This window comes from Abramis brama, assembly GCF_963993115.1.
Source record: "Abramis brama genome assembly, chromosome: 2".
Classification (NCBI taxonomy): domain Eukaryota; kingdom Metazoa; phylum Chordata; class Actinopteri; order Cypriniformes; family Leuciscidae; genus Abramis; species Abramis brama.
Genome location: NC_139964.1, coordinates 22,947,990 through 23,058,648, shown reverse-complemented (window position 1 = coordinate 23,058,648; position 110,659 = coordinate 22,947,990). Strand labels below are relative to the sequence as shown.

The following is a 110,659-nucleotide window of genomic DNA, read 5'->3' as shown; positions in this document are numbered from 1 at the left end:
TTGAAATAACATTATTATTAATAATACATCTTTTAGAATATTTGATTGAATGCTGAATGTTGCACTTGCTCAATTTAATAAAATTAAAACTTTAAAATAATTGAATATTAAATATTTAGTGGCCAAGTTTTGCTTGTATATATTATAGTAGCGATAGTTCATTCTAAGTTTACTCAAGTGGAAGAATGTGACTAATAAACTTGCCTACTAGCACTATACATTATATTTTGAAAAAAGTAGATTATCTTAATATCAAAACCTTAAATTTTCTCTGGACTCAATGATAAATTCATGTCTGACCGTTGGAACGAACCAAAAAAACTAGAAAATCGCATTCATGACGATTTCCATTAGACCTTTGCCTACATTGACACTAATGCATTAAAGAGGAGGGGCTCCCCTGTTCCAAGATGGCGGCTCTATTGACGCATTCGTTCCAATAAACTGCCGTATACAAGGCGACATCTAGTGTATATATCTATGGATTTTGAACGACGGTATGCGCTGTGTGAGAGAGGGGTGTGAACAGCGCTTACACGAGCTTGATTGACACTACTAAGACATTCATCCTGGCTCTGATTGGTTGTTTCTGACCGGGAGCGGTGTATTTCTGAAAATGGCAATAGGACCACTGGGAGGAGCCAGAAGAGCTTGATTTTTTCACAGATTATCTGTCTCATATTCTACTGTCAGGACATAATGACAGTTTTAACAAATATGTAAAAAATAAATTTTTACAAAAGTTAGCCTACCTACTGCAGCTTTAAATAAAGTGCAAAAAGACTTTTACAGAAATCTTCATTAATCTTATTTTTAACAAAAACACAGTTAATTCACATTTACTTCTGATTTTTTTACTGAAAAACATGCAGTTAATTAAATGCATGATTTGCTGTGAATATACGTCACTGTGACTGCATCAGCAACTTCACAGTTACTGTCTGTTAAATAAAGCAACATGCAGCATATCATCAGTGTTTCTCTGCTCATCCTGGACTGAAGCTCAGGCTCTACTCTTCAACACAATGGTGACACACGAAACACACCATACAGAAACACTTTAACAATTTAACCTTTAACTGTCACCGTCCCGTATACGGGACGCCTAAGTTTACTTCACCATATTACAATTAAATCCTAATTTAATCATGACAAACTATATATCGTTGGAAAGGTCTAAGACTCCTTAATAGATATTTCAGCATTGTTTTTTGTTACAATTTATGCAGGAACAGTAATAGATGAATTTATGACAAGAGTGCACCTCAAAAAATCTACATCATAACAGGCGTTTCTGGCGTTTGTCACAAATGCACACGTTTCTGGCGATGCACACACTTTTAATAATTGAAACTTTGGTTTTCATGCTAAAAGTTCATAATAAAACACATTAAATCTAGTATTTGTCAATAAAAAATTATAAAATAATATTATCCTCTAAAAAGTATAATATACATATCCACTAAAATATAATATTATCTTTTTTATTGCCTTTTACATCACATATTTTAGTAGTTATCATAAATTAGGTATCATTTGAAAGCTTACGATCTCAGAATTCATCCTGTGAAAATTGTTTTGAAATTGGATATTGTGTTACCATAGAAACGGTACGGTACGGATTATTTTATCAGGCTCCTCCCCTTTTGGGCGTCGTCATGTTTCATAATTTATTATCAAAATATTTTCTAATCTTGACAAAACACATATTGTCAGAAAAGTCTGAGTCTCAAGGTTCCATATTTTGTGACAGAAGTGATATTTGGACAGAAATGTATTAATTTGTTATGGCAGAATCATGCATACAGTTAAATTCAATGGAATTCAATGACACCCGGTGGCTATTTTTGGTAATACGCCTAAACAAAATCTCATGGGAACTTCAATTTTTGTGATATCAACTTCAAATTTGGAACACAACTTGGTTAGATATATGGGTTTGATTCTATAGTAATTTTTTTTGTAAAACATATTTTGTATAGTGCATTTTAATGTCCATTCTCAAAAAGGGGGGTGACAGCTAAGGGGTTAAACCCCAACAGAACATTAAACACTACCAGATCTCTCAGGATCTCAGCATCTTCACTTATTACAATCCAGACTTTATTTCTTTCATACTAACATTCTTATTGAGAATTAACAGTGGTTTAGAAGTTGAAGCTTTATTGAAAAGAATAAAGTTTGATATCACCATGATGGAGATCAGTGTTTGCTTTAGTTGGGCTCTTGACCTTTTAGATTTTAACTTGAGTGTTTCTCTGGTTGCTTTAACTGTGTGTCTCTGATGCATATTAGTTGTGGTAGAAATCCAAGAGAAACTCAGATCAGATGATGGTTGCATTTTAGTGATAATAGTTGCAAGATATTTGTATTTGTAGTGATTCGTCAATTTAGCGCAAAGGAATTATTAATTAATTTATAGGGAATTCGAAAGAGTCACTTATTACAACCGAGCAAATGACTCGTTCGCGGTTCATTTGAACTGGCTGTAACTATCAACTCTGCAACGGATATAAATATCCGAACTATAGTGAAACACTATGGTTAGCAAGGTAACTTAGATCAGAAGTTTAAGACATTAAATTCGTAAGCACATAACACAAGTAATACTTCTCTTTAAAATACAAACATGACTTTATTGATTATTCTAACACATAAAACTAATATCTAACACAAACACACGCACACACACATTCATACGAGTTGCAGAAAGGAAGAGAGTGAGGAAAGATTGAGATGATGATGAGTGAGATGATGAAATCTCAAGATTCTATATGCACTTAAGACATGACCTGGAACGAACCATCAATCATTAATTTAACCCTTCTATCGTTTCTTAGACAGGTTATTAAATTTATATCAATACACCAGTTCAGCTTTTAGTCTGGAGGTACTTGCTTGTCTTTGCGTTCCTTTTTGGGAATTCCCTTCGTTGCGTAAAAGGGGGTTTCCCCCGGGTTCGTTGGCCGGTCTCCTTGTGCCTGGATAGATGGGGCGGCCAGTCACGTGGTGTAATGGCGGATGAATGAAAAGTCTTTGAAGTTGAAAGCGTGCGTTGCAGCCGTGAATCGTGGACCGAAACTTTGCAGCAAAACTTAACTTAAAACCGAGACTCACCACGGAAAATAAAGGAAAACTTAGAAAAGAAAAGAAAATTGAGACGAGAGTAGTAAGATGGCTTGAATAAAGCTGTTGAACCCATTCTTCTGATCTTAATTTGGGTTCTTTTTCTCTGCGGTTACATGGTTGCTAATCTGGTTTTAGATCTTCATCTCCCGCTGCATTTTTGTTCTGCCCTTGTTGAGAGCGAGAACAGAGAGAGAGCCCAGAGATCGAGAGAGAGCACAGAGAGAGAGAGAACTTTGTTTCGGGTCTAAGATTTTAAACTCAAAGTTTGTCCCCCCTCCTGAAGAGATCGGACCAATTAGACACTGGCTTTGTTTGTCTCATCGTAAATCATGCATTATCTGGGATCTCCTTACTTTCCAAGCTCTAGCAGAGAGTACAGAGGCCACAGTTTAGACATCATTACTATTATAAGAATACAAAACATTTTACACAGATTTCAATCAAGCCATCTTTTGAATCACGAGCATACGATCCTACTGATATGAAACACAACACACTTTCATTCAAACATCTAACAGTTATAACCATTAAATGACTTACATGGGATTTAAAGCATATTAAATGGACACATATATTGTAGAAACACATAGGATTATGTAGTTGCATGATGTTCATCGTAACTTGTTCTGTGATGATTTTATTTATTTTGATATGTAAAGTGTGTTGGTGTGTAAAGTTTATGGGCTTTAAGAAATTCCGATCTGAGGTCATGTATAGTTCCTGCTGACGTCTGTTTTGTTCATCTCATGGGACCTTGGTCTTTAAGAAAGACGGGGTCTGTTAGTCGCAGGGGTCATGTGACCTCTTGTTAGGGCCCTGAGCAGTACCATCTTCTGAACCGATCCGTCTTGCAAAACTATCAAACGTTGACAACGTTCTTCCTTAAAGTTAACCAATAAAAGTCTTTGGTTAGCAGACTTTCTGGAGACTGTGAATGATTCATGGCTCTGGGTTGGGTAATTTGAATCTGGAATGTGAGGACTCTTGTGTGAGACCTTGGTCTCTGTCTTTCTCTTAACCAATCAGTATTTTGGCAACAAAGCTAGCATTGACCAGTTATTTCGTTAGTGCTGGGGGCTCTTTTAATTAGTCAGACCGGTGGCGCCGGCCCCGTGATGACAAGATTGATGATGATCATGAGACATTCTGAACAAATCTTCTCTCTGGGCTGGGTGATATATTGCACGATATTGTTATGCGCATCTCGTCAGTAAAGCTGGTTCCTTGATTAGTAGTAAATCACCATCACCTGCTTTCAGATGGAGCGGTGTTAAATTAACACTCCTGGGGCTGGGAGTGTATATGAGCCCACACTCAAGAGTGTAAAGTGTTAAAATATGAGTGTTAAATTAACACTCAAGAGTGTTAAAGTTAATGACATAATTAAGAGATTAATTAAGTGATTATTGAGCATTATTGAAGACACCTGATGTTAACAAGCAGAATCACTGAAGGAGAAAATCACAAATTGTAAGTTACCGTTATGGTGATGGGTGTTTGCTTTAGTTGGGGGCTTGATCCTTATATGTTTACTTTAATTTTTACTGTTGTGTGACTGCTGTCATTGATTTATAACAGTTAAATGAACAAAGTAAAGTGTGATTTGACATTGTTGGTTATGTTTTGACATAATCATGCTGTGGTCTGAAAAGTGAAACTTATTGAGATAGTTTGGTTTAACTTGTTAGCAGCAGTTTTGTGATTCTTCTACCTATGATTATCAGTACTTTACTTATAATTAAAAATATTTAATAAACATTGTTCTGATCAAAAGACTTTGAAATGAATTTATTTAGAAACACAGACATCAATAATCAGCCTGTGAATCTCAACAATGGTGACAATAATAAAGCATGTTGCAATCACAACTCATTAATGGCACCCATCATGCATTGCGGTATGAATAAATTATGATCTGAATTGTCTATGTAATTTACTTTTCATAATTGAATATTCTGCTCGTCACCATTGTTGAGATGCATAGACTGAATCTTGACGTCTGTGTGTGCCTAAGAGAAAGATTTTTTTTTTTAAAAACAACTTTTAAGAAATCCTTTATATTATATCAAAAATTCTGGGCATTTATGCAGATTCACAGTTATGCTGTAACCAACAACATAAATCAAAGTCAGAAAGAAGGATCTTAATGAGTTCAGTGATCAAGTTCAAATGATGAATGTCATATTATAACCAACACCATCAGATCACTTTTTTTCTTTGTTCATCTGGCAGTTATAACTCAGATACAGCAGTCAAACAAAATCTAATGTAAACACTTAAGGCTCAAGAGCCCAACTAAAGCAAACAATCATCGCCATAACGGTGGCTTACAATTTGAGATTTTCTCCTTCAGTGATTCTGCTTGTTAACATCAGGTGTCTTCAATAATGTTCAATCATCACTAAATTAATCACTTAATTATCTCATTAACTTCAACACTCTTGAGTGTTCATATACACTCCCAGGAGTGTTAATTTAACACTGGAGTATTTGCTGTGTAAAAAAGAGCCGTAGTTAACTGACAAGCTGAGCCATATCGCATTAATTATCGCTGGCGATACGTCCGCGATATTGATGTGATTTGGCTCAGCTTGTCAGTTAACTACGGCTCTTTGTAGTAAATGCCGCTCCATCTGAAAGCAGGTGATGGTGATTTACTACTAATCAAGGAACCGGCTTTACTGATGAGATGCGCATAACAATATCGTGCGATATATCGCCCAGCCCTACTCTATACTACTAAAAAAAATGAACAAGCTCAATACTTTTTCTGTATAATATATATATATATATATATATTTTAAATTTAAGATTGTTGTAATACTGATGCCACAATATTTCAAGGATCATGTGAAAAATTATGACATTAATTACAGACTTTGTATAAAGCTCAATTCCATCTACATATTATGTAATCTAAATTAATATATTCAGAGATTTGACTGTCACATCAGAGAACCATAAGATTATCTGATATTTTCTTCTGCATTTATTGCTATAACAAATGTGTATCAAATACAGAGTTAAGGCAGCCAGAGAAAATCAAAAGTTAAAAACTGAAGGGTCATGAGCCCAACTAAAGCAGACACTGATCTCAATCATGGTGACATCAAATTTATTTTTATTTTTTTTACACTTTATTTAAATTAGCATATTTTACTTTAATTTTATGGTTTTTGTTTGGCAGCCGCCAGTCATTTGACCCTTTTTTACGATTTTGTTTTGTTACTGTTTAATTACAGATTATATTTGTAATTTTACATACATTTTTATGTAATTTAAGAAAACAGAAAAAATACTATACTAAAAATACAATAAGTTTTCTGTATAAAAAATGTGGATTACTGAAACTTGTCATTAATGCCACAATACCTAAAATAACAGCTGAATTTTTATTTTACAGATATTATTTGTAATTTTACAGTGTTTTGAGTACAATTTAAAATTAAAGAAAATGATAGTAAAAACAAGTTATTTTCTGTTAAATTAGGATTTTTTTTTACAGTGTACCTTCTTTTCTTTTGTTTTCTAATTTCACAGAAAAAATCTGTAAAATATTACGTAATAATTTATGTAAAATTACACATAACTCTGTAAAAATACAGACAAGTTCCTTTTAAAAAAAACGTAAAATTGATGTAAAACCAAAATACAAGTAATTACCTGTAAATTTAATAGTGGACCTTTAAATTACAGCAAATATCTGTAAAATAACAGGCCTTTCACAGTATAATGACAAAACGGTAAAATTCTGTGTAAAATTACACTTTTTTTTTTTTACAGTGTAGTCAAGATGCTGCTAACGCTATTGACCAATAACACGGTCTCATCAGCTGAGATGCATCAGCTGTTCAACTCCCCTCGCTGCTAATGGCTACGATAATAACAGGGCGCTCTTTTTAAGCAGATTCAGTTCGCTCCTATCTGCTTGATGCTAGCTTCTCTGCAGCCCACCACCTCCACCAGGTCCTCCTTGTCGTGTATAACGTGGCATTGCTCTGACTCTCTGCTATTTCATGGTGCTCATGAAAGGTCAGGAGACTCATCTGATCAGAACCATACCGCCAAATTTAATTCAGAATTATCAACTTGAAAAGCAATTTATTAAAAAAAAATGTCCTAAAGCATTTTTATTGTCATGTATGTTCTTGACTTAGACCTGACAGAAATATAGTTTGTCAATATGACTTTAGGTTTTTACTAAGATATTATTGTTCTAAATATATATGGGCAACCGTCCCATATACAACTGTGTATTTGACAATGACTAAACACTGAGAATGTAGTCAATTGTATAAAAAATGTAATGCAGCTCCAGTGACGGACTGGCCATTGGGCAATGTGGGCAAATGCCACTGCGGCCGCCTGGTCTCATCACTTGTTGTGGCCGCATCACAAACAAATAAATAGGCTAAATAAAGCGAGGAAGCGGCCGCCTATTGGCGCAATGGCTGCAAGCGGCAGCACCACCAGCGGCTCGCTCGCCGGCGCTCATCACAACTTGTGGCGCACATATAAAAAGGCTAAATAAATAAATAAAGCGGAGATGCGGCCGCCTTTTGGCGGATTGGCCGCCCGCAACCGGCAGCACAACCATATAAAAAGGCTAAATAAATAAATAAAGCGGAGTGTCTGCAACAATAGGCCGTCGCAAATCAACAGACTAAGTATATGAACTGACAAAATGTAAAAATGAATTGAATACCTTGAATCAATGCAATGTAAGTCGCTTTGGATAAAAGCGTCTGCATGCATAAATGTAAATGTAAATATGAATAAAATAATAATAAATTAAGCGGAGCTGCAGGCGGCCACAAAAAAACAAGGAAAAAAGCAAACAAACAAACACCACGGCCTATCTCTGAAAAATAATAGCCCTATGAACTAAATAATAATAATGACTTTTTATTTCTATTTTTCCTGTGAAGGACAAATAGCCTAAATGTATGTAATCTCTCTATTTATAAGGTATTTTGAATGTTTTTAGTCAGTGGAATATCAAACGCATTCTCATCCTTTGGCGTCATAATACTGACGCTTTTGACATTTCGTCTACATCGAACGCACATGGCACCCTTTAGCGTCAATATGAGACGCACAGAGCTTTGTTCGAACATGGGTAGGTTTAGGTGTAGTGTAGGGTTAGACCGCTAGGAGGCGCCTTCTGGCCCATTTCTATCTGCGTCTCATATTGACGCTAAAGGGTGCCATGTGCGTTTGATGTAGTCGAAATGTCAAGAGCGTCAATATATGACGCCCTAGGATGAGAACGGAAAATTTGGAAGCCTTCATGTTGATGGCAACAGAGAAGGAGATCCTCATGAGACTGGATAGAGATGATGTGATTGACAGAGTGGCAGAGAAAAGCAAATTATTGCGCAACCTGCTACTGTAACCACATGAAGGTAAAACATTTATTTTTCATGTCTTGGTTAAGCTATTATTGGAGTGTGTTGTTTGTGTAATGTTATGTTTCTTTGTTGGTTGCAGATGACTTGAGAAGACAAATGTGGCCTCTCTGCTAAAATTGCCAGGGCCTCTTTTTGGTGCCAGTCCGCCACTGTGCAGCTCGACAGGGCAGAGAGTTTGAAGCAAACACCACTGGCTTACACTTACACAGGATTAAAGTGATGATAGTCAACAGTGACCGTACAACACCTGGCATGAAGAAAAAAAAAAAAGAGAACTCATATTACAACGTGTAATGGCTTAAACATCAGCACAATGCCATGAGAGTTTTCTTATAAAACAAATCTTGTGTCTTTTTATGTTTAGACTACAAACAACTACATTAATTAACGTCAGATGTTTTCTGTCTCTCTGAACAAAACATAACACACTAAAATCCAACTTTTTCTTAAAAACCTAAAGACAGATTGAGGTTTCATTCACACCATATACTCATTTAAACTGTCAGTCACAGGTCTGGTTTGAATACGCAAATACTTATGAGCCTATGCATTTGATCATTTTTTCAGTGATGGATATTAAGCTTTAAACAATTAATTCAATACATAAGCAATGTGTAGTTTCTCATTTCTTAAACAACCATGTCAGGTGATGTACCCCGTGGTTGTGAGAAAGACTATCTAGCAAAAACAACCCACATAGCAACATTGTGTCGGCCCAGATCCGGCCCACATCTGGCACACGTGGAAAGATGATCTGGCCCACATGCAGCGTGGAATTACGGCACTTGGGTGGGCCACTCCTGTTTGCCAGATCTGGGCCACAAGCAGGCCATAGCAATGCCACATGTCAGCCAAGAGCAAAGAAATAAACCAGAACTGGACCTTATCTGAGCCACAAAATCTGTGTATATTAAATATGAAGTCATCTCAGCCTGTTAACAAAAAGAATCACTGAAAGAAAGAAGAGAACAGAAAAAAGAGACGAGCAGAAACACAAGAACTACAACTGACTTCAGCCACAGCCTTAGATGAAATCAACTGAAATAAAAAACATTAAATCTGTGAAGATCTCAGCAGAGGAGGATTAAACAACTCCACAAACAGCATTACCAGCTTCACTTATTACTAACCAGACTGACTTTATTTCAGGTTTAACTCTGGTTCATTTGAAGTCACCATAATAGTGAATAGTGTTTCCATTAGTTGGGCTCTTAACTCTTATTATATCTTTTGTCTTTTTTGGCCGCTGTGACAGTGTGTTTGTCAAACACATTTGCAGCAGCAAAGAAAGCTAAAGTGAAATGAGATCAGGTGATGATAGTTATCTGTTGATGGTTTCATAATCATCATGAAATAGACTGATTCACTGAGGTAATTTGAATCTAACAACTGTGTTGTTCCATTAATATATTCTCATCACAAACCCTGTGTTACTGCAGCGTGAGGTCCAGCAATATTATAACAATCAGAAGATTTTAACAAACATGAACATGAAAAGTGAATCCACGGTGACACACAGAGATATCAAAAATCAGCACATGAATCTCAACAAGGGTGACAATATATATATTTTTAGATAAACAGATTAATTCAGAACATCACTGAAAAGCTACTAAATGTCACAAAAAAAACAAGAGCAAAAAATAAAAGCACATATTTAGAATTAAAATAATAGGACAATTCAGCTGCATAATTTATTCATGTTGCAATGCATGCTGGGAGTTTTGTACAATGATGGTACCCAGCATGCATTGCAGCAAGGTACTTTAGATTGTCACCATTGTTGAGATTCATACGTTGATTATTGATGTCTGTGTTTGTCATTGAACAGTAATTTTTCGTGCTCATGTTTGTTAAAATCTTTTAACTGATTGTTATAATATTGCTGGACCTCACGCTGCAGTAACACAGGGTTTGTGATGTGAATATATTAATGGTACAACACAATTGTTAGATTCAAATTACCTCAGTGAAACAGTCTATTTCATGATGATTACAAAACCATCATCACCTGATCTCGTTTCACTTTAGCTTTCTTTGCTGCTGTAAATGTGTTTGACACACACACTGTCACAGCAGCCAAAAAAAATAAAAGATATAATACGAGTTAAGAGCCCAACTAATGGAAACACTATTCACTGTTATGGTGACTTCAAATGAAACACAGAGTTAAACCTCTGTTAATTCTCAATAAAAACTTTTGTAGACGTCTGACAGAAATAAAGTCAGTCTGGTTAGTAATAAGTGAAGCTGGTAATGCTGTTTGTGGAGTTGTTTAATCCTCCTCTGCTGAGATCTTCACAGATTTAATGTCTTCTTTTATTTCAGTTGATTTCATCTAAGACTGTGGCTGAAGTCAGTTGTAGTTCTTGTGTTTCTGCTCGTCTCTTTTTTCTGTTCTCTTCTTTCTTTCAGTGATTCTTTTTGTTAACAGGCTGAGATGACTTCATATTTAATATACACAGATTTTGTGGCTCAGATAAGGTCCAGTTCTGGTTTATTTCTTTGTTCTTGGCTGACATGTGGCATTGCTATGGCCTGCTTGTGGCCCAGATCTGGCAAACAGGAGTGGCCCACCCAAGTGCCGTAATTCCACGCTGCATGTGGGCCAGATCATCTTTCCACGTGTGCCAGATGTGGGCCGGATCTGGGCCGACACAATGTTGCTATGTGGGAAAAAACACCAAAGTTGCTGAAATCACCAGAATGGTGTTAAGAATAGAGAGGAAAGAGGGGTCTTTCTAAGAATAGAGAGGAAAGAGGGAAGTCAGGGTGTCACACTAAAATGAACACTGAAAAAAGTGGTAACCAAGGATCTGTTTCTAAATATATCTAACGCAGGTTGATGTAGTGAGATTAAATTACAGTTTTTACTTGCATGAAATGTAGATGTTACCACATAAAGGTCCCTAGAGGGACCTTTGAAAAAAAAAAAAAAAAAAAAAAAAATGTTTTGAAACCAAATTTGATGCTTCAGATGCTCAATTACTCTGTGTGTCGAAAAGCTAATATATTTTAGCATTAAGATAATTAAGATAATTTAGTATCAGTATATGGAACCATTCAGGAGTGAAGTAGCTGATTATACACTGTAAATTAGTTAGACTTATTTAAAAAAGCATGCAAACTGATTGCTTTAAAAAAAAAGTAAAGTGAAATAGGAATGTGTTGTACTGACAAAGGCTTAGTATAGTTCACTTACACAAGAGTTCTAGCTACAAAAATAAATGAGGGTACTTGATAATTTACTTTAGATTTCCTCTTGACTTAGCTGTATCATTGTGTTTTGTATACTGAATGTTGAAGTCTTTGTGTGACTCAAGCTTGGTCAAGTGCAAGATATTGTCACGAATATAGAGAGATTATATCAACCCAATTAAAAGTTTATGACATGAGTTGCTCAAAGCCTTTGATGGTTTGTGTAACATTAGCAACACTGTTTGCTAGGAAAAAGGCTGATCATATTAATTACCGTTATGAGCCCGACGCTGGTGAAATTCATAAATCAACAGTTTTTCTCATACATGTTTTTGAGGCAGTGCGAACCAACCTTTAAATACTAAAAAATGAAAAAAATACTCACCTTTTTGAAGAGAGGACGTCATCATCAATTCTGACAGTCCGATGTGTTTCTCTTTATCCAAAAGAGTTTCCTTTACAGTTGGAGAAAAACAAATTAGCTTTGCCACTGACGCATATTCCTGCTGTTTGTTCCCCCTTTGTGTCAAGCATACCAAATCTGCTCTGCATTTATGAATTTAAATGTTATAAAGAGATTATATCATTTATTGTCAAAGAATAATTCAATAAAGCATGAAAGGATTCTCAGATTTCAAATGTTTTCAAGGTAATTAAAAACAGTATTGAAATTATGGAAAATCATAGTAAGCCTAAACAGATGACAGATTATAGATGAATCATCAAACATGCAGTTTCCAAAAACATCACACCTGACATTTTGTGAAATTCATAAAGTTTTCTCTCTAAATACTGTAAATGGCTTAAGAGTGCTGACCTTGTCAATTTACTCCACTAAAATTCCACAAATTTCCTCAAATCACGTCCATGATCACACATCAACACATGCCACAGTGTGTTTGATTTAAAGAGAGTGATGAGAATCATTATGAGCATAAATAAGATCTTACTAGGGATGGCCCGATACCGATACTGGCATCGGGGATCGGGCCGATACTGTCCTCATATACTCGTACTCGTACTCATAAAAATTTGCCGATACCACGCACCGATACCGCGTACATATTGCGAGCACATCCCTTTAAACAGACATCAGTGGAAAGTTTGTTCAGTCATATGTCAATGGCAAAGAAAATAAAACGAGGCATGTAGATTATTATTAACGTTAACTGACGAGAGAGAGAGAGAGAGCAGCACTTCTGTTGAATGCTCTTGATTGCTGATCGTTCACTCAGCACATGTTATTTGGATGAAAACTAAATCGTATATGCAAGTAAAGTAAAACATGAACTGTTACCTGATTTAAGTATAACGAGTGGTTCCCTACAATATTTCAGGACGTGTGCAGTAGGGCTGTGCGATATATATCGTGAGATTGTTATGCGCATCTCGTCAGTAAAGCCGGTTCCTTGATTAGTAGTAAATCACCATCACCTGCTTTCAGATGGAGCGGCATTTAGGGCTGAGGAGATAATTAAGTGATTAATTTAGTGATGATTGAGCATTATTGAAGACACCTGATGTTAACAAGCAGAATCACTGACGGAGAAAATCACAAATTGTAAGTTACCATTAAGGTGATGGGTGTTTGCTTTAGTTGGGCTCTAGACCATTATATGTTTACTTTAATATTTACTGTTGTTCGTCTGCTGTTATTGATTTATAACAGTTAAATGAACAAAGTAAAGTGTTATCTTATAGTGTTGGTTATGTTTTGACATAATCATGCTGTGATCTGAAAAAGGAAACTTATTGAGATAGTTTGATTTAACTTGTTAGCAGCAGTTTAGTGATTCTTCAGCCTATGATTATCAGTATTTTACTTATAATTCTAAATATTTAATAAATATTGTTCTGATCAAAAGACATTCAAATAAATTCATTTAAAACACAGACATCAATAATCAGCCTGTGAATCTCAACAATGGTGACAATAATAAAGCATGTTGCAGTGGCTGCCACCAATCACAACTCAATAATGGCTCCCATCATGCATTGCGGTATGAATAAATTATGATCTGAATTGTCTTTGTAATTTACTTTTCCTAATTGAATATTCTGCTCCTCACCATTGTTGAGATGCATAGACTGAATCTTGACATCTGTGTGTGCCTAAAATAATGATTTTTTTAAAACAACTTTTAAGAAATCCTTTATATTATATCAAAAATTCTGGGCATTTATGCAGATTCACAGTTATGCTGTAACCAACAACATAAATCGAAGTCAGAAAGAAGGATTTTAATTAGTTCAGTGATCAAGTTCAAATGATGATTGTCATAATATAACCAATACCATCAGATCACTTTTTTCTTTGTTCAACTGGTGATTATAATTAAGAAACAACAGACAAACAAAATCTAAAGTTAATAATATATGGGTCAAGAGTCCAACTAAAGCAACCATTGATCGTCATAACGGTAACTTACAATTTGAGATTTTCTCCTTCAGTGATTCTGCTTGTTAACATCAGGTGTCTTCAATAACGTTCAATCATCACTAAATTAATCACTTAATTATATCATTAACTTCAACACTCTTGAGTGTGGACTCATACACTCCCAGGAGTGTTAATTTAAGACAGGAGTGTTTGCTGTGTACAAAGAGCCGTAGTTAACTGACAAGCTGAGCCATATCGCATTAAATATCGCTGGCGATACGTCCGCGATATTGATGTGATTTGGCTCAGCTTGTCAGTTAACTACGGCTCTTTGTAGTAAATGCCGCTCCATCTGAAAGCAGGTGATGGCGATTTACTACTAATCAAGGAACCGGCTTTACTGACGAGATGCGCATAACAATCTCACGATATATATCGCACAGCCCTAGTGTGCAGGTCAAGAAGTTCCATCCAGAGTTGTATAGTCCAGGGGTCAGAAAGTAAAAGTCCTGCCATATGTTTATTCCTCTGCTGAGATCTTCACAGATTTAATGTCTCTTGTCTTCATTTGATTTCATCTAAGATTGTGGCTGAAATTACTCCATATTTAATATACACAGATTTTGTGGCTACGATAAGGTCCAGTTCTGGTTTATTTCTTTGCTCTTGGCTGACAGTGGCATTGCTATGCAGAGGTGTAAAGTCCAGGTTCAGAAAGTAAAAGTCCTCCTCAGTATTTTGTTCCAATCACCTGGATTTGCTAATTCAGACAGGAGAGAGAACTAATTAGTGAAATCAGCTGATTGAGTTCATGAGTGGAATAAACACATGGCAGGACTTTTACTTTCTGACCCCTGGACTATACAACTCTGGTTCCATGAACACAAACATCCAAAGCGCACGCCCCGCAAACCAGCGTCTCAGCGCGCGAATACTGAATTAAATTGTCTTTCACGTCTTGTGCTTGTACGGACGAATTCACACAAAATTATGTAAAAACGCCCGTCTTGGCGAGTATCCTATAGTAAACAAAGTCGGTTAGCTATATCTCAAATGAACGTAGCATGTTCAAATGCGGTCCGTGCGTTCGGTCTTAAAGGGGCAGCAGTTAGATAATCCTGCTTCTGTGTTTTAATGTTAATCAAACAAAGGACAAAGAAATACTCACTGCTCTTGACTAAATACGCTAGTACCCTTTTCAACTTTACAAAAATATCTATCTATATATTATTTATACAGTAATGAATATGCTTTTTTCACATTTGATTACTTTATTCAAATGTCTGTACCTGTTGGATCTACCTGAAAAACTCTAAAAACACTGTTTATTTAATTTGTAGCCTTTCTTTGTTCTATTGTATTTATTTGTCCTATTTGTAATTCGATTGTTTGTTCTTATTTTGTTACTGACTGCTTACTTGTTTTAAATTCACATTAATTAAGCTGGTAGTTTTTGTTATAGTATCAAAATTGGATTAAATAATTGGGATCGGTATCGGCGAGTATCAAAAATTAAAGTATCGGTATCGGACTCGTTCTGAAAAAAGTGGTATCGGGACATCCCTAGATCTTACCTGATATAAGCTGATATACAGTGATCATCACCCAACACGACTGACTGAAGATGATATTTGTGTGTGTTTACAGTAGATGTGATGTTTATAGAGAAGTTATCTGTCCATCAAGCTGATGTGGAAATATGAACCCAAGTCTGTTGTTTCCTCTTCAAATTCAAAATCAAATTCAAATATATACCTAAAAATAGCTTACATGTCCAGTTCCTATACAATGCATTTTCAGTGACCTTATCTCAATGGTAATTCAATATCTGGATTGTATCAGTTTTAACTGAAGGACTGTGATGTTGCTGTAATGTTGGCAGCAACTGGTAATTGATCATTCTTTTTTTTTTTTAGATCGACGCAACCCTTCATGACTAATCCCAAAATTCCCTTCTTCCTCATTAAGATGGACATTTCAAGTCTCATTCCTCAGACTCTGATTATTGACTCACGTTGTAAAAATAACAGAAAATGTGTGAAATAACTTTATTGCAAAGTATGTTTACACACACACACACACACACACACACACACCACGTCCGACAGAGCAGTAACCGAACCCGACCCGAGCCCGACAGGCATAAAGATATTTATGTCCGAGACTGACAGTTAAAATCCCATTTTTTTCTCATACTAATGACACATGTACGTTTATTTGTGTGGAAAGGCCCCTTTTATTAAGCAACTGTAGGCATTCGGAAATGTCAACAGGATGAGTGCATCAGCGCGCACGGAGAAACAAGTGCACTTAACACAGGCGCGCATGCACATGTTTCGTTGTCACGGCTATAAACAAATTTCCGCACACAGGAAGAAAGATGTTATGGTAATATTTTACATGTATTTTAATCACAAAAACGAACGTTTGCATCAAGTGAAAGCATCAGGCACATTGGCTACCTACATAATAAGCTGTTTTAAATTTAAAATGTTCAATGCCTTATCGCGCTGATGTGACCGAACCAGACCCGAACCTGAACATAATTTCTAAATATCTGTCCCAGAATATCTGTGTATTTTTTTTCCCAGGATGGTAGGGGAAGACTCATAAATATTCATTAGGGAAGTCATCCCTGATTGGTCTTAACCCCAGTGACGGGTAGGTTTAGGGCGGGGTTAGGGGTAGGTCATCAGACCCCCACTGGCGGGTAGGTTTAGGGGTGGGGTTAGGGGTAGGTCATCAGACCAATCAGGGATTACTTCCCTAATGAATATTCATGAGTCTTCCCCTACCATCCTGGGAAAAAAAATATCGCGGCCGGGCCCCGTCGGGCTTGGGTCGGGTATCCATCCTCTAACACACACACACACATACACGTCTATATTACTAACAGGGGAGTGAGGGTCAATCTACACTGGCCAAGAGAGGACTAGTGTTTCTGATCATTTTGAAGAAACAAAAATGATACACAATTTTCTTTTTTCATAAAGGTCTTTTTTCATAATATAACTTTAAATATGCATTTTTTTTTAAACATCCAAGTGGGGACCTGGATCTCTGAATGATGTCGACCTATCAAACAGGGGACTTTCATAGCCTGCAATGGAACTGTGTGTGTGTGTGTGTGTGTGTGTGTGTGTGTGTGTGTGTGTGTGTGTGTGTGTGTGTGTGTGTGTGTGTGAACAGTGAAGTCTGTCTTTATTTTGTAACATCACTGTAAAAAATTTGCTGTAGAATTTACAGCAACTTACTGGCAATTTTGGTTCCCAGTAAGCCTGTAAATTTTACAAGATTACTGTAAATCATAGAATTTACAGTTATTTAATGTAATCTTTACAGTATGTTACTGTTATTAATAATATACTGAATTAAAACCTGAGATAACTCACTTCATTTGAGGAAATTGGTCAATTGCCATTAAATATTTATACTGTGAGATTATTTCATTTGAATCCATTAAGAAAAAGACGTCATCAATGCATCAACAACTACAGTCACTGCCTTTAAATAAAGCAACATGCAGCATAACATCAGTGTTTCTCTGCTCATCCTGGACTGAAGCTCAGGCTCTACTCTTCAGCACAATGGTGACACACAAAACTCAACAGAAACCCTTTAAATCCCAACAGATCATTAAACACTAACTGGTGTTAGTATATGCTCCACTATAGCATTATGTGCAAAAACACATAAAATCACACAAAGCAAATCACAGAATTGTACTTTTTGTTTAATAAATTTGACGGTGAGATTTTACTGTAAACAACTGACTTAAATAAATTCATTTGAAAGTCTTTTGATCAGAACAATGTTCATTAAATATTTTGAATTATAAGTAAAGTACTGATAATCATAAGCTGAAGAATCACAAAACTGCTGCTAACAAGTTAAACTGAACTATTTCAATAAGTTTCATTTTTCAGATCACAGCATAATTATGTCAAAACATAATCAACACTGTCAGATCACACTTTACTTTGTTCATTTAACTGTTATAAAACAACAACAGCAGACAAACAACAGTAACAAATATAGCTGCAAGCAGCAATTATCGGGGCCAAGCGCAAGCAGATGACAGGATATGCCAACATGGCTGAAAGTGTCAGACCAACTGCAACAATGAGCAATTAAAGACATTTAAAGAGGATTTTAGGCAAAATGCCTGAAAAATCATAGAAACAATAATTAAAAATATGATTTGATGGATTATCACTTTCGACCAATAGGTGGCGCAGTTACAAAACTGATGTGATGTGGTCAGAGTGAAGTTACAATGACACATACAAAGTTTGGTGTCAATATGTCAAGGCATTGCAGAGATAAAGCCTTAATTAGTGCTATTAGCATCATGCCTCAACTTTGCTGCTGCGCTATACGAAAACGGTTTCGTCTATCGACACGAAATCCATAACTTTTAGTCGGCACGGTCTGGAGATGATACGATTCGATTTTGGTGAAAATCGGACAAACGGTCTAGGAGGAGTTCGAAAAAGTAGGTTTTGAATGAAAATCAAGATGGCGGACAAGAAGTTTGACCAAATAAGGAAAATTTGGTATCTATGTTCTCGGCTTGACCCAAGGAATCTATTAAGACCAGTGGCATTTACATAGGCCGATGCATTCAAAAGTTATTAGCAGTTTTGGAAATTTTGTTATAACTTTTGACCACTAGGTGGCGCTGTCTCTAAATATTTTGGGTACCTTCAGGGGATGGTGCTGATGGCACATTCTGAGTTTCGTAATATTACACCAATGCATTTGTTAAGTATAGCATTTTATTTCACAAAACTGCATTGAAGTCAATGGGAATTTCATGTTTTGTTCTATTATAGCGCCACCAAGAGGCTCAGTCCCACCATTTTTTTTTATGTGTCCTCAGAGTGAGCCCATACATATATGTGTCGATTTTGGTGCAAAAATCTCAATTTGCTTCGGAGTTATAGACATTTATATGAAAAAACACGTAAAAAATGACTGACACATGACTTTGATTGAATATTACTACCCTTAAACATCAATATTTTCGCATTTGGGCATTGGCGTATAGCAATCGACCTATGTTTTCAAACTTCTGACGGTGGTTTCGTCTCGATCGGACAAACGGTTTCGAAGATATAGCCTAATGTTTTTTAAGCGCTAAATCACAACGCTACACAAACCGTAAGGCAAAACCTAGCATGTTTGGTATCGTTGGACTCGGCAACGATTCAGGAGTCTAATGAGATGAGATTCGTGAAAATAAGTCGACCACACCCAAAGTTATAAGCATTTGAAAAAAGAAATTCACCACTAGGTGGCGCTGTTTCGAAACTTCTCACACTTCTTCAGGACATCGTGCTGATGACCCATACCAAGATTCGTAACAATCCGTTCATGCGTTCTTAAAATACAGCATTTTAGCACAAAATTCAAAATGGCCGACAGTCAAAATGGCCGATATGGTAAAATTGGATATCAGTCGACTCGGCATGTTGCCCTGAATCTAACGAGACCAATTTTATGATTTTTGGACAAACTGTTCAGAAGTTATAAGCAAAAATAGCCATTTTTCATATCTCCGGACCAGTAGGTGGCGCTGCGCCGAAACGCAGCATGTAGCCTCAGGTCATGCTTGTGATGACATATACCAAGTTTGGTCTGAATACGATAAACCGTTGCGGAGATACAGCCTTACGACTGTTTTTGCAGGCGCTACGTAAAATTTGTTCGAGCGTTTATCGAAAACGGTTTGACGAATCAATTTGAATTCCATAACTTTTGGTCAGCACTGCCTGAAGATGATCTAGTTCAATTTTCGTGCAAATCGGACAAACCGTCTAGGACGAGTTTGAAAAAGTAGGTTTTTAGAATAATTCAAAATGGCGGCCATATGTTTATGACGGAAAATTAAGTAATAGGGTGCAATCGAATCGGCATGAGCTCAGGAATCAGCGGAAAAAAGAATTTTGCTGATTGGCCTTACGGTTCAAAAGTTATTAGCAAAATAAAAGTGAAACTTTGGACAGGTGGTGGCGCTAGAGGGAATGACTTAGAAACACCAAAATTGGTGTATTTAATGTTGGGACTGTCCTCTATCAGAATGTCAAACCATTACAACTTTCCCGCAATCGGTTCTATGGGCTGCCATAGACTCCCAGTCGGAAGAAGGAATAATAATAAATATAGCTGCAAGCAGCCATTACCGGGGCCAAGCAGAATAAGACGACAAGACATGCCAACATTGCTGAAAGTGTCAGATCAACTGCAACAATCAGCAATTAAAGACATTTAAAGAGGATTTTAGGCAAAATGCCTGAAAAATCATATAAACAGTAATTAAAAATATGATTTAATGGATTATCACTTTTGACCAATAGGTGGCGAGGTCACAAAACTGATGTGATGTGGTCAGAGTGAAGTGACAATGAGACAAACAAAGTTTGGTGTCAATATGTCAAAGGATTGCAGAGATAAAGCCTGAATAGTCCTTTTGGCATCATGCCTCAACTTTGCTGCTGCGGTATACTAAAACGGTTTTGTCAATCGACACGAAATCCATAACTTTTAGTCAGCACAGTCTGGAGATGATACGACTCGATTTTGGTGAAAATCGGACAAACGGTCTAGGAGGAGTTCGAAAAAGTAGGTTTTGAATAAAAATCAAGATGGCGGACAGGAAGTTCGGCCAAATGAGGTAAACTTGGTATCTATGTTCTCAGCCTGACCCAAGGAATCTAATAAGACCAACGTCATTTCAATAGGCCAATTTATTCAAAAGTTATTAGCCTTATTGGAAATTTTGTTATTACTTTTGAACACTAGGTGGCGCTGTCTCGAAATATTTTGGGTACCTTCAGGGGATGGTGCTGATGGCACATTCTGAGTTTTGTAATATTACACCAATGCATTTGTTTAGTATAGCATTTTATTTCACAAAACTGTATTGAAGTCAATGGGAATTTCATGTTTTGTTCTATTATAGCGCCACCAAGAGGCTCAGTCCCACTATTTTTTTTATGTGTCCTCAGAGTGAGCCCATACATATGTGTGTCGATTTTGGTGAAAATATCTCAATTCGCTTCGGAGTTATAGACATTTATATGAAAAAACACGTAAAAAATGACTGACACATGACTTTGATTGGAATTTACTACCCCTAAACATCAATATTTTCGCATTTGGGCATTGGCGTATAGCTATCGACCTATGTTTTCAAACTTCTGACGGTGGTTTTGTCTCGATCGGACTAGCGGTTTCGAAGATATAGCCAAATGTTTTTTAAGCGCTAAATCACAACGCTACACAAACCGTAAGGCAAAACCTAGCATGTTTGGTATCGTAGGACTCGGCAACAATTCAGGAGTCTAATTAGATGAGTCTCGTGAAAATAAGTCGACCACACCCAAAGTTATAAGCATTTGAAAAAAAAAATTCACCACTAGGTGGCGCTGTTTCGAAACTTCTCACGCTAATTCAGGACATTGTGCTGATGACCCATACCAAGTTTCATAACAATCCGTTCATGCGTTCTTAAAATACAGCATTTTAGCACAAAATTCAAAATGGCCGACAGTCAAAATGGCCGATATGGTCAAATTGGATATCAGTCAACTCGGCATGTTGCTCTGAATCTAACGAGACCAATTTTATGATTTTTGGACAAACTGTTCAGAAGTTATAAGCAAAAATATCCATTTTTCATATCTCCGGACCAGTAGGTGGCGCTGCGCCGAAACGCAGCAGGTTGCCTCAGGTCATGCTTGTGAGTACATGTACCAAGTTTGGTCTGAATACGATAAACCGTTGCGGAGATACAGCCTTACAACTGTTTTTGCTAGCGCTACGTACAATTTGTTCGAGCGTTTATCGAAAACGGTTTGACGAATCAATTTGAATTCCATAACTTTTTGTCAGCACTGCCTGAAGATGATCTGGTTCAATTTTCGTGCAAATCGGACAAACCGTCTAGGACGAGTTCGAAAAAGTAGGTTTTTAGAATAATTCAAAATGGCGGCCATATGTTTATGACGGAAAATTAAGTAATAGGGTGCAATCGAATCGGCATGAGCTCAGGAATCAGCGGAAAAAAGAATTTTGCTGATTGGCCTTACGGTTCAAAAGTTATTAGCAAAATAAAAGTGAAACTTTGGACAGGTGGTGGCGCTAGAGGGAATGACTTAGAAACACCAAAATTGGTGTATTTAATGTTGGGACTGTCCTCTATCAGAATGTCACCATTACAACTTTCCCGCAATCGGTTCTATGGGCTGCCATAGACTCCCAGTCGGAAGAAGGAAGAATAATAATAATAGGAACGGGAACGGATACAATAGGTGCCTACGCACCTTCGGTGCTTGGCCCCTAATTAAAGTAATCATGTAAGGGTCAAGAGCACAACTAAAGCAAACACCCATCACCATAATGGTAACTTACAATTTGTGATTTTCTCCTTCAGTGATTCTGCTTGTTAACATCAGGTGTCTTCAATAATGCTCAATCATCACTAAATTAATCACTTAATTATCTCATTAACTTTAACACTCTTGAGTGTTAATTTAACACTCATATTTTAACACTTTACACGTGTGGACTCATATACACTTTCAGCCCCAGGAGTGTTAATGTAACACTGCTCCATCTGAAAGCAGGTGATGGCGATTTACAAGGAATCAAGGAACCGGCTTTACTGACAAGATGCGCATAACAATATCGTGCGATATATCGCCCAGCCCTATTACCCTGACCATGATGCTTTGCAGATCTACAGTAACATGCTGTATACAGGCTCTACAGAAAGCATTTGCTCATTTTACAGTAATAATACTGTGAAAACTACAGAAATTTGTTACAGTGTAGAAACACAGACATCAATAATCAGCCTGTGAATCTCAACAATGGTGACAATAATAAAGCATGTTGCAGTGTCTGCCACCAATCACAACTCATTAATGGCTCCCATCATCCATTGCCGTATGAATAAATTATGATCTGAATTGTCTATGTAATTTACTTTTCCTAACTGAATATTCTGCTCATCACCATTGTTGAGATGCATAGACTGAATCTTGACGTCTGTGTGTGCCTAAAAGAAAGATTTTTTTTTAAAACAACTTTTAAGAAATCCTTTATATTATATCAAAAATTCTGGGCATTTATGCAGATTGACAGTTATGCTGTAACCAACAACATAAATCAAAGTCAGAAAGAAGGATCTTTATGAGTTTAGTGATCAAGTTCAAATGATGAATGTCATAATATAACCAACACCATCAAATCACTTTTTCTTTGTTCATCTGGCGGTTATAATTCAGATACAGCAGCCAAACAAAATCTAAAGTAAACATATAAGGCTCAAGAGCCCAACTAAAGCAAACATTGATTCTGCTTGTTAACATCAGGTGTCTTCAATAATGTTCAATCATCACTAAATTAATCACTTAATTATCTCATTAACTTCAACACTCTTGAGTGTGGACTCATATACACTCCCAGGAGTGTTAATTTAACACTGGAGTTTTTGCTGTGTACAAAGAGCCGTAGTTAACTGACAAGCTGAGCCATATCGCATTATCGCTGGCGATACGTCTGCGATATTAATATGATATGGCTCAGCTTGTCAGTTAACTACGGCTCTTTGTAGTAAATGCCGCTCCATCTGAAAGCAGGTGATGGCGATTTACTACTAATCAAGGAACCGGCTTTACTGACGAGATGCGCATAACAATATCATGCGATATATCGCGCAGCCCTAGCGGGTAAATTCTACAGTAAAAATATTTTTTCTGTGAATCACAATACAGCAATTTGTTTGCCATGGTAAGATGAAAAGCTACGCGATTCCACACTTTTATCGGAATTTTAACTTCAGAAAGGTAACTTTGCTGATTTATTTCCACAGTTTACTCTTGTAAAGTTACCTATTTGTTCAACTTTAAGAGTGCATCAAGTAAACGAGCAGCACACTTCCTAGTAAACTCGTGTTTTGTGTGCATTTTATAAAAAAAAAAAATATATATATATATGTGGCGCCCCCTAATTGTACAACTGACTACGCCACCCCTTGAGTTTAGCTGGTATTTAATGTCAGAGCAAGGAGAACTCTGCCCCAATAAAAGGTACAAACACAGGTTCGTAGAAAAGTATAAAAATACAATCTTTATTAATAAATAGTTGAAGGTGTTGGTTGGCCTAAAGGTAAACAAAAATAAATCAAACAAAATAAATATAACTAGAAGTCAACAGACCATCAGCATGGGAGCCAGTAGAGCGGTTTGAGAAAGCACTAAGAGAAGGCTAAGTTCTCACTACCACCAGTGGACGGAGGCACAGAGCCTTATAAGTAGTACACATTAGAGCTCAACGTCTACACACCGCAAACTCACAGCACTAATAAGTATGGTTAAAAGACATTAAGGTTCACACTACACAGCACTGCAAATGTCTTAAACAAGAGAAAAAAAAACAAGAAAAAAAAAACAAGAAAAAAAGAAGAACCAAAACCCACTTTACAGTGAAGTCTCTTGCACTACCCTGGCTCCGCCCACACAGAGGCTGTTTACAAAAATAAATAAAATAAATAAATAGACAAACAAAAGAATTGGGAATAAATGAAATACAAATAGGAAAAAAATAAATAAAAAAAATAAAAAAGTAAATAAACCCACTCTAGCCTGTGACATACAATTCATGCACTCACATACAATAACATATTGCCAAAAGGCTAGAGGAAAACAAACAACAGCAAAAGAAATGAAAATAGAATAATCTATACTATAAGCAGCACCACACAATCAAATCACACAATATGGAGAACAGCAGCCAGCAACTCAGGTGTAGCTGTACAGGTCTGTCGTAGCATTAACAGTGAAATAGAAAGCAGTAAATTAGATGTAAACATCCCACTGCAATCGTGGTATCCAGTCGACACTTGTTAAACACGGAAGTAGTTTGGCATTACTTTGCCATAGTTCGCTCGCCCATTCACGGTCTCACAGGGAAACAATGTTGCACCGCAGCTCAGTCAGCGTCGGCTCATCCGCTCACTGAACACTCAAACACAGCCCCTGAATCACTGATTCACCACACCAGAGCCAGCAGTAAATTGACACGGTCCCGGTCTAAGGACCCCAGGTGTCTATATATAAGCCTGCTTCAATCACATTAAGTGGTTTACTAAATACCTACTCCACCCCCAAATTAGTGATGTGATTAAACATGAAAGTAAAGAGTCAGGGAAAGAGAGTGAACTAAAGGATCCCAATCCTAACCCAGCCCACAGGCTACATATATATATATATATCTTTATATATTTGCCCATAATTTCGATAGATTTTCTAATCTGGCAACATTCGATAACGTCATAATGAATAAAAATTTAATTGGAATAGGCCTATTTCACAAAATGGCGACCGAGACCGGAAGTAGGGTAGCGATACTTCCGATCGCGCAGCCGCCCGCTACTAGGGCTGGGCGATATATCGCACGATATTGTTATGCGCATCTCGTTAGTAAAGCCGGTTCCTTGATTAGTAGTAAATCGCCATCACCTGCTTTCAGATGGAGCGGCATTTACTACAAAGAGCCGTAGTTAACTGACAAGCTGAGCCATATCGCATTAATATCGCGGACGTATTGCCAGCGATATTTAATGTGATATGGCTCAGCTTGTCAGTTAACTACGGCTCTTTGTATACAGCAAAAACTCCAATGGGTCAAGAGTCCAACTAAAGCAACCATTGATCGTCATAATGGTGGCTTACAATTTGAGATTTTCTCCTTCAGTGATTCTGCTTGTTAACATCAGGTGTCTTCAATAATGTTCAATCATCACCAAATTAATCACTTACTTATCTCATTAACTTAAACACTCTTGAGTGTGGACTCATACACTCCCAGGAGTGTTAATTTAACACGGGAGTTTTTGCTGTATACAAAGAGCCGTAGTTAACTGACAAGCTGAGCCATATCACATTAAATATCGCTGGCGATATGTCCGCGATATTAATGCGATATGGCTCAGCTTGTCAGTTAACTACGGCTCTTTGTAGTAAATGCCGCTCCATCTGAAAGCAGGTGATGGTGATTTACTACTAATCAAGTAACCGGCTTTACTAACGAGATGCGCATAACAATATCGTGCGATATATCGCCCAGCCTACTGCTGATAATGATTTTTTTCTTCCCTCATCACTGAAATCATTCATAACTGATTGCTGTAAAATGCATTAATAATATAACACACTTTCTAAATGAAATTAAACATAGTCTCTGCTGGAAAGATGTAAAAACGGACATGATTCACCAGCATAGAAATACAGTAAGATTTGTTCTATTTATTTAAGATTTAATTATGATTGTGTTGTACATAAAGCAAGATTGATTCGTTATTGTTTCAATGTTGATTCGATGTAAAATGTTATTTTATTTTAATGTCCATCTTGAAATATTCTTTATAATTGAAATAACATTATTTCAAGGTGCAAACCTGATGAAAGTTACATATCAATCTTGATTCAATGTTGGTCTGTTATCAGCGTTTTAAAGTGCCTCATAGTCCAACACAACTCTCCATAATGGAGACCAGAATACAGTGTTGACCATGTTAAAAGAGCATTAATCTAATAGCAGCAAAACTTTCACTGAATTTTAAATTTGCTTTCACTAAATTTCTCCCATAAATACTGTGAAACATGTAGTCTACAGTATCACAAACAGCTATTAATGACAAAACTGCAAAAACGTGTAGATTGATAGAAACACTAAAGCATATAATTCTCATTTAAGTAAAGAGAGACTCACCTGATATGAGTTTCTTCACCCAACTAGACTGACTACAGAAATATGTGTGTCACAAGATTATATGACCGTCATCTGTTCATCCAATGAGGAAAAAAACATATTTAGTCAACCCTTCCTGCTAAAATTCAAATTAACATTCAAATTTAGACAGAAAACACACCAAAAACATATAATACAAAGATCACATTTCTAAAAACATGGTACATTTGCTTTAAATGAGATTAAAAAATTGCTATTTAATATAAAATCACTATGTTTTTTTCTCTGTCCTAAGACCTTTATATCATCTTAGACCTTCATATTTGCCATAATGCATATTTTTGAAGTTGTGCTCAAAAAGTGGGTTTGCAAAGATGACCACAGCTTCACATTCATCTTCAATGTTTAAAGCCCAAGTTTGACCAAAGTGACCAAAGTCATCATCAAACTGCTCTTCATTACAAACTTCAGCATGTCTAATATTCATGACTGGTGTGAAGAGATGAATCCATTGTTTCTACATTGTGAAATTCTGTCATAGTTTGAATAAGTACACAGAGTCTGTTTATGCAAATATGAAATGCATAAATAGTTCTACAGAAACATACATTTCTTTATAAACAAATCAATCTCTCAAATTCTGAACACATTTTAAACCAGTTTTCCCAAACAAACTAGTACAACATGAAGTTATTTTTGTCAATGATCTGATTTTTAACATGAACCACTTGAAGGCCAATTTTGAAAATCATACAGGTTTGGAATGACAAAAGGTGAGTAAATTATGCCAATTTCCTTTTGACAATGTTTTGAAATCAGGAAGCTTGGATTAGAGAAATAATCAGTGTTTCATCTCACTACTTTACATGTTGTATCTGTATCACATATGCAAATCCACCGCAGAGTAAAAGATTCAACCCAAGTTAACCCTAATGTTCAACTAATACAAAAGTATTTTTATTACTATTATTATTTAACCATTTATTTGTTTAGCTAAGTTGATTCAACAGGGTTAAAAAAAAAGCAACAAATACACAACAAAGCAACTAATTTTCCTTTTTTTTTCAACATTTAGATCAGGGATGGGAAAATGCTGTCCTGGAGGGCCACTGTCCTGCAGAGTTTAGCTCCAACCCTGATAAACTCTCCTGTCTGTAGCTTTCTAGTAATCCTGAAGACATTGATTAGCTGGTTCAGGTGTGTTTGATTAGGGTCAGATAGATAGCAACCATCAAAATAATGTTAATGTGTCAATGTTAAGTGTATTGAACCAACATACATTTTTTTTTACTCCAGCAATTAATGCAAACACTGATCACCATAACGGTGTCTTAAAAAATTACACTGTAAAAAATGATCGTAATTTTAACGGTAAAAGACTGTAAAAATGCTACAGTGAAAAACTGTTAATTGGTTAACAGAAAGTTTCCGTACTATATACGGTAAATAACTGTGATAGATCTAACGGTACATTTAATGTAATTTTACTGTAACATACCGTTAAATTTACAGTTTTTGAAAGTGAAAAAACAACTCATTGTATAATTTACAGTGAAAAACCGTAAATTGACATTCCCACAATTCCCTGTGACACTTCACATTTGAGGTATTTTTGTTGAAATAACTATGTTTGTTTCTTCATAGTTTTCTTCGTTTTTTCTAATCAGTTATGTACATTAGGGGTTTATGTTACATTTAATGTTGTTAAATTAATGTTTATTGCATTTTTAAAATTTCATGTGTTACCATGATGGTGTTTAATGTTTGTGTGAATGACACTGTGCAGCTTCTATATATATTTGTATTAACTTTCTTGTGGAAGAACTGCTTGTGTTGAGCTTTGATTGATCATGTGACTCTCATCACTGCTGTGATTGGTTGTTATCAGTGTACAAAACAGATATTAATACTTCAATAGGACGGTAAATTAACATTATATCATATTACTGAAATTTACTGTTATATTTACTGGTTTATACTGTAAAATTGACATGTTGTTCAGAATAGCACGTACATTTTACAGTTTAAACCAGTAAATATAACAGAACTCCAGTGTGTTATATGCTGGTTTAAACTGTAAAATGTACATGTTATTCGGTAAAAGCAATTACTGTTTTGTTGTATATTTTACGGAATTGTTCTGGTAACCCCAGCTGCCAGTTTTTTTCCGTAAAAACTACGGGATTTTTTTTACAGTGTAGATTTTCTCCTTTGGTGATTCTACTTGTTAAAGGAGAACTCTGGTCAATTTTAACATTGAGCTCATTTTTTTGTAAATTTGGAGTGCTGTCAGTACAGAAAACAACGACAAAAATCGGTGTTGCCTACACCGTGTTATCCTCTTTTTAAAATTTGCACCCTGTTGACTTCAATGGGGCACGTTTTAAACCTGCTTTTAGCCTCTTAACATCCTTGATGTGTCATTACAAGTGCACAGCCATGTGAGTGATTCCTTCAGAGTGAACACGGTGAATCTGACTGCAGTAGATGTGAAAGATATGAATAAAAATGAAGTTATTTCAGCCAGCGCTCATACCTGTATTTACATCCTGTTTTCAGTCGAAGTCCACAGTAGTCGATTGTCGAGTTCACACGCGTGATCATAGGTAACTAAACCTATGCGCGTTTAGTCCACCTTACACACACACACACACACACACACAAACACAGGTCAAATAGACCTATATTCAGTCTGTCCAATGGTTGATACAACACACACAAACACACACACACACACAAACACACTGCACAGGTCAAATAGACCTATATTCAGTCTGTCCAATGGTTGATACAACACACACAAACACACACACACACACACAAACACACTGCACAGGTCAAATAGACCTATATTCAGTCTGTATAATGGTTGATACAACCCACACAAACAAACACACACACACACACACACACACACACACACACAAACACACACACAAACGCACACACAAACACACTGCACAGGTCAAATAGACCTATATTCAGTCTGTCTAATGGTTGATACAACACACACAAACAAACACACACACACACACACACACAAACACACACACAAACACACACACACACACACACACACACACACACACACACACAAACACACACACACACACACACACACACGCATGTTTCTGACATAAAGAGATTGATGATGATCATTATGAACAGAAAGAAGATCTTACCTGATATAATCTGATATACAGTGATCATCACCCGACACGACTGACTGAAGAAAAAGTTTGTTTGTGTTGAGATGATATAGAAAAGTTATCTGTCCATCATTTCAATTAGGAAATATGAACCCAAGTCCACCGTTTTCCCTCCTCAAATTCAAAATCAAAAACAAATACAAATTGTATACTCACACTCTACAGAGTGTTATAAGTAACACTGAAGCAGTGTTAAAGTTAATGAGACAATTAAGTGATTAATTAAGTGATGATTGATCATTAGTGATGATAAACACCATAACAAGCAAAATATCTGAAGAAAAGACAAACACAAGATTGGCTAACTTCAAAACTGCATTCTTCATGATTCATACTGCATACTTCCATATATAGTAGGCAAAAATCAGTGGGCAAACAAATAGTATGCGCAAATCCTTAGTTTTCACAGACCACATTGCTAGAACTGCCCGGTCCTGCAGATTTGCTTTATGCCTAGTTCACACTACACAACTTTAAACTTTGGCAGATCGCTGTGCTGTTTAGACTACATGACTTGCTCTGGAGTCTTGAAGTTGTTGTGGTGTTCACACTATGTGACACTACGTAAATGTTCTGCAACAGGGGGTTACACACTACACGAGCTGACAACAACTGTCACCCAGCGACTCTATCCGGTCCCAAAACCACATTTTCTCACGAAACCATGCACAAAAAGTGGAATGGGAAATGGCGCATTCCAATGTTGCATTATCTATTTGAAAATCGACGGCGGGACAAAATTGGCGGTAAAAAAAAATATATATATATATTGTTTGCGCAATGATCTGTTTAGATCCCAGAAAAAAAAAGAATATGGGTGAAAGGATGGATAAGCACACGCGGGCTGCAGGGATTGTCTGTCAGAGAGAGTTGGAGGTGAGTAAAACATTATAGTGAAAAAGCAGCTGCCTGTTGTGGTTTGGCAAAGATTGTTACAAATACAAAAGGCTTTTGTAATGTCATAACAAGCTGATCATTGGCTGTTGTTCGTCGCGACACGTGACACCACAGGCTGTTGAGTCGACCGACAGCTCTAGATATTTGGCTCTGAGGACTATTTCTCATTTTTCTCAGTTACCGTATATACCCGAATATAAGACGACCCTGAATATAAGACGACCCCGAATATAAGACGACCCCCCCATTTTCCAGACTTATTTTTGGGGAAAAAAGAGATTTTTGTGGAAAAAATCTAGTTTTCAACAGAAAATCATTTTATTTGAAAATTCTAGTGATAATTCATTGGAAAAAAACATTTTAACACCATTCATTAAATATTTATTGATCCAAGTACAGAGCAGATGCACTGCTGGCTTCTTAAGTTTTCCAGTAGGCGTCAGTGAGTGATCGCCTGACAGAAGCCACTCAGTGGACCTCTTGCACAGATTATCCTTGAATTTCTTGTTGACGACTAAAGAAATTCTCCCCATGATTTTGTCTATATCGCGAATATAAGACGACCCCCCATTTTTCAGCCTATTTTTAGGACAAAAACCTTGTCTTATATTCGGGTATATACGGTATTTCGCTTTATTTCCAGATTCAAGCATTGGCTCGTTCTTACTTAATAGAGCATGTTCGCACATGCGCAGTCTTCAAAAACGGTGCTTTAAATCTCTTGACAAACTCAAAGACATAAATGACATTTGTATGTATTTTAAATAAAAGACGCAGGTTGTACTGAAAGTCATATTGCTTATTTTGCTCAAGATTGGGATTTATTAAAGGTGCCCTAGAATGTGAAATTGAATTTATCTGGGCATAGTTAAATAACAAGAGTTCAGTACATGGACATGACATACAATGAGTCTCAAACACCATAGTTTTCTCTTTCTTATTTAAATCTCGTTTTTGAAAAACACCCCTGAAAAACAGGCAAATCTCCACATAACACCGACTGTGACGCAACAGTCGGGATCATTAATATGTACGCCTCCAAAAATGTGCATATGCCAGCCCATGCTCAGTGCCAGGCGAAACTGCGCAGCCGAATCATCAGAAGTTCTGCAGGTGAAGAAAGCAGGAGGAGGATCATAGGGAAAATGGAAATCTTTCTATCTAATCGGATACCGCTACAGTTTAATTCGAAGTTGTTAGTTGCTCTGCCCATTTCACCACGGACTGTTTTTCTAACCTGGAACAATATCAAGCAGCCAGGCTTCTCTCAGCGTCTCATACTGACGAAGGGGGCAATTTCAGCTAACGTTATATTCCCGCAAGCGGTAAGTAGTGATTTTATTAACTAAAATTTACACTGTGTTATCTAGATCCAGCGCGATATTATTTTTTCCTCGAGAGACATTGTGGCTTGCAAAACAGCGAACGAAGCATGGCAGTTGCTCAGTGTTTGGATGTACAAATGAACACAAAAATATTTTTTTAGCTCCTTCATCCGAGCCTCTGGAGAACCAGTGGGTTATGTGAATTTCTGATGTGTAATTGTTCAAGTTCAGACAGATAATCTTTCTCTCAAAGTCGTTCAACACTGTTTATGCATCAGTAAATCGCATTGCAGTGATAAGATCTTCATTCACGCGATCAACAGGCTGTCATCTGCTCAATGGTCATCACTGCAACCTTTTATTGATGGGAATAGATCTAAATACTTAAAAAAAACTTCTCATGATTCGTTAATCCCGATAGCTGTAATGGTAAATACGTATAAAAGCTGTAATAGTAAAAGTTTTCCAGATAGCTCTACATGTAATGCCAGATATTTCATATGCAAGCATGTCAGCCAATCACAGCAGAGGGCAACAACACTGAAGTCTCACAGCAAACAGAGTGTTCAAATCAGGGGATGAAATCAGGCTAGGAAATATGCCTTTTATTTATAAATTATAACAAATTTTGATCTAAAAAATAGGGCTGGGCGATATATCGCACGATATTGTTATGCGCATATCATCAGTAAAGCCGGTTCCTTGATTAGCAGTAAATCACCATCACCTGCTTTCAGATGGAGCGGTGTTAAATTAACACTCCTGGGAGTGTATATGAGTCCACACTCAAGAGTGTAAAGTGTTAAAATATGAACGTTAAATTAACACTCAAGAGTGTTAAAGTTAATGAGATAATTAAGTGATTAATTTAGTGATGATTGAGCATTATTGAACACACCTGATGTTAACAAGGAGAATCACTGAAAGAGAAAATCACAAATTGTAAGTTACCATTATGGTGATCAGTGTTTGCTTTAGTTGGACTCTTGACCCTTATATGTTTATTTCAATTTTTACTGTTGTTTGTCTGCTGTTATTGATTTATAACAGTTAAATGAACAAAGTAAAATGTGATCTGACAGTGTTGGTTATGTTTTGACATAATCATGCTGTGATCTGAAAAATGAAACTTATTGAGATAGTTTGGTTTAACATGTTAGCAGCAGGTTTGTGGTTCTTCAGCCTATGATTATCAGTACTTTACTTATAATTCAGAATATTTAATAAACATTCTTCTGATCAAAAGACTTTCAACTAAATTCATTTAAAACACAGACATCAATAATCAGCCTGTGAATCTCAACAATGGTGACAATAATAAAGCATGTTACAGTGGCTGCCACCAATCACAACTCATTAATGGCTCCCATCATGCATTGCGGTATGAATAAATTATGATCTGAATTGTCTATGTAATTTACTTTTCCTAATTGAATATTTTGCTCGTCACCATTGTTGAGATGCATTGACTGAATCTTGACGTCTGTGTGTGCCTAAAAGAACGATTTTTTTAAAAATAACTTTTAAGAAATCCTTTATATTATATAAAAAATTCTGGGCATTTATGCAGATTCACAGTTATGCTGTAACCAACAACATAAATCAAAGTCAGAAAGAAGGATCTTTATGAGTTTAGTGATCAAGTTCAAATGATGAATGTCATAATATAACCAACACCATCAGATCACTTTTTCTTTGTTCATCTGGCAGTTATAATTCAGATACAACAGCCAAACAAAATCTAAAATAAACACATAAGGCTCAAGAGCCCAACTAAAGCAAACATTGATCGCCATAATGGTAACTTACAATTTGTGATTTTCTCCTTCAGTGATTCTTCTTGTTAACATCAGGTGTCTTCAATAATGTTCAATCATCACTAAATTAATCACTTAATTATCTCATTAACTTCAACACTCTTGAGTGTGGACTCATATACACTCCCAGGAGTGTTAATTTAACACAGGAGTTTTTGCTGTATACAAAGAGCCGTAGTTAACTGACAAGCTGAGCCATATCGCATTAAATATCGCTGGCGATACATCCGCGATATTAATGCGATATGGCTCAGCTTGTCAGTTAACTACGGCTCTTTGTAGTAAATGCCGCTCCATCTGAAAGCAGGTGATGGTGATTTACTACTAATCAAGGAACCGGCTTTACTGATGAGATGCGCATAACAATATCGTGCGATATATCGCCCAGCCCTACTAAAAAACATACTAACATTATAAGGACACCCCAGGAAACATTATAAAATAATCCATTCTAGGGCACCTTTAAGTCCTCATGTCATGCAATCTAGAAACTATGCTTCTAACTGCAGCTCTAGAGATCCTTCTTGTCGGTTATTGGCTGGAACAGTTTGTTATATTTTGTGGTGCAGGTTAGCCCATTCTGTTTTTGTTGCCGTTTGTGGAGACCTCTACAGAGACTGCATGTTTTTTTTTACAGTGTGTTCAGGCAGCTAGTGAGGAGATGTTTGCTGGATCTAACAATAAATGTTTTGGCCTAAAAAACACCTGACATCGCTTAGAGCAGTGGTTCCCAAACCTCCTGAAGTACCCCCAACACTGCACGTTTTCTTTGTCTCCCTAATCAAACACACCTGATTCAACTCATCAGCTCCTTAACCCATGTGATAATGAGCTGATGAGTTGAATCAGGTGTGTTTGATTAGAGAGACAAAGAAAACGTGCAGTGTTGGGAGACATTCAGGAGCAGGGTTGGGAACCACTTGCTTAGAGCACCTTTCAGTCATGAACTGAAAAAGCAGTCATTTGTCTGTTATTAAAACAGCCATGTTGATCTGCTTTATCAATGCAGAAATGTTCTTCATAAACACCTGCAACTGCTGATAAAACACCAACTTAATGAAAGTCAAGGGTCAAGAGCCCAACTAAAGCAAACACTGATCTCCATGGTGACCTCAAAGAAAACATTTTCAATAAAGACATCAACATCTAAACCTCTGTTAATTCTCAATAAGATCTTCTGTAGACGTGACAGAAATAAAGTCAGCCTGGTTAATAAGTGAAGCTGGTAATGCTGTTTCTGGAGTTGTTTAATCAGATCTTCAGAGAGTTAATGTCTTTTATTGTCAGTTCATCTAAGGCTGTGTCTGAATAAAGTTGTAGTTTGTGTTCTTATTACTCTTTCGAAAGATGATTGAAAGAATGTTTCAGGAACATCACGCTACCTTTAAATAACATTCTAGTAACATTAAGGAAACTAGACATTTGTACACAGCAAAAACTCCAGTGTTAAATTAACACTCCTGGGAGTGTATATGAGTCCACACTCAAGAGTGTAAAGTCTTAAAATATGAGTGTTAAATTAACACTCAAGAGTGTTAAGGTTAATGAGATAATTAAGTGATTAATTTAGTGATGATTGAGCATTATTGAAGACACCTGATGTTAGCAAGCAGAATCACTGAAGGAGAAAATCTCAAATTGTAAGTTACCATTGTGGTGATCAGTGTTTGCGTTAGTTGGGCTCTTGAACCTTTTATGTTTACTTTATAGTTTGCTTGTCTGCTGTTATTGATCTATAACAGTCAGATGAACAAAGAAAAAACGTGATCTGATGGTGTTGGTTATGTTTTAACATAACCATGTTCTGAAAAACTAATTAAACTAACTAAACTTATTGAGATAGTTTGGTTTAATTAGTTAATTACAACAACTCTGTGAATCTACAGCATACGATTTTCAGTATTTTCCTATAATTAAAAATATTTAATAAACATTGTTCTGATCAAAAGACTTTCAAATTAATTTATTTAGAAACACAGACATCAATAATCAGCCTGTGAATCTCAACAATGGTGACAATAATAAAGCATGTTGCAGTGGCTGCCACCAATCACAACTCATTAATGGCTCCCATCATGCATTGCGGTATGAATAAATTATGATCTGAATTGTCTTTGTAATTTACTTTTCCCTAATTGAATATTCTGCTCGTCACCATTGTTAAGATGCATAGACTGAATCTTGACGTCTGTGTGTGCCTAAAAGAAAGATTTTTTTTTTCAAAACAACTTTTAAGAAATCCTTTATTATATCTAAAATTCTGGATATTTATGCAGAATCCATGTTATGCTGTAATCAACAACATAAATTTAAGTCAGAAATAAGGATCTTAATGAGTTCAGTGATCAAGTTCAAATGATGATTGTCATAATATAACCAACACCATCAGATCACGTTTTTTCTTTGTTCATCTGACTGTTATAAATCAATATCAGCAGACAAGCAAAATTTAAAGTAAACATATAAGGGTCAAGAGCCCAACTAAAGCAAACAATGATCACCATAACGGTGGCTTACAATTTGAGATTTTCTCCTTCAGTGATTCTGCTAGTTAACATCAGGTGTCTTCAATAATGCTCAATCATCACTTAATTAATCACTTAATTAGCTCATTAACTTTAACACTCTTGAGTGTTAATTTAACACTCGTATTTTAACACTTTACACTCTTGAGTGTGGATTCATATACACTCCCAGGAGTGTTAATTTAACACTGGAGTTTTTGCTGTGTATGTTCTTGGAATGTTAGAAATCAACGTTGAAACAAATCAACGTTCCAATAATGTTGAATCTTAAATCAAAATTAAGTTGAAAGAACTTTTGAGGAACATTATACCCTTTAAAACACTTTCCTCAGAAAACTGGACATTTTTCACATTCCCAGAACCAACACTGAATATTTAGAGAATGTTCTTATAACAAAAGTATGTTAGCTGGGCTATTGTTTCTTTGTAAAATCTTATTTACAGCAAATAATAGGAGGGGTTTTTAAAGGACCAGAGACTCTTCGCCTATGATCCTAGTTGGGATACTATTTAAACTGTTTATGATTTGAGTGTGAATTTCACTTATTCCAAGTGAATAGTTGTATGTTGTATGTAGGGCTGGGCGATGTATCGCACGATATTGTTATGCGCATCTCGTTAGTAAAGCCGGTTCCTTGATTAGTAGTAAATCGCCATCACCTGCTTTCAGATGGAGCGGCATTTACTACAAAGAGCCGTAGTTAACTGACAAGCTGAGCCATATCGCATTAATATCGCGGACGTATCGCCAGCGATATTTAATGTGATATGGCTCAGCTTGTCAGTTAACTACGGCTCTTTGTATACAGCAAAAACTCCAGTGTTAAATTAACACTCCTGGGAGTGTATGAGTCCACACTCAAGAGTGTTTAAGTTAATGAGATAATTAAGTGATTAATTTGGTGATGATTGAACATTATTGAAGACACCTGATGTTAACAAGCAGAATCACTGAAGGAGAAAATCTCAAATTGTAAGCCACCGTTATGACGATCAATGGTTGCTTTAGTTGGACTCTTGACCCATATATTATTAACTTTAGATTTTGTTTGTCTGAGGTATCTGAGTTATAACTGCCAGATGAACAAAGAAAAAAAAGTGATCTGATGGTGTTGGTTATATTATGACAATCATCATTTGAACTTGATCACTGAACTCATTAAAATCCTTCTTTCTGACTTCGATTTATGTTGTTGGTTACAGCATAACTGTGAATCTGCATAAATGCCCAGAATTTTTGATATAATATAAAGGATTTCTTAAAAGTTGTTTAAAAAAAAAAAAAAATCATTCTTTTAGGCACACACAGATGTCAAGATTCAGTCTATGCATCTCAACAATGGTGAGGAGCAGAATATTAAATTAGGAAAAGTAAATTACAAAGACAATTCAGATCATAATTTATTCATACCGCAATGCATGATGGGAGCCATTATTGAGTTGTGATTGGTGGCAGCCACTGCAACATGCTTTATTATTGTCACCATTGTTGAGATTCACAGGCTGATTATTGATGTCTGTGTTTTAAATGAATTTATCCGAATGTCTTTTGATCAGAACAATGTTTATTAAATATTTTGAATTATAAGTACTGATAATCATAGGCTGAAAAATCACAAACCTGCTGCTAACAAGTTAAACCAAACTATCTCAATAAGTTTCCTTTTTCAGATCACAGCATGATTATGTCAAAACATAACCAAGACTATAAGATAACATTTTACTTTGTTCATTTAACTGTTATAAATCAATAACAGCAGACAATCAACAGTAAATATTAAATTAAACATATAATGGTCTAGAGCCCAACTAAAGCAAACACCCATCACCTTAATGGTAACTTACAATTTGTGATTTTCTCCTTCAGTGATTCTGCTTGTTAACATCAGGTGTCTTCAATAATGCTCAATCATCACTAAATGAATCACTTAATTATCTCATCAGCCCTAAATGCCGCTCCATCTGAAAGCAGGTGATGGTGATTTACTACTAATCAAGGAACCGGCTTTACTGACGAGATGCGCATAACAATATCGCGATTTAAATCGCCCAGCCCTAGTTGTATGTATTACTTTCACACTACATTAATGTCCATTTTGGTGCATGAAACCTTTGAACCCAGTTTATATTCACCTCTGATCCGAGAAACACCTTATCTCTTTATTTCCATTCTGCTGTGACAAGATAAACACAGATCTGCCCACTACTTTACACCTTGCATCAAAGATGCAAATCCACCAAGGATTAGAGGAATGCATGACATCGTTTGAGCTAATATTTAATAACTTAATTTTATTTATTTTTCTGATGTAACTTACGAGAATTGATCAATAAGTTATGACAACATACGTTTTTACATTGCTTTAACTCATTAAAATAAGTTAAGCAATTTTCAACTTTTTTATTAGTTATACGAGATTCAACTCAGTCAGCTTAATGTAATTTAAGATGACATTACTTAAGCATCCAAGGTGATTGTACTTAAAAAATTAAGGCAGAAACCTTTTTTTTTATACTTTGGTTGGAATTTGCACTTGTCTTATGTGAACATGAACCGTCTTTGATTTGATTGGTCATCTCAAACATTTTGACATTCACGAGCTTTGTTAGACAGCATTTTAAACTTTTCTAATTACATTATGGCCATTTCTAATTATTGCGGGGGATTTGTTGGTAATTATTATGGTGGTTACGGCCCTAATTTAAACTACAATAACTGATTGTATTAATGATGAGATTTTGCATAAAAGTTCAGTTTCTGTGAATTTGAGTTAGGAAGAATGTGTAGTAGTTGGGAAATCAAGGTAATGAACAGTTCCATGTAAAATAATAAAAATTTAATTAATTCATCTTAATTCATAAAATTTTGTCCCTTGGTGCAGTTTTTATGAGTTGTCTATCATTTTTATACAACACCACACAGTTCTGTAATATGTGCCCTCTTTGTTTACCCTTTCGAACACATGTTTGGCCGTAACGGTGGCATGGACGAGGGAATGGAAACTGATGACCCATTTGCTAGTTTTGGCATGGGTGGCATGGGTGGTTTCCCACGCTCCTTTAACACGCGAGGTCCCGGCGGGGCACTGGCCAAAAAACAGGATCCTCCAGTGACCCACGACCTGAGGGTCAGTCTAGAAGAAGTGTTCACTGGCTGCACCAAGAAGATGAAGATCTCCCACAAACGCCTGAATCTCGACGGAAGATCTTGCACTGAGGACAAGATCCTTACAGTGGAAGTGAAGAAAGGCTGGAAAGAAGGAACCAAGATAACTTTCCCTGAGGAAGGGGATGAGACGCCATCAAATATCCCCGCAGATGTGGTGTTTGTGGTGAAGGATAAGCCACATCCAGTGTACAGAAGAGACGGATCAGACTTCATTTATTCTACAAAAATTACACTCAAAGAGGTAAGATGGGCTCCTATTTTAAGAGTTTAAAAAGAGAGAGGGTCAAGTTCAGCAGAAAGTCTCCAGCTGCGAACTCTTGGCCAGCGTTTTGTTGTCAACTACACACAGATCTAACACATCTAAGTTTACTTATTCCAGATATGGACAGTAGAGCATGTTGTGATGTTGCGGGGCTACAATAATATACTGTAGTTTCTTATCAGCAGCCTGATCCTTTGGACACCTCAGGGAAGTCTTTCTGTAAAAGCAGCCTGTACTTTTTCTGCTAATACAGTCTAATATGACCATTTAGTGATGCCATTAAAAGTCATTACCAATATAGTGGAGGCTCAAAGTGATGCTTGGATCCTCCCTCTTCTAAGTATGTGAAACAACACTTGATGCAGAAGTTATATGGTCAGAAACTCAAAAGCTCAAAGTCAGCTAGAGGACAAATTTGTAACAAATACTAGATTTATTTAAAATAAATGATTCAAACTATTGATATTGTGGTTAATTTCTTATGCAAAATCATATGGAACTTTTTTTCTGTTTTATTACAGGTAATTTATGTTATTGTTTTTAATTGTAAAACTTGTTTATTCACAAATTCTGTGGGATACTTCTGTGGGATTTTTTTGGATTATGAGTTATGGGCTGTTTTGAATTTTGAATAGATTGTTTAAAAGAAAATAAGATTTGAAATGTTACAGATATCACACTGCTTTAATAAAACACTTTAAACCGAAAAACAATTGCTTTATCTTCTTTTTTTTTTAGCATATTAAAAGTGTAACCCAGTATACAAGCCTCTAAAATCATGGCAGTTCCTCTTACCAAAGAAATGTTGCACTTAAAGAAATGTATAGATTCACACAAGTGTATTGACCGCTGTAAATATATAGCATGTTAACTAGTGAAATGTGTAGCTGAGACGGTCATATAATATCTAGATAATGACAGAATCACTTTTTATAATAATGGCACTTCCTTTGCTGAATATGGATGCTTTAGTCTTCAGTGTTTCTTGATAGTGTTTGATTTGAGTCCACAGCAAAGACATCTGAAGAACTTCCTGTACTGCTGCCTGACCTGGACAAGAATGAGACGAGAAAAAGTTTTAAACTCTGGTAAAAAAAAAAAAAAAAAAAAAAAAATCAAAAACACAGAACATGTCCAAGTTATTTTTCAAGAATTTAATTTTAGAAGATGAGAAATTAAAAATTAACTTAAAGGGTTAGTTCACCCCAAAAATGAAAATTGGCCCATGATTTCCTCACCCTCAAGTCAATCCTAGGTGTCTATGACATTCTTCTTTCAGACGAATACAGTCAGAGTTAAATTAAAAAATGTCCTGGCTCTTCCAAGCTTTATAACCCAGCGGGCACCTTGACGTCAATTTGACATCAACAAATAGTCAAGATTTTGACCACCATGTATGACATGCATGAATATGCATATTTTCATTATATTTTGTAATTATTTCCTTGTGGTTGTAAAGATGCCTAACAAAGGTATCAATCTGACATGTTTTTTCTGGTCCCTACATCTCAGGTCAATATCATTGACATTAAATCGATGTTGATTTGATGTCAGGAAACAAGACGTCAAATTGATGGGAAATTTATGTCAAAACAATGTCTATAATGTCTGAAAAAAGTGTATTTATTACTCATTGTAAATCAATGTGACTCATTTTCAACATCTAAAAGACCTAGCCTGAATGATCTTGAAAGTTGTAGACCTAGGTGTATTTTGCATGTGTGTTTTTATTTATTTAAATCCTAGCATATTTACATTTAGTTCACGTTTAAAATGACAGCAGACACTATAATTGCATATACTAAAAAAGATAAATTTAATCTGATATTGGAGATTGATATTGAATGATATCAAAATAGCATTAAAATGACTTCAACATCATGACATCCTGATGTCAAATAGATGCCCAGCAGGCACAGGATATAGACTATAACATCGGTCGGTCGTTGGATTTTGGTTCAAAATGAAAGTCGGGTTGATGTCTAAATCCAATGTTTGTTTGACGTCAAGCTCCAACGTTGGGCAGTCGTTGAATTTTGGTTGGAATAAACCAAACAAAAAGGTGAAATGCATTGCCGTACACTTATTATCAGCTTCACTTAAAACTAACCAGATTTACTTTATTTAATTTCCGGTTTAAAGAAATAATTTTTTGTATTTTCAAGTCACCATGATGGTGGTTAGCGTTTGCTTTAGTTGGACTCTTGACTCTTTAGAATAAAGTTTTCTCTGGCTGCTATAATTGTGTGTGTATAAAGCACATTTGTTGTAGCTAAAAAAGCCTTGAGAAAATGAGATCAGGTGATGATGACTGTTTATTGATGATGACGACGATGACAGCATCATGCAATTGGCTGAATATCTGATCTTATTTAGTGTCTAATGCTTTGATTATATAGAACTTGTGGTTATAACATTGTTTTATTCATAATATAAGTCGTTTGATTCTACAGCATATCTACCAGCGTTGTTTATTAAAAAATATACTTGATTTTTAAAAACTATTTAGTGCACAAAAACCTTTCATCTATGGCAGTACTTAGACACACACAGACATCAAGAAACAGCATATGAATCTCAACAATGGTGACAATCAAACAAAATATCCAGATAATCAGATCAACTCAAGCTGCATAATTGATTAAAGCCGCAATGCATGCTGGGAGATATGGGTGAGTTTTGATTGGTGGTACCCAGCATGCACTGCATCATTTCATTGATTGTCACCATTGTTGAGAGTCATACACTGATTCTTGATGGCTAAGTAATAATGTAGAGGAAAAACTTTAATGCATTAAATATTTTTAAAAACCTCTATATTATTTGATAAACAACATTGCTCTCATGCTGTAAAATTTAATGGATTCTATTATAAAACAACATTAAAAACACAAGTTCTATATAATCAAAACATTAGACACTGAATAAGATCAGGTATTCGGGCAGTTACATGATGATATCATTATCATCTGCTCGAAAGTTTCTCATGGCTTTTTTGCCACAACAAATGTGCTTTATACACACACAATTATAGCAGCCAGAGAAAACTTTATGCTAAAGAGTCAAGAGTCCAACTAAAGCAAACGCTAACCACCATCATGGTGACTTTAAAAAACAAAATATTATTTTTTTAAACCGGAAATTAAATAAAGTAAATCTGGTTAGTTTTAAGTGAAGCTGGTAATAAGTGTACGGCCATGCATTTCACCTTTTTGTTTGGTTTATTTCAACCAAAATTCAACGACTGCCCAACGTTGGAGCTTGACGTCAAACAAACATTGGATTTAGACATCAACCCGACTTTCATTTTCAACCAAAATCCAACGACCGACGCTGTAGTCCATATCCTGTGCCTGCTGGGATCAACATCATGACATCTTGACATCAAATAAATGTTGAATTGACATCAAATGCCAACAAAGCATGACATCAAAATAACATCAAAATGACATCAGCAGAGATCAAAATCTTGACATCAAATTGACATCGACACGTTGACGTCAATATGACTTTCATTTTTGACCTATTTCGTGACGTAATTTTGACATCAATGTTTGATGTCATATTGATGTTAAATTGACATCAAATGCCCACTGGGATCACTGCAACCTTTTATGTGATGGGAATAGATCTAAATACTTAAAAAACTTCTCACGATCCGTTAATCTCGATAGCTGTAATAGTAAAAACGTTTAATAGCTGTAATAGAAAATGTTTTCGAGAGAGTTTCACATTTAATGCTAAATATTTCATATGCAAGCATGTCAGCCAATCACAGCAGAGGGCGTTTACACTGAAGTCTCACAGCAGCCAATCACAGCAGTGGGCGTTTACACTGAAGTCTCACAGCAGCCAATCACAGCAGTGGGCGTTTACACTGAAGTCTCACACAGACACGCCCCTTCAAACAGAGCGTTCAGAGGCTAAAATCAGGCTAGGAAATATGCCTTTTATTTCTAAATTATAACAACTTTTGATCTAAAAAACATACTAACATTATAAGGGCACCCCAGGAAACATTCTAAAATAATAAAATAATCCATGCAATGGGACTTTTAAAGAGTTTCTGTTGAGTTTTGTGGGTCACCATTGTGCTGAAGAGTAGAGCCTGTGCTTCAGTTCTGGATGAGCAGAGAAACACTGCTGACATATTGCATCATGTTGCTTTATTTAAAGGCAGTGATTGTGAGCCCGTTGATGCATTGATGATTTATTTGTTAAGGTCTTTTTACTCATTAATGTGTGCTGTAGTTCACTAACACTTATCTGCAAGAGGATTGAGTTAAATCTATGTTTTAACTCATTTAAATTAATTACATTTTTTAGAAAAAAGTGAAATAAGATCACAGTATAAATATGAAATGGCAATTGATCAATTTAAGATAGAATCAGTTAAATCAGTTTACAACATCATGACATCTTGACGTCAAATAAATGTTGAATTGACATCAAATACCAACAAACAAAGCATGACATCAAAATAACATAAAAATGACATCAGCAGAGGTCAAAATCTTGACATCAAATTGATATCGACACTTTGACGTCAATATGACTTTCATTTTTGACCTATTTTGTGACGTAATTTTGACATCAATGTTTGATGTCACATTGATGTTAAATTGACATCAAATGCCCACTGGGAATGGCAGTGAATTACCGTTTCGGTTTTGAAGTCCATCAAAGTGCATCTATTCATGATTAAAGTGCTCCACACTGCTCTGGGGGCTTAATAAAGGCCTTCTGAAGTGAAGCAATGCATTTGTGTAAGAAAAATATCCATATTTAAAACTTTATTGACTAAAATAACTAGCTTCTGACAGACGGCTGTAGGCATCGATTTACGAGTGACCCCTGACCTTGACGCACAACATAATGACGAACGCGGAAGCGCAGAGGATAGAGCAAATAAAAACACTAGTCACAAATTAGAAGTCTAAAAAGAAATTTTTTAAAGAGAAATGTGGGAGGAGCTTGAGTTTGTTGCCTAGCCTTGTTTGTTTGAACCGTCAAAGATAATGCCACTCCTACATCTACGTCATACATGCGTCAAGTCGACTTGCGTACGGCCGTCTGCCGGAAGCTAGTTGTTTTAGTCGATATATTTTTCTCACACAAACACATCGCTTCACTTCAGAAGGCCTTTATTAACCCCCCAGAGCAGTGTGGAGCACTTCCATCATGGATGGATGCACTTTGATGGACTTAACAGAAACGGTCATTCACTGCCATTATAAAGCTTGGAAGAGCCAGGACATTTTTAAATATATCTCTGATTGTCTGAAAGAAGAATGTCATGGATTGATTGACACCCTAGGATGACTTGAGGGTGAGGAAATCATGGGCTAATTTAATTTAATTTTTGGGTGAACTAATCCTTTAATATAAAGTAGGTGAGAAATGATTTTCTGGTAGATTGTCTGTACAGATGTCTGACCTCATTATTGAGGACACAATAGACCAGGAAGATGAAGGTTCCCTGCTGGGAGTTCAAGATCAGGAAAATGATCTCCAGCTCCTTCCTGCCATTAGTGAAGAAACCCAGAATCCAGGAACAACCAAGAACCACAAACTGAGCCAGTGTTTTAAATGTCATAATCCTGCAGAGAAAGACAGAGAGTTAATATATATTATATTGTTGTGGAAAATCTGCAACTGTCCTGTTATAAGTATGCATTTTTGTCTGTAGAACACTTCTGTATTGTAATCAACCACACTTGAAACTTGTTTATTAAGAAAGTGGTTTAAGAAGAAAAACTCAGCAATTGTTATTGTAAAATGTTTTTTTTGGGGTTTTTTTTGAGAAAGTGGTTTATAAAGAAAAACATACCACACTTAATGTTTCAAGCATTAATTAAAAAGCATAGAGAGGAACAAAACATGTATTAGAAAGAGATTTGCTAAAGAAAGAAGAAAAATGCAAGCATTACCGTCGGATGTGTTGCGGTCGAAGCGCAAAATGCAACAAAGTAGAAAAGTCTGAAGAAGGAAGACTAAGAGGCGAAAGGCTTTATAAAGACAGGTCCGAAAGGAATTCCCAGAACTCAAGACACCTCAAGACTCAGGATTGGATAAATTGTCTGTAAGAGACTGATCATTTATGAGGGGATTTCCAAAGATGACCTAAAAAAATCAGATGGTCTAAAGGCTAAAAGGAGAAGATGAAGGCAGACGCTGATTCTTAATGGAAAAGTTCGGTATTTTACACTTAAAGCCCTGTTTACAGATTGTTTGTGATGAAATAGAACGGTTAAGATTAAAATTTGGACACATGCTGCTGTCCCGAGAATTTTAGGTTTCTTTCGCTTTCCCCCCAAAGTACAGAATGGCTGCATATGTGCACTGGAACAATCCTTCCTAAAACGCATTAAACTTTCGTTTACAAAGATGTGAAACTCACTGAGTGGTCAGGGCTGTTCACTGATATGCTCACACAAAAATCGCTGCAAAAGATGCTTTCCAACAGGTTTTATCATAGTTTTTGTCCAACTCCATTGACTTGTTTTGGATGTGCTGTGAGGTACGGTATTACTCCGCCGCCGGAAACCAGACTGGAGTGTCTATTATTCAAGCTCTCAACGGAAGAATGTATGGGTGTGAGGCGTTTGGAAAAATAGATCCACAGTTTTACAACGAATGGTAAAACACCTGTTGGAAAGCATCTTTTGCAGCGATTTTTGTGTGAGCATATCAGTGAACACCCATGACCACTCGGTGAGTTTTATGTCTTTGTAAACGAAAGTTTAATGCGTTTTAGGAAGGATTGTTCCAGTGCCCATAGGCTGCCATTCTGTAGGTTGGGGGGAAAGCGAAAGAAACCTAAAATTCTCGGGACAGCAGCATGTGTCCAAATTTTAATCTTAACCATTCTATTTCATCAGAAACGATCTGTAAACAGGGCTTTAAGTGTAAAATACCGAACTTGTCCTTTAATGGCCTCTCCGGTGTTACAACGCTTGTAAACGATTTACTCTTGATGTTGTTTTGTCTTGTTTTTTTAATATATTAGTACTTTATATGTAAACTAATTAACCTGTAGATAATAAAACTATATTTAATTGAAACTAAGAAACTCTTTTGCTACTCTCGCCTGCCAAAAGTCTTTGATTTCTAATAAAGTGAGCTGAAGAGACCACGAAGAAGTCTTCTGACCTATGGATTGTGAGTATGAAAATTCAGATGCTTATGATTTAGGACGCATATGACTTTACCTAACCTGAGAATAATCAAAATAAGGTTAAAGGTGTCTAGAAATATGCAGCATAAAACAATATATATACACATTTCATGGAGTGTTCAAATCATATTGTTTGTTACTTGGTTCGTTTCATCTGTGAAACTTCAGCGTTCTGATTTTTCAAGGTCAGGATCAGATTGATGATGATGCAGATGAAGAGAATCATGTTTAACTGCACAGTAAGAGAAACAACAGTAATTAATCTTTAATCACTGTTTTCCTTTTAATACAAAGTCATGATGAGAAATGTGCTTACTGCTAGTATAACGCAAACAGGTCCCAGAAAACTCCAGATAAAACCTTTATCCATTTTAATCCAGCACCTGTTTGGAGGAAGAAAAATAAAATCAATGAACAAACATGAAGGATGAAGGTGTTGATCTCTGAGACGCTCAAACTAAACACTTTTCACTTCCGTAGCCTTTGGGCTCCACCACAGCAGACACGCCCACCACAACCAGAGCAACCGTATATCCAATCACACACAGGAATTCACTGCTAAGCACCTCCCTCTTTTTGGAGCTGATCTGTGATAGGTTCTTCACACAGATGAAGAGCAGCACAGCTTCAATGAACATCCACACAAAGCCGGAGAGAAAGAGGAAGTGCAGCACACCTGATATCACGGCACACAACACCTGGAGATCATGAGAGACGGTTATGATGATTCTCAGTGAGACTGTGCTGAGCTGTAGGGCTCCTTCATCATTCTCACCTGATGAGGGCGTATGAGGCTCAGGAACTGTTGTGTGAGCAGGAGCAGAAGGTGAGCCAACAGCAGACTCACGCAGAGGTTGATTCGAGCCACATTATTCACTCCAGGACTCCACTGACAAAGGGCAAAGGTCAACAGGGCCAAACTGAAGAACACCAGCCCCACGATCACACACACCAAATTCAACAGGTCCAGCAGTGAGTCGCTCTGAGAAAACATGTCAGAGTACATGAGTGCCAAATCTGTGCTGTTCCTCAATGCTCACTATAAATGTTCTCGTACCTCTGATGGGCGGCTGGTTTGCATGATGAGAGCGAATGTGGACAGATGAACACAGGAACACACAGTGTAGTTGCTGTTGGTCTCTAAAACAGAACAACCATCTACAATCCACTCGCTGATATATTCCAGTACACACAGGACAGGGAACCGTTGGGGTCAAACTCCTGCAGAAAGAAGAAAGAACATGCAGAAAATATAACAACACTGAATATTAGATGTTTTCAGATGTTCATCAGTTCTCAGGTTGGACAAAAACACATTTCAGTCTCTCACTCTGATGTGTTTGAGGGTGAAGTTGACTGGTTTGGTGAGTTTAGTGTTGGTGGTTTTGGGAAGAGTAGCTGAGATCACAGTGGACATCATGGTTTTAATCGTGTCATTTGATATGTTGAAGAAGTCTGGCTTCAGTAGATTCTCCATTGTGTTATAACTCATGAAAGCCACAGCAGCTGATCCTGTGTGACAGAAACAGAAGAAACTTGTATTTAACACAATAAAAATCTTTGGTAAATGTGGTTTAGTGATATATATTCTAAAAATGTTTTTATTAAAAATGTTGTATTATAACACATATCACATACTTGTTTCATTGTTGTTCTTGGCGATCCCAATGAGATCGATGTCCACAGAAGAATTTGTCGTGTCAAGTCGAGGGATTTTATCTAAGGTGACATTGGGTCCAACCATGAAGACTTCAACCTCTGATTTAGAAAATAAGCAGTTATGTTTTGTTTTTTGTTTTTATTAAAGTTTATTCAATCTGCACAAATGTGCAAAAAACAAAACAATAAAAAGACTAAAATAAAATAACTATTTGATCTAATTACTAGTTTGAACTAATCAGTTTACTTCGTACACAGCAAAATCCCAAGAGTTAAATTAAGTCAATCTGGTAATGCTGTTTGAGTTGTTTAATCCTCCTCTGCTGAGATTTTGTCAGAACATCTTCAGTTAATTAATCTTAGGGTACATTTACACGACAACGATATGCTTAAAACTCAGAAGTGTTTCCTTTGAGTTTTCAGGCACCCAAACTGACTCTTTGTTGTCGTGGAAACGAACGGCCAAAAGTTTCAAGTTTTTAGTTGAAAACGGTGTCGTGTAAACAGACCCTATAGGCTGTGGCTGAAGCAGGTGTTCATCACTAATGCTCAATCATCTCTTAATTAATCACTTAATTATCTCATTAACTTTAACACTTTTAACACTCTTTAGATTGGGACAATATGTACTCTGAGCGGTGTTGATTTAACACTAGGGATTTTGCTGTGTGCCTGTAAGGTTGTAGTAATCATGAAGACATTGATTAGCTTGTTCAGGTGTGTTTGATTAGGGTTGGAGCTAAACTCCAGGAAAGTGGATGTCGTGGTCCAGAGTTGAGAACCCCTGCTCTAGACTATATAAACTCCCTGATATCATATATAAGCTCAGTTTCATCATCAATAATAACAGTTTCTCCACTCACCAACAGCAGCAAGAGTAAAACTGACATTGTCACTTATGTCTGTCGGCTTCAATGTAGAGATGAGTTTCTCGTTGACTTTTAACACACGGTTTCCATAGTAGGTTAGTTCAGCTGGGCTGAGTGATGATGAAGACTCTAAAAACTTTCCTGAAGCGTTGAAGACCATATTCAAAATATCGGCCACAGTCTAATTTATTGATCAGAAAAATAAGACTACTGTACATGTAAATATTAAGAAACCCAATTAATCAGACCTGTGATGTCAATCATGTAACTGACAATTACATTTGATTTGATTATTTTATAAATAAATAAAAATACACTTGAAGACTTACAGTCAAAGGAAGCTCTTGATCTGTAATGTTCTCGATCTGCTCTAGAAGATTTTGAAGGCATTCAGTCAGAATCTGAAATTGAAATTGAGAAGACAGAATTTGACAATGTGTGAGCGATGACTTTAACCGGATATGCTGAGTGCCTCTGAAATGAGACACAGACAGTGTTTTTCAACGAATTTCTTTAACAAATGATTCAGTGACATATATTTTTTAAACATTTGTCGCCACCTACTTTTCTAAAGGTGCTTTTCTGTATGTTGTTTGCTACAGTGGTTGAAATGGACAGCTTTGTGGACAGCTGTCTCTGCGCATTAAATATTCTCCCCATATTACCAGCAAACCAATGAGAATGCAGAACAATGACGACAGAGAGAATAGGCTTCAAAGCTATTGTGGACCCGCTTACCCAAAACCCTCCGTAAATTACAGTGGTTTGGCAAATAAATGAATGACGGACAGTTACGCATTTCCAACATTTTCCGTATTTCCAAGCATGTAAGCTTTATGTTACACCTCAAATAACAAGGGAATTTGTAGTAATTTATAGTGTTAATTAATTAGCGAGTCCACAAACTCATTCTTTCAATTGGCTTTTGTATGCAGAGTATTCACAGCTTATATGGACTGAATGCCCCCATAAACCATCAGTAATTATTAGAAAAGCACATTCATATTTCAGATTACACACATATCTAAAATGCACATGTTATTGCACTGCTTCAGTTTGGACTATTATTGATAGGAGCTGTGAGTCTCTCCAACTTCAATTTCAGAAACTCAACTTACGTTGCATCCTTCCAGCAGCGTTATATTTATACCTGCAATGACAGAAATCAGCATGAAGACAATAATATAATAAAGTGCAAAACTTTGAAAAACATCTATTTTATTAAGCAGCAATTTCAGCAAGATTATGGATTCAGCAAGATTTCAGCAGTTGTGGACTAATGGTGAGAGCAGTGGTTCCAACTTTTTAGAGTGGTGTACCTCCTTCTGCGTACTTGGGCTGCTATAATTAATAAAGTAAACCTAACTCAGAAATTAGGCTCTATATGAGTTCAGTGATTCAGGTCAAATGATTGTGAAATAATGATTATGTCAAAACACAACCAACACCATCAGATCACCTTTTCTATTTGTTCATCTGGCTGTAATAACTCATGTACAGCAGCCAAACAAAACAGGCTGCTGTAATCAACAAGGTAAACCTAATTCTCTAAATGAGTTTTGTGTTTCAGGTCAAATGACGATTCTGACAAAACATAACCAATACCACCTGATCAGCTTTTCTCTTCATTCATCTGAGAGTTATAACTCAGATACAACAGCCAGAAAAAAATCTTACATTATCAGTTTAAGGGCCAAGAGCCCACCTAAAGCAAACACTGATAACTATAATGGTGACTTTAAAAAAAGAAAAATTCTCCTTGATTATTCTGCTTGTTAACATCAGGTGTCTTCAATAATGGTCTACCTTTAACACTCTTGAGTTTTTGCTGTGCAGCTGATTTCACTAATAAGTTCTCTCTCCTGCTGAATTAACAAATCCAGGTGATTTCAACAAAATACTGAGGAGGACTGCATGATATGATATCGGTGTGATGGAATCGTGAGGAGTCCATGGGGAATGGTTACCGGGCAGAATCTCCATCACTATCCTATGATCACCCAAATCACGGCACCCGAGGGTGGAGTGTAGAAATGGGAACTCCACCTTCGCGAACAAAGGTGAGTCTAGATCTCAACACGAGACAGTCACGTTCCCGCAATGAGAACACAAACTATCCACAAAAGCTGCTTCAGCATGCTGTGAGCCCAAACACGTGATGCAACAATTGTGACCGTCTCAGGGGGACAGGGAACGGGCGCATCCAGAAACGCACGGGCAGAATGACATCTTGAAAAAGACGCAAACGCATCCGTGTTGCTCTTTCAGGAATTTAACACTCTCACCAGTGCCGGAGCACACAGGGGAATAATTGCAGCAACACTGACAGGGATAGTACAGCCTGTACCAGTGAAAAACTCACTCCCTTCGCCCTCAACCGGCCGTCAGACAAACAAGCACAAACAAAGATTTGTTTTGCTGTTAAAACAGCAGTTGAAACCTTAAAAAAGCTCACGATCACCGCTGTCATGCGCTGTAAACACCAGCACACCGGGAAAGACATACTGAAGAAGCACCGACACACTCGCTCATTGTGAGACAACACTCTTCAGAGACATCAGAAAATCCAATCGGCTCCAAAGCGAAAGACAACTGGTGCGTGCATTCACTTCCATATTTATACTCTCGCTGCGCTGCAGGGCGTGTGATGCAATTCACACACGCCAATGTCCATTGGCTCATTTTTACAATACTCGAAGATGACAGGCTCCCTAGCTTGATCCAAATCAGTCAACACGTTGATTACGTCGAACGTTCCCGACTGAAAGGGAACCACGATTTTGTATTAATGTAGGTAAGAATTTGTGCATGCAACAAGTAAGATGTGCATTTGTGGATGAGGTGACATGCGTGACATTCATTGATTCTGGTGTCAATATTTAGCCTGGGAAAACCCAGACAACTTTCGGCAAATTTAGATTTGCTCTGCAAGTAGTCTGGCAAAGAGCTCATTCAAGCCCATTTCCATGCCGTCGAAATCGTGGCACCAATCAGAAACGTTGAGGCGGGCTTTACACGATGACGATCGCTCTGATTGGTTTTAGGTCTAGCCTATCCAATTGCGCCCAGAGGCATTTGAGTGACGTCCGTTGGTGACGCCCCTTTGGAAATGAGTTATTAAAGAAGCTTTGCCAGACCATAGCTCAGTTACTACTGAGAATGGTCTGGTTTTAACCAGGCTAGTCGATATTGTGTAGGTCTACTAAATTTGGTGCTTCAATATCACTCACATTAAGCGTCTTAAATGGGGAAGAACGCTTGATTACGCTGCCATTGTCTGTTTTAGCAACTACTGTCATCTAGTGGTAGCAGGTTTTCTCACACAGCTGTGTGTTGATCGTGCAAGGCTAAACCAGCGAAATGAAAGTCTCAAAATCCAAATGAATCAAATAGGATTGACTCAGAAACGAGTCAAAGAATGCACGCATGTCACTTCATCCACAAATGCACATCTTACTTGTTGCATGCACAAATTCTGGCCTACATTAATACAAAATCGAGGTTTTGTATTTACAACTATGTCTCTATTTGTAGAAAATGCTGCACATTCATGTGATTCTGGATTGTGCACACACAAGTTGTATTGTATTAGTTTAAATGTAGTGACGCACATTTGTGAATTTGTCAAATAGACGGGTAGTTGTGCACACATTAATAACTAGCACCAGGCCTATTCATTTGTAGTTGTTTGTGTGTGGGTTGTGAAATGCTTTAAAACAGCGAAAACAAAGTCTCAAAATCCAAATGAATCAAATGAGATTGACTCAGAAAAGACACCAATGAATGCACGCGTGTCACCTGATCCACACATGCACATCTTCTTTGTTTAATACAATGAAAATTTGTATTCACAAAAATGTCTCTATTTGTACAAATTGCTACACATTCATTCCATTTTGAATTTTGCTCACGCAAGTTGAAAGGCATTTAGTTGTGGATAGTAAAACATATCTGCAACATTAATCAAGTTTGTTGATAATTGTGCTTGCACGTGTTAATCATTTTGATACTATATTCATTCCATACAAGCACACTCACTCACACATATGGTACAGATCATCACATTCATCAATAAATAAGCCAATAGAGACACAGTGTGTAACATTACCAGGTGAGATGGTCACTGGTGTGACAGTTGTAGGGCTGGTGTTAATGCTGCCAGTGTCTGAAAGTTTGGATGAATAGTGATTAATGAACAGAGACACACATTTCATGAATGTGTAGAAAGAGCTCATGTGAATATAATTACCTGCACAGTATGCAAAATCACAGAAAGGTGGACTAACCAGCTCATAGACATAATAATTGCATGGACAGGCTTTGACTTTAATGGCAAAAGACCAGTAATGGCAGCAGTTATTATCATAAATACCGCAGACAAGTCGAGTGACGACTCCATCTGTTACTGTTGGGTGTCCATCACGTATCCACAGTGGGATAGCAGTGCCACAGCTGAACTGAGCAACACATGTGTCTGGGATATGAGCGCTAGTGTTGTTAATGAAGAGACGATACCAGCCGCTCCAGGAGACATAGTAGTCACACATGGAGATATATCCACTATTGATGGATCTCCATGTATCGTTCAGCACAGTGTAGTTGTTGCAGGGGTCTGCAGAGAGATTATCTGTTATGAAAATATATTAAGAAATCATTACGTTATTGTTAATAAAATGTTGTTGTTATAAAATCTATTCAGAAGTGCAGCTTTAGTCATTACTATACATAACTATATTTTAATTTCCAATTAACAAAATATTACTTCATAAATTGGAAGCAGAACTGCTCGAGTTACACAGCACAAGTGAACATTATAGCAGCCGATCACACACAGTATCCTTCAAAAATGTAGAAAATAATGACTAATCACCAGAAACAGATTGATTTCCCGAGATGTATATGTTAATACCAATCCAAATTATTGGACATTTCAGCACATTACCAACGGCGGTTGTCTCTTGTGTGACAGTTACAGAGGCCAAGAGATCTGACATAAAAATGATAATGAAAACACATAATTAATAATTAATTAAAAAAGTGTGTGTCACATATTAAGAGGGATTCATTAGATCATCAAAAACACATCATTTGATCAATGAAGGCCCACTCTTATAAAGTCTTATTTAGCATCTTCTGTGTTGAGCTTGGGGAGGATTTAAACATGATGAAATGTTTTAATCAGATTGGAAACGCATAATAAAATTAGCCCAAATACTTCTTAAACAAACACGTGGACCTACATGTGTTATTATCACAAAAATAAATAAATGAGCAAAAAACACTGCTTATTGACTTACACAGCAGAACAGAGATGATAGTCTGTGCTCTTATAAAACCTGTCATGAAATATGAAGAAAAAAAAATCAATAAAAACTAATGAAAATGTATTTGATTAAATTGCAATTTTGAGTTTGAGAAACCTACATTTATCATCTGTCATAAATGTTTTTGCAGCAGTGAAAAGCACTTTTATAATAAACTCACCTTTATGAAGAGAGAGAGACATTTTCAGTTTGGTCACACCGGTGTGTTCCTCTTTATATTAAAACAGTTCAGATGATGAGTTTCCTTCACAGTTTAGAGAGAGAGAGAGAACAGACAAATTACCCGAGATATTTATGCATGACTTTAGATTGTTGCATGACTTTGCATGACTTTAGTCAAACACACATGGAAATCCCACTGTATTTGTGAGTTTACAGTACATGTTGCAACAGTCATAAATGAGGAGAGTCTGTAATGATTTAGAGACACACGATGGTGCCATTAAGCTACTCTATCTCTTTTGTTATAGTGAAAAGAAAGAGAGAATGAAGAGGTTTGTGTGTGTTTTTATTGCAGGGCCGTCTCTAGACTTTTTTATGGAGAACGAGTCCCAGTGAAAAACAGTAAAATATTACTGATATAAATCCTTGGTTGATGGTGGAGATTAAATTATACCATCCTGCTCATCATTCACTGATATTTCCAGAGGTGTAAAATACTTTACTTGAGTACAATTAAAAATCAGTACTTTTACTTTTACTTAATTAAAATTTTTAAGAAAAAAAAAAGTACTTTTTACTCCTTACAATTTTATTTATAGTCAAAAAGTACTTCTTTTTTGGAGATCACTTCATTCTATTTTCCCTTGCTGTTACCAAACCAATTGAATTACGCTGATGCCTAGTTTAATTTATATGTCATTTATTCTGCCAATGAGATTCGTTTTCACATTTCACCAGATTGGTCAGACATGTTCATTGGTCCTTTGGAAGTGACATCATGTCACATCTATTACCACAATGCACAGCACCTTGACCTGGAAATTAGAGAAATTATAACAGTCAATCACAGGGGGGCAATCCAGCAGCCGGAAAACATACCACCCCCGGGGGCCGCCATTGGCTAACAAGCCTTCACCTGCTGTTAGCATCCCATTGACTCCCATTCATTTTGGCGTCACTTTGACAGCGAATAACTTTACATCTCCATTACCTTGTATCTTACGTTATGTCCCTGTAGAAGCAGTTTTTGTAAAAAATAGGCTAACGATTGCGTCATAACCACACGACTCTCTTGAAATTACCGTATAGACAGGAGGAGAAGCTCGCAGTCAATCGGGGGGACGTGGAGGCATAAAGTCCAATAAAGTCAAGGGAGAAGCCCATAGAGAGTCATAAAGTTGCTCCTGCTCCTAGCTCATGGACAGCTCCTACTCACGCTCTCCGTCTCTGCAAGTTAGATTTCTCTTGGCACAGCTACTAGAAGACTTACAACTGTCAGACGGGTTGCTCACGTCACATCTACGCCATCAAGCTCAGTTTGAGTCTGCGCAGTACGCTCAGCCAACAAGAAGTGAGTGCTTCTAATTTGCTTCACTTTTCTCTGTTGAAATCTATGGGGTCGCTGTGTCCATTTCTTATACTGTCTATGGTCAATCAGTGGAAGAAAATGGAGGAAGAACGTGATTTAGCTGCGAACACAGTCCAAAATCAGCCACAGGATCAAGAGCACCCGTGGCTGTACCTTAGCGAATTCTTTTCTTTTAGGGCGCTTTCACACTTGGTTCGATTGCCTGTTCCGAACCCGAGTTCGATTGCTCCCCCTGCCCCCGATGGACTGTGTTCACATTATATTATTTCTATCCGAACCGCGGTACGCTTGCATCATCAGGCTGCAGCTGGCGTAATGGTGTTGCTTGGTAACCGTGAATGAAAAGGCGCCCAAATGGATAGACTTGCTTGGTTGACATTTTTTTTTTTTTTTTTTTTTACCTTTGGTTTTGTTTTCAACATAGACATACAGAAACACACTTGCGTCTGTCTGCCGCAAAAATTCTGAAAACGTTTCAAAGACAGCGGGCTGTCCGCCGAAGACATATTATACGTCATCAATAGCGGTTAACTTCCGCGGTTTGGTTCGATTGCGTTCATATCAGCCGCGAACCGTACCCGAGTTCACATGAACAGTACCCGGTACCATGAACAGTGGAATGCGCATGCGTCGCGTCTGAACGCGTTGTTGTCTTTGGAGCTCCATCGATTGATTTATAATTCTTGATTTCTCTTTAAACTCACTTACAACGAACATTTTCTATTTTTCCTCACCTCATAGTTACAACGCGGACTGTTGAGCAGACGCGTCTCAAGCCTATTAGTGATCCAACGTCGGATACTCTTATAGGTTACTCCTGTGGATCACGGCTGAACGCGTCTTCTCCACACTCACTTACAAACAAACATTTTTTCGCCTATCGTGCGTCTACTCTACACCTGTACCACTAAAAAGACGGATTATATCCAAGACTTCAGTCATAAATTAGTATTAATATTGATAGCATCACTGGTAGCGTCGTTGCTAACTTAACTTACTGTCCATCTGTTAAAATGGCGAATATATCAGATGTAAGTAGTCTACCTTTTGGTGCAGGTGAGGACACATTTGAGCTACACGCGTTGCAGTCTGAGCTGGAAGCTGTTGAGAAACAGATCCACGACCTTTTAGTGAGAAAAGCCGAGCTGATAGACCGGCGGTTAGCTCTTGAAACATCACGCGCCGATGCACACAAATCAGTGATCAACGTTACTAACCCGCTGACTCCGACCTCGTCTACTCCGTGCGTTACTCAGCATTGGTCACGAGCGTCGAGGCCGCGATCAGCTATGGTCTCGTTTACGCCGGCTCCAACATGCCACCACGAAGCCTGGATATTTCCGCAGCGGAAGACGCGAGTCAGGTCTAGACCAAGAAAACTCTCTCCGACCCTCCCGGTTTTCGAGATATCCACACAAAACCGCTTCTCCCCTCTTCGCGAAACAGAACGCGATGCTGTGATCATCGGTGATTCCATCGTTCGACACGTACAAGCTACGTTACATAAAAGTAAGGTGCATAGTCATTGCTTTCCTGGTGCTCGTGTTTCTGAAATCGCTGCTCACGTTCCCGAGATTCTGAACGAGCGCGTCGGAACTGTGGTCCTGCACGCGGGAGGGGCCGACATCAGGCTGCGACAGACAGAGGTTCTGAAGAAAGACAGGAATCTGATCGATACGGTACGCAGCACATCGCCTGATATAACGATCATTGTGTCAGGACTGCTTCCCACGTACCGACTAGGTCATGAAAAGTTTAGTAGACTATTCGCGCTAAATGAATGGTTAATGTCATGGTGCAATGAGCAGAAACTGCTCTTTGTAAATAATTGGAATCTGTTTTGGGAGCGTCCTAGGCTTTACCGTGCTGATGGCTTACACCCAAGCAGATTCGGATCGGATCTTCTGTCAGATAACATCTCCAAAATGTTAAATACCTTTTGACTAGTAACCAAAAGTTCAAATCATAGTCTCTGCTGCACCAAATTAACTGATATAAATAGTGTAGAACATTGCATAGAAACTGTGTCTATTCCTCGTTTAGTGAGATCAAATAATAAATCTACTGCAGGATCTAGAAAAAATCTAATTGTTATTAAACCAGAAAATGTTGCTATTAGTAACCAAAAACAATTTCTAAAGCTAGGTCTTCTAAACATTAGATCACTCACACCTAAGGCAGTTATTGTAAATGAAATAGTCACGGATAATAGCTTCGATGTACTTTGCCTTACTGAAACTTGGCTTAAACATAATGATTATTTCGGTCTAAATGAGTCTACTCCATCAGGATACTCCTATAAGCACGAACCCCGTCTGATTGGTCGTGGCGGTGGTGTTGCAGCGGTCTATAGAGATATTCTCAATGTTACTCAGAAAACGGGTTATAAGTTTATTTCGTTTGAAATACTTGTACTAAATATTACGCTCTTAGATGTTAGAAAAAAATCCATATTATCTCTAGCCTTGGCTACCGTATATAGACCGCCTGGGCCTTACGCTGATTTCCTAAAAGAGTTTGCAGATTTTCTCTCAGATCTATTGGTCAATGTAGATAAAGCATTAATTGTTGGAGATTTTAACATACACGTAGATAATCCAAATGATGCGTTAGGGGCTGCGTTTATAGATTTATTAAATTCCTTTGGGGTCAAACAAAACGTCACCGGACCAACTCATCGTCTTAATCACACACTCGATTTAATTATATCATATGGAACCGATCCAACCGATATAGATATCATTCCACAAAGTGATGATGTCACTGACCATTACTTGGTAACTTGCATATTACGTACTGCTGTAATATGTCATGCGGCGCCGCGTTTTCGACCAGGCAGAACAATCCTTCCATCCACCATAGATAATTTCTCGAGTTGCTTGTCTGATCTGTCTCAGCTGCTGCCTGAACCCAAACAAACAGATGAACTAGAAGAACTAACTAGCACTATGATTCAGATTCAAAGAACACAGGATAAGATGTTACTATCCTTTGTGCAAGCATTTCCAAGAGTTCATGAACAGAGAGCCTGATGAAATCAAACAAACAGATGAACTAGAAGAACTAACTAGCACTATGAGCACCATTCTCTCTAGAACATTGGATGTTGTTGCACCCATTAGATTAAAAAAGGTCACAGAGAAAATTAAAGCACCATGGTACAATAATACTACGCATGTTCTAAAGAGAGAAACCCGTAATTTAGAGCGTAAATGGAAACAAACTAATTTAGAGGTCTTTAGAATCGCGTGGAAAGACAGTATGTCACGTTATAAAAAGGCCCTAAAAGCGGCCAGGGCTGAGCATCTCCGCAAACTAATAGAAAACAACCAAAACAATCCTAGGTTTTTATTTAACACCGTGGCTAGACTAACAAATAAACAGACGTCACCCGAACAAAATATCCCGTTACAGTTTAGTAGTAATGATTTCATGAACTTCTTCACTGAGAAAATAGAAAACATCAGAACCACAATTGTAAACGTTCAATCCTTAATCGCACCTTATAATTCAGCCTCAATTTCCCCCCCGCAAGAACAATTACAGTGCTTTACAACTATAGAACAAAAATAGTTAAATAAACTTATCACTTCATCTAAAACAACAACATGTTTATTAGATCCTATACCAACTAAACTACTGAAGGAAGTGTTACCTGTAGTGGAAGAGCCTCTCCTCAATATTATTAACTCGTCTTTATCTTTAGGTCATGTTCCAAGAACATTTAAACTGGCAGTGATAAAACCTCTCATTAAGAAACCACAATTAGACCCGCATAATCTAGCAAATTATAGACCCATTTCAAATCTACCTTTTATGTCTAAAATACTAGAAAAAGTTGTGTCCACTCAACTGGGCTCTTTCTTGCAAGAAAATGATATCTATGAAAAGTTTCAGTCAGGATTCAGGCCGCATCATAGCACTGAAACTGCGCTCGTTAAAATTACAAATGATTTACTCTTAGCTTCTGACCAAGGCTGCATCTCAATACTAGTTTTACTTGATCTAAGTGCTGCGTTCGATACTATAGATCATACAATACTCTTAGATCGACTACAAAATTATACTGGTGTTCAAGGACAAGCATTAAGCTGGTTTAGATCATACTTATCAGACCGCTACCATTTTGTCTATTTAAATGGAGAAAAATCGATCATAATTCCAGTAAACTATGGAGTGCCGCAGGGATCTGTGTTGGGCCCTCTGTTATTCTCAATATATATGCTGCCACTTGGAAATATTATAAGGAAACATGGAATTAGTTTCCATTGTTATGCTGATGACACTCAAATATATATTTCATCACGGCCGGATGAAAACGCTAAATTATCCAAATTGACAGAGTGTGTTAAAGATATAAAAGATTGGATGACGCGTAATTTTCTATTATTAAATCCAGACAAGACAGAGGTAATACTTATCGGTTCAAAAAAACGCCCACAGAACCTCTCACAATACAACTTTGACATCGTAGGATGTCCTGTTACTTTATCCTCTACAGTAAAAGACCTGGGTGTTATACTCGATTGTAACCTGTCTTTTGAAAATCATATTTCGTATGTTACAAAAACAGCCTTTTTCCACCTTAGAAACATTGCTAAGCTACGTAATATGCTATCAGTTTCTGATGCAGAAAAGTTAGTTCATGCATTCATGACCTCGAGACTAGATTACTGTAATGCTTTATTAGCCGGTTGTCCTGCATCCTCAATAAACAAGCTACAGTTAGTCCAAAATGCAGCTGCTAGAGTTCTTACTAGATCAAGAAAATATGATCATATAACACCGATTTTATCATCACTACATTGGCTACCTATAAAGTTCCGTATTAATTATAAGGTATTGCTACTGACTTATAAAGCCCTAAACGGCTTAGCTCCAGTCTATTTAGCGGATCTTCTATCACCCTATAATCCATCGCGCTCTTTAAGATCAATAAATTCAAGGCTTTTGGTCATACCTAGGATATCCAGATCAACCAAAGGAGGGAGAGCATTTTCACATTTGGCTCCAAAACTCTGGAATAGCCTTCCTGATACTGTTCGTTGCTCGGACTCACTCTCCCAGTTTAAAACTAGATTAAAGACGCATCTTTTCAGCCAGGCATTCATATAATATTGTTAATCTCACAGTTTCAAACTACAATCCGGCCTCTAGTTCATAAATGCCAGAGGAGAACTGGCCCCCGACTGAGCCTGGGTTCTCCCAAGGTTTTTTTTTTTTCTCCATTTGGTCACCTGATGGAGTTTTAGGACACCATTAGGCTGCTTGATGGAGTTTTTTTCGGTTCCTTGCCACTGTTGCCTTTGGCTTGCTCAGTTGGGGATATTTTGGGGATATTTAATTTTATTCTATCAATCAATAAATTCCACTAGAAACAAACTTTGTTGTATTATTTTATTTTAATACTGTGAAGCTGCTTTGATACAATCTGTATTGTGAAAAGCGCTATACAAATATACTTGATATTGATATTGATATTGATACCCCAGAACACCTTTTTAAGCGGACTCGAGTACGGTTCGCGGGTGCGCACCCGAGTTCGGAAGACGGCATTCACATCATCCAAACGAACTAAACTCTGACGTCATTTGAACCCGGGTGCGCACCAGAAGTGCTAGTTTGAAAGCACCCTTAGTGGTAAAAGCATGTTTAGTGGATTGTTTAAAGCATGTTGCATACTGGCATTAGATAGTAGTCTTATAGTTTGATAACTGAATACAATTAAATACAAACAGTTCTAAAGCAGGATAAAACCTTGTATGTGGTTCATTCACTTCATGATTTTAGAGATTAAAAGCTTAAACAAGAATCTTTAGTTTTCATTCTTTCTGTTACTTTTACTTCTTTAATACTCAAGTACAATTTTAATGTGGTACTTTTTTACTTTTACTCGAGTACGATTCTGGCCAGATACTCTTACTTTTAATTGAGTAAAATTTTCCCTCAGTACTTGTACTTTCACTTGAGTAACATTTTTGAGTACTTTTTACACCTCTGGATATTTCAACTATCATGTAATATGTGTTTTCTGTCAGAACTAGCCATTTGCGAATAAATCACTATTGATCTAATTGGGGCCGTTTACACAACACTGTTTTCAACTAAAAACTGAAAAATTGTATGTCTTTTGGGGGACTGAAAAGCAACTTTTGAAAACAGGTTTCAAAGAGCAAGTTTTTGAAAACGATAACGTTATCATCTCTATGATGTTTTACTTAAAAATGTGAATCTATGAAATGTTGACAACATGCACACGCATATTACGTGTTTACTGTAGTAAAATAAAGCATATGTGTGCAGACGTTTAGGCTGCGTCTGAAATACTCTCTTGAGTACTTAACGTGTAAACACTGTAGCATATATGGGCTATGAATCATTCGTTCGTTTGTTCTGAATTAACAAATTCGGACTCTCCGTGTTTTCTAAGCACATTTCTTCTAAAAAAACATTCTTTGCTAAGCTTACTAAAGCTTGTAACCTCCTGACTCCCAAATACAAATCATACGCCGGCTCCAGAGAGACTGGAGCAAATGGACTTTTACGACACTAAATTGCACCTCAGAGACACTCCAGAACCTGAAACCAACATTCTTCGTCCCCTGTGGGGAGCCTCAAACAGACCCACAGAGAGATAACAAAACTTTCTGTTAACACGTACACACACAAACACTCGTGGACTTTGAAACATAAATTTCCACACATGTGATCCAATAGCAATGTTTTTGATATGTATTTTTATGTGTGTATAATTTCCATGGCAGATTGAGATGTCTATGTTCTATCATAGAATCAATTGACACCTAAAATGCATATCTGTATTCCGATATTCTGTACACACTATTTCTGGTATCATTCTAATCGTAGTGATCTCACGGAATTGCATATATGTATGAGATTACAATGAAATGTATTCTTATGGGTATTATCTTTCTAAAAGAGGAAATACGAATCCTATCTCTCACACAACAAAGTCAAAGTAAGCGTTTCTTCACAAACAAAGAAACTTTTTCCCACTTCAGATCAGAAGATCCGATTTGCTGTTGTCCCAAAAAGAGGGCGTAAGCAGATGTCCTTTAAAAGTAGAGACCCTCTCCTCTTCCCGCTCTCTCTCTTACCCTTCTTCCTCTTCTCCCCCGCGCAACGCTTCTCCAAGGAACATCTGAAAAGGCTCCGGCACCAACACATGTTCGAGTCGTAGCTGCCGTTCTTTGCAACTAAGTTATATATATTTGCCTCTTCCTTCACGGGAGATGAATCTTATTTTCCGGTAAACGTTACATTCAGTGAGCCTTTTAAGCTTCCCGCGACACCGGAAGACACAGCACAAACAGGACACCGTCCGCGCTTCCTGCCTCTCAGCATCACCCGAACAGAGAACAAACTTGAAAGTATATTGATCTCTATAAAAGCTGATTCCAGGTGCCTCTTGAAATTAGGTTTCTGTCTGTAATAATTACTAGCTACTTTCTCTCTCTCTCCTTATTTTCTCTCTTTCATTTCATTCCGTCTGATCACGTTATTTCTTATGTTCTTGTTTGTTTAAATGTTTGTTTGTTTTATTGTTTGCATTTTTACGTACGTTTATATTTGTAGCTCATATAATCTCTCTAGTTTTTACATTTATTAAAAACCCATTCATACTTTGACTGTCTCTGTGTTTGAAAACCCACCTTTATGAAGTCAATGAAATGAAAAAATCAAATTAAGCTACAAGCTCGATATTATAGACTACCTTGAGTAGTTTTTAATTCATAAACTCAGAAAGTTTGATGTTCGTGGCCAGAAGATAAAACTTTCTTGGAGTTTGTAAACACGGTAATACCCTTGCTGATCTGTGATAAGCTATCTTACATACATTTGCTGGACAAGTGACTGATTTGATAAACGAGACCAGGCCAGTCAAGAGGTAAATACCGATAATTGATAAAGTAAATGTATATGCGATTTATGAATTATGACCATGAGTTATGATTATTAATATTTCCAAAATTCCCTATATCCTTGAGCTAAATCGCATTGACCCAGAGTCATTTACATTACAACACCCTAAAAGGCATGATCACTTTAGCATATTTAAACGAAATCTCACGGGCAAAAAAAAAAAAAAGTCCATTGTCTCGTCAATGGTGTAGTGATGAAACTCTCACACAGATGGCACTTTTTAAAAGCGGGTTTATATTGAAATGACTGAATTTCGTCTGGGAAAATTCGCCAAGCAACGGTAAATTATACATCCAAAAACAGTGACAAAAAAGATTATCAAAATATGGAGACACTTTTTGATAGGGGGTTGTTCCTCAGTAGATATGAAATGTTAAAAAAGCTCCTGGTTTATAAGCTTCAGGGATTTAAGTGTCTTTATTCAAAACTGTAAACAATTTAAATTGATGAACTAAATGTAGACTTTTAAAGCGATTTTGGCTTGCTGAGCAAAAGCTGATGTTGTACAGTGCAGTTTTTGTAATTGATCGAGCATTGATCAAGCTGTTTACAATGTACATTATGTACACATCAGTTTTTTGTTTTGTTTTGTTTAAAAAAAAAAAAAAATTTAGAGACTAGCCTAAGCTAAACTAAAGACTGTGATGGTGAGAGCTGTTCATGATAGCTGTGTTACGGTTAGAGATATTGAACACAGGCTGATTTTGACTTCATGTCTCTCTGTAACCCTTGCAACATTAAACAGTCCTTTTAAATTACGAATATTAACCAAATTACTCAAAATAACACACAGATCACAGTTCAGTGTATATGATGCAGAATAGTTGTTTTGAAATGGCTGACGGTTCATCATCATCATCATGAATATCAGAGATTATGATCTGAAGCTGAGGATTTCCCCTGCACCAGTGTTGTATAAAGTACTAGAAAGCAATACTTGAGTAAAAGTACAAGTATCATACTAGAAAAAGACTTTGGTAGAAGTGAAAGTTACCTTTTAGAATATTACTTAAGTAAAAGTCTTAAAGTATCTGATATATACTGTACTTAAGTATCAAAAGTAATTTTCTGATATTTAATGTACTTAAGTAATTGAAGTAAAAGTTTTTTTTTTTTTTTTTACAGCAAGCGGTTAGAACTTGATTGTGAACTTGATTGTGGCTTTATTGTGGCTTTATTGTGGGGTGGATGGGGGGGTTGTTGGGATGTAAAAAAATAATCTTGCATCACAACACAAGATAGGCATTAATTTTTCTCAAGAAAAAAAATCTCACCTAATGCTGTAAACATACAGAGAGCCCTATCAGCTGGTAGTATTATTTAAGGTTAACAACTTTATTTAATTATATAAGTAAAAATATAATAAATATGTAAAATAGTACACATATTTAGCTAAATACTCTCTATAGCTCTTTTTCTAGCCAACTAACCTTCTATAGCCTATATTATGGTCATCAAATGGCTTTCCTGAGGTAAATGTTATGTGACATAGCTAATTGTTCTCCAGGTGTTTTACTGACCCCTTTCCACGGTTGAAAAACACTGATTGATCGATATTATGTATGATGAATATACATTTCGGTAAGTTGTACTGTTTCTTTTCATTCGTGTTTATTTACTATTAGCAGCTAGCTAGTAGAGATGATCGGTTCACGTGCGCTAGGGATCTGTCACGTCACATTTACAAGCACCAAAACGGTATTTATTGTTTGAATGGGAGGCCAAGATGGCGCCATTCCAAGCAGACACGCTGCGCTCTTAATCCTCAGACATCATCGTGATATACATGTAATAAGTGAGGAAAACTACTTTTATCTTTTCATTTTGCTAATGATATTAGGGATTAACATTAACTTGTTTTGAAAATTCGGACATATGGGCAAACGCAAAGCGAAACATCACTTTGAGACGAGCATGGAGAAAAATGGAAATATTGCTCCATCCCAACTCTTCGCTTCATATCCCGACGATGCAATGCTGACAGATTTATCCAATGTTTCGACTGAGTCTGTTGAATCAGAGAAATGCTTAGCAACTCCTCTACCTTGCACTCCAGCTAAAAGCCCAGCACCAAAAAAAGGAAAGATTACATCTCCAGACTCTGACTTTAATAAGGTTATGGCCGCTATTCAGTCTCTCTCCGCAAAATGTGAAGTTATTTTTGAAAAGGTTACTTCTATGGAGACAACGGTGAGAAACACTGATCATGCCATGGCCTTTATGAATGAAACTGTTGAAAAACTACTTAAAGATACCGCTAACCACAATGGGAGAATTGTTGCGCTGGAAAAGAAGACCCTAGATCTGAGAGAGGAAAATAAACAACTCAAACTTCAACTGCTGGAGGCCAATAGCTATCGACGAAGATGGGGGCTGAGACTGCAGGGGATGAAGGAGGAAGATCAACAGGAAAACACTCGGGATCTGGTTATCAACATTCTTGGCAAGATCTCTCCGAAAATTGCTGGAGGATGCCCATCTCCGTCTAAAAGAAGATTTGTCACCCGATGAAAGAGCGGCTCGGGCCAAAGCTTGGCCTTTGGTTCAGAAAGCCAGAGAAGAAGGCAAAAGAGCGTCATTCATAGGTGCTTTTGCTTACATTGAAGGTAAAAGAGTTAATGTTGACGTTTAGTTAACACTGAGAGAAAAAGGACACACACTGACAGTTGTTGTTTGAAGTTCATTGGACATTTTATAGTCCCTAATAACTCACAATGTAGTTGTTGTAATATTTGTTGACATCTTGTTGCATGTAAGATCCCGGTGGGTCTATTTGTTTCTTTGTTACGAGAAACTTAACCTAATTTGGGAGGTCCTTACTTTTCTTTTCCTTTTCCTTTTTTTTTTTTTTTTTTTTTTTTTCTTCTTCTTTTTTTTCATTGTTCTTTCTGTTGGATGACAGTTTTTAATTTTGGGAGATTAGATCTTATTTCCCTTAATGTTAGAGGACTAAGGGATATCGATAAAAGGAAGGCACTTTTTCTTTTCATTAAACAAAGGGAGGCTCAAATTATTTTGTTTCAAGAAACTCACTCTTGTGATAATGATTTAAAATTTTGGAAGTCTCAGTGGGGTGATTCTGCTTTTTTTTGTCATGGAACAAACCATTCAGCAGGGGTCGCTATTTTCCTCATTAAGTTGAAAGGAGATATAGTGGAAACAATTTATTCTGGTGAAGGGAGATGGATTATAATCATTGTAAATATTGACAACACGAAATTTATCATTTGCAATGTTTACGGTCATAACAACAACGTCCTAAATGTATCTATGTTTAAGAAACTTAGTTTGATACTTATAAATCTAAAAAGTAAACACACAGATGCTTATTTATTGATAGGAGGAGACTTTAACGAAGCCCCTAACGACTCTGTGGATAGACTCCCCCCAAAGAACAATACATCTAAGGTTTTTGAGTTGCTTTGTGATGATTTACAGGTCACTGATGTTTGGCGCTTTTTACATCCTTATGATAAGGAATATACCTGGACAAATAATGCTCTTACTCGTAAATCACGAATTGATTTTTGGCTACTATCTACTAATGCAATTCAATTTGTTTTGGATACTTTGAGTACTTATGCACCTTTATCAGATCACAAATTAATATTAATTTCTTTAATTGGCAATACAAATAGTTGTAAAAGTATTCGTGGTTATTGGAAATTTAATAATAAGTTACTTTTAGATGCAAAATTTGTAGATTGTGTTAAAAAAACTGCTTCTATTCTGAATGACGAATCTATGAGCCATATTCAAAGATGGGAATTTTTTTCATTTAAAGTTAGACAATTGGCAATGCGTCGAGGTAAAGAACTTAAAAAGGTTAATTCCCAAAGATGTCAAGTTCTTCTTAATGAACTTGAAAAGTTATTGTCTAAAGAAAATCTTAGCCCAGAAGAGGAAACATATCTATCTGATTTGCGAAATGAAATAAATGATTTTTACCTTGAGTTAGCCAAAGGTGCCTTTATAAGATCCAGGGCTAAATGGTTGGAAATGGGAGAGAAAAATACGAGCTATTTCTTTTCTTTGGAAAAAAGAAATATAAAAAGAAACTCTGTAACGGCTTTAAAAATTGATGATAACTAAAACAAAAACCCCTCTGAAATAAATAATTATGTATATTCTTTTTTTAATAAATTATATAGTTCAAATTATAATGTAAATTATGTGAATTCCTTTCTACAAAAAATTAAACATTACATTCCAGTAATTTCAAATGAGTTTAAAACAGTATGTGAAAAGGACCTTACTTTAACCGAACTAACCAACGCAATGCAGTCTATGAAGAAAGGTAAATCCCCTGGCTCAGATGGTCTAACTATTGAATTTTATGCACACTTTTGGGAAATTATCAAGAGACCACTACTTAAAATGTACAACGATTGTATTATCAATGAAGAATTAAGCACTTCTATGAAACAAGGGCTCATCACCCTAATACCAAAACCAGGTAAAGATCTTCTCTCACTTGACAATTGGAGGCCAATCACATTACTAAATTTAGATTACAAAATTATATCTTTAGTTTTTGCCAAAAGACTAAAAACAGGTTTGTCTGAAATAATTAATGAAACGCAAACAGGTTTTATGCCTAAACGACATATAAGCTGTAATATCAGGCTAATCTTAGATCTCATAGATTATGCACATCATATTAATTCGGATGCAATCATATTGTTTCTAGACTTCTACAAAGCGTTCGACACTATTGAACACAAATTTCTATTTTTGACACTAGAGTTGTTTGGTTTTGGAATTTTTTTTAATCAAATTTGTTAAAATGATATATAAGGACATTAATAGCTCGGTTCTTTTACAATTTGATAGTTCTAATAGATTTCCTATTAATAGAGGAGTGAGGCAAGGTTGTGGAATCTCTCCTTTTTTGTTTGTGTTAGTTGTGGAGTTACTCTCTCTGAGTATTCGCAATAATCCTGATATTAAAGGGGTGTCCATTTTTGACCGTGTGATTAAAATTTCACAACTTGCGGATGATACAACCCTGTTTTTAGAGAATACAAATCAGGTTGATAAGGCTCTTGAAACAATTAATGCATTTTCAGAGGCTTCTGGTCTTAATTTAAATATTCCTAAATGCGAAATTCTTTGTTTATTTGACTCTTCTGAAACTTCTGTGAATAATATACCCATTAAAGATAATGTGAAATATCTTGGTATTCATATTTCCAAGAAAATATCTCTTAGACAAGATATGAATTTTCTCCCTAAAATTAAAAAAGCTAAAATAATATTTAACAATTGGCTTCAAAGAGATTTATCTTTTCTTGGTAGAGTTCTTTTAATAAAAGCTGAAGGTCTAGCTCGCTTTATATATCCATCTTTTTCATTATTTGTCCATGAGAATACAGGTAAACAGATTAATAGTTTATTATTTAAGTTTTTTTTGGAAAAACAAACATCAGTATCTGAAGAAACAGGTTTTATGTGGTAAAAAAGCTGAGGGAGGTTTTGAAATGCTTGATTTTTTCGATGTAAATAATACTTTCAAATTGAATTGGGTAAAGAATTGTGTCAATTCTCCAGAGTCTATATGGTATTTTATCCCACATAATATCTATAAAAAAGTGGGAGGGCTTAAGTTTTTACTCACCTGTAATTTCTCTCCTTCTAAGCTTCCTATAAAACTTTCTAAATTCCACGAACAGGCTCTTTTGGCATGGAAACTTTGCTTTGTCCACAATTTCTCCCCTCATAAAGTAAAGCTATGGAACAATGAAACTATTCTGGCAAAGAACAAGTCGATTTTTCTTAAGAATTGGCATGAAAAGGGTATTGATTATCTTTGTGATTTGTTAGATCCACAAGGGAATGTTTATTCTTATTATGATTTCATGTCTAAATATAATTTCCCTGTTATTCATAAGGAATTTCTTACAATGGTAAAAGCTATACCAAATGGACTTGTTCATCTAATGAAATGTCATTTATCATTTGAAGAGATTGTAAAGAGTGATCAGAAATTTCTGATTGAAAACAAGAGCATTTACGACCCAAAATGTAGCAATAAAATTATAAGAAGTTTGTTTCAGTCAAGAAAACGAATTACCCCAAGGGGGTAAAAAAAAGCATGGCTCTTACCTTACAAATTTTGTATCCCCAATAAGGTGAAAGAACTACACTTAAGAATTTTGCATAATATATATCCTACTAACGAAATCACATCTAAATTTGGTAATATTAATTTGGATTGTAATTTCTGTAAAAGCAGTACTGAGTCAATTGATCATCTTTTCTTTAATTGCTCCCTTGTTAAAGAATTTTGGTTGGAATTGTCAAAACTTATTGTTTCAAAATTAAAATTAGATATTGATTTTGTATTGGGAGATGTAATTTGTTATTTTTCTCATTGTAATCATAAAATAGAATATATTGGAAACAAATTTATCTTATTGGCAAAATATTTTATTCATAAATGCAAATTTGCTCTAAAAGTACCCAAATTAAATAATTTTCTGTGTGACTTCAACTACTTAATTTAAGACACTGAAAAGAGTTAACAACAAAAAAAGTGTCAAACTTTTGAAACTATATGATACTTTGTTGTGTGAAATGTAATTTGATTTAATACCTCCTTTTTTCTTTATCTATTGTTTTAATACTTATGTATTTACTGTCTTCCTTTTTCCTTTGTATTGTCGTCCAATGTCATTTAATTGTTGTAATTGTTCAATTTTTTCCTTATTTGTTATTTGATTGTTCATCAGAAAATAAAATAAATAAATAAATTATTGTTTGAATTACGTAATAAAATTGACAGAATCTGAGAGCTGAGATTTTTAACTGCTCTGTCTAGTCTGTCGGTCTCCATGTCCTCTTTGCTTCGCGATTTTTCTGTGCGTGAGAAAATGGATGCGTGGCGTGAGAGCGTGTGAAAAGTGTCAATTGTGTGTGTCTCACGGTGAATGCGTGAGAGTTGGCAGCTCTGCAGGGTGGTCGTCTACGATAACGGGAGGTCCTCCAGTAGGTGCTCGTGCTTCCATGGCGGTTTCAGTTGTGCTTCCTCCTCCTTTGGCATGGCAACAAACAAGCTGAAATAGAGCGCGCGCCGTGCGGAGCGTGCGTAATGCAATCCAGGAGCAGTGATTCGCCAAACCTCCCTTACTGCAGTCGCACACATTTCTTCTGATTTTATTTTGTAGTAACTACTAACGAAGATGCTTAGTGGAAATATATCGGAGTAAAAGTATACATTTTATCTAGAAAATGTAGTGGAGTAAAAGTGAAAGTTGAAATAAATTTAAATAGCGAAGTAAAGTACAGATACGTGAAATTTCTACTTAAGTACAGTAACGAAGTATTTGTACTCCATTACATTACAATACTGCCCTGCACAACATTATGCCTAAATAGCTTGAAACACGTATCACAAACTGATAAATAAAGACCCAACAACTGTGAGATTGATAGTAACACTTAAGCATTTTATCCTCATCTGATATATAAATTATTTCAAGAGTGTCTTACCTGATATGAGTTTATCTTTAAATGATCTTCGGGTGAAGACGCGTGAATATTTCTGAGTCAGAAGTGTAAATGACAATGATCTGCTAATCTTCCAGAGAAAACACATTCTGTTATCTCCTCCTGCTCACATTCAAATTTATATTCAAATTCATACACAAAGACAGAACACATGCCAAGATGCTTTTATACTTATTAAACCAACATCAATACAAAGGTCACGTCTAACAACTTGGGACATTTACTTTGACCTAGACGTTTTAAAGATTTCTCCATGCTCTTCATAAAAAGAAGTCAAATGTCAGATAAATCCCATAGGGATGTATTTTCTGGTGTCCCGGTGGTGCCGATGGTGCTATAAGTGTAGAGAAGATGCCCACTGCCTAGTGCCCATCCCTACACACAAGCACAGCCCTTCACACAGGGCCCGCGCTCATAAAATCGACTCAGGTCGATCGCGCACACAACATAGTAAACGTGCCCGGTTTCTGTAAAAACGAAACCTGCGCGCATTCGCTCTGCTCAGGCAGACAGTGCGCTCAAAGCAGTAAATGTGCCCGCTCCCCCACGCCCACACTTACTCACAGACATTATATGTCCTACGGGACTCGCCCAGCCCTCCCTCGCTCGGTTAAACACCGCAGCGGGGTCGAGCGCGAGCATTCTGCCCGCTGTGATCAGCGCGCTTCCCGCCTCAAATGTCACAGGCATAACGCCTATACTACAGCACACCGAAGCGCTTCTGTCGCCCAGCGAGCAGAGCGCGCTTCGCATCCAACCCCTAGCCACCCACGCGGATGCGTGGGCAGCGCTTCCCGGGGTTTCGGAGTGCTAGACATTGTAAAAGGAGGCTATTCGCTACAGTTTTGTCGACGCCCTCGCCGCTTCACAGCGCGCGTCGAAACCACGGTGAATTCAGAAGTAGCACACCTACTTCGAGCCGAAATATCAAAACTGTTGAGCAAAGGGGCTATAGAGCCTTTATCTCAAGCTCAAAGCGGAGGGGGGCTGTACAGCAGATACTTCCTGGTACCGAAAAAAGACGGGGATCTCAGACCCATACTGGATCTAAGACAGCTGAACAAAGCATTGGCGAAACGCAGTTTCAAAATGCTCACGACCAGAAAAATCCTCGCGCAGATTCGCCGAAAAGACTGGTTTATGTCGATAGATCTGAAGGACGCGTATTTTCAAATACAGATAGCGTGACGCAGGCGATACTTGAGATTCGCCTTCGAGGGCCAGGCCTATCAGTACACAGTCCTACCGTTCGGTTTGTCCCTAGCACCCCGTACATTTACGAGGTGCATGGACGCAGCGCTCGCACCTCTCAGACTCCGAGGCATGCGAGTGCTGATCTATTTGGACGACTGGCTGATTCTAGCTCAATCACGATCAGAGCTCGTGGAGCACAGGACCATTTTATTCAATCACCTCGAGAATCTAGGTCTCAGAGTCAATTGGGCGAAGAGCTCTCTGAACCCCAGTCAGACGATATCGTTTTCTGGGCACAGTTCTGGACTCGCAGTCTATGATAGCGCGGCTGTCATCACAGCGCGTGCTAGACATTCAGCGCACAGCAAGCTTTTTCCGCTGCGGCGCGACCGTCCCGCTCAGGAAATTTCAAAGGATGCTCGGTCTTATGGCCTCAGCATTATCAGTTCTTCAGCTGGGCTTGCTCCGCATGCGCCCTCTGCAGTTCTGATTGAAAGCGCGGGTACCGCACAGAGCGTGGGCATCCGGTCAGCTTTGTCTCAAGGTCGATCAGGTTTGCTTTTCAGCTCTGAAACCTTGGAAAGCAAACGACTGGTACCAATCAGGTGTAAGCCTGGGGACTTCCTCGAGGGTGAAAGTAGTGTCGGCAGATGCCTCCACCTCGGGATGGGGAGCGCTGCTCGAGGGCAGACCGTTCTTCGGCCAGTGGTCAGAACGGGAGAAGCTTCAACATATCAACTGCCTGGAAATGTTGGCAGTGGACAACGCGCTGACGCGTTTTCGTCCTCAGATAAAGGGCCACCACGTCTTAGTCCGCTCGGACAGCATGTCAGTGGTGTCCTACATAAATCGCCAAGGCGGTCTCAGATCCCGAAATTTATACAGACTGGCGAAACGCCTTCTGGTATGGGCTCGGCACAACCTGCGCTCGCTGAGAGCAGTGCACGTGCCTGGGCTTCAGAATTTGGGGCCAGACAGACTGTCCAGTGTAAGAACTGATTTTCCTGCTAAAACAAAACTCACCCTGCAATAACGCCATAAAATGCACCCTGGACAGCAGATAACAAAACAGCAGATAACAAAGACAGAGCACAGAACCTTGTCCTGCCCAAACTTATCTCATTGTCCCCTTGTTTGACTTCAACTCATCCCCCCTCTCCCTCCTCAAGGCATTAAGAATGTCTATATATCACATATGGTGTATCTTGTGAATATGTTGTTTTTCCTTTTCATGTTTGGTGTCATTTTAATGGTCGCAGTGCGATTGGTAAAATGGTCTTAATTTCATTGCAGTCATTGGTTTAATGAGAAAGATTGAGAACTCAGGAGAATCCTGTATCTCTCTGGCTGATATCTCTTTACGATATAAGGATAAGGATAAGGATAAACTTTATTTGTCCCCAAGGGGAAATTTGTCCTGGGCAAGGTGCTACAGTACACTGTTAGACCTTACCGGGTTTTTTTACAGTAAAATACTGGCAACACTGTTGCCAGTAATATACTGTTAATTGTACAGTTCTTTACTGTAATCTACAATTGTTTATTTAAAAATGCACTAAATTAAAATTCAAGTTAACTAATTACACTTGCAGAAACCGATTGCCTTAAATTGACCAACTGTCATTTAAATGTATTAACTAAAATTTATGATGCATTAATAATCTGAGCAAAGTATTACTGTGAACTTCTTTCATTTGAAACCACTAAAAAACTATTGTACACATAAAGAGATTTCCACTGGACCAGCAACTACACAGTCACCGCCTGTTAAATAAAGCAACATGCAGCATATCATCAATGTTTGTAGATCTTCTCCTGGACTGAAGGACAGGCTCTACTCTTCTGCACAACGGTGACCCAAAAAAATAATTTTACAGTAAACTACTGGCAACAGTGTTGCCAGTATATACCTGTTTTATCACTTACAGTTTATTACTGTTAAAATACATTTTGTGGGTGTGTCTTTTTATCTTACACTGTTAACCCTTTCAACCCCACAGGGAAATCCACACTACAAAGAGTAAAAAGTAACATTGACGCAGTGTTGCAGTGAGATAATTAAGTGAATATGTTGAATAATAAGTTAATACGTGAAATAAGTGATTGTTGAGCATTAGTGATGAACACCTGCTGTTAACAAGCAGAATCACTGAAGGAAAGAGGAACACAAGAACAGAAAATAGAGAAACACAAGAACTACAACTGACTTCCAGCCATTACACATTATTACACTTATTATTAACCAGTATGACTTTATTTCTGTCATACATCTACAGAAGTTGTTATTGAGATGTTTAATTGAAAATGTTTGGTTTGAAGGTACCATGATGGAGATCAGTGCTTGCTTTAGTTGGGATGCTGACCCTTGACTTTATAACATTAGTATTCCACTGGCTGAATGAACTGTGTCTTTGCATTTGTGCACATACACACAGTTTGAGAATGATTGCAGTTATACTGATTGTGATGAAAAAATCATTGTATAGCCTGTTCATACACTAAATCTCTTATAGTTTTAATTCTGTATCAAAAGTGTTATATTACCACCACTGTGAATCCATAGTAATAAATTACAATCATAATTTTTAACACATAATGCACAGCCTAAAAATGAAATGTCTACATCTACAATGACTTGTAGAAACACAGAAATATAAAAAATATGCATATGTCTCTCATCAATGGTGGCAATAATTTATTTGTATTTATGTATTCATGCAGCAGTGCATGCTGGGAGTTTTATACAATCCTGGAACCCAGCATGCATTGCGACATGAAACTTTTTATTGTCACCATTGTTGAGAATCATGTGCTGATTGTTGATGTCTGTTTGTGTCTGAGTTAAGCAGGAGTTCAAAAAGTTTTAAAACACTATATTATTGCAATATTATTCAGAATAACTAATTACAGAAACATTGCTGTATTTCACATTATAGATTAACAGATATATAATTAATATGAAAAAAAAGCATTAATCTAAAGCTTTAAACTGGTTAAGATCAGAGAATCAGACATGTCCAGAATGACTATGTAATCATCACAACAGTCATAAACACTTGATCATCTTTCTCTTGACTTTTTCTTGCCATAACACGTTTTACAAACACACAGTTAAAGCAGTCAGAGAAAAACTGATATAATAATGTCAATGGTTCAAGAGACCAACTAAAACAAATACTGATCTCCATCATGGTGATAATAACTTTATTATTTTCAATAAAACATCAACAATTAAATATCTGTTAATTCTCAAGAATAACTTTTGTACAAAAGAAATAATGTTAAACTGGTTTGTAAACTGGTTTCACACTCAGTGTTGCTGGAAGTCAGTTGTAGTTCTTGTGTTTCTCTTTTTTCTGTTCTTGTTTCTCTGTCCTTCAGTGATTCTGCTTATCAGGTGTTCATCAGTGTCTCATATTCACTCACTTCTTTTCATTCAAGTGGACTTTATTAGTGAACTAGGGAATAGTGAATGAGGGTATAGGATGTGATTGGGAAACAGCCCCTGAGTGTTGATTTTGAGCGCTGTTAATTCACAGTATATTCCTGTAGGCTACTTTTGTTTTCTACGGTATATTACTGTTTTAATGGAAAATGGTTTGATACTGTCTGAATTAGGCCTTTTTTTACAGCAAGGGTTAACAGTGTACAACACACAACACAATACACAACAATGTATACACAACACACCAATGTATAAAAAATAAATAAAATAAAAGATAAGTAAAATACTTAACACATTTAATTGCTACTGCTAATGTGTAAAGGTGCATTGCTCCGGGTCATATTCAGCAGATATCTCAAGAAACCAGGTGCTACCCCCCTGGGGTACATGGATTGGCCCAAACAACTCTAAACAACATTTGTTTAACCCCCTTCTGTTCTGATCTGATATTTAAGGTGAGGGAACAGAGCAACCTTTGGGACTCTTTTACCAGGAGACATCCCCCATAGTAATGTTTCAGTGTTTTCTTGTTGGAAAGCCCTGACACATTACTGTGTCTTTGTCAGGAAAACATTGCTTACTTTTAGAGTCATCTTTGAGTAAATGATGTCATGTATTTTCTGAATTGGCTTTTAATCATTTACTTCTGTAATTGGCATGATACATTTTTACCTGACAAATAAATGTTACATCTTGAATTATTCTGAAGTTTTAGAAATCATTCATTTTGGTAGATTAATGTGTAGTCTGGTGTTTCCGCAAATCTCTGTCCAGGGTAGATCAAACTGAAGGCACTTTGAATGGACCATGGGGCACATCTTAGGAAGACCTTCTGATTTCTGACTATCTCCTGACTTAGCATGTTGTACGCTGCAAATATTATAAAAAAATACACCTATGGGTCTGCAGTGAGCGGCTGCATTGGGTAAAATATTTGCACTGCACCCTCTGACTATTTCAGGACTGGCTAGTTTGTGATCGTGAGTGCGCAGTCGCGACGTGACGTCTCAAAGCGACACTAGGTCCGTAATGAACGAATAACTGAAAGTATGGGATACTCAGAATAATCAAAGATCTAAATTAATTCAGAATCAATATTTATGATTATTTTCTAATCAGAAATACGATCTAAATTTGATTATCATTTGAAATTGGAGTCAGATTACACATAGAGCTAAAGTAATACTAAAACTAAGTTCCAATAAATTAAGTGAACTTCACTGGAGAGCTGAAAAGACATACACGTATTAAACCTTCGCCAGGCCATTGGATTCCGTCGTTGGGCTAATGGATGGTCCTTACACCAGGAACAACATTCCGGCGAGCAAATGGTCTCTACACCCGCAAACAGTCCAACTGTTGTGGGAGAGATTCGGCAGAGCGGAAGTAGACCTGTTCGCGTCTCACGAAAACGCTCACTGCCCTGTGTTATTTTCCTTATTTAGCAAGAGCACGCTGTCCCAAACATGGCCGCGCTGCCCGCTCTATGTTTTTCCCCCCGTCTCTCTCCTGCCTCAGGTGATAGAACGGGTCAGGGAAGTAAAATGCTCAGTGCTGCTTGTAGCACCGCTCTGGAAGAACCAACCGTGGTTCCCAGTTCTGATGCAGTTTGCAGACCTCCTCTCTCAGGCCAGGGGTTCGATTTGGCATCCTCACCCGGAATTGTGGTCCCTTCATGTATGGGCGCTCAACGGGTACCCGCTGACCTCTCAGAGGGAGTGCTAAATACTATCACTCAGGCTAGAGCTCTGTCTACCAGACGGCTCTATGCCTCGAAGTGGTCGGTATTCTCCGGCTGGTGCACAGCTCGGGGCTTTTCACCCTTCGACTGTGGGGTGACGGAGGTTCTCTCCTTCCTACAAGAGCTGCTGGATAAGGGCAGAGCCCCCTCCACGCTCAAAGTCTATGTGGCGGCTATTGCAGCGTTTTCTAAATCAACGCTCGGTCAGTCAATAGGAAGGAACGATTTAGTCATCCGCTTCCTCAGGGGAGCTAGGAGGCTGAATCCTCCCAGACCTCCCTCAGTCCCTATGTGGGACCTCTCTACGGTTTTGGAAGCCATGAAAGGTGACCCTTTCGAGCCTATCCAAACGATTAGCCTCAAACACTTGTCTTTCGAAACAGTTTTTTTGTTGGCTCTCGCTTCAGTAAAGCGCGTAGGTGACCTGCACGCGCTCTCGGTGAGCGCGGCGTGCTTAGAGGTTGGGCCAAGCGACTCACGAGTCATACTCAGACCTAGGCATGGTTACGTTCCAAAATCCCTCAACACGCCGTTCCGGGCTCAGGTCATTTCCTTGTCCGCCCTGCCGGTGTCGGGCGAGGAAGGGGACGCAAGCTTTCTTTGTCCAGTAAGGGCGCTAAGAGCTTATGTGTCTCGCTCGTCTGTTTTCAGACAGACTGAGCAGCTGTTGACTCGTTCAGTGGACGTTCCAAGGGACTGGCTGTTTCGAAACAGAGCCTATCCAGATGGATAGTTGACGCCGTAGCGCTGGCGTACACTGCCAAGGGCTTACAGTGCCCGTTGGGTGTCAGAGCGCACTCCACGAGAGGCATGGCCTCTTCGTGGGCTTGGTCTAGCGGGATTTCCTTGCAAGACATATGTATGGCGGCAGGCCGGGCCTCGCCGTCTACATTTATAAGGTTCTATAACCTAGAGGTTCCCGCCTTGCAGGCTAAGCTGCTGTCGGTATAGACAAATCAGTGCTTCTTACTAGGACGCTGAGGTTGTAAGCGCTGCGGACTATTTATGCTATGGGCTGTATTGCGTAAGACCCGCATTTTATGCACCAGTTCAGGTCAGTTCCGCCCTGTCTGTGTATGATTATGTTAACATTGCGTCTATGACGCTGCTTCATATGGATGGAGTGATTCCCCTCCTCTTTCCAGGACTCTCTGTGAGTTCCCCTGGTGATTGTGCACTGTAATTCCTGGGCTTCGCCTTCAGGTTTATTGGTGTTTGATCCCAGCACGCACGGCGTTTTGCATTGGGTCCCCTAGCGTAAGATACTTACGCAGTACGAGAGACCTCTCGTAAGAGAACGTACTCGGTTACTAACGTAACCTCGGTTCTCTCTAGAAGAGGGAACGAGTACTGCGTATCTTGCCGTGCATGCAACACACTCTGGTTCGCTTCGGCGATGAAAAACCAGGGATCAGCTGTCCCGAGCCTTCCTTTATAGGGCTAAGCCACGCCCGTTTCGGCGGGACGTGACGCGGAGGACGCGAAGCGCCCTCTTTGGCCTGACGTCACCTCAGGCCTCGCTCGGTAGGCTGATGCAGTTGCCGCAGAGCAGCCAATGGGCGCGCGAGCTGTCTCACCCATGGCCATGTGCTGCTGCAACGCGTTTTGCAATAATACAAAATTATAGGATAATTTTTTGGCTTCAATATCTTGTGGAAAAGAGGTTTTCCCCTAGCGTAAGATACTTACGCAGTACTCGTTCCCTCTTCTAGAGAGAACCGAGGTTACGTTAGTAACCGAGTACGTTTTATAACTTACAGTTTATTACTGTTAAAATACATTTTTTTATCTTACACTGTTAACCCTTTCAACCCCACAGGAAAATCCACACTACAAAGAGTAAAAAGTAACATTGACGCAGTGTTGCAGTGAGATAATTAAGGGAATATGTAAGTGATTGTTGAGCATTAGTGATGAACACCTGCTGTTAGAACAGAAAATAGAGAAACACAAGAACTACAACTGACTTCCAGCCATTACACATTATTACACTTATTATTAACCAGTATGGCTTTATTTCATACATCTACAGAAGTTGTTATTGAGATGTTTAATTGAAAATGTTTGGATTGAAGTTACCATTATAGAGATCAGTGCTTGCTTTAGTTGGGATGCTGATGCTAAAACATTAGTGTTTCTTTTGCTGCTTGAGCTGTGTTTTTGCAAGTCACACTTGTGCACACACACAGTTTATGAATGATTGCGGTTATAATGATTATGATGACAAAATCATCATATTGCCTGTTCATTCACTAAGGAATTCATTCTCACTTATTCAGAGTTTAATCCTCAATCTAAAGTGTTACATTACCACCACTGTGAAACCACAACCATAAATTACAATGATTAATTTTTTTTAACACATCATGCATAACCAGAGAAACAGAGCTACACTGTATTTTAGAAACACAGAGATATCACAATTTAGCACATGAATCTCAACAATGGTGGCAATATATATATTTTTTTATTCATGCAGCAGTGCATGCTGGGAGTTTTATATTATCCTGGAACCCAGCATGCATTGCGACATGAAACTTTTGATTGTCACCATTGTTGAGATTCATGTGCTGATTGTTGATGTCTGTGTGTGTCTGAGTCAAGCAGGAGTTTTTTTTAATGCACTATATGATTACGATATTCTTCAGAAGACCTTATTACAGAAGTATTGATTTTATGTTGTAGATTTACAGTTATATGCTAAATATAAAATACCCATAAATTCAAAAAAATAATACAGAAAAGACCAGAGAATCAGACATGTCCAGGATGATTGTGACATCATCACAAAAGCCAAAAACACCTGATCATCTTCCTCTTGACTTTTTCTTGCCATAACAGATGTGTTTTATAAACAGTGCAAAGTCTACGTTGAACGTAGACAGTTACGGCCCGTCATTGGCCCAGAGTCTACGTTCGCTGTAGACTCTGGGCCAATCGGAGGGCCGAACCGTCTACGGTCAGCCGGGCGAACCGTCAATCGGAGAGCCGGCGAGCGTAGACTACCAATCAGAGCGAACAAGTGATGGAGATCGGAATAAGACTTTTCAGAATTTGAAGGTGAGTGACAATGATATATTATCATGTAAAAAATGACAAATATGATTGTATTACGTCAAAGTACAAGCTAAACGTGATGCATGACTATACTTAACTATTTATTACATGATGCGTGAGAACGAAGCGTCCGCTTTACCGTTACCGTAGCGTTACCGTTTCATTCATTCTATATGTTGTAAAGACTGCAGTCTTTGTATTATTTAGTCAATTCATTCTATATTTTAGATTGCAGTCTTTGTATTATTTAGTTATTCATTCTATATGTTAGATTGCAGTCTTTGTATTATTTAGTTATTCATTCTATATTTTAGATTGCAGCCTTTGATTGTATTATTTAGTTATTCATTCTATATTTTAGATTGCAGTCTTTGATTGTATTACTTTGTTATTCATTCTATATGTTAGATTGCAGTCTTCGATTGTATTACTACTGACACGCCCAATTTCCATAAATGAACACCTTGTAAAAAAATAATTATTAGCTCACACAAGGTAAACAATAATAAACGCCTGCAAGGGTGTGTAGGATTACAAATTTAAGAATATGTTTAAGATCTGCTGATCCTACATCCTTATTTAATATCACATGAAAAGTTAAGGTGAACTACACTATATTGGGCATGCAAGGTGAACATGATGGCATCAATTTACTGCTTAGAAGTCAAACTATGTGTGAATGTTTACATAACCTGAGTTCTTGTGACCAGGTGACATGTATACAATTGTGGAGGACCATTATCTTTTTGAATTCATCAAGTGATCACAGTATGATTAGATTTAGTAGTCATCTCTGAGGCTGTGTGTAAGGTCAACACTTTTAAGGACTGCCCACTGAATGTATATAAGATACCATGTAAAGTTCCCTCAATCAGACTAAATTTGGAAGACTTTCAGCATCAGATAGGCACTGGGGTAGGTGAGATGTTGCAAACATTACCCTTCTGGAGTTTTTTAACACTTTGAGTATACTGTTTTTTATTTATTTTTAGACAGTTGACCAGACATGGACCCCTTATTGTGTATCCTCGACACAAGTGTGCCAAAGGATAGGCAACAATGCATTCTTAAGGCAACAAAGGAGGCCAAGACGTATAAGGGCCATTCCACCGAATGGGTGACATTTGCTTGTTGTAACTCTTCAAAATTAAACTTTTTTTTTTTTTTTTTTTCAACACTGAATCTAATACACAAATATTTAACTATTCAAAATGTGTATTGGTCAATCTCAGGCAACTTTATTTAATTTTTTTACAAGGTTTCTAAGCAGAAGATGGACATCTTCTGCTTAGAAACCTTGTAAAAAAATTAAACATGTTTTCTCAGTCCTGTTACCGAAACTCATGTGACATTTAAAAGCATGTTTAAAAGCATGTCAATTAATTCCTTTGTTTTCCCCACAAGAAAGTGTTTATTTTAAAGATATTGTTGGTTATATGTTCAAATAACTGATATTTGTGACAAAAAATCACGATATATAAAGGCAAAGTGTATTTTAATAAAAAACACAAAGCCATTTTTTCATTTTAAAGAAAACCGAAGCCTCAAGTTTATATATTTTTTTATAATTTAATTTATTAAACAATTGTATAAATGATGGACCAAACAAAACTGATAAAAACAGTGGTTTAACTTGATTTTTTTAGAAAATAAATAAATAATAGTAACAGGAATGAACAGTTGGTAACAGGAATGAACTATTTCATAACAGGAATGAGGAACAGGTAACAGGAATGAGTGTCCATATGTGTGTGCATGAGAGAGAGTGAACATGACTGTGTGTGCATAAGATTTCTATGTTGAAGTGATGTACTATTATGCTAGTAGTACTTCACAGCAAAGGAGGTGGAAAGAGAAAGAAGGAGAGAGAGAAGAAGAGAGAGGGAGGGAGTAAGAGGGAAGGTAAGACAAAAAAGGGAGAAAAGAGAGGGTTGCGGGTGTGTTTTGCTCCTTCCATTGCAATATGCCATAGGTGGGTGTTTCTAGCACTATATGGGTTTCATCTGTCTTCTACAAAATATAAGGAAGACAAAGACAAAACTTTCGAGTCACTTTGTGGTGGACTGGCTTCCTGGAAGTACAGTGTTCACATTGTAAAACTAATGCTAATGTCTACAGTATAAGTAATTGCAACCATAAAACTCATAATTCAGGTGAATAGTATTATATCAACTAATATTTACAGTATTAAATCAACAAAACAGAGGACTCTATTCACTCCTGTTACTTTAACTCACTCCTGTTATTTTTCATATAAGTAACAGAACTGAAAGTAACAGGATTGAGTTTTTAAGCAAAAAGTTATCAAATACATGACATATGGCCACATAGCATACATGCTAATATCATGAGGACACTGAGCAAATTCTAGTAACTTAACAAAAGTTAATATTTTTAAAATAAACAAATACATTCTAAGAAATTATTTAGGTAACAGGATAGTATGTTGAGATTGACCTTCTCAGTCATAGTTACAATTTCATCAAATATACAGAAATTAAAATGAGAGGACTTACTTATGGTCTTCCCATTGCATTTAGAAGATCAAGATGATGCAACTTCCTGTTGAAAATGTGTCTTGTGGAATATTCCAAGTTTTTCAGAGAGGGAATGTGTTAGGGTAACAGGACTGAGTGAAAACCCGGGGACATGACTAAAATGTGTATTTTATCTAAAATATTGGATCAAATATTTTTTTCTCATAAAAACAAACAAACATTTTAAATAGATTGGATATAAAGTCACACAACAATCCCCAAAACTTAAGATTTCTGAAGGATTTTAATCATTATATTTCATGGCAAAGTTTAGAGACAGAGAGTGGGGACATGCAGAAAATGCTATTTTTTGTGTTCTATGTAGGTTTTATTAATGTTTTTAATTATACATTTTATAATTTGTAGTTAGCTTAATATGCAGGACATTTTGCTTAATAATAAAATGTATTTTAGAGTTAATTTTCATGGAATTTTATACATATGATGTTCTGGGGACATAAATGTCACCCATTCGGTGGAATGGCTCATAAACCGTGCCAAACCACGGACGACGGCGACCTGAGGGATGAAAAGAAGGCTTATAACAAAGGTACAAACAGAAAAACAGTGACAGGACACAGGTAAAAAAATAAATACAACTAGAATTAGTATGCAACTATAAAAAAAAAACATTTATTACAAAAAAGAAATACACAAAATTCAAAAATGTTAATTTTTTTAAAGAAAATATTCAAAAAAGTAGACAATAGATGGTATGTACAGGTATGCATGTACAAGTGCAAGGGAATGTAAATAAAAATAATGTAAATTAGAAGTGTGGTGTGTTAAATAAATCAAGGTTTAATAAATCAATGTTCCCTGCAGCAGCTGCCACCCCCCACTCGTCATGGTCTGATGACGTTCTGGATGACTCATCTCCACCATCCAACCTGTGTCCGCCGGGGGTCCCGAACAGCTGCCGCCCTCCACCAGCGTGCCAGCAGTCCCGAGCAGTCTCCTCTGTCTACCAGCAAGAAGGCAAAGCACAGGAAGCAGCAGAAGCCCATGCTGTCCTGGCTTCACTCCACCAGCAAGGCTGCCTCTAGTGAGCGTCCCGAGCAGCCAAAGCAGCAGACGCTCCTACCGTCCTCAGCGCCTGGTCAGTCTCCCCCTGATGCTCGCCCCGAGGAACCACCGTCGACCTCCAACAGCCAGCCCTGCGTCTGCCACCACTTTGCCGCAGAGTGACTCTCCTGTAAGTGTAAAATCATAACATACACAAGCAATGTTAATGCATTTCACAAAATCCCTTGGTTACTAACCCCCACCACATTATGGAAAATAAATAACTAAATGTTGTGTGTTGTATGTCTTGTGTTTTGCAGGTGGAGCTGGAAGGCTGGGTGCGGCTGTGAGCAGTTCAGCCGGCCTCTGGACAGAACCCTGTGGTAGGATCGTCGTGGTCTCGATCAACACAGTACAAGAGGAAGCTGGCAGATAATCCCATGGGCCTGGGCGTTAAGATGACGAGGGTGCAGCATCTCCCGACCTGCAGGGTGTACGGGCAAACAATCCAGGGACACAAAAAGTACAAAAAAAAGACATATTGCCCTTCGATCAACCGTTCAGCCTCCAAGGAACTGGAGTATTTAAAAACTACAAACATTTTGTCTCTGTTGTGCGGATTAGAGGAGTGAACGGCTGGCCCGTTGTAAATAGTGTATATAGTTCTTATGTACAAGTTGTATTGTTCTACGTTGTGTGTGTTCTGGTCTTACAATTGCCCTTTAACACAGCACCTTTGGTTCTCTGCACTGTTGCCCTCTTTCATGCACTTTATGAGGTGTTGTTCTGTGTGTTCTGGTCTTAAAAGTGCGCTTTAACACAGCACCCTTGGTTCTCTGCACTTTATGACAGAATTAATTTTTGGATGAACCATTCCTTTAATATTTTATGGTGAAAATTTGTTTTATCATTCAATAAAAGGTTTACATTGCTTTTATTGAAAATTGGTTTTATCATTCAAACGTGTCATGTGTACAAGTTGCGTGTATATCTTTACAATGTTTACTTAAAAAATAGTTTTTATTGATTATTGTAATATATATATATATATATATTCTTAAATAATATATTCTATTCTATGTAACTAAATAAAGTGATCATTTGTTTTATTGTTAAAAAGTGTCCTTTTATTTATATGAATGAGGCAACTTTTGAATGATTACATCAAATCAAACTTCCATCATCATTGTAAAGGAACAACTACATGCTTCTATTAAATAATGAACATCCATAGTAAACTTATGTACATACTTTATTGGTGTGGAAAATTGGGGTACATAGAAAATGAATCATAATATTAGTTTATATAATTGTACAATAAAGCAATCACAATGAATAATTAAGTTACTAAATTACTTAATGTAACATGAATACGCAAGTACAGGAGTGATAGTAGTCATTTACCAGTATTCACAATCAGTTGAAATGCTATTATTAGACATAATTGAATGAATGACATCATCATACTACGTAGTAGGGGTGTTGTCATTGGTCGGGTGTTGTCATTGGTCGGGGATTCTATCGCTCATGTGGAGACCTAAAATGTAAACAGAACGATACCATGTGATCAAACGTAGAGTACCACCCAATCACGTCTCCAATCAATTGCACTACTGTCCAGCGCAGAGCCTTGGGCAGCAGTCAGAGAAAGATGAATGGTAAGAAATCAAGGGACAAGTGACCAACTAAAGCAAATACTGATCTCCATCATGGTGACAACAAACTTTATTATTAACTAAATCTCTGTTAATTCTCAACAAGAACTTTTGTACATGAAATATGAAATATGAAGTATGAAATAAATAATCGTAAACTGGTTTCACACTGTGTTGCTGGAAGTCAATTGTAGTTTTTGTGTTTCTCTTTTTTCTGTTCTTGTTTCTCTGTCCTTCAGTGATTCTGCTTATCAGGTGTTCATCAGTGTCTCAATTCACTCACTTCTTTTCATTCACTCTGTCAAGTGGACTATATTAGTGAACTAATGTAGGGAATAGTGAATGAGGGTATAGGGTGTGATTGTGAAAACAGCCTCTGAGTGTCGACTTTGAGCGCTGTTAATTCACAGTATATTCCTGTAGGCTATTTTTGTTTTATACAGTATATTACTGTTTTAATGGAAAATGGTATGATATTGTCAGAATTTGGGCTTTTTTTACAGCAAGGGTTAACAGTGCATTTTGGTGCATGAAACCTTTGAACCCAGTTTATATTCACCTTGGATCCGAGAAACACCTTATCTCTTTATTTCCTTTCTGCTGTGACAAGATAAACACAGATCTGCCCACTACTTTACATCTTGCATCAAAGATGCAAATCCACCAAGCATTAGAGGACATCGTTTGAGCTAATATTTAATAACTTAATTTTATTTGTTGCTGATGTAGCTTACGAGAATTGATCAATAAGTTATGACAACATACGTTTTTACATTGCTTTAATTCGTTAAAATAAGTGAAGCAATTTTCAACTTTTTTATTAGTTATACAAGATTCAACTCAGTCAGCTTAATGTAATTTAAGATGACATTACTTAAGCATCCAAGTTGATTGTACTTAAAAATTTAAGGAAGAAACCTTTTTTTTATACAGAGCATATATTTTGAGAAAAAAAAGAAACCTAAGAAAATTTGATTGATCAGTAGTTTTTCAGTAGGTGAAAGGAAAGTATTTGTAGTAAAAAAAAAAAAAAAAAAAAAAAAAACCACCCTGTGGCAGAAAAAGACCTGATCTGGCCTGAAACGCCACTGAAAGACTGCAGGAGGAAGATGCAGAACGCCTGAACTGCATTAAAAAGTTTTCCGTACACTGTAAAATCGAATTAGTTAGACTTTATTTAAAAAAGCATGCAAACCGATTGCCTAAAAAAACAAGTAAAGTGAAATAGGAATAGTATGTTGTACTGACAAATGCAAAAAAAAATGTATAGTTCACTTACACAAGAGTTCTAGTAACTAAAAAAGAACTGTAGCGAGTACTTGATAATTTACTTTAAATAAAATTTAATTGTTACCATTGTTGTATTTTGCATGCTGAATGTTGAAGTCTGTGTGAGACTCAAGCATGATAATTTTTTTTTAATTTTTTTTATTTTTTATTTTTATTTTTTTTGTGCGAAGGGAGTGTTAGTGGCATTATTATTAAAGGAATTAAAATTAATTTCTGGGAAGAAAAAAAATGAATGGTTTCGGGTCTATTGTTGTTTCGCTTTTAAACTCTGCAAATATTAAAAAGGGACTTGAAAGGGACTTTGGTTGGAATTTGCACTTGTCTTATGTGAACATAAAGCCCCGCCTTCTTTGATTCGATTGGTTATCTCATTACATTTTTAACCTATGTTTCCTTTGGGTCAAGTCCAGCAGAAAGTCTCCAGCTGCGAACTCTTGGCCAGCGTTTTGTTGTCAACTACACACAGATCTAACACATCTAAGTTTACTTATTCCAGAGATGGACAGTAGAGCATGTTGTGATGTTGCGGGGCTACAATAATATAGTTTCTTATCAGCAGCCTGATCCTTTGGACACCTCAGGGAAGTCTTTCTGTGAAAGCAGCCTGTGCTTTTTCTGCTAATACGGTCTAATGTGACCATTTAGTGATGCAACTAAAAGTCATTTCCAATATAGTGGTGGCTCAAAGTGATGCTTGGATCCTCCCTCTTCTAAGTATGCGAAACAACACTGGATGCAGAAGTTATATATGGTTAGAAACTCGAAAGCTCAAAGTCAGCTAGAGGACAAATTTGTAACAAATACTAAATTTATTTAAAACAAATGATTCAAACTATTGATATTGTGGTTCATTTCTTATGCAAAATCATATGGAACTTTTTTCTGTTTTATTACAGGTAATTTATGTTATTGTTTTTAATTGTGAAACTGAATTTGTTTATTCACAAATTCTGTGGGATACTTCTGTGGGATATTTTTGGATTATGAGTTATGAATATGTTTTGAATAGATTGTTTAAAAGAAAATAAGATCTCAAATGTTACAGATATCACACTGCTTTAATAAAACACTTTAAACTGAAAAACAATTGCTTTATATTCTTATTTTTTTAGCGTATTAAGTGTAACCCAGTATACAATCCTCTAAAAATCATGGTAGTTCCTCTACCAAAGAAATGTTGCACTTAAAGAAATGTATAGATTCACATAAGTGTATTGACTGCTGTAATATATAGCATGTTAACTAGTGAAAGTTGTAGCTGAGACGGTCATATAATATCTAAATCATGACAGAATCACTTTTATAATAACGGCACATCCTTTGCTGAATATGGATGCTTTAGTCTTCAGTTTTTCTTGATGGTCTTTGATTTGAGTCCACAGATCTGAAGAACTTCCTGTACTGCTGCCTGACCTGGACAAGAATGAGAAAAGAGATAGTTTTAAACTCTGGTTAAAATAACAAAAACACAGAACATGTCCAGGTTATTTTTCAAGAATTTAATTTTAGAAGATGAGAAATGAAATTAACCTAAGGGATAGTTCACCCCTAAATGAAAATTAGCCCATGATTTACTCACCCTCAAGTCATCCTAGGTGTATATTCTTCTTTCAGACGAATACAATCAGCGTTCAATCATATTAAAAAAGTCCTGGCTCTTCCAAGCTTTATAATGCTTCACAAATTAGTCACAAGTCATAAATTAGTCTAAAAAGACAATTTTTTGAGAGAAATTTGGGAGGAGCTTGAATTTGTTGCCCAGCCCTGTTTGTTTGAACCGCGAGACGTCAAAGCTTATGCTACTCATACATCTACGTCATACATGCGCCACTGATTACTCTTTTGGCGCAAGTCGACTTGTGTACGGCCGTCTGCCGGAAGCTAGTTATTTTAGTCTATATATTTTTCTCACACTTTGCTTCACTTCAGAAGGCCTTTATTAACCCCCCAGAGCAGTGTGGAGCACTTTTATCATGGATAGATGCAGAGGTGGGTAATCCAGGGGCCAAAGAGTAAAAGTCCTGCCATATGTTTATTCCACCTATAAACTCAGTCAGCTGATTTCACTAATTAGACTTGAGCTTCCAAAGTTACCAGAGCCGTGTGGAGCACTTTTATCATGGACCATCACTTTGATGGACTTCAAAACAGAAACGGCCATTCACTACCATTATAAAGATTGGAAGAGACAGGATATTTTTAAATATACCTCTTGATTGTATTCGTCTGAAAGAAGAATGTCATATACACCTAGGATGAATTGAGGGTGAGTAAATCATGGGCTAATTTTCAGTTTTGGGTGAACTAACCCTTTAATATAAAGTAGGTGAGAGATGATTTTCTGGTAGACTGTCTGTACAGATGTCTGACCTCATTATTGAGGACACAATAGACCAGGAACATGAAGGTTCCCTGCTGAGAGTTCAAGATCAGGAAGGGGATCTCCAGCTCCTTCCAGAAACCCAGAATCCAGGAGCAACCAAGAACCACAAACTGAGCCAGTGTTTTAAATGTCATAATCCTGCAGAGAAAGACGGAGAGTTAATATATATTTTATTGTTGTGGAAAATCTGCATTTGTCCTGTTATAAGTTTGCCTTTTTGTCTGTAGAACACTTCTGTATTGTAATCAACCACACTTGAAACTTGTTTATTAATAAAGTGGTTTATGAAGAAAAACTCTGCAATTGTTATTGTAAAAAAAAATTTGAGAAAGTAAAAAATATCACACTTAAAGGATTAGTTCACCCCGAAATGAAAATTTTATATGAGACATGGATATCTTGGATGGCATTGCGGTGAGTAATTTATTAGGAAATTTTCATTTGGGGTGAACTAATCCTTTAATGTTTTAAGCATTAATTAAAAAGCATAGAGAGGAACAAAACATGTATTAGAAAGAGCTTTGCTAAAGAAAGAAGAAAAATGCAAGAATTACCGTTGGATGTGTTGCGGTCGAAGCGCAGAATGCAACAAAGAAGAAAAGTCCGAAAAAGGAAGACTAGGAGGCGAAAGGCTTTATATAGACAGGTCCGAAAGGAATTCCCAGAACTCATGACACCTCAAGACTTAGGACTGGATAAATTGTCTGTTAGAGACTGATAATTTATGAGGGGATTTCCAAAGATGACGACCTCAAGAAATCAGATGGTCTATAAAAGGCTGACAGGAGAAGATGAAGGCAGACGCTGATTCTTAATGGCCTCTCCGGTGTTACCACGCTTACAAATGATTTACTCTTGATGTTTGTTTTGTCTTGTTTTTTTATATTAGTACTTTATGTAAACTAATTAACCTGTATATAATAAAACAGGTTAATAAAACAGGTTTCTTAATTGAAACTAAGAAACTCTTTTGCTACTCTCGCCTGCCAAAAGTCTTTGATTTCTGTCAAGTTGTCTAGGTGTTATAATAAGTCCAGCTCTGCCCAAACTTGAAAACGGCTTGCTCAACACATGAAGGATGCAAAGGGACAACTCAATTCCTTTTAATGCTTTATTTTTCTTCCAGATGGTTTTGATGCAATTGGTTGATTATGTTGAAACAGTTGAATTAAGTAGTTGAAATGAATTGAATGACATAGAATTAAGGACTAAGGAATGAGGAATAGGTTGATAACCTTAAAACAGAAAACAAACATGCATTACTTTACACAATAAACAATGCACGACACAGCAACAAAGTATGCCTTTGAATAAAGTAAATGTTTAAACATCTCAACTTAATCTAGCACACATCACTGCCACATTATCTGCAGTCAGGAAATATTCACAACAAAAGGAGTCACCACTCCTACCAGAATTAAACATGGAATTTGTGCTAAGCACTGAATGCAACAGTAAATTATTCCAAATATTTCATACCAGTTGCGTCTCTAGTGTTGAACAATGAGCTGTTCTTTCTTGTTTGTAGGTTGAGGACTGAAGTAAAAGCTAACCCCAAACATTTTATACCCATGCTTATCTGCCAGGTGCGCAGGTAAAAGCAGTCCCTCCAGAAATGCTGGCTCAACTGTCAGTTCCACTCATGTGTTTGGAAAATTCTGCCCTCTTCAGGCCTGGAGTTTTTTAAAGGAAAAAACCATTGTACTAATTTTGTGTGTTCTGTTCTTTGACGCAACACCTCCCACTTGACCTCCTGGTTCTTGAACCCAAGGAGGTCACATGAACCTCTCCGTTAGAGCTGGTTAGATTTCAGTTGTCAGGTTTTTTTCCTTCTTCAACAGGAAGTAAAACAATGATGCGTCTGACATCCCTATGAAGAACTGTACTAGGTATTTTGTTTGAGAGTTTCTTTGACTTCTCTTGAGCAGGCTTCACAGTTGGGACTGGGTAGCTGGGAAAAGTTCTGACCTGCACATCTCTGACGATGCCCTTCTTGTCAATGTTGACACTGATGACTCTGGCAAGTCTGTACTGACCCCTCCAGGCATTTTGATCAGCAAGCCAGACTACATCTCCAACAGCCACATTCCTATGTGTTGTGTGCCATTTACTCCTCACGAATAGATTGGGCCCAGCTAACTGACTCCACTTCCTCCAAAACCGGTTAACTTCTGTTTGGATAACTCTCAATCTTTTGTATGGGTAGCTTTCAAAATCAAAGTATCCAAGAGAAATGTTTGAAACTCACTCCATGTGAAGAGTCCTTCTCCTCCCAGGTTGTGCAAAGCCCGCTTCACAGTGCGAACAGCTGCTTCTGCAGCTCCATTCCTGTGAGGGGAGTCTGCTGGGTGGATTTTCCAGCTCCATTCTGTCCCATGCTTGGAAGCTTCATTTTCAAGCTCAGATTTATTCAGTTGATCCAGGAAGAGGTAGAGTTCTTTGAGGGCAGGTCTAGCACCCACAAAATTCTTTCCAGGATCTGACCAAAGTTTCTTTGGGTGCCCTCTCAGTGCCGTGAATCTTTGGTAAGCCAGGAGGAAGCCTTCAGTTGACTGGTCACTGACAACATCTGTGTGTATAGCTCTGGATGCCATACAGCAGAAAACAATTCCCCACACCTTGAGCTTGGATCTCTTTTTCACCTCGTCCTTGACTTCATACGGTCCAAATAAGTCCACTGATATGTACTCAAATGGTCTGGCTGGTGTTATCCGCTCGGACGGAAGGTCACTCATGATCTGTTGGCACTTTCTGGCCCTGGCCTTTCTGCACACCACACAGTTATCAACTCTCTTTTTAGCCAGCTTCCGGCCTTTAATCACCCAGGCTTTCTTCCTCATCCGGAGGAGTGTGCCTGCTATTTCTTCATGGTTTGCGTCGTGGGCCTCTTGAGCTAGGAGAGTGGATATCCATGCCTCATATGGTAGAATTGGTACAGCAGTCTCGTCCTCATCAAAGATCTGGAACCTCCCTCCACAAACTAAGAGCCCAGTCTCTTGCTCTCTGTAAACAGCAAGTCTGTTGAGAGTGGTGTCTTGAAAGGTTATACCTTCTTGAGCTGCAAGGAACAGGTCTCTTAGTGCATCTTCACACTCCCCGACAGTGAGTACAGCTTGTTTGGCTCTGGACCTCCAGTTTGTTGAAAGAGCTTCCTCCCACTTTGGTTTATTTGAGACTGAATTCTTGGTCAACACCTTTTTCCATCTCGTTGCAGCTCTCCACACCCAGGCAATGACCCTGATCAGCCTGGTCAGGCTGCTGAATTTCCTGATGTCAATCAGTTTGGTTACCGCAGAGCAGGCTGGCGATCTTCGGATCTGAGTCTTAGGTTCATCTGGGTTATTTTGCCGTGCATCACTCCTGTTTCTCTTTGCCTGCACTCTAGTCAGTGCTGCCGAAAAAGCTTTCCTTTGAAGTTTATTTATGCCTTCCTTGGCATACGCGGCGACTTCTTTGGCTGACTTATGTGGCCACTCTTCCACAGGTTGCCGCAGGAACGCTGGTCCATCCTGCCACATGGAATCTTCCTGGAGGTCTTCTGGGGCTGCCCCTCTTGTTATAATGTCAGCACTGTTCAGGCCTCCCGGGATCCACCACCAATCTTCAACGGATGTGGATTTCTGGATCTCTCCAACTCTATTTGCGAAGAAAGTTTGATATCCATAGCTGTCTCTCTGGATTGCTCCCAACACAGTTTGGCTGTCTAGTAGATGAAGCCATCGTTCCATTTCTATTCGACTGTGCTTTTCGACATACTTTCGAAGTCGTGCTGCATAGACAGCACCGCAGATTTCAGCTTTTACTGGTTCTCCTTTTTGGTCCAATGGTGTGAGCTTTGCTTTAGACTCAACCAGTCTGACTTGGATGCCTTGCTCGGTCTCCCATCTGAAGTACACTACGGCTCCATAGCTTTTGTCACTTCCATCAGAGAATGTTATTCCCCAAGGTTTTCCAATCCAGTTGACTGGTGTGAGGCTTCTATGGAAAGTGATTTGGCCAAGACGTGTGTATTCCTCAAAGAATCGGATGGCTTCTTCCCTCAATTTTTCAGACAAAGGTTCATCCCAAGTATCTCGGGTGAGAGTTTTGACTCCAGCTTCCTGGAACGCCTTTCTGACAAGAATGGCGCCCTTTTGTTTGGCAGGTGTGACGAGGCCTATTGGGTCATACAGGCTAGCTACTTGGCTTAGTAGTACTCTTCTCGTCAGTGGGTTTGGAGTTTTCCCTCTCACCTCTTCATCAAAAAGATTTTGGCCGACTCTCATTTTCTTTTTCCTCTTTGAGAAATTGATTGAAGTCATGAGGTACAGTTTATCCTCTTCAACAAGGTATCCCACTCCAAGGGCCTTATTGTCTCCTTCCCTCATTTGGTTTGGGAGAATGAGTACTGCGCTTGACTCCGCTCCTTTTTCTCCTGGTACGATCTCCTGCCTCCTGCTTTGACTTGACCGGACCCAGGGCTTGAGGAAGAACCCACCCGTCTTTAGGATCTCTTCAACTCTTTTGATGTTCTGATCCAGCTTTTGCAAGTCATTATGGGAAGTCAGGATGTCATGGACATAGGTATCCTCTTCAAGAATCCTACGTTCCTCCTCCAGGCGAGCGAACATGGGCAGTTTGGCTGTCTCTCTCATAGCCAATTGTGCAATGCACCCTGCTGGTCGATCGCCAATGTTGACCCTTGTGATCACATACTCTTCAATCTCTTCCTCCTCAGTGTCTCTCCAGAGAAATCTGTGGAGGTGCATCTCCAGGTCTTCCAACCACACAGAATTGTACATTTTCTTGATGTCGCCAAGGGCAGCATGGACGCCTCTCCTGAACCTGAGTAGTACTGCTCGGATGGGATTGAGGACATCAGGCCCTTTCAGCAGAAGGTCATTCATGCTGACCCCTTTAAACTTCTGGCTGCTGTTCCATACCAATCGCACAGGTGTTGTGAGAGAGTGCGGGTTTGGCGCCACCAAGTGGCTGACATACCATACTGGCCCTTTCCAACTGGCAATGATCTCTTTGGTGAGTTTCTTCGCTGCTCGTCTCTCCACCATCTCATGGACTTGAGCTGTATATGCTACCTTCCACTCTGGCTCTTTTTTGAGTTGTTTTTCTGTTCTCAAAAAGGTGGCTTCCACCCCACTCCTGTTGTTGGGAAGGGAACTTGGATCTTGAATCCAGGGGTATTTTGTGTCCCAGTGGGGTTCATCACTGTGAGTATCAGCTTTGATGTAGGTGAGGCCTTTCCTTATGATCTCCAGCTCTCTTTCCTCACTCAGAGTCATTTCCTTACCTCCTGGTTGACAGTTGCCACACCGGCATCCTCCACACTTTGGTTCGCAAGCTACTCCAATGCTGTCCCATTTCCACCAATCCAAGAACTCTCTGCGAGCGACTGTGCTTTTGGTTTCAGCTGTGAACAGCTTAGTTATCTCTTGATACTTGACAGCGGTTACTCTCATGGATCGAGCAAAGTGTGTGTCAGACCTGTGTGCGGCTATATCCACTTCTTCAAACAGATCTGGATGTGCTCCACCAACAGTCTTTCCTAGTGGTCCTTCCCATAAGACAAGATCTCCAATCACCTTCACTCTTTGAGGAGCAAGTCTTCCTTCACGGTGGCTTATCAGTACACTGTTAACCCTTGCTGTAAAATTCTGACAATATTATACCATTTTCCATTAAAACAGTAATATACCGTAGAAAATAAAACTAGCCTACAGGAATATACTGTGAATTAACATTGCTCAAAATCGACACTCAGAGGCTGTTTTCCAAATCACACCCTATACCCTCATTCACTATTCCCTACATTAGTTCACTAATATAGTCCACTTGAATGAAAAGAAGTGAGTGAATTGAGAAACTGATGAACACCTGATAAGCAGAATCACTGAAGGACAGAGAAACAAGAACAGAAAAAAGAGAAACACAAGAACTACAACTGACTTCCAGCCACACTGAGTGTGAAACCAGTTTACAAACCAGTTTACGATTATTTCTTTCATACATGTACAAAAGTTCTTGTTGAGAATTAACAGAGATTTAGTTATTAATAAAATTTGTTGTCACCATGATGGAGATCAGTATTTGCTTTAGTTGGTCTCTTGTCCCTTGACTTCTTACCATTCATCTCTCTCTCTGACTGCTGTAACAGTGAGTTTATAAAACACATTTGTTATGGCAAGAAAGAGTCAAGAGGAAGATGATCAGGTGTTTTTATTTTTTTGTGATGATGTCACAATCATTCTGGACATGCCTGATTTTCAGATTTTTCCTGTATATAGTCATTGAAATTATAGTTATCTCATGTTTAGCATATATCTGTGAATCTACTAAATGAAATCAATATTTCTGTAATCAGGTCTTCTGAAGAATATTGTAATCATATAGTGCATTCAATTTTATTTTACTCCTGCTTGACTCAGACCCACACAGACATCAACAATCAGCATATGAATCTCAACAATGGTGAAAAGTTTCATGTCGCAATGCATGCTGGGTTCCAGGATAATATAAAACTCCCAGCATGCACTGCTGCATGAATAATAATAATAATAAAAAAGAAATATTGCCACCATTGTTGAGATTCATGTGCTAAATTGTGATATCTCTGTGTTTCTAAAACACAGTGTAGCTCTGTTTCTCTGGTTTATGCATCATGTGTTAAAAAAAAAAGAGTGATTGTATCTTATTGCTGCGTTTTCACAGTGGTGCTAATGTAACACTTTACTTGAGGATTAAACTCTGAATAAGTGAGAATGAATTCCTTAGTGATTGAACAGACAATATGATGATTTTGTCATCATAATAACTGCAGTCATTCATAAACTGTGTGTGCGCAAGTGTGACTTGCAAAAACACAGCTCAAGCAGCAAAAGAAAAACTAATGTTTTAGCATCAGCATCCCAACTAAAGCAAGCACTGATCTCTATAATGGTAACTTCAAACCAAACATTTTCAATTAAACATCTCAATAACAACTTCTGTAGATGTATGACAGAAATAAAGTCATACTGGTTAATAATAAGTGTAATAATGTGTAATGGCTGGAAGTCAGTCGTAGTTATTGTGTTTCTCTATTTTCTGTTCTTGTGTTTCTCTTTTCTTCAGTGATTCTGCTTACAATCACTTACATATTCCCTTAATTATCTCACTGCATCATTACTTTTTACTCGTAGTGTGGATTTCCCTGAGGGGTTGAAAGGGTTAACTGTGTAAGATAAAAAAGACACACCCACAAAATGTATTTTAACAGTAATAAACTGTAAGTTATAAAACAGGTTTATACTGGCAACACTGTTGCCAGTAGTTTACTGTAAAATTATTTTTTTGGGTCACCATTGTGCAGAAGAGTAGAGCCTGTGCTTCAGTCCAGGAGAAGATCTACAAGCATTGATGATTTGCTGCATGTTGCTTTATTTAACAGGCGGTGACTGTGTAGTTGCTGATCCAGTGGAAATCTTTTTATGTACAATAGTTTTTTAGTGGTCTCAAATAAAAGAAGTTCACAGTAATACTTTACTCACATTATTAATGCATTATACATTTTAGTTAATACATTTAAATGACAGTTGGTCAATTTAAGGCAGTCGGTTTCTGTAAGTGTAATTAGTTAACTATAATTTAGTGCATTTTTACAGAAACAAACTAGATTACAGTAAAGAACTGTACAATTAACAGTATTTTACTGGCAACAGTGTTGCCAGTATTTTACTGTAAAAAAAACCGGTAAGGTCTAACAGTGTACTCAATACTCTCCGGTCTCCTCAGATCTCCTAGATTGACTTCTGGGAAGAACTTCTTGAGTTGCTCAGGTTTGATGACTCTGTGGATGTTGGCAATTTCATTCAAACCATAGCAGATAAGCTCATGAGCTCTTTCCGTGCCTATGGGCGTTTTGACCCTCACTCTGAGGAGATATCTTTTGGTTTTAACCTTCATGGCCATTCCTCCGACTCCATGAACGACTAAAGTGATGTTTTCACTTCGAAGATTTAGTCTCCTGGCAGCTTTGTGGGTGATGTAATTTGTGTCCGATGCCAAGTCGATCAGGGTTCCAATTCTTTGTCCTGCATTGGCAGTTACCTCGAGCAGCATTAGAATAACTGGCAATTCTTCTACTGCACTTGACTCAGTCACAGTCACTCCAAGCTGATTCTTTCCAACACAGTTTGTTTTCCCAGTAATGTTGGTGAATGCTTTCTTGAATTTCTCCACCATCTCTGGGGAGAGCTTAGATACAAATTCCTCCTGCTCCTCTGTAAGCTTATGTCTTCTCACATTGGATTGTCTTCTGTCTGTGTCACTCCTCCTGAAACCTCCCTTCAGGCAAAGAAAGAAATTATGGTCTTTTTTACAGTCTCTGTTCCTGCACAGGTAAGTGTCTTTACATTCATCATCTTCTCCATGACAGACCAAACACCTCTTGCAGGCCCCCAGCTTTTCTACAGCATCCAACTTTTCCACAGGCTTCAGTTCTTTGAAACGCTTGCAAAAGAAGATCTTTTCTCTATGCTTTTCATCTCCACAGACAACACAGCCGCCTTTCCTTGTGGAACGTGTGGACGCATATCTTCTTTCCATACAAGCATATTTCTTTTCTGGCTTTTCACTCATCGACAGCTGCTCTAATTTTTCAAGAATTTCCTCCTGTGTTTTCAGGAATTTAAGAAGGTTCTCAAAGTGATTGTTCGGTGTGACATTATTCCTCGGGTTAACCATGTAGACAAGCCAGTCTCGCTTGATATTGTCAGTAGGGCTGTGCGATATATATCGTGAGATTGTTATGCGCATCTCGTCAGTAAAGCCGGTTCCTTGATTAGTAGTAAATCGCCATCACCTGCTTTCAGATGGAGCGGCATTTACTACAAAGAGCCGTAGTTAACTGACAAGCTGAGCCAAATCACATCAATATCGCGGACGTATCGCCAGCGATATTTAATGCGATATGGCTCAGCTTGTCAGTTAACTACGGCTCTTTGTACACAGCAAACACTCCTGTCTTAAATTAACACTCCTGGGAGTGTATGAGTCCACACTCAAGAGTGTTGAAGTTAATGATATAATTAAGTGATTAATTTAGTGATGATTGAACGTTATTGAAGACACCTGATGTTAACAAGCAGAATCACTGAAGGAGAAAATCTCAAATTGTAAGTTACCGTTATGACGATCAATGGTTGCTTTAGTTGGACTCTTGACCCATATATTATTAACTTTAGATTTTGTTTGTCTGTTGTTTCTTAATTATAATCACCAGTTGAACAAAGAAAAAAGTGATCTGATGGTATTGGTTATATTATGACAATCATCATTTGAACTTGATCACTGAACTCATTAAAATCCTTCTTTCTGACTTCGATTTATGTTGTTGGTTACAGCATAACTGTGAATCTGCATAAATGCCCAGAATTTTTGATATAATATAAAGGATTTCTTAAAAGTTGTTTTAAAAAAATCATTATTTTAGGCACACACAGATGTCAAGATTCAGTCTATGCATCTCAACAATGGTGAGGAGCAGAATATTCAATTAGGAAAAGTAAATTACAAAGACAATTCAGATCATAATTTATTCATACCGCAATGCATGATGGGAGCCATTATTGAGTTGTGATTGGTGGCAGCCACTGCAACATGCTTTATTATTGTCACCATTGTTGAGATTCACAGGCTGATTATTGATGTCTGTGTTTTAAATGAATTTATTTGAATGTCTTTTGATCAGAACAATATTTATTAAATATTTAGAATTATAAGTAAAATACTGATAATCATAGGCTGAAGAATCACTAAACTGCTGCTAACAAGTTAAATCAAACTATCTCAATAAGTTTCCTTTTTGAGATCACAGCATGATTATGTCAAAACATAACCAACACTATAAGATAACACTTTACTTTGTTCATTTAACTGTTATAAATCAATAACAGCAGACGAACAACAGTAAATATTAAAGTAAACATATAATGGTCTAGAGCCCAACTAAAGCAAACACCCATCACCTTAATGGTAACTTACAATTTGTGATTTTCTCCGTCAGTGATTCTGCTTGTTAACATCAGGTGTCTTCAATAATGCTCAATCATCACTAAATTAATCACTTAATTATCTCCTCAGCCCTAAATGCCGCTCCATCTGAAAGCAGGTGATGGTGATTTACTACTAATCAAGGAACCGGCTTTACTGACGAGATGCGCATAACAATCTCACGATATATATCGCACAGCCCTAATTGTCAGGTAACTTGCTTTCTATGGATTTAATCACTAGAGGGTTGTTGATGGCTCCTGTGTTTCCAAGCTCTGTGAGGTCATCCAGGGCCTTCTCTATAATTTGGATCATCTCGATAACTTTTCTAGGCTGATTTGCTCTTAAAACAGGAACTTTCTCCAAATCCTCAATTATCTCCAAGGCTATTGTAGACTTGTTCCCATACCTGTTCTCAAGCACCCTGAACATGTCCTCCGCAGTATTATAACTAGACAAACGTAGGTCTCTGCACATTCTCTCATCTACACTGTCAAGGAGTTGGATCTTCTTTACTTCGACTGAGCCTGTCGGTTCCCCCTGCTTTTGTAGACTCTCCCAGTCTCTTCTCCATCGATGGAAATTCCTTTTATACCCACTGAACCTGGGTAAACAGGTCGGTTTTATTCTCAGTGTTGGCTGTGGAGCTGGCACGGGCGTCTGCGGCACTCTCCTTCCATCTTTCTCCTCTTCTGCCATTCTTTGCGCTGTGAGAAATTCTGCCCTCCTTGCTTCAAGGCTTTTGCTGAATGCTTTCAGGTCTTTTACTCTGCCTTCCAGCCTTTCTTTTTCTGCTACTGGAATCCACATCTCCCACTCTGCTAGGCTTGAGACTGTATCTTGCACTTGTGCCTTCGCACCATCCCACCGTAGCTCGTAGCCATCTCTATTTACAGCGGTAACAGGTATTTGAGCAATTCCATCACAGGCTGTCTCGGCTTCTTTAATTGCAGACTTCACCTCGTTCTCCCCGTATCTAGGCCATAGGTTTGACTGGATCACCTCCCTGACCTCATCCAATCGTACTTCGCATTCTTGGAACGTCTTCTCAAGTTCAGTCTGCTGCTGCTTGCTCAGGTCAGCTTCTTCACCCTCATCGGTTTCAGCTTCAATGTCTGCCAGAAGGCCAGCCCTGTATTCATCATTTGTCTCACTGACCTTCCTCGCCTCCGACGTGAGCTTCTTGAACTCCTCTCGCAGTTCGCTCTCAGTCATGTGTTTTGCTCCTCTGCTAAGGAAGTTTGCTTGCTTGGTAAAAGCGCTCTTAGCCAAAGTTCTTTCTTGCTTCAGCTCCTTCACTGTTTTCCCAAGAGCTTCCTTCGCCATCTTGAGATGTGAGCCAATCCTCCTCTTTTCGACGACAGCTTTCCTGACTTCAGGCCGTTAATCCTTTTGTCTTCACTGCCACGTTGGTTATCAACTGTCAAGTTGTCTAGGTGTTATAATAAGTCCAGCTCTGCCCAAACTTGAAAACGGCTTGCTCAACACATGAAGGATGCAAAGGGACAACTCAATTCCTTTTAATGCTTTATTTTTCTTCCAGATGGTTTTGATGCAATTGGTTGATTATGTTGAAACAGTTGAATTAAGTAGTTGAAATGAATTGAATGACATAGAATTAAGGACTAAGGAATGAGGAATAGGTTGATAACCTTAAAACAGAAAACAAACATGCATTACTTTACACAATAAACAATGCATGACACAGCAACAAAGTATGCCTTTGAATAAAGTAAATGTTTAAACATCTCAACTTAATCTAGCACACATCACTGCCACATTATCTGCAGTCAGGAAATATTCACAACAAAAGGAGTCACCACTCCTACCAGAATTAAACATGGAATTTGTGCTAAGCACTGAATGCAACAGTAAATTATTCCAAATATTACATACCAGTTGCGTCTCTAGTGTTGAACAATGAGCTGTTCTTTCTTGTTTGTAGGTTGAGGACTGAAGTAAAAGCTAACCCCAAACATTTTATACCCATGCTTATCTGCCAGGTGCGCAGGTAAAAGCAGTCCCTCCAGAAATGCTGGCTCAACTGTCAGTTCCACTCGTGTGTTTGGAAAATTCTGCCCTCTTCAGGCCTGGAGTTTTTTAAAGGAAAAGCTGCCATTGTACTAATTTTGTGTGTTCTGTTCTTTGACGCAACAATTTCTAATAAAGTGAGTTGAACAGACCACGAAGAAGTCTTCTGACCTATGGATTGTGAGTATGAAAATTCAGATGCTTATGATTTAGGACACACTGTTAGACCTTACCAGGTTTTTTTTACAGTAAAATACTGGCAACACTGTTGTATATACTGTTAATTGTACAGTTCTTTACTGTAATCTACAGTATGTTACTGTAAAAATGCACTAAATTAAAACTCGAGTTAACTAATTCCACTTGCAGAAACCGACTGCCTTAAATTGACCAACTGTCATTTAAATGTATTAACTAAGATGTATAATGCATAAATAATGTGAACAAAGAATTTGAGACCACTAAAAAACGATTGCACGTAAAAGATTCCACTGGACCAGCAACTACACAGTCACCGCCTGTTAAATAAAGCAACATGCAGCAAATCATCAATGTTTGTAGATCTTCTCCTGGACTGAAGCACAGGCTCTACTCTTCTGCACAATGGTGACCCAAAAAAATAGTGTTGCCAGTATAAACCTGTTTTATAACTTACAGTTTATTACTGTTAAAATACATTTTGTGGGTGTGACTTTTTATCTTACACTGTTAACCCTTTCAACCCCACAGGAAAATCCACACTACAAAGAGAAAAAGTACATTGACACAGTGTTGCAGTGAGATAATTAAGTGAATATGTTGAATAATAAGTTAATAAGTGAAATAAGTTATTGTTGAGCATTAGTGATGAACACCTGCTGTTAACAAGCAGAATCACTGAAGGAAAGTGGAACAGAAAATAGAGAAACACTATAACTACAACTGACTTCCAGCCATTACACATTATTACACTTATTATTAACCAGTATGACTTTATTTCTGTCATACAGAAGTTGTTATTAAGATGTTTAATTGAAAATGTTTGGTTTGAAGTTACCATGATGGAGATCAGTGTTTGCTTTAGTTGGGCTCCTGACCCTTGACTTTTTAACATTAGTTTTTCACTGGCTGATTGAACTGTGTTTTTATGGTTTGTGAATGATTGTGGTTATGTTGATTATAATAAAAAAAATCATTGTATAGCCTGTTCATTCACTAAATCTCTTTCAGTATTTAATCCTGTATCAAAAGTGTTACATTACCACCAGTGTGAAACTACAGTAATAAGTTATGATGATAATTTTTATTAACACATAATACACAGCCTAAAAAAGAAACAGAGCTACAATATCTTGTAGAAACACAGAGATATCAAAATCTGCATATGCCTCTCATCAATGGTGGCAATCATTTATTTTTATTTATTTATTCATGCAGGAGTGCATGCTGGGAGTTTTATACTAATCTGGAACCCAGCATGCATTGCGACATTAAACTTTTTATTGTCACCATTGTTAAGAGTCATGTGCTGATTGTTGATGTCTGTGTGTGTCTGAGTTCAGCAGGAGATAAAAATGTTTTAAATCGCTACATTATTTCAATATTCTTCAGAATAACTGATTACAGGAACATTGCTGTATTTCACATTATAGATTTACAGATATGATTAATATGAAATACCCATAAATCCAAAGCTTATACACTGGTTAAGATCAGAGAATCAGACATGTCCAGGATGATTACGTAATCATCACAACAGTCAAAAACACCTAATGTGTTTTATAAACTCATAGTTAAAGCAGTCAGAGAAAAAACTGATATAATAAAGTCAACGGTTCAAGAACCCAACTAAAACAAATACTGATCTCCATCATGGTGATAATAACTTTATTATTTTAAATAAAACATCAACAACTAAATATCGGTTAAAGGCACAATATATATATTTTTTTTTTAGTTGTGTACTTACATTATCCCGACTGTTTCCAACAACTTTCAAACCAGGAGAAATTTTAATTTAATTCGAAGACACGGCATGTTTCTTTATTTCCGTTTTGTCACAGTCAATGCCGTCATATCCGCGTTCTCCCTGGTTTCCGCTTGTACTGCCATGGTAACCAGAGCTATAAACCAGAGCCGCCTGATAGTAACCAAGGCGACAGACGTGGACAATGTAGTTCGCAATGTCTATTTGCACGCTGTTGTTGTTTCGTTCAAACATTATGGACCATGGCAAGCAGACTTTGGATAAAAAAAGGAGAACTAAAACGAGAATTAATATCGGCGCGGTGTTTTCGAGATGCCGAGAGCTCCCATAGACAGTATATAAACGAGAGCTCCACGTCCGAGACTTCGACCGCTCGTACATGTACTTTATTAAACAGGTGAGCACATTTACATAAAACTAATCAATGTTATATAGTTCAACAATGATAAAATGTTAGAATATGATCTGTATGTTATTCTAATGTTGATCTAGTTTACTGCTAGTCTCATACAAACAAACACATACATTTCAACACATTTAAATGCAGTTTAGTGTGCTAGTGTAATGTTAGACCAAGTGAAACAGTGCTGCGTTACCTCACAAGTTTAATTTGTCTAATAAACTGACCTGTGAGTAGTAATTCTGCACTTGCAGTTCGGTAGAATGAAATGTCCATATTCCTTTTATATACGCGGGACTCGCGTCGCGTGTGGAGCTGATAGCTGTCTCTTAGCAATCCCGAACTGCTTCATATCACAGTCATGATAAAAACATCGATGTATTCAGTCATCCATAAACATTATTAGATCGGTCGGCTTGAAGTTGACGACAAGATCCATACTGTAGTTCTTAGCAAATGTTGCGTCATCAAACTACGCCTTTGTTATTGTAAAGAGGTTAGCGACCCCTAGTGGAGAAAAAAATCCATACTGTCCGTTTAATTCTCAACAATAACTTGTGTACGAAAAAAATAATGTTAAACTGGTTTGTAAACTGGTTTCACACTCAGTGTTGCTGGAAGTCAGTTGTAGTTTTTGTGTTTCTCTTTTTTCTGTTCTTGTTTCTCTGTCCTTCAGTGATTCTGCTTATCAGGTGTTCATCAGTGTCTCAATTCACTCACTTCTTTTCATTCACTCTGTCAAGTGGACTATATTAGTGAACTAATGTAGGGAATAGTGAATGAGGGTATAGGGTGTGATTAGGAAAACAGCCTCTGAGTGTCAACTTTGAGCGCTGTTAATTTACAGTATATTCCTGTAGGCTAGTTTTATTTTCTATGGTATATTACTGTTTTAATGGAAAATGGTATGATATTGTCAGAATTTGGCCTTTTTTTACATCAAGGGTTAACAGTGCACATTTCACTTTACCTAACCTGAGAATAATCAAAATCAGGTTAAAGGTGTCTAGAAATATGCAGCATAAAACAATAAACACATTTCATGGAGTGTTCAAATCATATTGTTTGTTACTTGGTTCGTTTGATCTGTGAAACTTCAGCGTTCAGATTTTTCAAGGTCAGGATCAGATTGATGATGATGCAGATGAAGAGAATCATGTTTAACTGCACAGTAAGAGAAACAACAGTAATTAATCTTTAATCACTGTTTTCCTTTTAATACAAAGTCATGAGAAATGTGCTTACTGCTAGTATGACGCAAACAGGTCCCAGAAAACTCCAATTAAAACCTTTATCTGTTTTAATCCAGCACCTGTTTAGAGGAAGATACAGACACACACACAAAAAAAATCAATGAACAAACATGAAGGATGAAGGTGTTGATCTCTGAGTCATTCAAACTAAACTCACTCTTCACTTCCGTAGCCTTTGTGATCCACCCCAGCAGACACGGCCACCGCAACCAGAGCAACCGTATATCCAATCACACACAGGAATCCACTGCTAAGCACCTCCCTCTTTTTGGAGCTGATCTGTGATAGGTTCTTCACACAGATGAAGAGCAGCACAGCTTCAATGAACATCCACACAAAGCCAGAGAGAAAGAGGAAGTGCAGCACACCTGATATCACGGCACACAACACCTGGAGATCATGAGAGACGGTTATGATGATTCTCAGTGAGACTGTGCTGAGCTGTAGGGCTCCTTCATCATTCTCACCTGATGAGGGCTTATGCGGCTCAGGAACTGTTGTGTGAGCAGGAACAGAAGTTGAGCCAACAGAAGACTCACACAGATGTTGATTCGAGCCACATTATTCACTCCAGGACTCCACTGACAAAGGGCAAAGGTCAACAGGGCCAAACTGAAGAACACCAGCCCCACGATCACACACACCAAATTCAACAGGTCCAGCTTTGAGTCGCTCTGAGAAAACATGTCAGAGTACATGAGTGCCAAATCTGTGCTGTTCTTCAATGCTCACTATAAATGTTCTCGTACCTCTGATGGGCGGCTGATTTGCATGATGAGAGCGAATGTGGACAGATGAACACAGGAACACACAGTGTAGCTGCTGTTGGTCTTTAAAACAGAACAGCCATCTACAATCCACTCGCTGATATTCCAGTACACACAGGACAGAGAACCGTTGGGGTCAAACTCCTGCAGAAAGAAGAAAGAACATGCAGAAAATATAACACTGAATATTAGATGTTTTCAGATGTTCATCAGTTCTCAGGTTGGACAAAAACACATTTCAGTCTCTCACTCTGATGTGTTTGAGGGTGAAGTTGACTGGTTTGGTGAGTTTAGTGTTGGTGGTTTTGGGAAGAGTAGCTGAGATCACAGTGGACATCATGGTTTTAATCGTGTCATTTGATGTGTTGAAGAAGTCTGGCTTCAGTAGATTCTCCATTGTGTTATAACTCATGAAAGCCACAGCAGCTGATCCTGTGTGACAGAAACAGAAGAAACTTGTATTCAACACAATAAAAACCTTTATTTAAATGTGGTTTAGTGATATATCTTCTAAAAATGTTTTATTAAAAATGTTGTATTAAAACACATCTCACATACTTGTTTCATTGTTGTTCTTGGCGATCCCAATGAGATCGATGTCCACAGAAGAATTTGTCGTGTCAAGTCGAGGGATTTTATCTAAGGTGACATTGGGTCCAACCATGAAGACTTCAACCTCTGATTTAGAAAATAAGCAGTTATGTTTTGTTTTTTGTTTTTATTAAAGTTGATTCAATTTGCACAAATGTGCAAAAAACAAAACAATAAAAAGACTAAAATAAAATAACTATTTCATCTAATTACTAGTTTGAACTAATCAGTTTACTTTGTACACAGCAAAATCCCTAGAGTTAAATTAAGTCAATCTGGTAATGCTGTTTGAGTTGTTTAACCCTCCTCTGCTGAGATTTTGTCAGAACGTCTTCTTTTATCTTCAGTTGATTCATCTTAGGGTACGTTTACACGACAACGATATGCTTAAAAATCAGAAGTGTTTCCTTTGAGTTTTCAAAACTTTACATTTACAGGCACCCAAACTGATTTGTTATCGTGGAAACGAACGGCCAAAAGTTTTACGTTTTTAGTTGAAAACGGTGTCGTGTAAACAGACCCTAAGGCTGTGGCTGAAGCGGGTGTTCATCACTAATGCTCAATCATCTCTTAATTAATCACTTAATTAAGACATTAACTTTAACACTTTAAATACTCTTTAGATTGGGACGTACTCTGAGCAGTGCTGATTTAACACTGGGGATTTTGCTGTGTGCCTGTAACGTTGTAGTAATCATGAAGACATTGATTAGCTTGTTCAGGTGTGTTTGATTAGGGTTGGAGCTAAACTCCAGGAAAGTGGATCTCGTGGTCCAGAGTTGAGAACCCCTGCTCTAAACTATATAAACTCCCTGATATCATATATAATCTCAGTTTCATCATCAATAATAACAGTTTCTCCACTCACCAACAGCAGCAAGAGTAAAGCTGACACTGTCATTTGTGTCTGTCGGTTTCACCAATGTAGAGATGAGTTTCTCACTGGCATTTAACACACGGTTCCCATAGTAGGCTAGTTCAGCTGAGCTGAGTGATGATGAAGACTCTAAAAACTTTCCTGAAGCGTTGAAGACCATATTCAAAATATTGATCACATCCTAATTTATTGATCAGAAAAATACAATTACTGTACATGTAAATATTAAGAAACCCAATTAATCAGACCTGCGATGACAATCATGTAACTGACAATTACATTTGATTTGATTATTTTATATATATATAAAAAAAATCTCTTGAACACTTACAGTCAAAGGAAGCACTTGAGCTGCAATGTTATCGATCTGCTCAAGAAGATTTTGTAGGCATTCAGTCAGAATCTGAAATCAATGAGAATTTGATGATGTGTGAGCGATGACTTTAACCGAGTATGGTGAGGATGGACAGTGTTTGTATCCAAACTAACAAACTTTTGTCACAGAAGTACTGTAATAAAAGTTTAAGTTTGTAAAAGAAGTAATGAGAATGTGTGGTTGAAATGGACAGCTTCGTGGACAGCTTTCTCTGCGCATTAAATATTCTCCCCATATTTCCAGCAAACCAATGAGAATGCAGAACAATGATGATGACAGAGAGTATAGGCTTCAAAGCTATTGTGGACCCACTTACCCAAAACCCTCCGTAAATTACAGTGGTTTGGAAAATAAATTAATGATGGACAGTTACGTATTTTCAACATTTTATTATGTAAGCTTTCTGTTACTCCTCAAATAACAAGGGAATTTGTAGTAATTTATAGTGTTAATTAATTAGTGAGTCCACAAACTCATTCTTTCAATTGGATTTTGTAAGCAGAGTATTCACAGCTTATTGACCGAATGCCCCCGTAAACCATCAACAATTATTAGAAAAGCACATTCATATTTCAAATTACACACATATCTAAAATGCACGTTATTGCACTGCTTCAGTTTGGACTATTATTGATAGGAGCTGTGAGTCTCTACAACTTCAATTTCAGAAACTCAACTTACGTTGCATCCTTCCGGCAGCGTTATATTTATACCTGCAATGACAGAAATCAGCATGAAGACAATAATATAATAAACTGCAAAACTTAATAAAATAACTATTTTATTAAGCAGCAATTTCAGCAAGATTGTGGAGTCATCAAGATTTCAGCAGTTGTGGACTAATGGTGAGAGCAGTGGTTCCAACTTTTTCGAGTGGTGTACCTCCTTCTGCGTACCCCCTCTCTTCCACTGACTTCAGTATTACCTTTTACATTAAGGGACAATATTTGCCCTGTAAATTTATTTCCCAGTGCTTTTTTTTACCTTTATGAATAACTTTATGAAATAAAAAATGTTTAAATGAAAAATGTTCAATAGAGCAATATGCAATGACGGTAAAAACGAAGTGATACTTTGAAATATTAAACTAAAACCGGTTAGTCACTGTCTTCTCAATGAGCGAGTCATTGAGTCATTCTTACATTCAGTAACAAAGCAGCTAGCTGTATTTATAAATGAATCATTGAATGATTGACTCACAATTCTTTGTTGGAACTATTATTTCGTTGCAAAATAGAGTAAGTACTGACAGTAAAATACATGTTTTGTTTGTTGACCTGTTGTATGATAATCAATTTCACGTTTGCCATCGTGTGGATATTTGGGAACAATTGCATTCTTGCTCGTTATCAACATTAAATACAAGAACTCGCACAAGGTGTTTTTGCATCAAAGAAAGTTTGAGTCTTAAATCTCTCACTCTGTGTCTAAATCCCCACTTTTGGTGCGTTGTTGAGAACGGCAGTAATGTAGCGCAGCAATACTCTGTCATATGCTCACTGCTGTGTGGATGCAGTCAGTTCTCTTACGAGAGTTCTCTCGTACTGCGTTTTTACTAAAACGCTACGGGAAAAGTCTCTTTTCACGAAACACTGAAGCAAAAAATTATCCTTTAATTTTCATATATGTAAAACGCGTTGCAGCAGCAGTCAGCTATGGCGAGACGGCTTGCTCGCTCATTGGCTGCTCTGCGGCAACTGCATAAGCCTATCGAGCGAGGCCTGGGGTGACGTCAGGCCAATGAGGGCGCTTCGCGCCCTCCTCGCCACTTCCCGCCGAGACGGGCGTGGCTTACCTCTATAAAAGGAGCTCGAGAAGGCTGATTCACTTGATTTTAATCTCTTCAGCGAAGCGCACGCATCGCTGGATCACGAGGAAGCACGCGTCGTCTGATGCAAGCACTTCAGCGGGACGAGCCCTTGAAGCCGCTGGCCAACGCCGCCTTCTACCGCCGTACCTGCTGCGCTTTCC

The 110,659-nt window shown here is 37.5% G+C and overlaps 1 pseudogene across 1 annotated transcript; it reads right to left on the bottom strand.

Moving 5' to 3' along the window:
* Positions 1-40,961: 40,961 nt before the first annotated feature.
* LOC311077972 (adhesion G protein-coupled receptor E3-like) lies at positions 40,962-108,472 on the bottom strand (annotated as a pseudogene). The gene is made up of 10 exons: positions 108,304-108,472; positions 48,897-49,016; positions 48,589-48,770; positions 48,316-48,479; positions 48,034-48,240; positions 47,724-47,956; positions 47,575-47,641; positions 47,399-47,490; positions 45,519-45,681; positions 40,962-41,131 (listed from the first exon to the last, which is right to left on the bottom strand). The product of its transcript is annotated as an adhesion G protein-coupled receptor E3-like (transcript).
* Between the last annotated feature and the right edge of the window lie 2,187 nt (positions 108,473-110,659).